The sequence below is a fragment of the Ambystoma mexicanum genome, chromosome 11 (genome assembly GCF_040938575.1).
Source record: "Ambystoma mexicanum isolate Mex_15411 chromosome 11, UKY_AmexF1_1, whole genome shotgun sequence".
In the NCBI taxonomy this organism is placed as follows: domain Eukaryota; kingdom Metazoa; phylum Chordata; class Amphibia; order Caudata; family Ambystomatidae; genus Ambystoma; species Ambystoma mexicanum.
This window is the reverse complement of record NC_090934.1, coordinates 351,534,846-351,679,024: the sequence shown is the minus strand read 5'-3', so window position 1 is coordinate 351,679,024 and position 144,179 is coordinate 351,534,846.

The window sequence follows — 144,179 nt, the reverse complement described above, 5'->3', positions numbered from 1 at the left end:
TTACAAACAAAATTAGAAAAGATAATACGGGAATCACAAGGTCACCTCATACTAGAGGGGATTTCAACATTTGGATGGACGTAAGGTTAGATAGACAAGCTGGAGGGGAGATGTAGACGGGACCCATAGGGTCAAGGAGAGGTGGAGCTAAATTTGGCCTTGGAGCTCTACCGCCTGAGGGATAGTTCAAGACACTGACACCCACAAGAGAAGGGCTTCACCTTTTACTCGTCTCCACATGGCACGCACACAAGGATTGATTACCTTTATGTCTCAAGGGATCAATGGGAGGTAATGGGGAACTCGCATATCCACCCGATCCCGTGGTCAGACTACGACATGGTGTCCATAGATATAAATTGGGATGGTCTGTGCCCCCGAAGCTCGAAATGGTGATGCAATTACACAATGTGGAAGGACCCGATTTTCAGGGAGGAACTAGAAAACGAAATTGCCCAATTCTTTAGTACAAACAACACAGGGGAGGCGAATAGGACTTTGATTTGGGAAGCTGCGAAGGCCACATGAAGGGGTATCCTCATTAGGGAGGGAGCAAGCAAAAAAGAGTGCACGCCCATAGGGAAAGGGCTAAGAGACAAAATAGTGGCAACAGAGAAACTTGCTCAATCCTCCCCTCTGGACAGACAAAAGTGTCTAATGGAGGCAAGAGGCTTAAGAGAGGAGCTAAAATTATTGGAAGAGGGTAAGATTGTCTGGAACTTACAGTTCCTCAAGCAAAAATGTTACGAAAAAGGGGACAAAGCGGATGCAGAGACGTCTTTATGGGAGGGCAAAAGGGGCACTTGCCCAGGGCCCCCACCTTGGAGGGGGCCCCCACAAGGCTGCCTTATCTAAAGTAAGATTCCATTGTTTACCAGACTTAAATAGCACACGCCAGGAGATTTTATGGCGTGCTGCTGAAGTGCTAAACCTATTGCCTGTCTGTTTTGACAAGTGCATTCTGATTGCTCAATTAATCATGTCATGCTTTCTGTGTTCACTGTGGAATTCATAGTTTGTGTGTTCCGTATGGCACAGCTTCTGTGGCATTCTTTCATTCTTGTGGGAATTATGTTGATCATGTGCAATAGCCAAAGTTGAAATCCATATTGATTCATTGAGTGCCACAATGGTTCAGAAGTAAGCACAGTGTGTTAAGCACGCATTGCAGAAATGTGTGTTCATATGAAAGATTAGAAGAGCACATTCCAACAAGGCTGGCTGAAGCTTTCCGATGTCTGAAGTTTATAAACATACCTGAATATGTACTTGGTTTTGCAGCATAAGAGGTGCTATTATCAGCAATGTTCCTGCACCAGATGGGGGTTGCTATAAAAACTAACATGCCATTCATATGGTGAAGGTCTAGAAATTGGTTTGTTCAGATGGGGCGTTCTAAAAGCTAGACAATCCCCTCCAAAGATGAACATAAACTATTAGTCCAAGAGGTGAATAAAAGACTGTGGAACCAAAGTGTTCATGCTTGTATCCTGGCTTTGCCAGCAGAGGATACAGCATACCTACCTACATTTGAAAATCAAAATTCCTGAGATTTATGCTCCGCCCACAGCCACACAAGACCGCCCATTTGCACACGGCTCCGCCCACACGCCCCGCCCACCTGTCAAAAAGGTAAACTCGGTTGTTGTAGCCTTCAGTTTGCTAACTATAGCATTGAAAATAATTCATTTAATTCTATAGTAAGCAAAATGAAGGTGGCACTGCAGCAGAAATAATGCTGCTTTCAATCCAATGACATGGATTGAAAGCAGCATTATTTCAGCTGTGGCGCCGACTTCATTTTGCTTACTATAGCATTGAATGTATTATTTTCAGTGCTATGGTAAGCAAAATGAACGTGGCACTGCCGCCGTAATAATAGTGCTTTCAATCCAATGATATGGATTGAAAGCACTATTATTATAGTGGTGCAGGCAGTGGGCATGAACATTTTGCACCGGGTCCCGTCATATTCTCCAACTGATTGGCTACTGGCGGCAGCCAATCAGGTGGAGAGTATGACGGGACCCGGAAAGAATCTCAAAATTCCTGAGATTCAAGGAACTTTTCTGGAGACCCAGAGAAATGCTTGAAATTCCAGAGTCTCCGGAAAAATTCCGGAGGTTAGGCAGGTATGCGATACAGTGATCCTGGTCAAATAATATCTCTTGCATTACTGTGCTCTCTTCTGTGAGGTTTTCCTTCTTGCATGCTGGTGGCATCATTTAGCTCATTACTTGATCTTTCTTCTTCTGTAGGTCATTTGAGTGGAAGGGGTGGTAGACAGGAGAGAGCGGACCAGATGTTGTAGGCTTTGGCCAAGTATATTTTAAGGTCTGCATGTTTGACACAAAAACATTTTGCTTTTTGTTTAACAGTCAAAGGTTTTTTTGCACGTTTATGAATGACAATTTCACAAGCCATTGTTTTAGAAGTATTTCAAGCTTAAAGGTACAAAAGATATACCCAGATTAAATCACATCGATTGGTAAATCATTCCCATTTTGCTTAACATCCTTCTGTAATATCTTGGTTTTAAAAATTGGCAGGTCTGGAAATGTGATTTGTGTATTTTGCAAGTCATTGTTAAGAGCTGGAAAAGAAAGTGTTCAAATGCAGAAATTGCAGAGTTGGCACAAATCCCAGCTTCAGCCCTTAAGCAATGTGTGATCCTGGGCATCTCATTTAATCTTGTATTGCCTAACCTCTCAGAATTGCCAGTCCCTAAACCTTTAAAAATTGTCAGTGCTTCAGAGTGATTTCATTCTCAGGGTATGATCTTCATAAAAGCCTCACGCATGGTTTCACTGGCTATAGGGTTGCTTACACTATAATAGTGAGCATTCGTATACTGCACACCACAGGCACTTGTTCCCTTGATCTCTAATGACAACACTATTTGAAAACCATGTCCCACTTCTAATCTCAGTCTGTCTGGTTAGAGACACCTTCCTGGTAGCTTCTAATCTGCATTCACTATTCATGCTATGCTATTTGTAGCTTTCTCCTTCCTTACAAATGGTCGACTCTATCCATGTTTGAACACTTTTGCATTCTCTGAGGCAGCTAATGTGAGTTCTCTGCCTATTCTGGGTTACATGTACCTTTTACATACAGTCCTGCATTAATACTACAGCCTGCACCCCTTCCCGGATGATATTGGCAAAAAGTATCCTGTTTCTATACTAGAAGAGAAGTAACCTCTTCGTAGATTGCTAATGGGCCTTCAAATGCTACTTGTTTATCATTCTGATTAGAGCAAGACTGAAGAGGATAAGGGGACTTAAATGGAGTAAACATGCTTATTTTTAATGCTGCGAGGTGGCATATCTACCTATGGGTTATGCTCACGGTGGGGGAGAGAGAGGGGAGGTACCACCAGATATTCTTGAACACTTAATTCCTTTCGTTTGATGGAGGGGGCCCCAAAGATGTCCATGCCCAGGGCCCCAAAAATGCTTAAAATGGCCCTGAGCGGATGCCATTCTGGCAGCGCGACTGCGAAAACAACGGGCTGATAGGTGGGTGGCTGAGGTGGAAGGAACAGATGGTAAAAACACGGGCTCAGCAGAGGGAATTCAAGAAGCGTTCGCCTCATTCGATGAAGCGCTATATAGAAGTGAAGGCACAGCACCGGTAGGGGCCATTGATCAGTACCTAGTAGAGTCCCACCTCTCTTCCCTGTCCAAGGTTAGAGGCAGAGGCCTTAGAGACTCAGATCACAGGAGATGAAATACAGAAAGCCATTGGACACCTTAAGCTAGGGAAAGCTCCGGATGAAGATGGCTTCACTCCCGGCTTCTATAAAACATTTTCCATGTTTCTGACTCCCTTCATAATAACACTCTTCAATGACATTATGGAGACAGGGAGGGCTCCCGATTCCTTTGCCCAGGCCCTCCTCACGGTGATACCCAAAGAAGGGAGAGACCCAAAATGCTGCCGATCTTACCGACCAATATCTTTACTAAACATTGAGGAAAATATACCCAAGCGTCAGGGGGCGGATACCATGAAGAAAACACTACACCTAATAAATGAAGCCCAGAGGATGCAGGGAGACCCCACCCTTCTCTCTATAGATGCCAAAAAAGCTATTGACAGGGTGGCATGGGACTTCCTGGATGGGGTCCTGCTAATGATAGGGCTAGGACCGAGAATCCTACGGGTCATTAGAGTGATATATTCCTCTCCAAAAACCTTGCTAGCAGTTAATGGGGGCCAGACTAGATGGTTTAATCTGGGGAGAGGTACCAGGCAGGGCTGCCCGCTATCAGTGTTGCTTTTTGTTCTCTCTCTAGAGACAAAGGTTGAGACGTGATCAGAAGGTGGAGGGAATTGCGGTAGGAGAAAAGATATATAAATTGGGGCTCTACACGGATGATTTATTACTTCACATAACAAATCCACTTACATCTATCCCAGAGGGGAATGATGTAATAGAAACATATGGGTGGCTAGCAGGGCTCAAGATTAACACTGGAAAGTCGGTCCTCTTTCCAATAAATAAAAATAGAGATGCTGAACCTGAGCAGTTCGCTCCCCTGGGCATGAAAATCAGCTTGGATATGCTACGATACCTGGGCATCAATGTCACTAGAGACTTAGGTGGATTATATGAGGCCAATGCCCCAGCCCCCCCGATGACAATCATAGATAAAGATCTTAAAAGGAGGAACCAACTGACAATTTCTTGATGGGACAACTTAAAGCGATAAAAATGGTGATATTGACCAAGATCCTATATCTATTCCAAATGCTCCCCATACAAATAACTGATGACTACTTTAGAAGGACCAAGGGTTCCCTGACACACTTCCTGTGGCAGGGCAAAAAAACAAGGATTTCCAACAGGCTATTGCACCTGCACAAAGACAGTGGAGGGGTGGGGCTCCCGGACCTATACACATACTATAAAGCCTCTCAGTTAAGAGTCCTGATCCCACACCTTAGGCGACGGGAAGACATACAATGGTTGGGCCTCGACAATCAGCATCTCCTCCCTGCAACAGTAGGGGAATCGTTATGGGTCCCCAGAGCGAAATTACTCAAGAGGATACAAATTCATCCCATACTGGGAACCCTATGGAACATTTGGTGACAAGGAATAGGGATGAAGGGTGTCACAACCTAGCCCGTCCCACTGGGCCACCTGTGGGTTCTGGGAAACCGAGATGCAATCCCTGACCCAATGAGGTGCCAAGCTTGGTATGAGGCCGGTCTAGAAAGGGCAGGACAGCTCTGGAAGGCGGGATCTTTTCTCACCATACAGGAACTTGAAGAAGCGCTGGGGCTGGAACCACTTCCAGTATTCTTATATTTACAACTGAAGGGGATCATGACCAGAGAATAGTCTGGAAGGATAAACTACAAAGAGAGCTTACACCCTTTGAGAGAGTACTGGACACTGGCACTTGCACCAGAGGTTTAATAGACACACTATATACAATCGTGTGTATCATGAGAAAGTTATAAAGAACATTCGAAGCATGGTATGTTCGCTAGCTATAACTTGTATAATACTTTTCAATATCAGGTAAACCACTACCCCCTCCTTTCTCTTTGGGTAAAGTCAACACCTCGAATGCTATTCTCTGGTCTTTCCCCTTCTGTAATGGCTTGGCAGATGAAAAACGATGGTCTGGAGGGTTGCCCAGAGCAATGCCAGCGGTTAAGATTTATTCTAAACCTTCCAGCCATCACCTCTTTGTTTTTTTGCTTTGTCACCCCCAGGGGGACGGGTATGCCCAGGTGTGGGCCCGTGCCTGCTGGGCCTAGAGATCAAAGCTACTCCTCACCGATGCGGCCCAACAAGGCCGAAACATGTTTGGGGATGCTTGTGGTCTCGTGCAGAAGGGATGTGACCTAGCAGTTCGGGGTGGACTGCCCCTTTTGGGGTGGGACCAAGCCTGATTTAATATGATCTTTCCCTTTCTGGAATGGCTTGGCAGGTGAAAAACAATGGTCTGGACGGTTGCCCAGAGCAATGCCAGTGGTTAAGATTTGTTTTTGTATTCATATACTAGATCATAACAATTCTATCATCCATACATAACATTCTAGACCACATATCTTACACTTATCAAATGCTTCGTTCCTGCCCAGCCCCTCCCTTTCCCCCTTGTCCCCTTCTGATCCCTTAGCGGTGTCCGATCCAGCTCGGTTGACATCACCCAGCTGGGGTTGGACCACCAGTGAGAACTGGAACTACCACGGTCCCTTCCCAAAACATTCAATTTACCCATTTGGTAAGTGGCATACACAACCTTCTCATCGCCAGCGTTAATGAAGACAGGTCTTGGAAGACCGACACTCTCGCAGTATCCAGGATGATCTGTGAGGTGCATTTGGCGTTCTCAAGGACCCTAGCTTTATCGGCATAGTTGTGGAACTGTGCCAGGACTGTCTTTGGACCCCCCGATGTCACTCCGGCTCTATGTATGCGGTCAATTTTAGGTTCATCAATGGACTCATCTTTGAACAGGGTTTTCGTGATGATATGGAGAGTCCTTCTCAAATCCTGTTCAGTCTCCCCTTGTCTGTCTGGAATGCCAAAGATACGCAGGTTGTTCCGTCATTCCTGGTTCTCCAAATCATCCATCTTCAGACGGAACTCCTCCACCCTGGTTTCAGTCTCTGCAATCCTTTGGTTTATTTGGGTCTCAAGCATGCCCAGGGAGGTTTGATTATGCTCAACCTCTTCCAGTCTTTTCTCCATCTTGTTGATTCTCTGTGTAATTTTGTCGACTTTCTCACCAATGTCCGCTCTCATGCTTTTCATTTCGTTCAGCAAGGCCGCTTCGTTGCCTTTAGTTGTGGCCGCTTCCATTCCTGGTGTTGTCATTCTGGGGTCTGGAGAGAGGCTTGGGTCAGTGTGGTGTGAAACGAACCGGTAACTGCAAGCTTCTGCTTTATGTCCATGTGCCTTTTACTTAGTGCTGTACCGTCCAGATGTGCTATGTTTCGTGTAGCCCGTTACGACACAAGTCTTTCACCTTGAAATTACCCCCCTTGAGCAAGGTCTGTTCTAGTACGCTACTCTGTTCCGTTCTGTTCCCCTTGTGCAGTATGGGTGCGTTTTAGGTCCGGGGTGAGCTGACCATGGAGGAGGGCACACGCCCCTAGATAGGGGGGCCACCTCTCACTAGTTGGCGTGAAGCAGGACCCGATAATTCAGACACAAGTTATGGAGATGTGCCGCCGCGCAGAGAGGATAGTTAAACTTCTATTCACCAGAAATCACTAGTGCTCGTCGTTGTGACCCCAAAGGCATTGGTCCACATGTTACTAGTGAATCCGGGGAAGTTCTGCACCTCGTGGTGGGTGTGTAAGCTACACCTAGAGGAGGGCACAAGCCCCGTTATCGGAGGCCCAACCCTCTATCAGCCACTCGTGGTAGTACACCTATTTACGTCCACTGTGGAGCGTGGGGGCTGTATTCCTTTCGTAGGTGCTCAGGGCGTGACTTTTGTGTCCATTCGCCAAGCCTTTATTTGCCTTGTCTCTATGCTGGGCAGGCTGCAAGTCTACACATGCTGGATGGGGTGTACCTCCTGTGTTTCTCCGAGTAAGGATTTAACGCGAGTGCAGCTTGTTTTAGTCCGTGGGGTGATTCGTGAGCAGCTCTATGTCATCCCCCCACTTCTTCAGATTTAGTATGTCACCCAGTACAATTTGATCTCATCAGTGTCTGTCCCGGACGTCTTCAGAATGATTCCAGGAGGGGGGGCCAATTCAGGATGTATTTGTGCGCCAGAGTTTTCAGCCTATCTCCGGCACATTGTCATCAAAGTCTATGAGGAGGACCGTCATTTACCTGCCTGGGCCCAGCTGGGACCAATATGAATTGAGCTCTGGGATCCCCAAAACCTGGGAGTTTTTAAATCGTGTCCATGGGGGGGGTTCTTTTCTTTTGTTCTCCGGATTTTTGCCACTCAGATAGTACGTCAAGTTGGGCTCTTCAGGGTTCCGGTATTGCCTCCCAGGGGGGACCTCTAATGGTCCGGGCTGCGTGGGGTCATGGGCCCCAGGCGCACTGCTCATTGTGAGGTGTGCGGTGTCCACTTGCGAATGGAGGGGCAGCTGCAGGTTTGCTGCATTCACCTGCGGTGGGGGCGAGTACTGCGTTTGACTTGGGACCAATGGTAAAAGTGCGGCTTTGCGCCGTACTGCACGGGTGTCCACTCCAACCTCAGATCATATAAGGTGGGAGTGCTCTTCTATATGTTATAACATCAGAGTGCCCCGCATCATGTTCGATGGTATTCGGAGGGAGAGGGGTCGGGCCACAGCACGGGACCAAAGGGAGAAGAGGTATCGGCAGGCTTACCTCTGATTCCCATGTAGGGCACTGCCCTTTGCTCACGTCCGCTACCATGTGGACCGCTTCGACTTATATCAAGCAGGGGCTACTTCTGACACCGTCCGTAGGCAGGGCGGTGTCTGGAAGGGAAGGCGTCCTCGCTCCTAGCGGCCTCTGTGGGTTGGTTCACTGCAGAGTTCGCTCCGTGCCTGCCAACTGTGTAGCCAGCACAGCTTTACTTTCACTTTCATGGGCATGAGCCGAGTCAGGCCGAGGACTCACGTTCATGTCTCCAAAATAGGTGATTTTCAGGGCAATCAGTACCGATTTTCACCAAATTTTCGCTCAGTTCGTGGGGGGTATCTTCCTCATCAAAATCTTGCTTGGTTTCTGCGGGGTAGTGGGGCATTCAGTGGGGGCTCAGACCACTTTTCACAAGGAGGTCGAGCACATCCATGCGCCCCCTGGTGGCCAGTCGCTGTAATGTATATTTTCGATACTACACAGAGGCTGCTATTGAACAGCTTGTGGCACCTTGTGCGTCCACACCCACCAAGCTGCCTTTCCAGCGCATGGTCTTAGGTATGAACTGCCATCGATACTGGGGAGGTAGGGAGGGGGATGGATGCACTTGAACAGGGGAGTCTGGAGACACTGGATCTGTGGAGGCCATGTGAACAATGGTCCCTGTGTGGAAGATCCCTTTGAAGTGTACATGGTGTTTGGCAACTTGAGTGTTTCCACCCACCCAGCCCCCTTGGGAGCGTACGGCCATAGGCGTGAACTGCCATTGATACTGGCGGGTGGATGGATAGGCATGAGTCGAGCGCAAAAGGCCCAGAACACTGCTGAAGGGACACAAATGTATGTTGATTGCAGGGGCGGGATCTTGAAGAGCGGAGTCTGGAGACACTGAGTCTGGGGTGGCCATGTGAACAATGGTCACCGTGCTGAAGATCCCTTTGAAATGTACATGGTGTTTGGCAACTAGAGTGTTCCCACCCACCCAGCCCTCTTAGGAGTACACGGCCAAAGGTGCAAACTACCACTGATGCTGGAGGGTGGGTGGATGGATGGATGGGCATGAGGCGAGCGTTGCACATGGTGTTTGGCACCGTGGCTGTTCCCGCCCACCCATAACCGGAGGGGGATACTGGACGGGGGATGGATGGGGACGAGATGAGCGCAAAAGGGCACCAAACATTCTTTCATGACCCTCAGACAATTGAGCGTGTTCTTGACTCACTGACAAATTCAAACAACTATTCGTATATGTACCACCTGTGAAATAGAAACATACATATGTTAATTGAATGTACCTGATAAGTGTACCACCTTACTTGAAAATGCATCCTAAATTCTATGGCATATTTGCCTTTAAAAAAGTAACTTTATGGAAAAATGTACTTGAGCTTTGAAGTCTCGACACATTACAAAAGTAAACACTCATTCAAGCCAGAACAATTTGGGCCATAGAGAAATTTTGTTTCTTAGTTGAAAGTGAAAGACATGTAAGCGATGAACACTCTGATTTCCAAAAAGTGAGAGAAATGTATTGAATTTACAGACTAAATTCTTTCTTCAGTGATCGATCAAAGTTATGACAATGTAGGAGAAAAACATGGAATGATAGTCGTCTCAGTGGTGAAAATGACATCACATCGACAGTATACCTACTTGTTACTTGTATTGTGAGGTCGAACAGTTACACAAAGTTTGTGCATAAGCACCATCATAATCCTCAACACGGACATTGTGAGGCATTCTGCCCTGAAGTCATGCAGCTTGGTAATGCATAGCGGTTGTGTGCCTTCTTCGGCTATGTAGGCCAAGCATCCAGATTTTTCTTGGAAGCAGCAGTTCTCCAGCTCGGTTGGCATGACCTTGCAACGATTGCAGGTACACCAGGTGGAAACATCTTCCATGCGACTAGGCTCAGGCTCATGGTCCGGTGATTCATCATCCCAACTGTCGTCCGGTTCCCCCATCGTTTCTGTATCTTTTTCTTTCCATTAGTTCCTCCTCGGAATACTCAAGCTCATAATGGTAGGGCTGTATTGTTGCCATTATACAACAAATATTAAAATGAAACGCAAGTAATGATTGAAATCAGTTCTGCTAGTGGGCTTCGTACTAGGAAGACAGCTGAACAGAGCAGAAACAAGTCACGGGCGATCTAAACAAAATACAGTGAAAGGATTGAAAAAGCAACTCCAATGTTGTCTGATCAGAAAGGGAATGTTTATACTTGTTGAGGAAAGAGCCGCCCTGGCATTTCCATGGAGACATGTCAATAGCTTGCGCACAAACAACGTTGACACAAGAGGTGCATTGGCGTTGTGAAAAGGGCTGTATGCGTCTAGTGATGACAGCTTCAGGGTCAGGCGATCTGTACTCGTGCCGCGAGTGCACTTGAACTCAGGGCGATGCAGCAACGGATAAGATTAGCACAAGATGGCCATGCCCAACCCGTTGTTTTCGTATGACTAAAAGTGAGGAAAACTAAGGTCAGATGCAATGGAAAAAATGTTAAGATCAATTACAGTATGCTTAAAAATACATGCCCGAATTATCGGCACAATAACATTTTTGAGCAAACTTCCCCTTTAAGGACACTAGACCCAGAGGTCCCAATAGAAGGTACATAATGTCAAGTAAAACCTTAGAAAGGGGGCTGGCTATGTGGATGCCAGAGGAGATGCTGTTTTGAGAGTCATGTTGCAGCTGACCGCAGCTAAGGGAGCTCTTGTTTGACTTATCAAACCGACATATTATAAGTGTTTGCTGGGGAACATCTGGCTTTAAACTGTGTGCTCTTTTCTTTTCTGATCATTGCATTTTGAAATGAACGGTTGATGTTAACATTGTTGTTTTATTATTGCATTCTGCTTTTGCTTTTTGCAAACAGGATAGAATCGTTATCATTTAGCATTGTGCATTGTGGTTACATTATTGCATACTGCAATTTTGCTTTTCATTTAGGCAACCCGGCGAGACGGGATTAATTCATTAACCTTGTGGTTTCACTACTGCATTATTGCTTTAGAGCATTGTTATCTGAATGTAGAGAATGTATCCATTTAAGATTGTGCTTTTATTGTTGCAATCCTTCCTGCAAAGAGAGGATATGGTTAATGCATTTGTTTAGTTTGAGGTTGAACAACTAACATTGGTAGGTTTCTCTTTTCTAAAAATAATTGTATGATATGCCTATATGAGCAGAGCAGTTTTGGTTTTGACAAGTGATTTCTGGCAACCCTTGCTCTTGAATGTGATTTGAGAATTTTGATTCAGGCCCGGCAAGGGGTTTGATTTGTTTCGATTTGGTGGTGATTCATTAAAGAGAGAATTTCTGATATCGTATTTAGAAAATGAAATGTATTTATTTATACGATAGTCATTTTCTTTTTTTACTCAGATTTTTGACTCAGTATGCAAATGTGGTGCTGATGTATTATGCCATGTTATTTGCTCTGTTTTATCTTTCCCTGTCCCATTCTATAAATGCATCTGAGGTGATATTGTATACTAAAGAGTTGCATAAATGTGCTTATTTGAAAGGGACCTAAGGACCACCTGCCATGAGCGCCTATGATGCTATCTAACCAACACAACTAAAAGGAAACAGTACCACAGTAGCAGGCACAGAAAGGGTGTTGTACGCAGATAAAGCCGGAGACATCTACCAAGGTATCTGAGCAATGAAAAATGCTAGGACTCCCTGTTGGCTGAGCCACAGGTGGGGGTCCTCCCCGTGAAGGTCAGCCTTCCTTGCTAGCCCGGTAATTCCAAACGGAATACGCGACACTTTTCTGGCTATCTTGTGCACACTATCTATATTGTGCAGTGATAATTAATACAAAGGTTTTACTTGATACATTCTTGCTACCAATACTTTGCTCTATGTCCTTCATAGCAGTCTGCTGCTCCCAAGCTATATCTGTGCTATAAATGATAAAAAAAATAATAATAATAATACCCCTGCCTACCCAGTGAAACATATTTATTGGCAGGTTATTTCAAGCTGATAATCTTAGCAGGCCCTCAACCTGAACCCAGTATCCTCCACACATCTTGCCTACTGAAAGTACAGTAGGGGTAGGTCTTGGAGCCTTCTGAGACAAACTGAAGAAAGCGTTTATAGGGGGCTCGCTCACTCGGCAGTTCCCCCACAATGCGTCTTTTATGGGGAACTGGTTCATTCACACCAGCTTCTAAAATTACAGAGAACATCATGACACAGACATATACATATGCATAGCTGGTCCAGGAGCCCATACAGTTCGAGCTGAGCACAGGTCGCAGTGTGAAGCAGGCTTTGAATATGTTGATGCTGATGGAAGTCATAGGTCTTTCTTTAAAGTACTTACTTCCAACACTAGATTACAGACGTAATTGCACAAATCATGCAAGTATTTTGTACAGTGTTTGTAATTATGGTTGTGTTTTGTAAGCTTGTTATTTGTACACATCTCCCCTAGATAGTATTAAGACAGAGCTTCCCAAGCATACATCTAGCACAGTTCCAATTTAGCCTTGTGTGTCTTAAACGTATGCCCACTTTTACTTAAACACCCGTGCTTATCTTGCAAATATAACTATATAATCATAAACGGTTCCAAGGAAATTTCTTTGAAATCCTATATGTATGTAATATGTAATCTAATCAATTATATCCATGCTGCTGCCCTTTTAGCGAACGACTTATAGCCCAATTCTTTTATTTGAAGCCTGTGTATCCTGCAGGGTATCTCTTTGTTTTGCAGTAAAAGGGATACAGGTGTTGGTAAAGTCGTATTAATGCTTCTAAGCAAAATTCGGAAGAAGATTGGGTTCCTGCAACTACAAGATCATATTGTCCATGGGGGGCTGCTAAGGACCCATTCATAATATTTTAGACCTATCATGGGACAGAGAGTGCCACTCTCCTGGCAAAAGATACTATTCTGCGCATTACTAATTCTTGGGATGCTTGCCAGCTCATATTGCTGGATCTCTCTTCAGCTTTTAATACAGTCAACGATGGAGCACAAATGAATATTTTGTTCTGGCACATGGGCATGGAGTGTGTGGTCCTGAAGTGGTTTCAGCCTTTCCTCACTGATAGATTGAAAGTAGTACAGATGGGGCCCTTCAAGTCCTCCTTTCTGCCAATGCATTACAATGTTCCAGGGGCAACCTTCCTGTCACCCATTATCTGTAATCTTTATATGTAGCCACTGGGAGAGCTGCTTTCAGAGTATGGCATTTCCATTGATCAATATTCAGACACCAGACAACTCTGTCTGTTTGTGCTGCCAGAGAATGGTGTCCGTCACCTAGGACATTGCCTATTGGTGATTGAGCACTAGATGGCATCTCTCAATTTGAAGGTAATAATGTAAAAACAGATCTTTTTGATTGGTCCTGAGCAACTCACAGGACACATACTATCTTGGCAAGTTCCACTCACAGCTACATGTAGCCAAAAAATCTCTAGTGCACAGTATGAATTATACGTGCTACTAGGGTAAAACTCTCCGTTATAGCAGACTTCTTTCAGTCGCTTGTTCAATCTGTGGTTTCTTTACCATATTGACTGTACAAATGCTTTATTAGTAGAAGTAACAAAGACACTTATGCGATCGTTCATAATTGCTTTATAATCAGTAGCCAGATCAGCGGCTAGAAAATGTTACCCTCTGTCTACATTTTCTGAATCCCTGCATTGGCTTCCAATGGAAGCCCATATTTACTTTATGATTTATCAGCTCTATTCATTTAGGTCATCTGTATTTGGCCTGAAAACACTGTCTTCTTGGCAGTAACAAACTCTCCCAATGGAAAACAATGTAATTCCTGAGATTCCTATGTTTTGTAAAGTTCATTCTCAAAAACAGACAACAGACTTTCTGCTCTGTGGTTCCTTGTTTTTGCTATGGCTTCCCTATGGCTTTGTGAGTACCTCCCTCTTTTATTTTGTTGGCGCAAGAAAAATATTTCTTTAGCCCAAATAAGCTGGTCATATTAAAAGGAATCTGAAATGGGACACAGCTGTTGATAAAGATGAAAGGAGTGGTTATGTTATAGTAAAGTGTTAGGTTTTATTTAGAGCTGGTAGAGTGTATCTTCTTTGTTTTTTGCTTGTTATTTATGTTTTTAATATATGTTTTTAAAGTTCCCCAGAAATCTTTCAAGATTAGGTACACTCTGTCAATGCGTGTTAGCATATAATACAAACAGCCAGTCCATGACTTTTGATAGAACGATTTTCTATGATATGGATGGCCATAAGTCCTTTTTGTTTATAGGTTTAAATAAATGTCATGGTAGCTGTGCTTAATGTACAGTTTATGGGCAGCTTGACCTCAAGGTCACTCCTGCAGGACATGTTATCAGCAACTAATTGACAACCAGACATTCTTCTTGGTGGGGCCAGCATCAAGAGGTCTGGAGTTCAGATTTCAAAGGGCCTTTGTTCAGAACTAAATGAATTTTTTATGGGGATCATGACCTTAAAGGTTGTGTCTGTTGGTTGTGTTATCAGAAATTCACCACAAATTCGATCTCTAACTTTGTATTTCTTTATATTTTGACTGAACATACAGGCCAGTTGCCTTGGGGAACCCAGCCCCAAAGGTCAGGTCACATTTCCAGATACCCAGCAGTTCAGTGGAGAAAAACAGCAGTAGCCAGTTACCTGCATGTCCTAAAGGAATAACATTTCCCATGGGCATTGTATGTTCGCATGCTGCATTTCAGATTACATTAGGGCCTGATGTTCATAAATACTGTTTGCCTTTACATACTGTATAAACAGAAATAGGTTCACTCTCTCCACACAGATAGTCCATAGTTACATCAGGAAGCAGTCTTCAAATCTACACCAAATGAAATAGGCCCTTCTTTGTTCATGCTGTCATTTTATCTGATGGAATTGATCTCTCATTCTTCCTGATGAATGCACTCTGTCCTTCATTTTATTTCTTAAATGTCAGGTATCTTTACTCGCTTTTAGCTTCCAAATGTACAACTATTTATTTTCATCACACGTGTACTGCTGCAGTGTTTAATCCGTCAGTGTGTAATGTCTTTCTTTAATATAACAATTGAAATAAACTGAGTATCCCAATGCTCCAAATAGGCCTTTCCGAAAGTGTCAGTTCATTTGTGAAAAGTAAATGTCTTCCTCCACTTGTGCACTTGTCCATTTCAGTACCCAACAATGACTTCACTACCATAAACAGTTCACTCTTGTGCAAGCTAGAAGCACTCAGTAAATTTGTTTTTCATAGTTGCACTGAAAATGAGGCTTCAGAGATGGTTACAAATATGAAGTCCACATCCTATCTGGGGTACTCATACCCTGCCGATATTTTGAAAGGCTCTCCAGATGGTTTGATCCCTTGGATAAAAAAAAATGATTAATTAATCATTTGAATCAAGGACGTTTGGGTTACTCCCCTCTAGAAAAAGGACACACTTGATCCTGCAGTTCCGAAGAATTACAGGCCAATCACCAATGTCCCTTATTTGTTCAAAGTCCTGCACAGAGGGGCAAAACCACAGCTCCAGAAATTTATAGAAGATAATGATCTATTAAATATCCATCAAACCGGTTTCAGATCCCACCATTGAACAGAAACAGCTCTTCTGGATCTTAATTCTAAAATTGTGGGAATCATAGAAAGAATCCACCCAGCTTTAGTTTTATTGTTAGATCTTTCGGCAGCTTTTGACATCATTGATGATAAACTACTACATAACAGTGTGTTAACTATTGGCAACTGTTCGGAAAATGCTGCCAATGGGATAGCATCTTTATTTGGTCCAAGGACATCTAGAGTGCCCATTGCCGGTGATCAGGGGAAGCCCATCTCATCGACTTGTGGCGTGCAGCAGGAGTCGTGTTTATCACTCTTGCTGTTTAATTTCTACATAAGACCTTTTATTGATCTTCTCGACAGCCTGAGTGTCCAATATGCAAATTACACGGATGACACCCAGATCCTGTTTGAACTATCTGGTGATTAGTCTAAGGATACTGCCACAGTAAATCAAGTCTACAGTAAAATACAGGCCTGGTTGGCACAGAATTCTCTCGCACTCAATGACTCTGAGACGGAGCTTCTCATCATGGCCTCTGGGCCTCACTTAAAGAAGCTCCATACCCAATATGTACATTTTGAAGTTGCTGGTACCACCATCACTGTTAGTAACTCAATGAAAACTCTTGGGGTCATACTTGATGCTGGTTTGTCAATGAAGAAACAGGTATCACAGATTCACTCATCCTGTGGTCATGTAATCAAACTGCTCCACCAGATCAGGCCATACTTCTCTATAGAAAACAGATCACTCCTGGCATCCTCACTCATGAACTCACGGTTAGACTACTGTAATAGTCTATTGATAAGCACCTCACAGGGAAACCTCCATCATCTCCAGACTGCTCAAAATGGGGCTGTAAGAGCAGTGTTTGGTTTGTCTAGGTGTGATCATGTCACAGCTTTCAGGAAGGAAATGCACTGGCTTCCAGATAAGCAAAGAATTAGACATAAGACATTGTCCCTCGCATTCAAATGTCAGAACATGTGTGTTCCCCATTATCTTACCAATTGACTGTCACTGAAACAACCCCACGAGTGCTGCACTCCACTGATAATCCTCAGCTGAACCAACCCCACTTTCGCCTGAAAAGATTTGGTGAGTCTAGCTTTGAATTTCATGCTCGGCGATGGTGGAAGGCTCTGCCCCTTGCTATTAAATCATCTCAATCTTTGACAAGATGTAAGAAAAGTATAAAAACTCTACTCTTTAACTCAGTTGACTGTCTTGTTTCTACTGGGTACGATCTTTCTGCTTCTGTCGCTCTGCTGTACTGTTTCTTTGGTGCACTCTGAGGCCAACGGGCATGTATCACGTTATCAAGAATTAAAAATAAATAAATAATAAATAAATAGAGTGTAACTTGGCACATTTCTTTCTATGTCACTTGGCCTTAAATCAGAAAAAGAAGTGCTTTGGACTGGCCTGCATTTTTCAATGGATGACACCAGCCAGCTTCACTCTCACATACTGACCTGGTCTATCCTCTTTATTTCTGACATTCAGTGGCTATATTTTACCCCACAAATCCCCCCCCCCTCCCCTTGCTCTTTGATTCAGGTGACTCAGAGAAAAGAGCAAGGAGAGAGTGGGGTTTTTATTTTTTATTTTGGTTCATTCCATGAATTTCCTCGTCAGAGTGTGTCCGCACTTTTCCCCGTACTGAGGGAGTGGTGCTCTGGTCTGCATTCCACTCTTTTTGGATTTTGGGGTTTTGGTCCTTGGCCCCTCCCTTTCCGGTAGCTCCACCTCTGGGCTGTAGAGGCAATGAGTTATTTAATCTGCCGAGAGTAAAAGAGAGGTTAAGTATTTTATGCAGTATTAGTTTCCCCGGTATTATCGACATACAAACAAGTTTCACATTACTATTCACTTGACGTATACAATTCAGAACATGATAATTACTTTGGTATATTCCTTATAAGTATATGTTGTTTTACTCCCTGTAAATGGGTGATTTTACCCATCTGGCTTTCCATTCTTTCCTTTTATTCTTTAGCTGGTTCCTGGGCTCTACCCTCACTAGGTTCTTCAATCAGTCGTAAAGTCTGTCTGGGATGACAGCTTTTCTACTGATTGATATGGACCCATTTCACTTCCATCTATTCTCCTTTAGGGATGCAGATCTTTATAGGCGACAGGTGATATTTTATCGACATTTTCAAAAGCACCTCACCAAGAGGGGAGGAACGTCTGCTCTTTGGTCTGGTTCCTTTGGAAATTGTACAGGTAGACTCTGTCTCCTACTTCGTACTCCTTCTTGGTAGTCCATAAGTCCACTCTGCTGACTTTTCAAAATGTCGCTGATCGTAAGCAAGCACGTGCTGAAGGTGTTTTCGTAAATTTTCAATGTACTCATGGGTCGTGGACGCATTTATCAGGGTCTGCTCTTGAGTTCTGTAGAGCAGATGCTGAGGTAGCACCATTTCTTGTCTAGTCACAAGCTCAAATGGAGACATTTTTGCTGCAGAAGATGGCGTAGACTTAATGGCCATCAGGACAAGCAGTAATCGGATGTCCCAACGAGGTCCAGAGTCCACCACAAACTTCTTCAAGATGCCAACAATTGTTTCATTGTACCTCTCAACTCCCCTGCTCAAAGCTGGGTGGTAGGCAAAGTGGAGTTTTCTCTTTACCCCTAGTATCTCCCACATCTTTGTATTCACATCACTGGTAAAATGACTTTCTCGGTCCGACCCAATCTTTTGGGGAAGGCTGAAGCGAGAGAAAATGTGATTGATCATTAGTGTGGTAGCTGTCTCTGCCTTACAATTTGGGACCGGAAGACATTCTACCCACTTGGTAAACAAGCATGTCACAGTCAACATGTACTTGTTTGTTCTAGAGGAGCGAATCACTGGCACGATGAAATCAAAATCCGACTAAGGCAGTGTCATTCCCCTTTTCTGTAGGGGAGCTCTGTGTGTGAGGGAAACTGGCTGAAACTGAGCACACAAAAGACACCCCTTTAAGTATAAGTGGAGGTCCTGACCCATGTGGAGCCAGTATGTGACCTCTCGCAAGATTTCTAATGTAGTATGAAACTACCTATGACCGACAGTGGCCACGTTATGGGCCTGAATTAACATCAGGCTTCAGAATGAGGTAGGTACCACCCAATGGTCACATCCAGACATGGATCTCCGTACCAACAAACCATCTTGGATGCTGAACATTTTGGAAAACTTAATTAACACTCAGATATCCTCCTTCCCGATATGGACGGATACAGTCAGAGGAAAATCCATGGGTTCTTCAATATGTTGATAACATTTCCAAATAGTACGGTCCTCTTTTTGAGCAGTGTTCAAATCTGCATCTGGGGTTTCTTTACTCCATTGGGCAGTTGAAAGTTCATTTTTTGCATGGGTTTGGGACCTCGTGACAGCAGCAACCTCGATTTCCCCCAACAGGGATTCGGTTTCTAGGAGATTCCAGTGAATGGCTCCTTATTTGGCCAACTGGTCTAGTCCCTCTATTTTGGAGTGACCTCTGATCTTTTTCCAATAGATGGTCATCTCATTAGAGGTGACCAGATCGTCAATTGATTGGATTATTTTCCTGTGATTGAGCGGTTTGTTATTCGCACACAGCATGGCTCGATTTTTCCAATTAATCAGGTGCTCCATGAACCCATTCCTGACATAATCTGAATCAGTGATTATGACCAGTTCATTGAGTTGGTGTTGCACGGCAGTGAGGATGGCTTGATGTACCACCATCAACTCTGCCTCCTGACTACTTCAGGGAGCTATTTTGTATCCAGAAGAGGGTTCTGGGGCATCATTCACTCAGGCATTCCCAATGCCAGCCATTAGTACTTTTCCCTGTGATTGTCAACATGGTAGGAGCACCCATCCACATAAACTGTGGCTATCCCCCGGCACGTGTCTTCCTCATAGACTTTGTGCAGGAAAGTAAGGTACGCCTCCAGATTGTCCTTCGTCCTTAGACTTTCATCCTCGAGACAGTTTTCTTGAGCACATTCATGCAAGTCAGCCAATCCTTGTGCTAGAGAACTCTTCTTGTTTTGGCCGTATCTGACCTCCATAGGTAAGTCTTGCATGGACTGAATCCAGGAGGAAATTCTGAAATTACTTGTGTTCCCTGTTCGGATTCGGTCACTTTGGAGATATTGCAAGGGTTGGTGAAGAGTCTCCATGATTATGTGCTCGCCCTGGATGAATGGGTGGTAATTCTTCAACGGTCACACTGTTGCCAGGAGTGCCTTTTTCACAATCGTTGAATTTTTGCTCTACAGATGCGTATGAGATGAGTTTGTTGATCTTGTGAGACCCTCAGGGGTGATTTCATGGCCTAAGAAGTTCACGTGGGTCTTACACCACTGTGCCTTCTGAAAGGACAGTTTTGCTCTGCCTTTCTGCAACTGGGTCAGAACATAACGTATTTCAGCTATGTGTTCCTCCACAGTTGAGCTCTTGATTAAGACATCATCTACATAGGCTAGGTTTCCCTTTTCGCCCAGGTCGGACATGGCCTTATGTAGGAAGATATTAAATTTGTTGCCAGAGTTTATGTATCCAAAGGGGGTTCATGTCCACGTGTATTGCGTCAGGTCAATGGCAGTATACACCTTTGACCCTTGGATCTGGGCAAGTCCCTGATCGATGTAGGAAAGGGGTCATCCTGACATGTGGACCACTTTATTTAAGTTCCTTAGGCCTGCGCAAAGTCTACATTGGCCATTGGGTTTAAGTATCCCCGGTACTGGGCTGTTAAAGGTACTCTGGATTGGACAAATTATCCCACAGGATTCTATGTTTTTAATACTCTCTGTGAGTGAATCCATAGACGCGAGAGGCAACCGGTATTGCTTCACAAATACTGGTGCCATCTCGGAGTCTGTGGGTATGGTGGTTGAATGTATCTTGGTGCATCCCCAAACATAAGAATCCACTGCAAAGATATCCTGGAAATCCAAAAACAACTGTTTCAGCTTCTGTCTTTGCTCCTCGGTCTCACAGGCATCAGAGAGATTGCTTCGTTCTTCGACGAACATCTGCTTAAAGCCTGGAAAGACCTTAGGCTTGGCAATTGCAGCGCTATCCTCCCATTGGGTGGAGAGATCTCTTGTTATGTTGTTGACCTGGACATGATGTTTCAAAGATAGAAGGAAGTCACTGTTGACTCAAAATACCACCTCATCCTTCCTGATGCAACAGGTAACCTCTTCCACACTGTAAGGGCAGGAAGACTACAACAAGAAATTCCCCCCTTTCCAAATATTTCCGTTGGGATATCGTTGTTAGAATTGTAGCAGTCATTTGGAATTTGTCCAATGATGTCATTACCTAAATCAATCAAATAATGTTGTGCATCAACCGCCATTCCAATAAAGGTGTCTTCGCCAAAAGTGATACTTCGAGGGGCGCTGTTATACACCAATATTCAAATGGTATCATGTTCTAGGTCAACTAGGGGTGTTGGGTGTAAATACAAGCCTTGCTGTTGGAGGTGATAATTCAAATGTATATAGGCATCATTGTTTTTGAGGTTCTGTCCTCGCTTAATCTTCAGGGGAATTGTAAATTGTTACACCTGTCCTGGGATGGTGACCTCTTCTCCCATTTGAACTTACACTACATACAGCAGCAATTGAGCTGACCGAAAGGCTTTCTCTGTGTTGTCAAAGCCCATGGGGCTACCCCCCCATTCAGGGCCAGGCTTTATGATTAATTAGGTCCAAATTAATTGCGAATCAAGAATGTCACTGCCTAAACAAAAGGTGGAGGGGACATCTCTCACAACCCAACAATTATGTTCTATACTTTTGTCGTCAATGGACATTTATTGCATGCACTTGCTAGGCAGGAGATGTTTGGAATTTGGAGTTTCCAGGCCCATTTCCCATATATCAATCAATTTAAATGTGGGAATGATCTGATCTTTTGGGAGTTTCCTGAATAATGCTTCACTGATTAAGCTTCTTCCATTATTCAAGCATACTCTGGTGAGAATAGGCTCCTCCCCCTCATTTGCCTGAATGGGGAAAAATAGCTGTTCGCCCTTTATCTGGATGTCGGTCAAGCTTTGAGCTGGTTTTTCATCATCTTTTGTCATGGGATTTGGGTTTGTTTCTTATTGTGGATCGATATACAATTTCACAGTATTTCCTTCCAGTGTGGAATGGCACTTAAAACTGGGAGGAATGTTGATTTTCAAAAATGGAGAAAGGTTCACATCACCCATTTGTTCTCCTACAGAGATTATGGTGATGTCTGGGACTATTTTATCAGACCGTGGTTAAATCATGTGGCATGTGTCATTCAAGCTCAACATAGTTGGTGATTTGTTTTAATTTGATTGGTCGGTTAGTCTTTGTACAGAGGACCTTGTTCACGCAGTCAATCAGGGATGATAACCTCTGAAGGAGGTAATTCTCCAGTAGACAAGGTGTGCCCTCTGGAGTGAAGACTATCACTGGGTGTTTCACCCTGTGTCGCCCAATTTTTATCTCCAGATCCGCAGTCCCTTCGACAGAAATATCATTCCCATTGATGTTTTGGAATTGTCCAGGAAGAGGTGTGAAGGGAATTTGGTGACTCTCCCCTCTTCTTGAATTTAGTTGGTCAAAGGCCTTTTTGGACAGGAGGGTGGCTTAGGATGCAGTATCCACCTGCACTGGTAATGCACACTGACCCTGTACCTTGACGGAGGCATAACATCTTCCTTCTCTCTCTCCTCAAGGGAGCAAAGAAAAAGTGCATTATGTGCCAGTTCGGCAGTTAATTCTTTTTATATCAAACTCCAACACTGTGTGAACTTGGGCAGTTTTCTGTGTCGGAGTCCAGGAATCTGTAAAGAAGATTTTGCAGCCAGAAACAAGTGGGATCAGGAAGTCCCTTTTTTCCCCCTGATTCTTTGCTGTCCCCCTTTTCCTGGAGGCAGTTACCCAAACCGGTTTGGGGGAGGATACCTCAGTGCTTTCAGGGTCATCTGGTTGACATTGTCGGGGTTTAAGAATGTGTTGCTCTGGGTCATTCTCCATACGTACCCAGTCTAAATCAGGGTTTTTCGGGGCCCATTTTCCCTTGGGAGGGATCCCTCCATCCCCGAAAGAGATTTTCTACCCTGAATCCTCCACAGAGTGGGTTATCTTTTAGATGGGTTATCATCTATGTAGCGACGCCATCAAACTATGGCGTCGCTACATAGATGATGTCCTTCTGATCTGGGAGGGCACTAAAGAACATCTAGTAGCATTTCACCAGTGGCTCAATTTATGAAATGAGCATATAAGGTTCACCATAGAATCAGACTTTCAAACGGTCAACTTTTTAGACCTACACATATACTGATCCGGAGACATCCTTAAGACCGAACTGTTCAGAAAACCGACAGACAGGAATAGTCTTTTACATTTCGCCAGTTACCGTCCTGAAGGTTTGAAATATAATTTGCTGTACAGTCAATTCCGTCGCGTACAGAGAAACTATGCAGAAAGAGAAAAATTTGAATTCCATGCCAAACAATTGCAAACACGCCATACTGAGATAAGCTAACCCAAAAAATCTATAAAAATGGAAAAGAAAAGAGCAGCAAATACAGACCGGGCCATCTGTCTAACTGTGAAAGAAAAGAACCCCATAAACAAGATTGCTTGTGTCACCAGATACAACCCCATCAGCAACCTCACCAAAGCATCTATCAATAAACATTGGTACCTCATCAAAAACGAGGGCTCTCTAGGAAGGAAACCCTTGTTTACATTCAAGAAGAACAAAAACCTGAGGTACACATTGGTACACACCTTTATTGAACCTGACAAAGCCACTAACATCCTATGGAGCCTACCACCAGTAGTGGGCCATTTTAGTTGCGGTTGGTTTGTGGCATGCAATTACACCAAATCATGCAAAACGTTCATCCACAAGGACTTTCACTGGACTCTCAAAAATCACACCAATTGCGAGAGTAAATTTGTTATTTGTTATTTGTTATTATAAACCACTTCCCTCGAGGTTCCATCCGGTGAGTGCCCCCCTAATTCTGCCAACTACGTGCGCCCAGACAACTCTCCCTCCATTTTGTCCCCTCTCTCTTCTGCCCGCGTCCCTCCCGCAGCCCGCGTCCGTTCCCTGCTTCCTGGTTGCTTACAGCCCGCCTCCCGACCCGCCCACCTTGCCCTGATTGGCCACCCGGCCTTGTGTGTTGGTTGTACTCGGCCCGCGGCCGTGTCCTGAACCTCACTTCCCTCGAGGTTCCATCCGGTGAGTGCCCCCCTAACTCTGCCAACTACGTGCGCCCAGACAACTCCCCCTCCATTTTGTCCCCTCTCTCTTCTGCCCGCGTCCCTCCCGCAGCCCGCGTCCGTTCCCCGCTTCCTGGTTGCTTACAGCCCGCCTCCCGACCCGCCCACCTTGCCCTGATTGGCCACCCGGCCTCCTTTCCCAGGCCATTACTGCAGCTTCCAAGGCAGCCCTCTGCCTGGCAGCCCTACGGCGAAGGACCCGAGGCAAAGGACGACTCCAGATCGTATCTGCAGGTATCCGCAGGAGAAGCAAGAAGCCAACAACAAGTAAGTGTGGCAAGGGCAGGGCCAGAAGCAACTACTTCAGGCCATGCTACCTTACCACTCCGCTAAAGCAGCATCAACAACGTAATTAATGCGCCCAATAACCTCCCTGAGAAAGTTGAATTGAGAAGTATTCCCAATTGCATTTATAAGTGTACCCAATTGCATTTATAAGTGTACCCAATTGCATTTAGAAGTGTACCCAATCGCATTTACAAGTATTCCCAATTGCATATAGAAATATTCCCAATTGCATTTAGAAGTGTACCCAATTGCATTTATAAGTGTACCCAATTGCATTTAGAAGTATTCCCAATTGCATATAGAAATATTCCCAATTGCATTTAGAAGTATTCCCAATTGCATTTATAAGTGTAGCCAATTGCATTTATAAGTGTACCCAATTGCATTTAGAAGTGTACCCAATTGCGTTTAGAAGTAGCCCAATTGCATTTAGAAGTGTACCCAATCGCATTTAGAAGTATTCCCAATTGCATATAGAAATATTCCCAATTGCATTTAGAAGTGTACCCAATTGCGTTTAGAAGTATTCCCAATTGCATTTATAAGTGTACCCAATTGCATTTAGAAGTGTACCCAATAGCATTCAAAGTTGCGCCAAATAGCCTCTCTGAGAAAGTTGAATGAGAATTGTTCCCACTCACATTTGAAGTGTAGCCAACAACCTCTCTGAGAAAATTGAATTTAGAATTGTTCCCACCTGCATTTAGAAGTGTACCCAATTGCATTTAGCAGGTGCGCCAAATAGCCTCTCTGAGAAAGTTGAATGAGAATTATTCCCACTCACATTTGAAGTGTACCCAATAACCTCCCTGAGAAAGCTGAATTGAGAAGTGTTCCCAATTGCATATAGAAATATTCCCAATTGCATTTAGAAGTATTCCCAAATGCATTTAGAAGTGTACCCAATTCCATTTAGAAGTGTACGCAATTGCATGTAGTAATAGCACCTGATAGCCTCTCTGAGAAAGTTGAATGAGAATTGTTCCCACTCACATTTGAAGTGTACCCAGCAGCCCCTCCGAGAAAGTGGATTTAGAATTGTTCCCACTCACATTCTAGAAGTGTACCCATCAACCTCTCTGAGAAAGTTGAATTTAGAACTGCTCCCTCCTCCATTAGATTTGCTCCCACCTGCATCTAGAAGTGTACCCAATTGCATTTCGAAGTGTACACCATTGCACTTAGTAGTTGCGCCTAATAGCCTCTCTGAGAAAATCGATTGAGAATTGTTCCCACTCACATTTGAAGTGTACCCTGCAGCCTCTCTGAGAAAGCTGAATCTAGAATTGGTCCAATTTGCATTTAGAAACGTACCCAACGGCATTTAGAGGTGTACCCAAATCCATTTAGAAGCTGCGCCCAATAGCCTCTCTGTGAAAGTTGAATTTAGAACTGTTCCCGCATCCAAATCTGTACCCTATACCCGCCCTTAGAAAGTTGAATTTAGAATTGCTCCCACCTACAGTTAGAAGTGCACCCAATCACATTTAGAAGTCACGCCCAAGAGCCTCTCTGGGAAAGTCGAACTTAAAATCGTCGCCCACCTGCATTTAGAAGTGAACCCAATTGCACACCAATCATGAGCGCACCAACTCCACCAATGCCCGTCAGAAACGACTCCCATGAACCTCCTCCACCCTCCGATCTGCCCTCCCTCGCCCCCCCCACTCCCAAGACAACCCACCCTCCTCCACAATCCCTGCCAGCACCCTCTCCAAACACCAAGCCAGGGGGGCACGATGGCGTGCCACCCACCCCAAGACCACTCATCTCCTGAACCCCACCGCCGACCCGCCAGCACTGCCCATGCCCGCTCTCCCCACTACCACACCCCACCCTGCAACCATCGATCTGCCCTCCCTCGCCCCCCCCGCTCCCAAGACAACCCACCCTCCTCCACAATCCCTGCCAGCACCCTCTCCAAACACCAAGCCAGAGGGGCACGATGGCGTGCCACCCACCCCAAGACCACTCATCTCCTGAACCCCACCGCCGACCCGCCAGCACTGCCCATGCCCGCTCTCCCCACTACCACACCCCACCCTACAACCATCCACCCCCCGCCTCGCCATCATACACCCGCCACCTTCCCCACCCGACTGCACCCTTTCCCCTCCCTAAAAACTGCGCGCCTAGCCCTAGCGAGAACCGAAACCGCCTCTCTCTCCCCCTCTGACCCTCCTACCCTCTCTCTCACGCCAATCGCAGCAAAGAAACTAAAGAGGAAGCGTTCCTGGTCCCCCTCTACCTCTCTGCTCTCCTCGCCCCCCTTGTCTCAACCCACCACCTCTCTCCCACAATCCCCCCCTCCCCTGTGGCCTCGCCCTTCCTGAAACCCCTCGCCCTCGATTTCACCACAACCGAAACTCCCAACCGCCCTCCCCCATCCTCAAATCCCCCACCCCAAACCCGATCATCCCATCACACACATCCACCCAACCCCGCACGAAGCCTGCAAAACTCTCGGCTCGCCCACTCTTCCCTAGCACCACCAACCCTACCCCTCTCCCGCCACTCTCTCCCCCTCCGCCCCATCCCGCTCCAGCACCAAAACCAACCTTCCCTGCCGATGTGAACTGTATCCTATTTAACGCCCGCTCTGTAGCAAAAAACAGACATTGCATCTTTGACCTCCTCACCTCTGTCAATCCTGACCTAGTTTTCATCACTGAAACCTGGTTCTCTGAGGACTTCAGCCCAATCGTAAATGAAGCCTTTCCGCCCGACTACTGCCTCATCCCACTGAACCGTCCGTCCAGAGGAGGGGGGGTAGCATTTGTCTTTAAATCTCTCTTCCGCGCCTCAATCATGGACAACCAACCCTCCATTCCATCCTGTGAATCTCTCCTTGTTAAACTATCCCTCTCCCCGTCGCTCTCACTCACCTTCCTAATAATCTACAGGCCCCCTGGCTACGATAGACATTTCGCAAACAACCTTTGTGACTCTATTGCCACCCTCCAAATAAACCATCCCAACCTCACCCTTCTCGGATAACACATGGCTCGACATCCCCACCAATCCTATGACACACGCCCTAATCGACGGTCTAGACGCAATTAATCTCCAACCCCACATAAATGGACCGACTCATTTTAAAGGACACACTCTTGATGCCATCTTTAGCTCCCACACCCAGATTCAGTTAAAGCCCCCAACTCCTATCATCTGGTCCGATCACTTCATTCTCTCGTTTGCCATCCCCGCACCCGGCCCCCTTCCCGTATCCGCATCTGAACCTCCGATCCTACGCAAATGCTGGAAAAAACTAATAATCACCCCTGACCTAGCCGAGGCACTCCTCCAGTCCCCACCACCCACCTGCCACCCTAAAAACCAACTAACACCTGAAGCCTTTGACTCATGGCTCAACGCATCTTTGATGCAACTCACCCCTACATGCAAACCATCAACCCGCCGTGGCCCGTTCCCCATATGGTTCACTCCTGAGCTGAAGACCAGTAAACGACACTACAAATACCTAGAACGCAATTGGCAAAACAAGAAAACCCACGAAAGCAGGACCACCTTGGCCCGTCACCTGTACCGGTACAAGGCTGAAATCCGGAAAGCTAAAAAAGCCCACTACAACACCCGAATCCTAAACTGCAAAAACCCAAGCAAAGAACTCCACAAAATCATCTCCGAATTCACCAATCCAACTTGTAATACAACCGTCCCGACCCAGTCACAATCACTGTGTGACTCACTCTCCCTCCACTTTTACACCACAGCTATTGAAAGGACAAAAACTCTAAACACCAAACTGGCTCTCTTACAACCAATTGACAATCCTCCACCCGTACCGGCCAGCCCGTCAACTACAACCTCAACTCAACCAACATTCGAATCCTTTAGTCCAATATCACCAGAACAATTTCTCAAACTTCTATCTGTCCGCAAACCATCTGGATCCCCTCTGGACCCCTGCCCAGCCACAACCCTTAAAGAAATCTTTGCCTCCACCTGCGCAGGAGAACACGCAAGATCTATCATAAATGCCTCCCTTTCCTCCGGTATTTTTCCCGAAGCATTCAAAATGGTACACGTCAAACCTCTAATTAAAAAACCCTCGCTCGACCCTCTCGAGCCCAAAAACTACCGCCCAATCTCAAACACCAGATTCCTCGCCAAACTCATTGACCGAACCGCCTACTCCCAACTAAACGCCTTTGTTGAAGCCAACAATCTCCTTGACCCCGCCCAATCGGGTTTCAGAACACGTCACGGAACTGAAACCACCTTAACCTCGATCTGGGACGACCTTAAAATGACAGCAGACTCCGCGGGATGTGCCGCTCTAATCCTTCTTGACCTATCCGCTGCCTTTGACACGATCAATCACTCGATACTCCTAGACCGCCTCCACTCGCTAGGAATTCGTGGAACCGCTGTTAAATGGATAGCTTCATTCCTCAAAGACAGGCACCAAATAACGACACTCTCCAGCTTTACCTCCCAAGCCCGACCAGTCAACACGGGAGTCCCTCAAGGAGCATGTCTATCCGCCCTCCTATTCAATCTCTACCTGATCACCCTCCCACCAATAATTCGTTCACACAACATCCTATGTTACAACTACGCCGACGACACTCAACTAATTCTAAAATTCCTGAACTCGAAACCCAGCTCCCAACCCGACCTGGCATCCTGCCTCGTAAACATAGAGCGCTGGATGACCCAAAGCCACCTCTTGTTAAACCCCTCCAAAACAGAAATCATGGTTTGCGGCAACTCCGACATTCTTCCGCACCCACTACCCTGGCCACCCGCCATGGGCAACTCACCTACACCCTCTAAAACAGTAAAAAACCTTGGATGCACCCTAGACTCCGACCTAACACTCTCGCGCCAAGTCAACAATGTCTCAAAGTCCTGCCACCATCACCTTAAAAACCTAAGGCGCGTCTTTCCATACCTCTCATTTCCCAACAGAGTCTCCGCTGTCCAATCAATCGTTATATCCAGACTGGACTACGGAAACCCCCTTTACCTCGGAATCCATACCTACCAACTGAATAAACTCCAAAGAGCACAAAACGCAGCGGCCAAATTACTACTTGCGCTCAGTCCAAGAGACCACATATCCCCAGCCCTTAAAACACTGCACTGGCTTCCTGTAGCCCGTAGGGTAGCTTTCAAAACCTTATGCCTCTCGCATCGAGCACTGCATAAAACTGGACCGCAATATCTTCAAGACAAACTAATACCTTATCATCCCACTCGCACCCTAAGATCAAGCTCAGCCGGCCTCCTAGTAATTCCCAAGACAAACTCAGTCAGGCTAGGCGGATCATCATTCTCTGCACTGGCTCCAACCCTGTGGAACTCACTCCCACCCCACATCTGCTCAACTGAAGACTTAACGTCCTTCCGCAAACTACTGAAAACCTGGCTCTTCCCATAAATCCAATCCAGCATCATCACAATAATACCGACCCTTCAAACTACCTGAAGCGAGAATGACAGCTAAATAAACTTGAATGTAAACTAGAAAGACAAGCAGGCTTAAACGAGTAAAGTAGATCAAAACAATGAAACAGAAAATACGAATAAATCATCGAGAAACTCAGGAAATCTGAACCGATCAAAACGACATAATGAATGAGAAGGGAATACAGTGAATGACATAAATAAAACAGTCAGAATGGATGAAGCGTACAGAACAGACAATTACACTAAACGGAAGCATGTGGATGTGACTGGAGAGCAGATGAGTTGTGGAAAGCGGTTGAGTGTGGAAAGCGGTTGAGTGTGGAAAGCGGTTGAGTGTGGAAAGCGGTTGAGTGTGGAGAGCGGATGAGTGTGGAGAGCGGATGAGTGTGGAGAGCGGATGAGTGTGGAGAGCGGATGAGTGTGGAGAGCAGATGAGTGTGGATGAGAACGGAGGAGAGTGGATGAGAACGGAGGAGAGTGGATGAGAACGGAGTAGAGTGTATGAGAACTGAGGAGAGTGTATGAGAACTGAGGAGAGTGGATGAGAACGGAGGAGAGTGGATGAGAACGGAGGAGAGTGGATGAGAACGAAGGAGAGTGGATGAGAACGGAGGATACTGGATGAGAACGGAGGAGACTGGATGAGAACGGAGGAGAGTGGATGAGAACGGAGGAGAGTGGATGAGAACGGAGGAGAGTGGATGAGAACGGAGGAGAATGGATGAGAACGGAGGAGAATGGATGAGAACGGAGGAGAACGGATGAGAGCTGATGAGAGCGAGAGCGTAGTGCAGATGAGAGCGAGAGCGTAGTGCAGATGAGAGCGAGAGCGTAGTGCAAATGAGAGCGGAAAGCGGGTGAGTGTAGAGAGCGGGCGAGTGTGGTGAGTGTGGTGAGTGTGGTGAGCGGGTGAGTGTGGTGAGCGGGTGAGTGTGGAAAGCGGGTGAGTGTAGAGAGCGGGCGAGTGTGGTGAGTGTGGTTGAGCGGGTGAGTGTGGTTGAGCAGGTGAGTGTGAAGAGAGGATGAGCGTGGAGAGCGGATGAGTCTGGGGGGCGGATGAGTCTGGGGAGCGGATGAGTGTGGGGAGCGGATGAGTGTGAGGAGTGCGGATAGCGCATAAGTGTGGAGAGCGCATGAGTGTGTGTGAGCGGACGAGTTGTGAGGAGCGGATGAGCGCGGTTGAGCACGGAGTACGGTTGAGTGCGGAAAACAGTTGAGTTTATTGAACGGCTTAGTATGAGGAACCGAAAAGAGCGGAGGACTGTGGAGAGCGGAGGACTGTGGAGAGCGGAGATCGGGTGGAGAGCGGAGAACTCTAGAGAGCGTAGGACTGTGGTGAGCAGAGGACTATGGAGAGCAGATAAGTATGGAGATCGGGTGAGAGCGGAGATCGGGTGAGAGCGGAGATCGGGTGAGAGCGGAGATCGGATGAGAGCGGAGATCGGGTGAGAGCGGAGATCGGGTGAGAGCGGAGATCGGGTGAGAGTGGAGATCGGGTGAGAGTGGAGACCGGGTGAGAGTGGAGATCGGGTGAGTGTGCGGAGAGCGGTTTGACAGTGGAGAGCGAACGAGAGTGAGAGCGGATGAGAGTGGTGAGCGGATGATTTTGAGAGTAGATGAGTGTGGGGAACGCATGAGTGTGGGGAGCGCATGAGTGTGGGGAGCGCACAACTGATTATGGACTGAACGAGTGTCCTACCTCGACCAGTATGTAGACTGGACGAGTGGATAAACTACACGAGCATATAGTCTCGACAAGTGCCTAGACCTGACGAAGTGTGCGGCCTGGACGAGGGTGCGAACCAAACGTAGGGTGCGGACTGGACGAATGTGTGGAGCGGTCGAGTATGAGGAACGGGCGATTATATGCAACGGACGATACTTAACATGCCTTGGAATGAAGGAAACTCTTGAAAACATACATCACGCCACACCCCACGCTTACTCTCTCCCTTACACCACCACTCATCTAGAACACAGAGATACTATGACACCATTCGGTATAACTGTTCTCATATCTACATCTCCCGCTTACTCCACATCACTCTAAGTAAACATTGCTGGTTTCTCACCACCCAGCCAGGCGTTCTTCTCAGGCCTAACGCAGCCACACTCGTTCCGGATAAAGCCGACCAGAGCGAACACATACTCCTGATCTCTCAACCACCACACCTACAGCTAAGAAGCAGCTACCACTTGTCTTCGCACCAGCTGCACACATACATAGTGCGCACGCGCACTTTTTGACTCCCCCCTACTCTCTCTACTGACCTGAACTTCGGTTCCCAAGGGCGTTCAACCTACCAGCGCCTTCAGACCATACCAATGGTATATAAGGCGCTATATAAATGCAAAATAACATAACATAACATTAATGTCATCAGATGCCCGTGGAACTTGATCTATATCGGCAAGACAATCAGACCCATCAAACAACGGATTTGCGAGCACATGTCCTGCATCAAAAATAAAGTGGCGGATAAACCACTTGTCGAACACTTTGTAAAATATGGACACACCAATGAAGACCTAACTTGGACAATCGTACAACTCATCCCCAAAAAAGAGGTGGAGACATCAACCTATCCCTCACAAAACTGGAGCAACAGTGGGTTCACAGACTAGACACGGTCAAGAATGGATTAAACATCACAGTCGAATGGAAACATTTCTGGAACTAAAAGGAAGTGAGGCCAGACAGCACTTTCCTTAGGTTAAAGATTGACTCCCAAGAGTTCCACTACCTACACATTATCCATTTGCATTCTCCCACCTTCAGAATAGTGTGTTTATTGTTTTCACCAATATATAGACAAACAGGATAGATTGTTTTCCGTCCTTTTTTCCCTAGGGATGCACTACCCCACCACTATTTTAAAACAGATTTCGATACTTGTCTGGCGTATTACCCTGCCTGTTATACCGCAGTTAAACATTCAAGTGTTCTGTTGTAAAATGCACTATGCCGCATTAATCACCTAAGTGTATTGGGGATATTTACAATGATTCCTGAACAAAGAAAATGTTTTTATCCATTCTGATCTTCAGATATGCACAATGTCAATCGAATGTTTTGTTGGTTTTTTCTTTTCTCTGCAAGGCTTGCAAACTGCACTTGTTAACCTTTATTCCCTATGATATGCATGTAACACCAAACATAACACCTAGAGTATCACTATGGATCCCCGCGTGCCTCAACAGTCCTGTCCCTAGGAACACCATTAGCACTTTGTCAGAGACACATCTAGACCCAGCTAAGGAGAGGTACACTGCATACATAAAGTTGGCATTTTTGCCTGTTGAGGACCATATACCCTACATATCACTTATCACTATGTTAGTCTATATGGACAAGTGAGCATCATTTGTATTGACTACATATCTCAGGATCCCTCATTGTGTCAATCCACATAGACACGTGAGCATCCGCCATCGAGACCACACATCCCAGGATGCCTCACTTCCCTCTCCCCACTCGTGTCCACCATTTGGGGGGTAATGACATCAAGGGTGTGTGTTGAGCGAAGCCTTTCGTAACCAGTATAGTGGACCTCTGGCCCCTCTTCGATCTAGCGTTGCATCGACAACAAGATACTTTCTCTCGCAGGACTTGACTGTGCGCCTTAACGTGCACACCCCCTCTCCCATTGGCCCACTTGTCGGACCATGATTGGACGCCAAAAAAGTGGGCGGGATGTCGATACGAGCAGCCGGGTTCATTTTGTATTTCTCTGTTGCCCGGTAACAAGCAGTCCACACTGCCGCTGACATCTAGAGACAGAGGCCAGCGCTCAAGCTCTGCACGTTTGCAGTAGAAGTAAGTGGAACCTCACTTACTCAAGTGTTCGACCATGTCTGTAGGAACCTTTAGTAATCCGCGAGACCCTGTGGCATTGGCCGCGGGACTGTGACAGTCTTATTCCATTTGGACACCCTTCCTCCCTTCCCGAGGACCGTGCACACACATTTTTACGCTCTTAACAGACTGTGGCTGGAGGTGTCCACTTGATTGGACTCATCCATTAATATAGATGTACGCAGCACATACAGCACTCACACTGATCACCCAGGCATGCCACCTCCGCTACGTGGCACTTCCCCTTTTCTGTGATGCCCACAGCACACCGCGGCTGATTTCTTTTCACTTTATTCTATCCATGTGCTAATATAGATGCACGTAGCATTTGTGGCACATCCGCAGATTAACTTCCCACACTACCAACTTCCCACACTACCATCATTATCTGCCGTGCACCTAATCTCTAACACTCACAGCTGGTTTCTTTCACCAAACTCGGTTGGGGCATAAGAATAGATGTTCTTAACATATGGGGCTCACACACAGATTATCCTCTCCGGCCACCACCACTCCTTGGGAGAGGGTCGAGATTTTCTTGACCAGTAGACTACAATGCCTTTCATTGTGTTTCACCCCTAGATATGCACCGCCATTAACTGGCAGCAAAGCTTGAAGGCTGGACCACGGAAGTCATAAGCTCAGCCCTGGCATACAGGAAAGAGTCTCTGCACTCCTTTATTCCTTTGCAGTGAACTTGAAACACTGCCCGACTAGCAACCCCCTTCAAGCATAGAGGGATCTTGCTACAAATACTTCCTGCAATATTTGTTTTTTGACTGTAAGCTCTACACCAGGGTTCCCTTTTGGGAACAGTGGTTTTTCACCCAACTAGTATCTAATAAGAATCTTCAAATTATTAAGTAACTTCCAAACAAGATCACAAATCGTTCTAACACGTGTTCCACACTGTCATTATTCCCTGACAGACACCCATCGGACTCATAGAACACTACTCCCACATCCTGAAGAAGGCCATACCCACCACTAGCTTCAACGAATAGCTACCCTTGGCCGAAACACTACAGTGTCGACCGTTTTGCCACAAACGTCTTGTTCCATTTGTTTCACATGTAACTTATGTTCTGTTTCGACCCTCCAGAGTTATGATTTGCTCTGGACTCCACATGCTCGTTTTGTAAAATTGTTTTATGTACAACAGAGAATGTGTATCACTACGAGTTAAGTTCCTCGGCAGTTACAAGGTTGGTACATAGTGGTACTACCTATATGTTCAAATGAAATTTTGTCTGTGTTGTTTATGGGTTTGTCACACAAAAACCAGAATTGTCTTACGAAATTAAATTATCAATGATAAAAGATCTTTGTGTTCCGATTTCTAGCCAATTTAAACTCTATTGGCTAGCCTACCGATAGAGAAGTGTTCAACTGTATTATCAAGAATCTGATTTGTGATTTCTCACCCTGATTTTTTTATATTATACCATCATGTACCCCCCTGTGCATGTCAGGGCCTAGCAAGGTGCCCTTTTTTTTACTTCAGGTTCAGAGGGTTCCAGGGGTTTTGTTCTGGTGAGAAAGGAAGCTTCCTCTAGGGCTTCATATTTCCCTTCCACCCGGACCCCCTCCTCTGGAACCTGTTGGTTGTCGGAGGTTTCTTCCCGTCATTGCTCCGGGGAACCAGACCCAGATGTTGAGTTATTCTGTGCAGCAGTTTCCATTTCAGGGCTCTGCTGAGCCCCCATCATGCAACCCAGGTCTTGTGTTAAGTGTTGGACTTGTCGCTCCAGTTGAGACATCCTTTCTGGTTGGTAGGGAGGTCTGGATTCATACCTTTGCTGCTCCCGGAAAGGGTAGCTGTCCCTTCTCCAGAGTAGCTCGGGTATTGGAAGTTTCCCTGATCAACTTCCATCCAAGGTCTCCCTTCTCCCTGATTTGGGAATCTATTGTCCTGAAAGCAGGGGGGGAGAGGAGGATGGTTCTGAAAATTGGGGGTTGAAGGGTATCTGGGAAAGAAACTGACACTGGGGGGTGGGGTATTTCTTCCCTCCTGAGGGTAGTTTTGAGGGAGGTTTCCTGGGGCAGTACTTACCTGATATGGCCCCCCCTTGTGCCGGGGGAGTCCATACATAACCCAGGAAGGGTCTGTTAGCCTTGTATCTAGGGCTGATATAGGTAGCAGGGTCAGATGAACAGTTGGATTTGAGCATCTCCTCTGCCTCTCATTCTGCTTGTTGGCATTAGTGGGAGGAGTATTTTTAGGTCCCGCCCGTTTCCAAGTCAATATGGGAGTATTTTTCACCTCTGCTTCCTTTGCAGCGGCAGCTGTGTTTGATATTTTGGTGTTTTTAAGATTGTTTTTGTTTTCAAAGGTATTTTGTACCTCATAAATCCGGGTAGCCTGTTCTATCACCCAATCCAGCGTCCTACGCTCATGGAAGTTCCCTACTAGTTGGATCATAAGGTATTTCAGGAGCTTATGGAAGTAAGTGTTGATGAACTCCCGGCTAGAGGTCTGTGCAAATGCCTGCTTCAGCACTTGCACAAACTCTGTAGGCGCTTGGTGAGATTGTAAGCTGCCTTGCGGGCCCCCTGAGGGTTCCTGTGAATGGAGAAGTGCTTTAAGATGGCTGCTTTGTAGGTGGACCATTTTTGGTGATGTTGGTCCTCCAGCCCTGCAAAGAAGCTAGAGTATTCAGGGGAAAATGTCCATTTGACAAACTGCAGTCATCATTTGGTCATAAAGCTCTACATGCTCCCACACTGAGTATTTGCGTTCCTATGGTAGGGAGTCATAAAGCTTAGGCAATTTCGAAATCAGGGGTTTTAGGATACTCTTGGCCATCACTTCTAGTGACAGATCACAAAACTAGCCATACCAAGAAACTTTTAAATAAGTCACAAGCGCAGACTGGCGTTAAATTCTCAAGTTCGGACTTATTAACTTTGTGTGCTTACTTTACAACACACTGAGTGCTGAAAATCAAACCATAACAATGGTTGAGTACTTATTGACGAGAGAAGAAGATACTGTAGCCTTATTTGCACCCCGGGGAAGCACACTGCAAACTTTGCAGCCTACCAGAATAATTAAGGAAGACCTTCAACAGAAATGTATTAAATTGGAACGATTGTCAAAAAAGGAAATTAAAATTGGGAAAAGCGACTATGAAGAATTATATCCAGAGTGAAAGACTACCGAGAGGACTACGAATCTTGATCTTTCCAGACTTTAATAACCCACTGGATAGTGATTTGGCAGAGCAATGGGAAGACAACCTAATTCAAGGATCAAAGGTGATGATTGAGCTTCTAATCGAACATGCAATAAGGCAACATACCAGAGTTGTAGATCAAATTGGAACAGTCACCAAATCGCAAGATACAAAAGAGGAAATCAAGTTACCCACGGCCAAGCAGGTCAGATTTCAAGTTACCCTTGTTACAAATACTCATTTCAGGAGAGAGGAGGAGGAGGGGTGGGAGGGGTGGCAAGAGGAGGAACCAACCAAAACACGCAAGGAGACCCATTAAGGAGAGTGACCAGGGTGAGCACCAAGGATCTAACACAGAGCACTAGATAAAGGATCTTGTGATTAACCTATTAAGTAGACCCTTGACTGCAGCAGAAACTGTAGTCTTGAAAAAAGAGCTGTCATTTGTGCCATCAATCACCAGTGATCATATTGATCTACAAATTGATTTATTCAAAATTAAATTTAAAACTCAAGACATTTTTTGCAAGCAAATCCAGACAAATAGAACCATGGAAAGAGCCAATTCAAATAAGTGACCTCACAATCAACGATATAGAAAATACACATTTACCCCTAACAATGTCTGAGGGGGTGGGACTGAGATAATGGATACGTTCAAAGAATTGAACATCAGACCTTGGGACCTACAAATGGAGGAATTACAACCTAGATTAAAATGTATCCCACCAGTACCAATGGATAATGTGATTGAAACATTTAAAAAAGTGGTCATCTAGGACATCAATAAGGGACATCAAAGACTGATAATTTGAGATGATCTGTGCATTCTGCACTCCAAGAGGCGGATAACAGGGGTAATATTGTGATTATGAACCCTGAAGACTACATGCAAATGGTGAATCTACACCTACAAACCCTTAGATCTTACCAGATTCTTAGAGGAGAACCTAAACAGGAGGTGACTCCTATCATAAAAGAACATATTTTGGAGTGGCATAAACAGGGTCTTATTACGGACCAGGAGAGGATATACTTATCAGTGAAAGAACCCACAATGCCCACCATGCACATTTTACCAAATGTACACACAATTTATGAGACAATCCCAGAGGCAATACCGATTATTCGCGGGATAGGGTGGCCCACTGAAAGGATTTCGGAATGTTTGGACAACATTATTTGTCCATTAGTATCAGAACTGTCTTCACACTCGAGTTACACCACGCATGTTCTAACATCTCTGAAACAACTGGAAGGGAAAACTAATTATATGCTGGTGACACTACACATTAAACCCCTATACACGTCCATTGACCATGAATTAGCTATTGGGGCAATAGACTATACATTTAGGAACAGCTCAGCTTCATATTTAGAGCACATCAATATGCTATAGAAAATGCTAAGGATCACACTTGAACTTAACAAATGCATATTCAAAGATCATTACTATCGACAAATTAAAGGAGTGGTCATGGGTGTGAAATACACACCTGCTCTGGCAAATGTTTTCATAGGTGAATTTGAAGACAAGCAAGTATATCAAGACTTGGGGCCTCATCAAGAGTTGGGCTCTAGCCCTTAAATGCAGTTTTAACAGTTAAACTGCTTCATTTCGGGGCTGGTCCTATCACGAGTTGGGCGCTAAATGGACTGTTTTACCTCTAGCTTTTTTCTGGAGGTGAAAATCCCATTTAGCGCCCTGTTTTAGGTGGTATTACCCCTGGCTGTATTAGCCCACAGTATTAGCGCCAAAATGCCCCATTGGATCCAATGGACCCAATGGGGAATGGGGTTTTACCGTTAATGCCCAACCCATGATCCGGCGGTAATATTACCGGACCGGTGGGTGCTAAGTCTATTACAGTCTGGCAGCATTACAGCCGGGATACAGCCCAACTCGTGATGAGGCCCATAGAATTTAAGAAGGGTGTTATAATGTGGCATAGGTATAATGACGGTGTATTGATGGTATGGAATGGCATCCGGAAAGACGTATGGGATTTTGTGAATAGGATTAATAACAACTTTGGCATTTCGTTTACATACCAATGCAACAGTGAAAAAATTGACTTTTGGGATTTGACTATATATGTTGATGGAAGTAGACTTAAGACCTGTACATATCGGAAGGAGACTGAAGTAAACTCAACATTGTAGGCCACAAGTTGACACTGCAAATCAGTTATTAATAACATCCCCCGGGGGCATTTACTGGAGCCTGGCGCAACTGTGAAGGATCAGATACCTTTGAAAGAGAATGGGCCTCATTACGACCCAGGCGGTAAGGGATTACCGGTACCGGTAAGGGCACTGGTGCCCGTAATCCCTTACCGCCCAATTACGAGGTCCCTTTGCGGGTCCCTACCATAGCGGCTGGTTTCACCAGCCGTTAAGGAAGGGACCCGCAAAGGGACCTTGGAGGTAATTACGGTACCACAATTTGCGGTACCATAATTACTGCCTTCTGCATTCCCATTGAGCCCTATGGGGCTAAAATGGGAATGGGGAAGGGCCAATGGTGAATGGGGAATTACCGCCCCTCCAACCTTGGAGTGGGGCGGTAATTCCGCCATTTACCATGGCGGATTCCGGCGTCAACCGTGGCGCTAATGGCGCCATTGGTTAACGCCTGGGTCGTAATGACCCCCAATGTTATCTTTCGGAAACAAGATTTTTAGAAAGGTGATACTCGACAAACTGTATCAACAAGGCTAAGGAAAAAGCTTGCAAAATGGAGAGGGAACTAACACTGAGACCAAAAGACAATGGTAGGAAACAACTACAAGGAACCACTACATCCATCACTAAATACTGCAGTGATAATCATGCTATTATGAGAATATTGAGCAAGCACTGGCCCTTCTTACATCTGGACAAGGACCTGAAAGGTAATGTGGATGATACTCCAAGGGATATATTTACAAGGGCACCAACATTAAAAAAATAAACTGAGCCCATTGTTTGTACCAAGCAAGAATAGGCAGCAAAGTACCAATTGGTTGCAACCGACAAGAATCGGATTCTCAAAATGTTGTATGTGCACAATGTGCGAATATGCACACATAAATACCCAAGAATTCAGCCCAATGAGAGGAATAAAAATGAAAATCAAAGAAATGATAAACTGTAGAACTAAATATGTTGTGTCTGCGATTATATACAAATACCAGAAAATATATATCAGCAGCACAATCAGAGAACTGAGATTTCGGATACAGGCACATTTAGATACTGTGGTAAGCCAAGACCCTATGTGCTGACCACTTGCAAGAGAACCATCAAATTGATGATAAAAGAGACATACGATTTATTGGACTGCAGAGGGTCACCCTCGGGAAAAGAGGAGGGGGTACAAGCAACTTAAATTGAGACAGATGGAGGCCAAAATGATTTGCAGGTTGCGTACGATGGAGATTGGACTGTACTCAGACAATCAGATGGTGGAATTTCTATAACCTGCATAAAATATCAGGAATTCTGTAGAGTGTTCAATCATTGAAATGTATATGTAGAATAGTAATATTTGATGATTTGAATGTAATGTACAATGTAAATAACAAATGTAAATGTATCCAAATCGTAGGAAAGACTGTGGAATGAGAGGCTAGTCTTCTTTAAAATAACCAGAAGGCCAGTCATTATAGGATATTGATGAATGTTCATCTCTACCCAGTAGAAGGGAACGTGGCTGGACCAGTGGGCTCTGGAAATTTAAAAATACCATAGCATGTACTTCTGACCAGGAGGGCTCCTATGGTGAAAAGATCAGGGAGTTGGACTGGCAGAGACTGAAGTTACAAACGGATCAACTGGTCTGCTTTGCAGACAGAGAAGAACCAGAGTCTAGAGTATTTTTAAAAACCTCCACACATTCAGGGAGATGGGGGGAATTCCCTACCATACCAGGAAGAAGGGATGAGGGATGAGGAAGATGAGTACTTCCCTGTGCGAAAAGGTGAGTACAAGAGAAGTGACACTGAGAGCCCAGAGCACCACAGGGGAGAACAGACCAGGCCCAGTCATTCTGCGAGGGACTCACAGTTTCATAGAGGTAAAGAGCACCTACAGGACAGGGAGTGGACCACAAAAAGCAGCAGCTCTGAGTCAGAGGGTGAGTGGACTCAGGCGCAGCGGAAAAGAAAGTCTGCCAAACAGAAGAGAGGCCTTGTGAAAGACCCAATTCGGCAGATAAAGGCCATAAAGAGCTGAGTATATCAGGATCAGAACCTAAATACCTGTAATGATCCCAGTAAAGGCACAAGACATGTGCATCAGGACCCGGGGCACATCCTCACATGGCAGTGTAGGGAGAAGTTGGACATGTAGGGTGGCTGGCTGGCACAGGCATTTGACAAGAGCTACTTTGACCCACACCAACATGGCCGCCGAGACTGAACCCATCTTGGAACTTAAGATGGCCCCCCGGCAGACCCGAAGATCTGGCTTCCCGTGTAGTCTAGTGTTAACAGGGCGCTGCCCTAGGCTATAAAACCACGCCCAGGCCACACCCTATGCTTAGCATTTCGTCTGCTACCTACCAGAGCAGTGTAATGCTTACCGCTCCTGTTCTTCCACGTACGGTGCATGCCCGGATTTATCTGCAGCCAAACTTACTCAAAGACTTCAGTGTAGGAGTTCCGCTTAAAGCTTCTGTTCTGATACTTACCTGGAATGCCCAGATATGCCTGAAGCTGTACGTACCCGAGAGCTTCATCGCAAGAGTTCGGCTTCGAGTTTCCGCATGGATATCCACTTGGAGTTGTAGCCGATCAGAACCCACAGCAAGTGCAGCTCCTAAAACGAGAAAGCAATAGTAAGAGACTGAATTTAACTGCTAATCCCACCCGAACTTCCCATTTAGCACAATTTACGCTCATTTTTACCACCGCATCCAATCCAACGAAAAGACATTCGGCGGGAACCGCACCTGGGGAGATGAAGAGAAAGAAACTTGTTAGAGCGCATCGCACCACCCGAGAGGGAACAGCACGAAATAAGCTGCGCTCCATTACGCAAGCGGCTAAAGCCCCCAGAAAGACAAGCAGCTTTACACAAAGACTTACCTTCATACCTTCAGCATCCAGTGCGTCGCAGCCGGACTGGACCACTACTCTTAGTAAAGCAACTGGAGTCGGATGCTCGCCTGATATCCCCGGTCTGCCTTTTTCATCCAAATACAGTGAGCACCAGCATCAGCATGCCAGCCAGCCTATCCAGAGGGATACACAGGGAGGTGGGGGGAAGAGCAGGGGAACACGTATTGAATATATCCACTTGTTCTTAGGTCTTCATCCAGACCCCCTTGCACATCTTACCAGAGGCTCCAAGTTCTGCCAGGTCCCTCCCAACCTCACTGTTCTCTGGTCTTTGGTTCACCAGTGGACCGGTGGGAAAAGGAGTTGCTTGGGTATTCACCATAGCAGAATTATCATGTGGGCCAATGCTTCGGAACAGTCTGGGCCAGGCACTCCTCCAGGGCATCCAGAGGTAAGCGTTACAATACCATTACTCCTGACATACGTGATTCCCCCTTTTGTATGAATTCTGAAATTAAATATCAAGCAACAATTACTTTAAGGCCCTTTTCTAAAAATAACCTCTATAATCAAAGTGAGTTTGATAAGGTTGAAACTAGGACCTTTAGGGGCTTGGAGGCACAGAACTGCAATATGCAGTCTAGTGTTTCTAATGACCCACTCCTGAGCAGGACTTTTGATAATTTGTATCTCCTACTGGTGCATAACATTTGAAATTATTGTGGAAGCCATGGCAGAAGTAGTTGAAGAAGCATTGAGCAGCCATGCATGCAGCCAGATCAGAGAAATGAAGATTCTGGTACCGCTGCCGTTTATATAGCGGGTTATGTTATGTTATGTTATTTTGCATTTATATAGCGCCTTATATACCATTGGTATGGTCTGAAGGCGTTGGTAGGTTGAATGCCCTTGGGAAACGAAATTCGGGTGAGTAGAGAGAGTAGAGAGAGTCAAAAGGTGCCTGTGCGCACCAGGTATGTGTGCAGCTGGTGCGTAATTTGTGTAGTAGCTGCTTCTTAGCGGTAGGTGTCGTGGTTGAGAGATCAGGAGTATGTGTTCGTTCTGGCAGGATTTATCCAGACCGAGTGTGGCTGCGTTAGGCTTGAGGAGAACGCCTGGCTGGGGGTTGTGTAACCAGCAGTGTTTACTTAGAGTGATGGGGAGTGAGCGGGAGATGTTGATATGAGAACTGTTATACCGAATGGTGTCATAGTATCTCTGTGTTCTAATTAAGTGGTGGTGTAAAGAAGAGAGCAAGCGTGGGGTGTGGTATGATGGGATATATGTTTTTTAAATGTTCCCTGCATTCCAAACCTTACTATATACGTCACACAATTCTATGCGATCAAGTCCGTTCTATGCACTTTTATTCGTTTCATGCGTCCCAGATTGCCCTACACACTCCGGTCTGCTCGATACACTCACGCACTCCAGTCCGCCTTTGAACATGTACATATTCATCTACCCTGCGCAGTTACTATCTCCTCGCACTTACTCGCTCTCCGCACTGACCTGTCCCCCTCATGTAACCACTCGCCACACTTGTCCGCTCGCCACACTCATCTGCTCGCAACACTCATCCGCTCGCCACACTCATCCGCTCGCCACACTCATCCGTTCTCTATGTTCGCCCGTTCCCTGCATTCATCCAACCTCCGCACTCATCCGTTCCCTGCACTCCCCGCTATGTACTCATCCGCTCTATGCATTCGTGCTTTCCATACATTCAACTTGTCTGCGCGCCTCACTCATCCGCTCGCCGCACTCATCCGCTCGCCGCACTCATCCGCCTGCCGCACTCATCCGCCCCCTGCACTCATCTGCTCCCCGCACTCATCCGCTCCCCGCACTCATCCGCTCCCCACACTCTTCCGCTCTCCACACTTGTCCGCTCTCCATGCTCATCCGCTCTAAACATTCATCCGGTCTATACGTTCGTCCGTTCTGTATAGTCATCAGTTCTACGCACTCCTGCATTCTATTCGCCTCTCTGTATTTAGGTATTCATGAGCTCTACACGCTCGTCCGCTTTACACACCCAACCACTCTTCACACTCATCCGCTTAGCATGTTCATGTATTCTATACACTCATCCGATCTACATACTCATTTGATCTAGTCATCTGTTCTTCCACTCATGTACTCTTCCACTCAGTGCATTCATCTGTTCAACACGCTTCATCCGTTCTAACTATTTCATACACGCCATTCACTTCGTTCCCTCCTCATGCATTTTGTCCATTTCAGCAGTTTAGATCTCCTTACTTTTCCATATGATTTATTCATATTATCCACTTCACTGTTTTGATCTACTTTACTCGTTTAGTTCTGTTTGTCTTTTTAGTTTACATTCGAGTTTATTAGCTGTCGATTTCTCGCATCAGGTAGTTTGTTGGGTCGGTGTCATTTCGATGCTGTTAGTTTGGAAACCAGTTGTTTTTAGGGGAAGAGCCAGGTTTTCAGTAGTTTGCAGAAAGACGCTTAATCCCCAGTTTGGCGGATGTGGGGTGGGAGCGAGTTCCACAGGGTTGGGGCCAGGGCTGAGAATGATGATCCGCCTAACCTGACTGAGTTTGTCTTAGGAATTACTAGGAGGCCGGCTGAGCTTGATCTGAGGGTGCGAGTGGGATGATAAGGTTTTAGTTTGTCTTGAAGTTATTGAGGTCCAGTTTTATGCAGTGCTCGATGGGAGATGCATAAGGTTTTGAAAGTCACCCTTCGGGCTACTGGCAGCCAATGTAGCGTCTTAAGGGATGGGGATATGTGGTCTCTCGGGCCGAGTGCAAGTAGCCTTTTGGCTGCCGCATTTTTTGCCCTTTGGAGTTTATTCAGTTGGTACGCATGGACTCCGAGGTATAGGGGGTTTGCGTGGTCTAGTCTTGATATAACGATTGATTGGACCGCGGAGAGTCTGTTGGGAAATGAGAGATATGGGAAGATGCGCCTAAGTGTTTTAAGGTGGTAGTGGCAGGACTTTGAGACGTTGCTGACTTGGCGCGACAGTGTTAGGTCAGAGTCAAGGGTGCATCCAAGATTTTTCACTGAGTTGCAGGGGGTTGGTGAGTTGCCCATGGCGGCTGGCCAGGGTAGTGGGTGCGGAAGGAGTTCGGAGTTGCCACATACCATGATTTCCGTTTTGGCTGGGTTTAATAGGAGGTGGTTTTGGGTCATCCAGAGTTCTATGTCGAGGAGGCGGAAGGCCAGGTCAGGTCGGGAGTTGGGATTTGAGTTCATTAGTCTTAGAATTAGTTGGGTGTCGTCAGCATAGTTGTAACATAGGATGTTGTGTGAACGAATTATTGGAGGGAGGGTGATCAGGTGAAGGAACCCACAATGCCCACCATGCACTTTTTACCAAATGTACACACAATTTATGAGACGATCCCAGAGGCAATACCGATTATTCGCGGGATAGGGTGGCCCACTGAAAGGATTTCGGAATGTTTGGACAACATTATTTGTCCATTAGTATCAGAACTGTCTTCACACTTGAGTTACACCACGCATGTTCCATGGCGGATTCCGGCGTCAACCATGGCGCTAATGGCGCCATTGGTTAACGCCTGGGTCGTAATGACCCCCAATGTTATCTTTCGGAAACAAGATTTTTAGAAAGGTGATACTCGACAAACTGTATCAACAAGGCTAAGGAAAAAGCTTGCAAAATGGAGAGGGAACTAACACTGAGACCAACAGACAATGGTAGGAAACAACTACAAGGAACCACTACATTCATCACTAAATACTGCAGTGATAATCATGCTATTATGAGAATATAGAGCAAGCACTGGCCCTTCTTACATCTGGACAAGGACCTGAAAGGTAATGTGGATGATACTCCAAGGGATATATTTACAAGGGCACCAACATTAAAAAAATAAACTGAGCCCATTGTTTGTACCAAGCAAGAATAGGCAGCAAAGTACCAATTGGTTGCAACCGACAAGAATCGGATTCTCAAAATGTTGTATGTGCACAATGTGCGAATATGCACACATAAATACCCAAGAATTCAGCCCAATGAGAGGAATAAAAATGAAAATCAAAGAAATGATAAACTGTAAAACTAAATATGTTGTGTCTGCGATTATATACAAATACCAGAAAATATATATCAGCAGCACAATCAGAGAACTGAGATTTCGGATACGGGCACATTTAGATACTGTGGTAAGCCAAGACCCTAGGTGCTGACCACTTGCTAGAGAACCATCAAATTGATGATAAAAGTGACATACAATTTATTGGACTGCAGAGGGTCACCCTCGGGAAAAGAGGAGGGGGTACAAGCAACTTAAATTGAGACAGATGGAGGCCAAAATGATTTGCAGGTTGCGTACGATGGAGTTTGGACTGTACTCAGACAATCAGATGGTGGAATTTCTATAACCTGCATAAACTATCAGGAATTCTGTAGAGTGTTCAATCATTGAAATGTATATGTAGAATAGTAATATTTGATGATTTGAATGTAATGTACAATGTAAATAACAAATGTAAATGTATCCAAATCGTAGGAAAGACTGTGGAATGAGAGGCTAGTCGTCTTTAAAATAACCAGAAGGCCAGTCATTATAGGATATTTATGAATGTTCATCTCTACCCAGTAGAAGGGAACGTGGCTGGACCAGTGGGCTCTGGAAATTTAAAAATACCATAGCATGTACTTCTGACCAGGAGGGCTCCTATGGTGAAAAGATCAGGGAGTTGGACTGGCAGAGACTGAAGTTACAAACGGATCAACTGGTCCGCTTTGCAGACAGAGAAGAACCAGAGTCTAGAGTATTTTTAAAAACCTCCACACATTCAGGGAGATGGGCGGAATTCCCTACCATACCAGGAAGGAGGGATGAGGGATGAGGAAGATGAGTACTTCCCTGTGCGAAAAGGTGAGTACAAGAGAAGTGACACTGAGAGCCCAGAGCACCACAGGGGAGAACAGACCAGGCCCAGTCATTCTGGGAGGGACTCACAGTTTCATAGAGGTAAAGAGCACCTACAGGACAGGGAGTGGACCACAAAAAGCAGCAGCTCTGAGTCAGATGGTGAGTGGACTCAGGCGCAGCGGAAAAGAAAGTCTGCCAAACAGAAGAGAGGCCTTGTGAAAGACCCAATTCGGCAGAGAAAAGGCCATAAAGAGCTGAGTATATCAGGATCAGAACCTAAATACCTGTAATGATCCCAGTAAAGGCACAAGACATGTGCATCAGGACCCGGGGCACATCCTCACATGGCAGTGTAGGGAGAAGTTGGACATGTAGGGTGGCTGGCTGGCACAGGCATTTGACAAGAGCTACTTTGACCCACACCAACATGGCCGCCGAGACTGAACCCATCTTGGAACTTAAGATGGCCCCCCGGTAGACCCGAAGATCTGGCTTCCCGTGTAGTCTAGTGTTAACAGGGCGCTGCCCAGGCTATAAAACCACGCCCAGGCCACACCCTATGGTTAGCATTTCGTCTGCTACCTACCAGAGCAGTGTAATGCTTACCGCTCCTGTTCTTCCACGTACGGTGCATGCCCGGATTTATCTGCAGCCAAACTTACTCGAAGACTTCAGTGTAGGAGTTCCGCTTAAAGCTTCTGTTCTGATACTTACCTGGAATGCCCAGATATGCCTGAAGCTGTATGTACCCGAGAGCTTCATCGCAAGAGTTCGGCTTTGAGTTTCCGCATGGATATTCACTTGGAGTTGTAGCCGATCAGAACCCACAGCAAGTGCAGCTCCTAAAACGAGAAAGCAATAGTAAGAGACTGAATTTAACTGCTAATCCCACCCGAACTTCCCATTTAGCACAATTTACGCTCATTTTTACCACCGCATCCAATCCAACGAAAAGACATTCAGCGGGAACCGCACCTGGGGAGATGAAGAGAAAGAAACTTGTTAGAGCGCATCGCACCACCCGAGAGGGAACAGCACGAAATAAGCTGCGCTCCATTACGCAAGCGGCTAAAGCCCCCAGAAAGACAAGCAGCTTTACACAAAGACTTACCTTCATACCTTCAGCATCCAGTGCGTCGCAGCCGGCCTGGACCACTACTCTTAGTGAAGCAACTGGAGTCGGATGCTCGCCTGATATCCCCGGTCTGCCTTTTTCATCCAAATACAGTGAGCACCAGCATCAGCACGCCAGCCAGCCTATCCAGAGGGATACACAGGGAGGTGGGGGGAAGAGCAGGGGAACACGTATTGAATATATCCACTTGTTCTTAGGTCTTCATCCAGACCCCCTTGCACATTTTACCAGAGGCTCCAAGTTCTGCCGGGTCCCTCCCAACCTCACTGTTCTCTGGGCTTTGGTTCACCAGTGGACCGGTGGGAAAAGGAGTTGCTTGGGTATTCACCATAGCAGAATTATCATGTGGGCCAACGCTTCGGAACAGTCTGGGCCAGGCACTCCTGCAGGGCATCCAGAGGTAAGCGTTACAATACCATTACTCCTGACATATGTGATTCCCCCATTTGTATGAATTCTGAAATTAAATATCAAGCAACAATTACTTTAAGGCCCTTTTCTAAAAATAACTTCTATAATCAAAGTGAGTTTGATAAGGTTGAAACTAGGACCTTTAGGGGCTTGGGGGCACAGAACTGCAATATGCAGTCTAGTGTTTCTAATGACCCACTCCTGAGCAGGACTTTTGATAATTTGTATCTCCTACTGGTGCATAACATTTGAAATTATTGTGGAAGCCATGGCAGAAGCAGTTGAAGAAGCATTGAGCAGCCATGCATGCAGCCAGAGCAGAGAAATGAAGATTCTGGTACCGCTGCCGTTTATATAGCGGGTTATGTTATGTTATGTTATTTTGCATTTATATAGCGCCTTATATACCATTGGTATGGTCTGAAGGCGCTGGTAGGTTGAATGCCCTTGGGAACCGAAGTTCGGGTCAGTAGAGAGAGTAGAGAGAGTCAAAAGGTGCCTGTGCGCACCAGGTATGTGTGCAGCTGCTGCGGAATTTGTGTAGTAGCTGCTTCTTAGCGGTAGGTGTCGTGGTTGAGAGATCAGGAGTATGTGTTCATTCTGGCAGGATTTATCCAGACCGAGTGTGGCTGTGTTAGGCCTGAGGAGAACGCCTGGCTGGGGGTTGTGTAACCAGCAGTGTTTACTTAGAGTGATGGGGAGTGAGCGGGAGATGTTGATATGAGAACAGTTATACCGAATGGTGTCATAGTATCTCTGTGTTCTAATTAAGTGGTGGTGTAAAGAAGAGAGTAAGCGTGGGGTGTGGTATGATGGGATATATGTTTTTCAAATGTTCCCTGCATTCCAAACCTTACTATATACGTCACGCAATTCTATCCGATCAAGTCCGTTCTATGCACTTTTATTCGTTTCATGCGTCCCAGATTGCCCTACACACTCCGGTCTGCTCGATACACTCACGCACTCCAGTCCGCCTTTGAACATGTACATATTCATCTACCCTGCGCAGTTACCATCTCCTCGCATTTACTCGCTCTCCGCACTCACCTGTCCCCCTCATGTAACCACTCGCCACACTTGTCCGCTCGCCACACTCATCCGCTCGCAACACTCATCCGCTCTCCACACTCATCCGCTCACCACACTCATCCGCTCGCCACACTCATCCGTTCTCTATGTTCGCCCGTTCCCTGCATTCATCCAACCTCCGCACTCATCCGTTCCCTGCACTCCCCGCTGTGTACTCATCCGCTCTATGCACTCGTGCTTTCCATACATTCAACTTGTCTGCGCGCCTCACTCATCCACTCGCCGCACTCATCCGCTCGCCGCACTCATCCGCCTGCCGCACTCATCCGCCCACCGCACTCATCCGCCCCTTGCTCTCATCTGCTCCCCGCACTCATCCGCTCCCCGCACTTATCCGCTCCCCACACTTTTCCGCTCTCCACACTTGTCCGCTCTCCATGCTCATCCGCTCTAAACATTCATCCGGTCTATACGATCGTCCGTTCTGTATAGTCATCAGTTCTACGCACTCATGCATTCTATTTGCCTCTCTGTATTTAGGTATTCATGAGCTCTACATGCTCGTCCGCTTTACACACCCAACCACTCTACACACTCATCCGCTTAGCATGTTTATGTATTCTATACACTCATCCGATCTACAAACTCATTTGATCTAGTCATCTGTTCTTCCACTCATGTACTCTTCCACTCAGTGCATTCATCTGTTCAACACGCTTCATCCGTTCTAACTATTTCATACACGCCATTCACTTCGTTCCCTCCTCATGCATTTTGTCCATTTCAGCAGTTTAGATCTCCTTACTTTTCCATATGATTTATTCATATTATCCACTTCACTGTTTTGATCTACTTTACTCGTTTAGTTCTGTTTGTCTTTTTAGTTTACATTCGAGTTTATTAGCTGTTGATTTCTCGCATCAGGTAGTTTGTTGGGTCGGTGTCATTTCGATGCTGTTAGTTTGGAAACCAGTTGGTTTTAGGGGAAGAGCCAGGTTTTCAGTAGTTTGCGGAAAGACGCTTAATCCTCAGTTTGGCGGATGTGGGGTGGGAGCGAGTTCCACAGGATTGGGGCCAGGGCTGAGAATGATGATCCGCCTAACCTGACTGAGTTTGTCTTAGGAATTACTAGGAGGCCGGCTGAGCTTGATCTTAGGGTGCGAGTGGGATGATAAGGTTTTAGTTTGTCTTGAAGTTATTGAGGTCCAGTTTTATGCAGTGCTCGATGGGAGATGCATAAGGTTTTGAAAGTCACCCTTCGGGCTACTGGCAGCCAATGTAGAGTCTCTCGGGCCGATTGCAAGTAGCATTTTGGCTGCCGCATTTTTTGCCCTTTGGAGTTTATTCAGTTGGTACGCATGGACTCTGAGGTATAGGGGGTTTGCGTGGTCTAGTCTTGATATAACGATTGATTGGACCGCGGAAGTCTGTTGGGAAATGAGAGATATGGGAAGATGCGCCTAAGTGTTTTAAGGTGGTAGTGGCAGGACTTTGAGACGTTGCTGACTTGGCGCGAGAGTGTTAGGTCAAAGTCAAGGGTGCATCCAAGATTTTTCACTGAGTGCAGGGGGTTGGTGAGTTGCCCATGGCGGCTGGCCAGGGTAGTGGGTGCGGAAGGAGTTTGGAGTTGCCACATACCATGATTTCCGTTTTGGCTGGGTTTAATAGGAGGTGGTTTTGGGTCATCCAGAGTTCTATGTCGACGAGGCAGGAGGCCAGGTCAGGTCGGGAGTTGGGATTTGAGTTCATTAGTCTTAGAATTAGTTGGGTGTCGTCAGCATAGTTGTAACATAGGATGTTGTGTGAACGAATTATTGGAGGGAGGGTGATCAGGTAGAGATTGAACAGGAGGGTGGATAGGCATGCTCCTTGTGGGACTCCCGTGTCGACTGGTCGGGCTTGGGAGGTATAGGAGGAGAGTATGGTTATTTGGTACCTGTCTTTGAGGAATGAAGCTATCCATTTGAGAGCAATTCCACAAATTCCTAGGGAGTGGAGGCGGTCGAGGAGGATTGAGTGATTGATTGTGTCAAAGGCAGCAGATAGGTCAAGAAGGATTAATGTGGCGCATCCCGCGGAGTCTGCAGTCATTTTAAGGTCATCCCAGATTGAGGTTAGGGTGGTTTCAGTTCCGTGACGGGCTCTGAAACCTGATTGTGCAGGGTCTAGGAGATTGGTGGTTTCGACAAAGGCATTTAGTTGGGAGTAGGCGGTTCGGTCAATGAGTTTGGCAAGGAATCTGGTGTTTGAGATGGGGCGGTAGTTTTTGGACTCGAGAAGGTCGAGGGAAGGTTTTTCAATTAGTGGTTTGACATGAACCATTTTGAATGCGTCGGGAAAGGTTCCAGAGGAAAGGGAGGCATTTATTATGGATCTTGCGTGTTCTCCTGCGCAGGTGGAGGTGAACATTTCTTTGAGGGTTGTGGCAGGGCAAGGGTCGAGCGGAGAGCCAGATGGTTTGCGGACAGATAGAAGTTTGAGAAATTGTTCTTGTGATATTGGAGTAAAGGATTCGAACGTTGGTTGCGTAGTGGTCGCCGCTGGTGGGCTGGCCACTATGGGGGGATTATTGCCTGGAGGTTGTAAGAGAGCCAGTTTGGTGGCTAGCATATTTGTTCTTTCAAGAGCCGTGGTGTAGAAGTGTAGAGAGAGTGAGTCGCACAGTGATTGTGAGGGGGTCGGAACGGTTGCGGTGCAAGCCGGTTTGGTGAATTCAGAGATGATTTTGTGGAGTTCCTTGCTTGGGTTTTTGCAGTTTAGGATTCAGGAGTTGTAGTGGGCTTTTTTTGCTTTCTGGATTTCAGCCTTGTACTGATAGAGGTGTCAGGCTAAGGGGGCCCTGCTCTCCTTGGTTTTGACTTTCTGCCATTTGCGTTCTAGGTATTTATGTAGTTTTTTATTGGTCTTCAACTCAGGAGTGAACCATCTGGGAAAGAGGCCACAGCTCGTTGATGGTTTGCAGGGGGGTGTGAGCCGCGTCAGAGGTGAGTTGGGCCATGAGTCGAAGGCGTCAGGGGTTAGTTGTTTATTGAGTTGGCAGGTAGGTGGTGGAGACTGGAGGAGTGTGTCGGCTAGGTCCGGGACGATTATTAGTTTTTTCCAGCATTTGCGTAGATTCAGTGGTTCAGATTCGCGTAAGGGAGGGGGTTCGGGTGAGCCAATGGGGAACGAGAGGATGAAGTGATCGGTCCAGATGATAGGGGTGGGGGGGTTTAAATGAATCCGGGTGTTGGAGCTAAAGATGGCATCAAGAGTGTGTCCTTTATAGTGAGTCGGACCATTTATGTGGGGTTGGAGGTTAATTGCGTCTAAACCGTCAACCAGAGAGTGTGTCATAGGGTTGGTGGTGATGTCGAGCCATATGTAAAAGTCTCCACGAAGGGTGAGGTTGGGATGGTTTAGTTGAAGGGTGGCAATAGAGTCGCAGAGGTTGTTTGTGAATTGTCTATCGTAGCCAGGGGGCCTGTAGATTATTAGGAAGCTGTGTGAGGGCGAGGCGGAGAGGGATAGTTTAACAAGCAGAGATTTGCAGGAAGGAATGGAAGGTTGGTTGTCAATGATTGAGGCGTGGAAGAGAGATTTGAAGATGAATGCTACCCCCCTTCCTCTGGAGGGACGGTTCAGTGGGATGAGGGAGTAGTCAGGGGGAAGGCTTCATTAGCGATTGGGGCGAAGTCGTCAGAGAACCAAGTTTCGGTGATGAAGACCAGGTCTGGTTTGTCAGAGGCGAGGAGGTCAAAGATGCAATGTCTGTTTTTTGCTACGGATCGGGCATTAAATAGGATGCAGTTCACATCGGCAGGCGATGTTGGTCTCTGAGCTGGAGCACAAGGGGGTGGTGGCGGAGAGAGTGGAAGCTGGAGAGGGGGAGGGTCGGTGATGATCGATAGGAATAGTGGGCGAGCAGAAGTATTGGCGGGCTTCGGGCGCGATTGGGTGGTTGCGTTTGTTCGGATGATCCGGTCTGGCTCGGGGGATTTGAAGGTGGGGTGTGAGCGGTTAGGAGTTTCAGCTGCAGTTGATGAGAAATCGAGGGAGAGGGGCTTCAGGAAGGGTGAAGCCACGGGGGAAGGTGGTGAGTGGGGGAATGAGGTGGTGGGTGGAGACAGGGGAAGCGAAGAGTGCTGAGAGATTGTGGGGGACCAGGTACGCTTCCTCTTTAGTTTCTTTGTTGCAAATGGGGTGTGAGAGAAAGTAGGGGGGTCAGTGGAGGAGAAGGATGCGGCTTCAGTTTTTGCTATGGCTAGGCGTGCAGTTTTTAGGGAGGGGAAAGGGTGCGGTCGGTGGGGGAAGGTGGAGGGGGTTTGAGGGCAAGGAGGCAGGTGGGTGCTTGCAGGGCGGGGTGTGCCGGGTATTATAGTGAGGGGAGCAGACATGGTTAACGTTGGCTGGTCTGTGGTGGGGATCAGGGGAGGAGTGGTCTTAGGGTGGTTGGCTCGCCATCGTGCCCCTCTGGCTTGGTGTTTGGAGAGAGGAATGGCAGGGAGTGCGAAGGCGGGTGGGGTGATTTGGGAAGGGGGGACGGAACGGAAGGCAGATCGGGGAGTGGGGGCGGTCCACAGCGGTCGTTTCCAACAAACTGTGGGTTTGTGGGTGCAGTCATGCTTGGCACGAGCTTTAGGTGGATGGAGGGCTTTCAAATTGTAGTTCTAAGTTCAGGCACACTTCCAAGTTCAAATTGTACAGAGATGATATCAGGCTATTCAATTTTCTATAGAGGGGATATGAGATTATTAGGCGTATACTGGGAGGGTATTTGGCGTGAAATAAACTCAACTTTACACAGATAGGCGCACTTCTTTCAATTCAAATTTATACAGGGAAGGTATTAGGCATGAATCTAACTCAGCTTTGCACGGAGAGGTTATTAGGGAGATTAGTCGATTCAACCCTGCACGGTATTAGACTATTATGATATTTCACAGAGAGGCTATTCGGCACATTTCTAAGTTGAGCTTTCACACAGAGGCTATTAGGCACATTTCTAAATACAACTTCTAAATGTACTTCTAAATTCAACTTTTCACAACGTGTCTATTGGGCACACTTCTAGATTCAGCTTTTCACAGAGAGGCTTTTGGGCACACTTCTAACTCATGGAGAGGCTATTGCGGACGCTTCTAAATTCTACCTTTAATGTACTTCTAGATTCAACTTTCAGTGGGCGGCTATTGGGCACACTTCTAAGTTCACGGAGAGGCTATTGGGCACACTTTTAAATGCAACTTTCACCGAGAGGCTATTGGACACACTTACAAATTCACCGAGAGGCTATTGGGCACATTTCCAAATGCAGCTTTCACAGAGAGGCAATTGGACACACTTCTAAATTCACAGAGAGGCTATTGGGCGGACATCTGAATGCAACATTCACAGAGAGGCTGTTGGACACACTTCTAAATTCACAGAGAGGCTATTGGGCACATTTCCAAATGTAACTTTCACAGAGAGGCTATTGGACACACTTACAAATTCACTGAGAGGCTATTGGGCACATTTCCAAATGTAACTTTCACAGAGAGGCTATTGGACACACTTACAAATTCACCGAGAGGCTATTGGGCAAATTTCCAAATGCAGCTTTCACAGAGAGGCTATTGGACACACTTCTAAATTCACAGAGAGGCTATTGGGAGCAATTCTAAATGCAACTTTCACAGAGAGGTTATTGGTCACACTTCTAAAAGCAACTTTCACAAAGAGGCTATCAGGCACACTTCTAAATGCACCTTTCACAGAGAGGCTATTGGGCACACTTCTAAATGCAACTTTCACAGAGAGGCTATCGGGCACACTTCTAAATGCAACTTTCACAGAGAGGTTATTGGGCATACTTCTAAATTCACAGAGAGGCTATTGGGCACACTTCTAAATGCAACTTTCACAGAGAGGTTATTGGGCATGCTTCTAAATGCAACTTTCACAGAGAGGCTATTGGGAACAATTCTAAATGCAACTTTCACAGAGAGGTTATTGGGCACACTTCTAAATTCACAGAGAGGCTATTGGGCACACTTCTAAATGCAACTTTCACAGAGAGGCTATCGGGCACACTTCTATATTCACAGAGAGGCTATTGGGCAGACTTCTGAATGCAACATTCACAGAGAGGCTATTGGGCACACTTCTAAATTCAACTTTCACAGAGAGGCAATCGGGTGCACTTCTAAATGGAACATTCACAGAGAGGGTATTGGGCACACTTCTAAATGCAACTTTCACAGAGAGGCAATCGGGTGCACTTCTAAATGCAACTTTCACAGAGAGGCTATCTGGCACACTTCTAAATTCACAGAGAGGCAATTTGGGCACACTTCTAAATGCAACTTTCACAGAGAGGCTATTGGGAACAATTCTAAATGCAACTTTCACAGAGAGGTTACTGGGTACACTTCTAAATGCAACTTTCACAGAGAGGCTATCGGGCACACTTCTATATTCACAGAGAGGCTATTGGGCAGACTTCTGAATCCAACAATCACAGAGAGGCTATTGGGCACACTTCTAAATGCAACTTTCACAGAGAGGCAATCGGGTGCACTTCTAAATGCAACATTCACAGAGAGGGTATTGGGCACACTTCTAAATGCAACTTTCACAGAGAGGCAATCGGGTGCACTTCTAAATGCAACTTTCACAGAGAGGCTATCGGGCACACTTCTAAATTCACAGAGAGGCAATTTTGGCAGACTTCTAAATGCAACTTTCACAGAGAGGCTATTAGGAACAATTCTAAATGCAACTTTCACAGAGAGGCTATTGGGCACTCTTCTAACTGCAACTTTCACGGAGAGGCTATCGGGGACACTTCTAAATTCACAGTGAGGCTATTGGGCACACTTCTAAATGCACAGTGAGGCTATTGGGCACACTTCTAAATGCAACTTTCACAGAGAGGCTATTGGGCACACTTTTAAATTCACATTGAGGCTATTGGGCACACTTCTAAATGCAACTTTCACAGAGAGGTTATTGGGCACGCTTCTAAATGAAACTTTCACAGAGAGGTTATTGGGTACAATTCTAAATGCAACTTTCACAGAGAGGCTATTGGGCACACTTCTAAATGCAATTTTCACAGAGAGGTAATCGGGTGCACTTCTAAATGCAACATTCACAGAGAGGCTATTGGGCACACTTCTAAAAGCAACTTTCACAGAGAGGCAATCGGGTGGACTTCTAAATTCAACTTTCACAGAGAGGCTATCGGGCACACTTAAATTCACAGAGAGGCGATTTGGGCACACTTCTAAATGCAACTTTCACAGAGAGGCTATCGGGCACACTTCTAAATGCAACTTTCACAGAGAGGCTTTCGGGCACACTTCTAAATGCAACTTTCACAGAGAGGTTATTGGGCACACTTCTAAATTCACAGTGAGGCTATTGGGCACACTTCTAAATGCAGCGAGGCTATCGGGCACACTTCTAAATGCACAGTGAGGCTATCGGGCGCACTTCTAAATGCAAAATTCACAGTGAGGCTATTGGGCACACTTCTAAATGCAGCTTTCACAGAGAGGTTATTGGGCACAATTCTAAGTTCACAGGGAGGCTATTGGGCATACTTCTAATTCAACTCTTACATGTATAGAACAGAGTTTCGAGATGCAAATACATTACAGATATAACGAGTTTACAGTGGTGATGCTTTGTTAGATGAGTGGTTGGGTAGTATGGCGTGAAGTGATTGCTTCTGGTCCTGCCCTTCCCACACTTACTTATTGTTGGCTTCTTGCTTCTCCTGCGGATACGTACAGATAGAATCTGGAGTCGTCTCGGAAGGAGTCGTCCTTTGCCTCAGGTCCTTAACCGATGGGCTGCCCGTCAGAGGGCTGCCGGGCAGAGGGCTGCCAGGCAGAGGGCTGCTCTAGGGGAACTGGTAATGGAGGGGAATCCTCTCTGTTGGACCAATCAGGGCGTGATGGGCGGGTCGGGAGGCAGTCGGGAGCGGAATAAGGGAGAGGGTGTGGGATGGGAGCGGGGATGCAAGCAGGGGACAGGAGGGTCTGGGGGCCCTGCTAAGGTTCACAATGTAGGCCCAGAGGGGCAGCAGGAGCGCTAAAGTGCGCGCACACTCACCGGCAATCTGGGGTCAAACAGAAGCCTACGGCTGCAGTGCGGCCGTTAGGCCAAACACACACGGTCCTAAGGACCAATCAGGGTGTGATGGGCGGGTCGGGAGGCAGGAGGGAGCAGAATAAGGAAGAGGGTGCGGGGTGGGAGCGGGGACGCAGTCAGGGGACAGGGGGATCTGGGGGCTCTGCTTATGGTGCAGAGAGGGTCATAGGATTGAGAAGCTCAAACTGCAGAGGTCGCGCAGCGGGAAGCGTTGAGATGGCATGCTGCCCTGTAGAAGAAAGAAGCTTCCAGTTCCCTGTTCTCACCTCTCGGTGGCTGGTGATCAACGGAGAATGCAGAGAGCGAAGCAGGCTCCTTCCATGAGCGACACAGGAATCTGGGAACTTAACCAGAGCTGTCAAAGGCTCCGACCGCAAAGACTGAAGGGGCTAGAGCAGCAGCAATGGTGGGTAAAGCGGAAGCACAAGGAGAAGCCAGTGAGTTGGCCTATGAGAGGTGACCCAGAGCGGTCCGTGAGACACCACTGGCTGTGCACAATTGTTTTGAATGTCAAACTAATGAAAGAAAGCATATTTGCTACTATCCATATGCAAAGAGGAATAAAGAGGAAGAGGTTATAACTAAGCTTCTTGAGCACCTTGCCTATACTCATCTTTCATCCTTTGTCAATACTTCCTCTCTCCTTCCTCCCTTCCAATCTGGCTTCCGTCCCAGACATTCCACAGAAACAGCTCTCACTTCTATCCTTAATTCCCTCCTATCTGCTCCCCATGCCAAGCAATCCTCTATTCTTATTCTCCTTGATCTCTCGGCAGCCTTTGACACTGTTGATCATCCTCTCCTTCTCCACACTCTTTCCTCCTTTGGGTTTCAAGGCCCTGTTCTCAAATGGCTATCCTCTTATCTCTCTTCCTGTTCCTTTGCTGTATCATGGGGTGGCCGGACCTCTCCTTCCTTTCTTCTGGAATACGGTGTTCCCCAAAGTTCCGTACTTGGTCCTTTCCTATTCTCTCTTTACACTTCCCTCATTGCCCCTGTTATCTCCTCGTTTGGCATCTCCCACCATTTCTATGCCGACGACATCCAACTCTTTCTCTCTTTCTCCTCCTTCTCAACTGACCTTCACCTAAAACTCTCTTCCTGCCTGACCGCCATTAAGAACTGGATGTCCTCCCGCTTTCTCTCTTAACACTGATAAAACTGAAGTCCTTTTCTTCCCCTCCAACTCTCTTCCCCCTCCCTTTCCTCCCCCTTTCATTCATTTTCCTCCCTCCAATCTCCCCATCTCTTCCCAAGCTCGTAACTTAGGCGTTCTCTTTGACTCCTCTCTTTCCTTCTCCCAGCACATTTCACTCACCTCTCGCACTTGTCGATACCACCTCTACAATATTCGCAAAATCCGTCCCTCTCTCACTTTCCACGCTACCAAACTCCTAATCTCCTCTCTCATCTTTTTCCACCTCTTCTATTGCTCCTCTCTTCTCTTTGGACTACCAGCATCTCATCTTGCCCCCCTTAAATCAATCTATCACTCTGCTGTTTTCACCCTTTGTCTCCTCACCTCCCGTGACTCCATCTCTACCTCGCTCTCGTAGCTTGGCTGGCTACCATTTCACTCACAGCTAAAATTTTACTTTCTCTGCCTTGTCTTTAAATCCCTCCATGGTCTTGCTCCTCCTTATCTCTCCTCCCTTCTCTCCTTCTACTCCCCCTCCCGATCCCTTCGCTCGGCTGACCACTTCCTTCTCACCGTACCTCCATCCCCCTGTGCTTCCTCCCGTTTCCGCTCCTTCCAACTCCTTGCACCCCAACACTGGAACTCACTCCCTCTTACTATCCGCTCCTCTACGTCCTTCCCCTCTTTCCGCACTTCCCTTAAATCCATCCTTCTCCATTCTCCTCCCTGAAACCTCCCCCTCTACCCTCTCTGCTTCCCCCGCCCCCTCTTTCTTCCCCATGATTTTCCTCTCCCCTCTCCTACCCTCCTGTCTCTCTATTCAATTTCCCTCTTCTAACTCTCCACCACGCCCTCCCCCACCTGCCTAATCCCACTCCTTATTCCCTCTCCCCTTCAGTCAATTGCTCTTGTCACTGTTTTATCGAATGATTCATGATATAATTTTTCTTCATCTGTTACATTGTTGATGTTATTATGTATTATGTTGTTGTACTGTACAGCGCCTTGGTGTAAAGCGCTCTATAAATCAATAAATCGAATCAAATCAAATTATTGCCAACGCCAAGAGGTGTTAAAATTAAAATCAAACTGTAAACCCTATTGTCAAAACCAAGAGAGGGTAATATAGAACCATCATTGCCAAAGCCAAGAGTGTGAAATATTAAAACCTGACTACACCCAACATTGCCAAATCAAAGAGGGGGCAATAGTGAAAACAAATAACTACCAGCATTGGTTAAACCATTACAGAGAGAAGAGAAACAGTTGGACAGATGTCAAGTGAATAAGTGGAATAAATGGACGAAGTTGTGAATCTCAAAGTTGTTGAAAGTCAAAGACTTTATAAATGTCTGAAGTTAACCTCATAAACCTCACCACGGAGTACTTGTAGTAGTGGTGGTAGGAGTTTTTTTTATCCTGGCAGGCATGTATACCAGGAAAGGCCTTATCAGTGGTAGTCCTGGTAGGCTACTGAACCAGGAAGAAGACATTGAAGTACTATACTGTGGTGAAAGGTTCTGGTGGAAAGATAGTGGCAAGGTTACTAAAGTTGTTTGATGAACTGTGGTAAAAAAAAACATCCTAACAAAAACATTGCGTTTAGAAAGGAGTATTATGCAGCAGTTGTCTTTCCATAAGAATAGAAGTTCTATTGAAATGTTCATTGGAAAAATGAAACAATGACTGTAGTGTTAAGGGCTGTGAACACTGTTTCGCTGCAGCTGAGTAAGCCGTGTGTTTCCTGGACCGCTTTGTGTCGCTCTGTGTCTTTAAGAATTACAACCTTCCAGTGCTGCGTGAGCACGCTACGTGTCCATTTAAATTGGTGTGTATTTCGCCCCTTCGGGGTAAAGCCCTGGAGCGTTAAGGGCTGTGGACACTGTTTCACTGCAGCTGAGTAAGCCGTGTGTTTCCTGGACCGCTCTGTGCCTTTAAGGATTACAACCCTCCAGTGATGTGTGAGCACGCTACATGTGCATTTAAATTGGTGTGTATTTCGCCCTTGCGGTGTAAAGCCCTGGAGCATTAAGGGCTGTGGATGCTGTTTAGCTGGAAGGTGGACGTGAGACGGCATGGTATAGTGGCACTTATCGGCATCTGAGAAGTGTGTGTCACTGTGTTGCTGAAGCAGACAGTACGCAATCCTTGTTATTAAATACGTTGCAGTAGCATATTGTAGTTACGGGGCGGCTCTGTCACGAAGGGCAGGCCGCTACTGTTTGCCGACCACTCTCCTGTGCATATATTAACCGTGACTGATTTTAATGGACTCCGCACATCGACTACTATATACTGGAATATTGAAAGGAGACTCTGATCTCTTGTTCCCAGCATTCTGACACTGGTTACAGAGTGAGGGAGGAGAGACGGACTCTGGCAGCTCCTCAAGGCATATTTTCAATGTGGGTGAGAATACACTAAGTGCCCCGATGTTTGCGATCAAGAGAAGATGCAACATATAAGGGAGATTTTAGTACACACCTATAAAGAAGGGAAAGAACTGAGTGAGAACCAACTAACCATTTGGAACTTGCCAAAAGCCACTGGCCACACACCATGTGGCACATGTGCAGCTTGACCATTTACTAAACGCTCAACATCAATTGAAATTGGGTGGAGCACACCGTGGGAACAGAGAATCTTTACAAATTGTAAGACTACAAATGTGGTGTATTTGATTTAATGACCCTGTGATCAAATTCACATTGGAATGACAACAAGAGCTGTAAACACTAGGATCGGGGAACATAGATCCAACATCAGGATGAAGTGGATCACTGCCCCAATAGTGGAACATTACTTACAACTGAAACATTCAGAGAACAAGATCAGCTGGACTATATTGAAAAAAGCGATAGTCCCTAGTAGAGGCGGGAACATGGGTGCAATTTTTTTTTGCTAAAACGGGAACAGATATGGATATTCAGATTGAAGAGCCATATAACTGGCTTGAATGAGGGGATATGCTGGCAAACCCTGATAGTTCTATAGACAACCGTGGCAATTACATAAGGGATATTGAAGACAAATCTCTATACTCAATGCAACCATGAAAGTGCGGACATCCCACCAGCTCGACTCGAAACTCTGGTCTCACCTGGTCCTCTCATTCCTAGAACTAGGAAGCAGAGGGAATGGTTTAGACACTGATTGTCCTCACATTACAATTGACATAGAATTGGGAATATAAGAACCTAGGTACATGGACTTAGTATTGAAAAATCATGAACCATTGATGTCACTGGAGCTTGCCAGGCAGCAATACATCAACGTACAACTATAATCAGAAATAAGATCCACTAATTATAGTAATTAGATAAATTACAAGCAGCAGTGCAGATAAGAACTGTTTGTTATAATTATACAATTGCACACTGCTGCCGAGTGTGCACATTCACTAGCCAGTAGAATATGTGCCCCGAACTCTATTGTCATGGGCGCTACTCCCGAGGGGCCAGGACTGGCCCAGCGCCCTCGGAAGCAGACCCGTCTTCCACTACTCTGGACCCAGCAGACCCCTACAGGGGCCCTTTGGACCGTGTCCTGGCGCCTTTGGCGCCAGGCTCATGAAGGGTTTCAGTCCCGGCGCCATAGGCGCCGGGCTCATATTGATAAACAGTGTAATAATGCTTGGGTGGACTTACCTGAGGCAGACCATGCTGCATATTTACCCAGAACAATCCAGTCTGGTTGAAGTCCCCAGCCATCAGGGCTGGGAGGAACTATTCCCTCCATTCAGGAACTCTTTTCTTACCTGGGTGGAACCGGTGGAAGAACACACACTGGAAGCACTTCTCTGCTATTTAAACCACGCCCGATGGAAAACAAGTGCTTCGCGTTATTCTGCAGCAGGACGCTCACCGAGTCGGCTCCTGCATTCCAGGTCCAGGGTCATCTTCAGCTTCCGCGCAGCAACCTGTGGATGAAGAAAGACACAGAACAATACTTACCAGATCCCGGAATCCAGTCACCGGCAAAACCTGCAAAAAATAAACATAAGGTTAGAAAAGTGCAACTCGCTCGCAGCCGCGCCCGCTTACCTGATCCATCCGTGATTGCAACAGAGCTAACCACGGCCTTCTCTTTGGCAGCTTCTCTGCACCTGAAAGGCAAAGGACATAATTAAAAAGGGGTTCGGGTGAAGGCAGTCGCATTCATCTTAACTTATAAGTTTTTGCACGCGCAGAAGCGGCCGCATCAACCGCAGCATCCCGGCACCTGAAAACTAGAAAAAGGACGTTATTAGAGGTGCCATTAAAAGCGGCCAACGATCATTATACTTACGTGCATCGGCACGTGCAGTGGCAACGGATATAAAGCCCGCAGCATCCCGGCACCTGAAAACTAGAAAAAGGACATTATTAGAGGTGCCATTAAAAGCGGCCAACGAACATTATACTTACGTGCATCGGCACGTGCAGCGGCAACGGAAAACTACGCCCACAGCATCCCGAGGCCTGAAACAAAGGAAAAGGGACATTATTGAGGTGCCCATCTTTTAAAGCCTAAAGACTACAGTATACTTACAGGCATCCGCTCGTGCAGTAACGGCGGCATCGCTCTTCGGCATCCCAGCACCAGTGCCACAACTAAGGCCGCAAAAGACTTGAGCCTCAACACTGAACTCATCCAGTGACGTAACTGGAATCCACGCACCTCTGCACCAGAAGCAGGATGGAGAGCTCAGCATTTATACGCCTAAGGTGAGAGCTCGCCGAGACAAGTAGAAAGCTAGGCTGTGGGAGAAACTGGCGATTGGTGGGAGAAGAAATCCCATCAAACGGTGATTAACCCTTTTTCTTCCACCTGCAGAAAACTTACCCTGCAAGTCAGACATTCGATAAGAGGAAGCCCAGTCCTAAGAGTCGTCTGAGCTCTACGCTTCTCAATTGAAGAAACGATAGCAGCCCAGCCGGGATCAGCGCCTCCGTAGGAATCAGGTGAGCGTTACATCTATGGAATCCATGAGATTGTGGACAATTAACATCAAAAAAGGACTAAGGACACTTAGGAGGAACCATACAGATATAAAAAGGATCCCTTAACAAGATGGCAACCGATACCCTTTTCATAAGAATGAGGAGACAGGCTACGATGCATGCCAGCTGTTTTTAAGATAAAGGTAAACTTAAGCAATTCAATATTGCGGGACAGCTACTCTGCCATTGAATATTACTGGCACACGCCATACCGTTGGATATAGTAATTGCGTCTTGAAAAAACACGAGACAGCCAGACGCCATTTGCGTGTAACAGCGGCTGTTTGCGAGAACATTTCGAAACTTAGTGCAATTTGACATAATGTGCACTACTGTACAGAGTGTTTGCATAAAGCCATAATGAGTGTCCTTTAGCCCGCGTAACAATCGTTGCTTTACCATTAGAGAGCATTCATTTGAAGGACAGTCTAACAATATTATTAATAGAACACGAGCCGGCTGCAGGTTTAGACTAGACAGCAGCTGTCTCTACGATAATTTGCTTGATTAGACTGCATTAGACTGCATGATGCACGATATGGGCTCACCTGCTGCATATCAGGCAGCTTGCAGTGAGAACTGGTGCACTCATCTCTATGGAGCACAACAAATCGTATTACATGAACTAACAGACAGTTTAATATATGGAAAACATCTGAAACATATCCCAAAAACTCTTCCCCCTAGGCGCAGCAGGCCTTACGCAGACAAGCTAGAACCGCGAACAGCGAATACTGGCAAAAATGTGGAGTTTGCACAAACGGACCATGCTGTTGAAAATACCTAGAATTGGGGTGATCTGATCCCAAGAAGAAGGGTAAGTAGGTTGGACAGCCTTTTATCTACATACCCATACACCATATGCTGATGAAGGCAATACTCTGACCCTGGATTATTTATTTCCATGCACACAATACCACCTTCATCAGCAAAGACACCAAACTAGTGCTTGATGGTACCTGGTGACACAGCTCGGTAAAACCAACCATTTGAAAGACCACACAGATGACAGTGTTCACACGTATTTAGAGGTATCTGATATGTGTATTTTTCCCTTTTAGGGACTGGATGTACTGACAAGACGTCCCAGCAATTTGGAAGATGCCCTCTCCAGACAAGAAATTTGAAGATAGTTGAACTATGTTACTGTCTTTCTTATTTGTGGTAGTGTCCTAACTAGGCATTATCTACAGTCCTGAAGAAAGCGGCAAATTAGTTTCCCCGCTGAAACCGGTCGACATAGGTTGGTTCAGGGTGATGACCTGACCCACCTGCCTCACACAAACAGAGTGAGCTTGGCTACACGACATCCTTTCTTTAAGATAAGCATAGTGGACATAGTACCATTCTTGGACATATGTCCGCTTTTGTAATTTTATGATAAGTCACATTGGGTGGAAGCAACACGATTAAAGAGGTTTGCTGACTTCCAAACAGTGTGACCCCTTTTTAGTGTATTAGGAAAGTAGTGGGCTAGGATAAGGTGAGAATTCTCTGCTATCCCCTCACCTAGATAGTCGACACACCAGCGCCCAACTAGGGATAGCGACTTCAAGGGATAGAGAGAATCTCTTTATAGGGGCATTTAAATATTTGTAGGGACTTAAGCTGGAGGTATAAACTTTTTCTAAATAAATTGATTCTGCCTATCATGTGATAACAGACGTATGGGGGAAGCCAGAATCTGGAAACCCTTGTAACTTCAATTCTATTGAACTGTGCCTCGCCCTGTACCTTTGGTCGCTGCTTTCCTTATATTGGAAGTGGACAGTGCTAACATTGGAGAGCATTGCTCAATTCTGACCATCCTCGTTTGATCCTAATTTAATACCATTTAAATCTGACTATATTTCTTCATTCCTTCTGAATACTGTGAACATTCGGTTGGTGCCTAGTTCTTGTTGTTAAAAAACGTACTGTGGGGGGCTGTGAGACTCTCTCTCCCCCTACAAGAATCTGATCTATGCCCATATACTTTTTATGGGTTTCGGGGGGTGCGATTATAATCTCCCCTGATAAGTTTCTGCAGTACTTTTAACATTATTATCTGGTCTATATGAATTCGGTTTTTATGTGATTTACAGATTCAGTGTAGTATTGTGAATTTTAATTCTATCTTTATATTCAATATTTTGCAATATTTTATTTATTTTAACATCTTTACTATATATAGAGTTAATTGACATCTATTGCTATATTTATAGCATGGCTGTGGCATAGCCAATTGAACATATGTATCCTGTTCTCTGCCCTTTTAGGCTCTAATTTGTCTAGGGATATCCATCTGTTAGTGACACCCTTCCCATCTATCTAAGCGTGGGGACTCCTTACCTTGTCTTTGTGTTAGCCTATTGGATCACTTCCTGAGCTTTAACTTCTGGGTGTATTTTTACTCAGATTACTATACATGACTTGTAAAGGGCTTAGGAGTCAGTCAGCCATGGAGGCTACAGTGGACCCTCTCAAGTCTACAGAGATGTCCATGGAAATTGATACCTAGAAAGGAATAATGGGCCAATTATTTAACAATGTCCCCACCTGTAGAGAAGAGGTGTGGCTGGAAGACATGACTAGGGAGTCCATTTCATACCAAGGGAATACTATAAAAGTTACAACCTCTGTGCAGGCCCAAGTTTATTCTCAAGACAAGATGTAAGTTTTCAATAGCTTAGGAATTATTCCCCTGGGGCTGAGTGGGAATAGTTGTATATACAATGGGAAAGACGATATCTCCATTGATGCTCAGGAAGATCGATTAGCAGCTACTTTAGCTCAGAATTTGGGTGAAGGCGCCAGCTCAACTAGGAGGGACACTTCCAATAGTGAAGTCTATAAGGGAGTGGAGGTAACTAAACAATCTGGGCTAAATTGCTCCTTGCCTAAAATTACTCCGTCCACACTATCGACAGATGCTAACAAAATCACTTACAAAGAAGCTTCTGATGCTAAAAAATGTTTACTATAAGTATCTGTTAATAAATCCACAGAAAATATTGGTGGCAATGATAATATTGAAGCTTCCCCTACTAAGTTATTGGTAGAAGACTCTACTCTTAATAATACATAAAAAATAGGCTGGAACTATATATGAAAGCATCTACCAATAAAGAGGGACACCCAGATAGTCTGATACAAGGAGACATATTATTCAAAACACCAATGATGAAGCCCTCAACCAGTGCCCTTAAATACAAACCCTCTAAGAGTAGGCGAGGGGAACCAATACCTGGCAAAAAAATATCAAACTATTTCGGCAAAAGAACTGCAACTAGTACTCAAATAAAACCAGCTTCTTCGGCTCTATCAGTTGCTAACCTTCACCTTGAGGAGAACCATCGCCGGTTCTGGAAGAACCTCAAGACCTTCCTCTTTTCTTCTGCCTTTGCTCCCCCTCTCCCCTGCTGATCTGTTCTCTCTTGGCACTGTGCACCTGGCCATCCTCTGTCCTACAGGCCCAGGTACCTGCTCACCCTGCCACCCTCCCGCACTGCCTGCAGGCCGCCCCTTGCACTGGGGTATGTATCTGTACCCATGAAGCCCCCTCCTTTTTCTTCCTGCACTTATCAGACCTACCCTGCCTGCTGCCTTAAACCTAGCACTTGCAAATTGCTGGCTGCATTACCACTGTTTGTTGCCTTTATTATTTATGTATTGTTATTTATCTGTTTCTCCTCTGCTTCACACTTTCCACTTCTCCCTCCTTCCATGCACTTTTCCCCTCCCCCTCTCCAATGCACTTGCGCGTTCTCAATGTCACTGGGCCTAGTAAGATCGCTGTTTTTTTCTCCCTTGTTTCCCTCCCTTGCCTTGTCGCGCTCTGAAACACTTGTGTACGAGCGCAATAGAAATAAAATATCAATCAATAAAAAAAAAAATCCACATTTAGCTGAAGTGGCAAATAAATTACATACTGAGGAGGCTTTACATAATGACATTGATGATATTAGTATCATCGAATGTGCTGATAAGGCAATTGCTGAGAGTAACGTAGAATTTAGACAGTTCGATTCTGATAGTGTTACCCAACAGACATGTAATGCTTCTTATATGGGCTCCCCTTCTGAACTCACCAACTTCATAGATGAATATACAAAGAAGCAAAACTGGCTAAGAGAAAGGGGATTATTGCCGGAAATCATAAAGGAAAATTCCATTGACCTGATGCTGCATCATACCCTTAGGGAAACTGACGAAAGGAAACAGTCTCTGCTTTAAATATAATTTTAAGTTCCTTCATCGGTTTATATGATAACATATGGGCAGAAGTAAGATCCCACTCTCAATTGCTTACAGAAATATATACCAGGCTGAAGGGCCTGGATAGATTCGAAGAATTGGTGAAGTATATTAGGGAGGATAATCTTGCTGCCTCTAAACCGTAAGTTCCTCCTGCCTCTATATCCCTGACACAACAGGGGGGGCAGGAGGGACGATTGGGATGGCCGGTCGAACAAATTGGAGTAAAAATAGGTCCTATCTCTGACATAGAAGAGATACAACAAGTCATCTCTTGCTCTCCTGCACTTTCATGTGTAGTTGAATTAGAAATTACTAAAGTTACTCAGCCGGGGAAAGGGAGTAGAGCTTGAAATGACATTTCAGGAAATGGTTATGCCTAACCTAGATAAGGACTCTGTGGTTATAGACTTAACTAAAGATGATTTCCCAAATGAAAGAAAGGTTCTGGTGAGGAAAAGATGTCTACAACAAATTAAGAAAACTAAAAACCAGAAAAATAATTTTAAAAATTACCTCAATATCAAATAAATTCTTTAAGAATCTCTACCACAAAGTTCATATTCTAAGGGGAAGACTTCGCAATATAATGCTTAAGTGGACTCCAACTTTTTGGAAGCACCCATTGCTATAGATCAAGGTTACTCTACTGTATGCAAGGGGATTCCAAAGGAAAAAGAAGTGCAGCCTACTCTTAATTTAGGGATCATGGTTGATGAAAAGAAATCTATTCCTCTGAAGGCTGCCATAGGTATTCAGACTGACCTACCTTTAAAAAAATGTGGGTTTGGGGGATAGCATAGGGCAGTCATTAACAGTACTTTCCAGCGAACAGTTAGGTCGCAATATACCTAAAAAACCTATTGATAAATAAAGGTGACCGAAACTAAAGATGGAAGGCAGATAGGTGACAATGCCCAAAATGAGAATTTGATAACTAATCCAATTAATTTGGATAATTAGACCCCTATAGATTGTTAACATTGAACCAGCAAAACAACTTCTACAGGTAATATATATTGCGAAGGCTACTCCTGTGGAAGGTACCTTGAAATCTTTAGGTGCTAGTATGGAGAATAATGATGGCTGTGCGAACCCTCCAATAATTAGTCAGGTGAGATATGTTTCAAAGGTCCATTTGAGAGACCCCTTACCTCTTTCGGGGTTCTGCAAACTGGACCTAAGGTAATGGGAGAATTATATATCCCAAAGTCCTTAGATTCTACTCAGTTGAGGTCTACAAATTCTGGGTCTTTTGGTACCCAGGATAGAAAACCTTTGGGCCCACAAATTCAAGATGAGGAGGTAAATCAATGTATAGGGGACAATGCTGACAGTCCCATACACATTGTGGGAAATAAAGAACCATTAGATATCCTACAGATAACTAGTCTTTGGGGAACTGATATGCCAATATGCCTGAATCGAGGGAATATTTTGAAAATCTTTGGCCAACTACCAGCATTGTCTTTGGTGTCTTGTTATGACTTAGAAAGGATGTATTTCCCAACCAAGCAACGAATGGATATGAGTAATATTGTCCTTGAATCTAGAGTGGTCCTCAATCTGGTAATGGGAGAAATAGATGGCATGAGAGAATTGGGTTTTGATATTAAGATCGTGAATACTAAACAAACTTCCATAAAAACTGAAATAGCTGGGGAATATAGGGGACATCTGACAATGGTTTATCATCCAGAAAGATATATCCGAGACCAACAGAGGCATTTTCCTAGAGGGAATTTCAGAGACGCACAGGACTGGGCTCAAATTACCTCAGCTCTGTGGAATTGAACATAGCATGGGTGTATCTATTCCTTTGAATGAATTAACCCATATCAGTACCCTGAGGTGTGTCTCTTGGAATACTAGGGGGAATCTACATCTACTTACAAACACTGATACAGTTTCTATGCTAAAACTTAATGACTGTTTCCTTCTCCAGGAAACCTGGTTGCTCTCGAATCCCTCTGTTGATGGTTTTGAAATTTGTTCCCAAATTGCTAAACCTAGTAAGAGGGGGAAGACCTTCTGGGGGATTACTTGTTGCTTTGAAGTCTACCCTTGGATTCTCAACTATGATGATTCCTGATATGCCTTTAGGAATTTTGGCAGTTAAGATTTCCTCAAAAGAGGGCATGGTGGATATCCTATTGATTCATATTTACTGGCATCCAGGGATAGCACCTTTAGAGCCTTTCCTAGAAAGGATCACCAAAATGATTCTAGATTGGAAAACCCTAAACACTTTTGGGAAAGTGATCCTTGCTGGGGACTTAAACTCTGATTGCTCTATTACATCTGAAGATGAATATGGGCATCTGGGAGAAGATATGGGGACCTCTCATGTAGGGGCCAGAAATATCATTGGGGTAGACTTTGGAATCTCTCCCTGGAATCTGTGGGCCTAGTATGTCTCAATGGAACCTTTGATCCGGCCCGTCCGCTAGTTCCAACTTGGCGGAGGGGAATGACTACATCAACTATTGATTATTATTTTGTAGATGATGAATCTCTGGTTCCATTATCCACTGAAGTTCGTGTGAATTTTAACAACTGGAGTGATCATGGCACTTTGAGTGTCTATTTTACCCTCCTGCTCAAAAAGACTCTTATAGGAGGTGGGGGGAAGTACTAACCTGAGAACTGTGGGACAGAGTACAGGTGTTCATTGGTCCCTGGCAAATATAAAACTTCTCAACGGACAACTGACGTTTATCTTGAATAATACCTCCTATCTATGGAAACAAGAGGTATTTAATGTATCACAATATGATAATTTCTTGAACGATTTACATGGTAGAGCCTATGATCATTTAAGAAAGTGCTCCCCTAAAAGAAAGCATCTACACATATTTGATGAAGGGGTGGCTAAGGAAAAGTCCCATATGCTGAAGTTGCTCAGAGAAACTCGTAAACTAAATATTGACCAATCAGATAAAAATGTGAAGATTAGATCCATTCGACAGAAATATATGAACTTCTGTACTGCTAAAAAAAATAGGATGCTCCAAAAAGATGCTGAGACAATGCTACGTGTCTTGGTGAAAAGAGATCTCAGGGCCCTCTTATGTCTACTTAACTCTCAAGACACTCCATTGATAATTGATCAATTGAATAGCGTATCGGAGGTACAATGGGTCACATTTTTCTCTGAACTATTTGGACATGGGGCAGAGGAGTGCCTTACTATAAAGGGGATTGTGAAGATAATATTCCCTGGGACCCGACTATAGAATATGAGGAGATATTCAAATCAATTATGAAAGCCAAGAATAAAGATTTTCCATAATAACTAACTAGGAAGTCTTAATTCTATTAAAGACACAGAGGCGAGCATTATGCTTCTCTTTCTTTATATATTAAAAGAAAGTGCTCAGCAGCAAAATATTTTACAAAACAGAAAAATATTCATATATCTTAACAATAAAACGGTAGGAAACAAAAGGTTTTCCACATAGTCAACAAACTACATTTCCCAGATGTCAGAGGGAAAGTCCAGTGTAGTGTCCATAGCATGTGATAAATGTCCACCAATCAGTCAACAGTTCCTTCCATGAACAGCCTTGAATACGATGCACTTCCTCTTTCGAAGCTGCGAACTTGACAAACAAATATTCATAACTGAGGATAACTTGTAGTAGTAGGCGGAGGCAAGACCTTCCGAATTAGGTAGTTTTATCTGCAGGAGCTGTCAGAATAAAGGAAAAGATAATCGTGATTAGACTATGTATATTACAACCCTAGTTCCCAAAAGAGGAAGGGAGAGAAATAAATTATGTTATTCCAAAACAACAGGCATGCATTGAATAACAGTTATCAATCATAATCGCAGATAATACTGTCTAAACTTAACAGAACCCGATTTCTCTACGGGTGGGATAATGCTTGCCTCCGTGTCTTTAATAGAATTAAGACTTTCTAGTAAGTTATTATGGGAAATCTTTATTCTATGTCAAGACCGGAGCTCCCATTATGCTGGTTTAAAGCTTACTTACCACAATAGACGCTGGCTGTTCTACCGGTTTCAGGTAGAATTGTTTAAAAATCGATTTGCTCGACCAGTCGGCCATTCTCATAATATCTTCTAGTCTGATTCTGACTTGAAATGCTTTAGAAGCCATTGCTCCTCTCACGGAATGAGCGCTGAATTGTGAAGTATCTATGCCTGCCTGAGCTAAGGTCCACCGCACCGAGCGTGCTAAAGTCGGAGCGGAAACTGGTTTATGAGGCTTACGTAAAGCTATTAGTAGCTGACCGTCAGGGGAGACCCTGAGAGGAGCTGTGACCGCCTCATAGGCTTTGAGGCATCTGACCAGGCAGAGTTTAGGCTGATCCCTAAAGGCAGGATAAGAAATCACTCTGGAGTTACACTTCGTCCTTCTATGTATGTGGAATACTATGCCATCGGGAGAGAAGGTCCTGCCCGCCAGATCGAGAGCTCTGACGTTGTACACTCTTCTACAAGAGGTAAGGCAAAGAAGCGTAGTGAGCTTGCCAGATTTGGCTGTGCGAGATAATTCTTGGTTATCTGGCCAGGATAGAAAAAGGTTCAACACTTTGTCGACGTCCCAAAGTTTACTGTATCGAGACCGAGGTGGAGCCGCTAGCTTGACACCTTTAAGAAGTCTTCAGACTAAATGATGTTCCCCGGCCGGAACTCCCTCGATGGGGTCATGGCCTGCTGAAATAGCAGAACGATACGCGTTGACAGTCCTGTAGGCCAGACCCTTCTCCACCAGGAATGCCAAGTAGTTGAGAATCTCCTCTATAGGTGCCGAAACTGGATGTAAGCCTTTGTCCTGCACCAGTCTCTCCAGGCGTTCCATGAGTGAGAGTATCTTTTAAGAGTGGAAGGAGCCCAACTCTCCTCGATGAGGCTGATTGCCAAGTGGGACATGCCTGGAACTTTCCACCTCGCCCTGAAATCCTCCAAGCTGCTAGAACCAGGGACCCTTGGAGGAGAAGAGGGTGACGCTCGTCCGCAGGATTCAGCAGGAGATCTGGAAATTGGGGTAGAAGGATTGGAAAATCGGTAGAAAGTTCCAGAAGAACTGGATACCAGATCTGAGAAGTCCAGACTGGGGCTATAAGAACTAGCTCTGATTGCTCCTCACGGGCCTTCGCCAGGGTCCGTGTAATCATGTTGAAGGGGGGAAAGGTGTAATGTACTCCTTCGCTCCACCGTTGGAGAAAGGCGTCCGTAGCCGCTGCCGCTGGGTCTGGGTTCCAGCTGAAAAATATCGGCAGTTAGGCGTTCAGGCGCGAGGCAAAGAGATCTTTGGACATTGGGCCCCAAATCTGCTGAAGCCGTAGAAAGACTTCCTTGTGAAGTCTCCAGTCGCTGTAATCGACTGTGTTCCGGGAATACCAGTCCGCCACTGTGTTCGTCAGGCCTGGTAGGTATTCCGCTGTGCCAGAAATACGGTGCTCTTGGCAGTAATGCCAAAAATCCTTGGCTAGTTCCGCTAAAAGGCGAGATTTGGTGCCCCCCAGATGGTTGATGTATCTCACTGCCAAAATGTTGTCCATTTTGAGCAAGATACAACAACTCACTCTGTCTTTGGTAAAAGAGCGTACCGCGAAAGAGTCTGCTAGTAACTCGAGGCAGTTTATGTGCATAGTGAGTTCCTGGGGTGACCAAGTCCCCCCCGTGGCTACTGAACCGCATCGTGCTCCTCAGCCGGAATGGCTGGCATCCGATTCTATCACTATGTCTGGAGCGGAGCCGAAAATCGCCCGGCCATTCCAGGCTTCCATGTGAATGAGCCACCAGTTGAGCTCTGTTCGCGCCTCTATGGATAAGGTCAGTTGTTGCGAGTAAGAAAGACTGCACCTTAAATGCTGACCCTTGAGCCTCTGTAACTCTCGATAGTGTAGCGATCCTGGAAAAATGGCCTGGATAGATGAGGAAAGGAGGCCAATCACTCTCGCTAAGTCGCGAAGCGAAATATCTTCCATCTGAAGAAGCCTGCGGATCTCCCGCTTGGTAGAGTGAATCTTGGACACCGGAAGGCGTAGTTGAGCTGTCTGAGTGTCTATGACGAATCCTAAGAACTCTAGGGTCTTGGATGCTTGAAGGCAAGATTTCTCCCAATGTATAAGAAATCTGAGACCGTGTAGGAGATCTATGGCTAATCTGGTCTGGTCCTCTACCAGTGCTTGTGACTGTGCCATGAAGATAATGTCGTCTAAGTATATTATCAGTCTGATGCCTTGCTTTCTCAAGTGTGCTACTACTGGCCTCAGAAGTTTGGAAAAGGCCCACAGAGCCGAGGAGAGACCGAACGGAAGGCTCGTGAATTCCCAGTCTCGGTTTCCACAGGAAAATCTGAGATAGCTTGCGTGGTCCTGATGTATGGGCACCGCGAGGTACGCATCTTTCAGGTCCAAGCGCATGAGCCAGTCGTTGCGTCTCAGTAGGTCCCTGAGCATGTGAATGCCCTCCATCTTGAAGTGGCGGTAAATAATGAACTCGTTGAGAGCTTTGAGATTTATTACTGGGCGTACTTTCTCCTTTCTGCGCACTAGAAATATGGGGCTGTAAAAACCACCTGAACTTGGGCAAGGACGAATCGCTTGCTTTAACGCTAAACTGCGAATCTCTCTGTCCAGGTCTATCTCGTCCTGTTTGGACATAGCAATAGGAATCAGGCGGGATACCTGAAAAGGTTCCGTAAAAAATTCTAGACGCATGCCGCGCACTGTGTCTTTGACCCAAGCGTCCCCTGATAAGCAATCCCATGTATGCGCAAAAAGAGCTAGCCTCCCTCCTATAGGCGCTAATGGCGCGGGTGCTGTGAGCAGACTGACCCGAGGTCTGTTGTTGTGCGGGATACCGGTGGCTCTCCTCCAACCGCGACCTCTTCCTTCGGCCTCTAGATGGAAAGAAGGTGTCCGCGCGGCTCAACCAATTTTGCATCCATTTTATGAAGGATGCCTTTGCGGCGCTCGGCTGAGATGGCACAGCTGGTGCTGCCTAGGAGGCAGATAGCTCGTTGGGCCCATCCTGACAGAATAACTGGATCAATGCAGTCCCCTGTGCCTATGGCTGCTTCGGCCAAATCCATCATCTTCGCCAATGGACCCAACACGTTCAGCACTCTGTCCTGGCAAGATCTCCAGGCTCGATCAATGCCTTTCCTTGGATCTTTGGCATTCTTGCCGAGGAAAGTTATCATTTTGGAGTCCAATTCGGGAGTTAGAGCAATCTTGTCCGGGATTAACGGGCGTGGGCACTCTGCCTTAAGTCTTGCTCGGACTTCTTTGTCTAGAGGCTTGCAAAGCCTGTCTTTGATGTATTCCAGAGTCCTCTGTGATGGCTCCCAATCCGAAGATCTGGCATGTACGAGATCTTCTGGGGAAAACATCCCTTCCGAGGAATATTGATCTTTACGAGATCTTTTAGGGATGGGGGCTGCCACAATCCCTGCAGTAGAGGGTCGCGACCCTACTGATTGAACCTCCTCATCAGCAGAAAGGGGCGACAAACTGTTCTCGTCGTCACCGACTTGTTCAAGGCCCTATTGGTCTTCCTCCGGGCTGGAGGGTCTTATGTCCCTGTTTTCCATCTGTGGAAGGGGTCCCCTTCCTATCCAAGAAGGCCTTCTTCAGCCTTGAGAAAGCGTCTGAAATTACAGTAGTGGCAGCCTCTGGCTTGCTCGGGGGGGTCGTAGAGTCTCTACTCTGGCGAGCCGGAATACATCCCCCTGAGAGGTGTTTTCTTTTTTTAGATCTTTTCTTTGGCAGGGAGTTGTCATGCAGCTGCTCCTCCACATCATCCAGCCGTTGCTGTATAGGTAGGAGCATATCAGAAATAGCCTTCTTAATGCTAGTCTCGACCGAGGAACATAGCACCTTCTCCAAACTGCTTGCCATTGCAACTTCATCAAACTCATAAGCTTCGTTCTCGTATTCGGGCCATTCCTGGTCCTCTTGATCAAAGTATTGAGCTGCCATGCTTCAGATTGCACCTCTCTACTCCCTGCTTCGCTTTTTTTTTTTTTTTTTTTTTTTTGTCTGAAGCCTCAGACTGCTTTCTCTCCAAACCCACAATATGGGTATTCAGAATATATATATATATATATATATATATATATATATATATATGGAACCCTAAATAGGGCTCTAGTCGCCTGGAATACTCTCAAGTATCCTCCTTTCTGCCACTATATCTTCACTTTTCCTTTTTTTTTAATATTCTTCCACAAGGTTAATATCTGGAAGGGTGAATCTGCTTCCTGGCACTCGCGTTCGCAATCCCGCTCTAAACGGAACGAAAAATTCTATTTGCGGGCGCCAGAAGGCAGAGGAAGGCACCTAGAAGGGCCGGAGCGCCCTCTAGTGCCTGCAGGGGGGTATCGCAGTACCGCGGACGCTAGATCCGCCGCTCCCCGAAACGGGAAACTCAATCCGAGTCGGGGATGCGGCGAACGAAGCGTCTGAGGACTGGCGCAGCAGATCCCCCGCCTGCGAGGTCAGGCCGCACGACAAAACCGCAATAAAAAAGAACAAAGCCAGAGCACGACCTCCGACGCCAGCAGGAAGCAGCTGGCGTCCGATGCAACACTCTGAGGGTCCGGCGCACAGCGTGTCGGCGACTCCACGTTAACCTTTTAGGGAAAGAAAGTTGCGGCGCACGCAGCGCTCAAACACAACACACCCTGAAATCTTGAAAGCATCACAACAAGCAACCAAACAATACTCCAATAACAATCAGCAACAGATTGAATATGATGCACTTATCTCATGCTGTGAGCAGCAAAGAAAGAGGAAGTGCATCGTATTCAAGGCTGTTTATGGAAGGAACTGTTGACTGATTGGTGGACATTTATCACATGTTATGGACACTACACTGGACTTTCCCTCTGACATCTGGGAAATGTAGTTTGTTGACTATTTGGAAAACCTTTTGTTTTCTACTGTTTTATTGTTAAGATATATGAATATTTTTCTGTTTCGTAAAATATTTTGCTGCTGAGCACTTTCTTTTAATATATAAATAAAGAAAGAGAAGCATAATGGGAGCCTCCGGTCTTGACATAGAAATCGAGGGCTCCTGATCCAAATGGGCTGACAAATAATACATTGAAAGCGCTACCAGAAATGTGGACCCACATACTCAATATGCTATTTAGAAATGTTGTGGGAAGTGGCAGTATTGCTACTATCTGGCAGACAGCCTATATAATACCTATTTTCAAGACAGGTGACCGAAGTATAGCTAAAAATTACAGACCTATTGCATTGATTGATGCAGATTGTACATTATTTGCTTCTTTGCTGTTAACACATGTCAACGACTGGATAGCGAAGAACCAGTGGGACTTTGTATGTCGCCTCTATTGATTTGTCAACTGCGTTTGACTATCATTAGAGCACGACTTTGGGCTAAACTCTCCAATTGGGGTATTCCTGATGGCCTATTAAAGCTCATTATGGCTATGTACAAGAACCCAGCGATACATGTGCGTCTGAATATGGAGGGGAACCTATCTAGAAGAATAAGAACCTGGATAGGAGTGAGACAGGGTTGCTCCTTGGCACCCTGTCTCTTTAACCTCTACATGGCAGACGCTGGAGAATTTCTTAGTGATGCCGGGCTGGTAAGTGTTAAATTGGGGGAAATCAGGTTTTCGTGGTTGGCATATGCCGACGATTTCCTCCTGTTTGATCATACCAGGGTCGGGTTACGACGACTGATCCACAAGTTTGAACAATTTGCTGAACTTAATGGGTTAAAAATGAACCCTAGTAAAACTCGTATTTTGGACATTTCAAAGGGAAAAAAGGGGAAAAGACTGCATTGGAAAATTGGAGGGGAACCCATTGTAAGAGCCTAAAAAATGTTGTATTTGAGATTCTTGATTCTGGCCCAACCATCGGTTTCTGAACTTAGATTGTTCATTAGACAGAAGGCCATCCCACTAATAATCCAGACCATTAAGCTGGGCAAAAAACTGGAAGATTCTCCCTAAAACCAGCGGTAGACCTCTATGAAGGGAAAGTCGTGCCAAAGCTGATATATGGTATGGAGCTCCACTTTCTAGATATCCAGACTTTCTGGGATACAATAGAAGGAATAATCTGGAGATAAGTGTTGAAGCAGTCCAATAATATCCCAGCTGTGGCAATTAGATCTGAACTGGGTCTTGTTTCACTGAGAGCTAAATCTCTGTGGCGGTCTATGGCCCTATTTCGTTCTCTTCTCTGTCCTAAAGGTGATTCTCTCTATGTTGACTTAGGGAAAATGCTTTTTCTTTCAAGGTAGCCCAGTTTGGAATGTTTATCTCAATAAGTTCAAAGATCTCTGTGATAAGACATTAAAGGATCTGTCTACTGACAGGGAAACACTAATGACTAATCCAGACAAAGTAAAAAAAACTTTGATTTGCTTATGATTGGTACAATACGACTGAAAGACTACACTCCTACTCTTCCCTTAGTTGTATTAAATATGCACATAGGAAATAGGAAAAGAGGGACACTTTCATTTATTATGACACAATTCCCAAATCGGCATTATCGTTCCCTCCTCTTAAAACTTAGGTGGAATATCCCACCAACTAAAGAAGTTTTGAAGAGAAGGAATTTGATCGGAGATTCTAACACCTTATGTACATTTTGTCATAAATTGGGGATTCTGGAAACTGCTCAGCATTTACTCTTAGAGTGTGTTGAGTTGAAAGGAACTAGAACCCTATACTTGGGAAAATGTGCTACCGTAGGTTCTCTGGGGGAAGATGATTACATCTGGTCAAGATGTGCGTCAATCTGTAATGTAGTGGAAGGTCTCGCAGTTGCAGGTTTTATTAAATCATTTGATCTCTATGCAGCCTTGCAGTGACCAAGGAGCCGTTCATTTAAGTGATCTAAATGTCTCTAATTATTCTGCAACCCTCTTTTTTCTGAGGACCCTATGTCTCCATATTTAGATTCTAATTGGTATTCGGACTATATGCTATGGATATGAACTCTGCTTCATACAAAATTAGAAATTATATGTTTGTAATATGATATATTGAACTTTTTCCACTATACACTGATTTTATTCTATGACTAATGTGTCTTGTGATTAAGTCTATCGAGGATGTTATTAAATGTAAAGTTTTCGTATGTAAATCATATACAATAAAAGAAGAAAAAAAGAAACAATTACTTTTTTGTTTGAAAAGCTGGAGCTTGTGGAAACTTATTTTGCAGATTGATGAACTTTGTTTAACCCAGAGATATTCCAAAGTGTTGAGAGAAACAGAACTTGTATGTTGAAAGGAACTTTGGGTTATCCTTGAAGCGGAATGAAACCATTGAAAATAACTTTTGCTTATTGGAAATTCTATTTAGACAATCCTGCATTGAACCTGGGGAAGGGGATCCAACCCTGATTAAAGGATATTTAGTTACAAAGTTTGCATTTAAATTTAATTGCTATTTTGTTGAACTTGAACAGCGATATATATATTCCTGTATGTTTATGTCGTATGTACAAGTGTGAGTGACAGACACCTTTTGATGTTACAGTGTTTTCCTTTAGTCTTAGTTTTATAGGCATTGAAATCTTTGTTACTTTAGGGAAAGTGAGATGTTTCTCTCACCCTTATAATTTAATAAAATCGCTACTTGTGAAAAGCTTTACCAAGTTGTCTGGCTGGCATTCTTGACCCCTCACATGGTCCTCAGCCAGAGTCACCCCCAATGTGCACTGGGAGTGGGTAAAGAGCAGAGTTTACCCTTGCCTTGGAACACCCCTTAAATCAATGGCCACGAGCTTTGAAACAGTCAAACTCTCCCAGAAAAGTTCCAACAGATGCCTCCTTATTTCCTAGATGATCCAAAAGTGAATCAATGAAGCAGTCGGAGACCCTCCTTTATAGGCAAAGGACTGCACAGGATTGATGGAAAGTAAGCCTGCTTTATGGGACAAGTTGCCCTTGCTTTCTGACACCATACCCAGAGTGCTTTGCAGGAAACAGAGGGGACAGGCAGTATAGATAATCCTAGAGAAAGTAAAGTCCTAACCCTGCACCCTTCCCAGCCTGCAACTTCAAAGGCTCTCTGTTGTGTAACCCCCTACTAGGGGGCACCCTTTAGTCATGTACCTAGCATTTTGATGCCAGCCTCCCAAGCCCGGCAAGGGTGTGTAAACTTCCCTCCTAAACAGTTGAGAGGCAGGCATGTTGCTCTATTGTCTAATTCACTGAAATGCAGGTAGGAACCTGGATTCCACACAGCTTCCCAGAGCTATCTGAGCTAACAGGTGTGACACTGGCATTCTATGAATCAGACAAGGCTTTTAATAAGTATGTGAATTACCAGCCCCATACCGAAAACTCAGATATGGCTTAGGTTTAAAGATTAAACTGCTACCAAAAAGGCAATTCCTCATAATTCTGGTTTTGGGGGCAGAAGGGCAGATTTTAAATTCAGACTTTACTGTCATAGCAGCTGTCAAATGGCATCTGTGAACCTGCTCTGTGCCACTGGAGAGCTAGTGCTGCAGATCAGGAGGGCTGTTGCAGCAGGGCGCATGTTCCATCATGCTTTTTGAATGAAGCATAGCGAAAGGGATATCTGTTTAGAAAACCACCCTTTCTGATGTGCAATTGCCCACATAATTTTATTTAATAATAACAATCAAACAAGCCAGGGCGTCTACACCCTTACAGGTGGCACTTCACTCTTATGTCCTTTCCTTCTTTTCCCTTCCTTTTATTCTTCCCCTACTCCTCCTCATCTGTTCCTCCAATTTTATTCTGTCTCACATCTACTCGTTACTCCTTCCCTCCATTCCCCACTACTCTACACTATGTTCCACCCTCCTTCTCTCACACTTATGAACCTGTAGGCCCTTTACGTGAGGTAGCGCTATATGGGATGGATGGGGATGCCGATTTTACTCTTAGACCAATAATAAGACAGACTTTGCTGAGTGTCCGTTGTGGCCGTGATACTTGTCTATCCTTTTTCGGATTGTGAGATTTATGCACAACATTTGTAAAAACTGGAGAATGTTCATTGACTAACGCGTGAAAGTGAGAGAAAGCAAGGAAACAACAGTCTCTCTTCACTGGGCGCCACGAAACGCTCCGTCTCCGCTGACGCTCGCTAGCATTCAAAACCTGGCCCTCTAGCGAAGCATAGCGGAGTGTCTGCTGAGTGTCCGTGTTAGGTGGACAGAGGACTGAGAAACCTGACCCGATCGAAGAGACGATAAGCGAGAAGTGGGTAGAGTGATTCATCGTCACAGAGACTATGTCCATAAACATGCTGGCCCCACCGATTAGCCCCTTGAAAACTGTAAGCTGTAACGCACACTACACTATTGAGGGATAAGAAGGAGAATGTGGAAGGACAACCCTCTCATGGTGAGATTGTGGGGAGTTGTTCTACACCAACCGGGGCAACGCAGGAAAACACCTCGAACATTCGAACGATTGGTAAGCTAGCAAAAGTCAAAGCTACGGCCTAATAAATAGACAACATGCCTCCATTAAGACCTGTGGAGATGATTGATGCAGAGACAACTGTAAAAATGATTGGGCTCATGGTCGGACCCGGAGAAATGACTGAAAGTGAATCCATGTAGGCTTCTAAACTGTGTAAGGAGAAAAGCCAAACTGAAGAGGCGAATGACGGAAAAGACGTAGTCAATTAATCAAAAATTGACTCAAAAAACACGGTTGGAGTCTGAGACCGAGAAGGCTTCCATGTCTGTGGAGCCACATTAACCTAGTCACTCATTTCAGGCAGAGGAGGAACGGGACAACAATCCCCTGGTGACAAACCCCTGAGGTGAGAACGAGAGGGGGCATAAATCAGAATGGCCATAAAATGATCCAGGGCCCAAAAGAAAAATCTCCCAGGTTGTAGAGGAAGATGCCCTGTTTTGCCCCGCCCCCCCCATTTTGCAGGTGTTAAGTTCTGAATCTATAGCAGAGAACTTGGTCAGTCCGCTAAAAGGGCATGCCATCAATAGAACAAAAATATGTAATGATTTGTTGAAGGCAGGGCAAGAACAAGGCCTGTGACCGCTATGCATGAGAAATAGGGGTCATGGTGCCTCCAACCTAAAAAGGCCCACGTACATGTGCCCAATACAGGAAAAAAACATCTGGAAGCCCCGTAGACTGACGCTGTTGGGAAATAAGACAGTGCAAAGATTTGTTTTTAATGGAATACAAACAGCTAACAGCGAAGTCATGAATCACGCCTCTTCTCTTTAAGGCCCGAGTACACAGGCAAATGAAGCAAATCAAGAAATATCTGACGAGGATTTATTAGAAAGCTCAATAAGTATAGAGAGAATTCATAAGGAATTTAGCACACAAATTAAAGACCTTGGGAAATCAGCAACAACATAAAGGAAATAATTTAAGAGTCCCAAAATGTACAATCTACACAAACTTTGATAACAATAGATGTATACCTCAATGAGAGTTGTACGCCTAAGATCATGAAGGACAATACACAAATGACGATAGAGCTCAGAAACTAGTCTGTACTAAATCCAGATGTGCCGTACGAGCCCGCTCGACCCAAGGATAATGATTGTTACCTGATATCCACAATGACAGTGATTCTAGCAACATTTATGAAATAATAGGAAGCTATGGTGAGACTTTAAAGGACCACACTACTTTGCTAGCAGTGGTCCAAACCAAAATGATCTTCGTAGAAGGTTTCATTTCCGCAATTCAAAACAACATGGATAATAGCTCAGCAATGGCCTCACAACGCCTGCATAATTTACTGGAGCCCATCAAACAGATTCAGCCTCACAAAATGAATGCCTTCAATTGTATAGAAAATGGTGAGATCCCAATGAATCCAAGAAGAAACACAAACACCGGAGGGAGAGATTTCCCAGTTTGAAGATGAGCGGACAGATAGGACGAGTCCTGCACAGTCAGATAAAATGACTGCACCGATCAACAGATCAGATTACAAAAAGAGAAGAGAAAACAATAAACAGCAACTAGATAAAACAAAAGTAAACCCCCCTGATGTAAGGGTAAATAAATCAAATAGTACTGACTTAGAGAAACCAATGACACTTAAGTAATCTTCCAACGATGATATGGATTTGAAAATATGTGAAATTTTCACCAAAAAAAGCAAAGACGTACCAATAGAACAGATGGAAAAATTAACTACAGCGAACAAACCAGAGGAAAAAAGATCTAATAAAATAATGATTAAAAATATAGTACCTAAAAAATTAAAGAACAAAGCAAATCCTCAAACTAAAATCTAATAAATGTCGTACCTTCATCAAGAATTTAACATGTCCACAGGGGAAGAGTATCCCCTTTCCAACGACACCTCCCTCGATCCAAACGGCTCAATAATGCCCCAGATCGAGGGGGAGAAACGTGGAGACTCACCTTCTCATTTCACTGCGGCAGCCGGAAATGGCTGCCGCAGTGAAATTTACTTTCAGTTTCACGTCGGCATGCATTACACGACGAAACGAAACTGAAGGAAATTCAACCCCCGGGCCGTGAGGAGGAACTGCCTCCTCACATAGCCTGGGGGTTGGATCTCACTTTTGTGCGATCCCTGCAAGGATTGCACAATGTGACGTGCCAAAAAGGAGGAGCTATCTCTTCCCTGGCAACACAAACGTAATGCTAAGGACGAGATAGCTCGTCCCTGCCACTTAAGGGGTTAATTGCAATTGTCTAAAACAGGGAGTACAACGGACAGCAACGTACGTTCGCTCAAATCTCTCTCAAGATTTCTCAAAGCATTTCATAAAAAATTACATTTATATAGTAAACATTCGACATCATTGAAGTCATACTATGCGGCAAAATAAGAAATTCTACTTGTGGTTGTGATAGGATTAAGGGGAACATCTAGGTATACTTTCTATGGAGGATAGGATTGTGGTTGGGTCTCTAAGGTCAGGTGAAAAGCTGTGTCCACGCCAAATGCAAGTCATCTCCGTCATAAAATACACAACGTTTCATTGGTTTTCAAGCTATAGCGCTCTTTGCTATATGGCCCTCTATGATTGGTTGGCACGCTTGTACCCTTCTGGAATATTCCACTCGCGAGCAGCACGCAAGCTGGCACCCCAGGTGCCTGTGGGTTGGACCTGACTGGGCTGTCCCACCCAATTAGCCCATCATCCATCATCACTCCTGCTGTCTGCCATTCGAATTGTCCTTGACCTTGGCCTTGCAAAGTATCACTGCGCCTGAGAATAGAAGGGAGTGTGAGTGTGGTCTTATCTTCAAGTCTCAGTGTAGCTTTCCCAAAGTCTATTTTCATTTAGACCGGGGGACAGGAGATTGTGTTTGAGCCCTTCCTTTCGTATTTAACACTATTAAATGAATAAAACCTGGCACTTCTAGTGTTTTTCCATTACACCTAACAGGAGCTCACTTCGCATCTCACGTTCATTTTATCTTCTCGAATAGATAGCAAGTTTCTTGGCTGCTGCAACCCTTGACACTGGGCCAGACAACCTTTCTTGAATCTTCCCTCATCGTCAGCTGTTTTCTTCTACTGCGCCACACTTTCAGCCCTTCTGTTCATGGGGTCCTAGTTTGCTAAAATATGACATGGAAGCTGCAGACACTATACAGATATATATAATGGCGGCACCGCCTGCAGACTGCTGACTATGTATAGCCAGCCTTCAGGATTACTTAGTCTACTTGCGTTTCAGCATCTGTACAATTATAAAACAGCTTGCATTTTCTTCAGTGCTATCCGCAAGTGCAATCTTCATTCTGCACATTAAATGGTGCTCAAATCTTTACTTTGCCATCAGATTCTGAAAGGTCTGTATACTCTCTTCTTTTGCATTTCTTCTGGGTGTGTCATTTCTGCTTCATGTGACATCACCAGTCTTCTCTTTCATTCATCGTCACACTTCTTCCGGAATCTCCTTTTAAAGACTGTCATTTCTCCACGGGTACATCATGTAGGTCTTTCTCAAAAGATACTTTGTTTCAAGTATTCTTCGCGGTATAGGGACCATTATTGGTGTCATACATGTCGTATTTTCCAGCTTCCAACCTATAGGAAGAATGGGGGCGGGACTTCCGCTAGAGGCACTTGGCTCCTCCTCTACACTTACCCTCCTTGCACTCTCCGAGTCACCTTTCTCACTCAGTCTTACTTACTCCTGTATTGGAAAAAAGAACCTCAGTCTTTCTTTTCTGGTGGATTGGTGAACATCTTTAATAACAGTCAGCAAAGCCAGCAAACACAGGACAAATAGCAACCCAATGGCAGAATGAGACTCAGCGTAGCAAGCCCCCTCCCTCGTTGCACAGTGCTTTTATACAAAAGAGTACACATGCATTTCAATGGGCAGCTGAGTCGGCTAGCCAGTGAGCGGATTGCGGTGGACTGGTTGTAGGAAGGTAGTTTGTGTAGGGTGGAGTCAGGGCTAGCAATTAGACAGAGACTACTCTGTAGCTTTGCAACAGCATGATTTCGGTATAGACAGATTGTAAGTGTCAAGAATATCTTGAAGGGATTCCTTTGGTGGGGGGGCCCCTTGGATGACCGGGTATGAACAGTTATAACCAATTTTATGCTTGCGTGTCGATGTACTCAATTTCTAACATCTGTAATTGCTCCTGCAGCTTCTCCTGGCCATCTTTCAGGGCTCTAGTGTTTGTTTTGGACTGCCTTTGGTTGCCTCTGAGAACAAGTCTAGATAGCTATCCCACTGTTGCTGGCGCATGTGTGCGCCTTTCCTCTCTAGCGCATTCTGTAATGCTGTAAACGTATCTAGTTCAAATGTGCCTCCCCTGAGGGAAGTGTATAGGTGAATTGTTCTGAGTAAAATCATGCCATTTACATTTATCCAAGAACGTGCACGCTTTGGGTGAGTAGTGGGTTTTGTGACAAATCTGGTCAATTTGTCCCTGCCACCCCGTGAGGCTAGGGAGGTAAGCCCGCTGCAAAAAACTCTCCCTAAGGGTTTGGGCAAGTGGGACCTTACTGGGAGTGACTCCCCTTTGTCAGACACAGACTCCCAGTCCCAGAGGGACCTCCAAGACCAGAGAACCCTGTCGGCTTATATGAATACAGAGAAGACTATTTTTACTGATATCTTCATTCAACCGAATAGTGACACTTATTTAATTTCTCTTCCTTTACCTTAAAGTATGGTGGTCTCTGATGCGACGCTACAGTCAATGAGGAACACAAGCCCTTATGCTGTAAGGAAGTACTTAAACAGAGAGAAGACAGTACAGGAAGGAATCTCTTATGCAGGGCAGAGAGAGAGTCCAACGCAGAGAGACACCTTTGTAGAGGGACACGCTCGAGGAACAGAGCCAAGTCTGAATGCAGAGCCGCCGGTGAGGAAGGAAGCGAGCCCAAGCCTAGCCGAGCATGATAATGCTGACGTCCCATCCGACCGAGCAGTCAAGGTCAGAGGGAGAGGCGCAAACTGGGAAGCCTTCATTTCCTCTGGTTGCACGACCGCAATGTAGCAGTTGGTTGGGGGCCTAGCAACAGATGCCAAGACCAGACAGGTGGGGAAGGAGCGAATCCCTAGGCTCAGCGAATCCCTAGGCTCCACATGTGATAGATGGCAGCTGAAGAGAGACGCAGTGTCAGGGAAGTGAATGTTTCCACAGAGAAGGTACCGTTGAGGGGAACATATTGAATTTAAACAATCCTACGAGGCCACAGGTGGCTCGGAGTCCCGACCGAACAAGCAGCCGGTGTAAAGCTGGGGAAAGAACCCATGAACGCTTTGAAGCAGGAGAGCATATGAGGTTATGGGTGCTTGAAAGTCCCAAACAAGCAAAACCAAGGTTTGAAGCTGGGGAAAGAAAGTTTGAACATTTTGTCATAAGAAAGTATATGAGGTCACGGCTGTCTGAGGGTCCCGGATGAACAAAGTCCTGATGTGAGGCTGGGGAAGGAAAGAAAGAATACTGCAAGTTGCAAGAATAGACAGGCTTAAGGAAGCCTGACAAGCTTAACAGAGCAAGTGCTCCATACAGACCATAAGAGAAGGAATACAAGTATGTTTGTTGTAACTTAGAAGAACCTCCAAGGTTAAGGGGGCTTGAGAAACAGAGTGACAAGCACCCTGATAAATCTGAAAGACAACAGCATATCTCCTCTGTATACCAGTTGGGGAAATCCACAAGGGTATGAGAATTGGAGACTGTGAATGGGGCAAGGGCCCTATGTGAATCATGTGGAAGCAAATGAGAACATTTGTTTTACATGCAAGCTAAAGAAATTATTAAAACTGAAACAATCCTAGTAGGCCAGTGGTTACTGTGAGGGTTCAGAAATGAGAGGCAGACACAAAGTTGTCATGTTTATAACGTTAGTCATTTTTATTAAAAGAAAAAGGGGGTTGGAAAAAGGACTATCTGTCCTTATTCCAATGAAAGTGTCCCGGCCTATGAAACTAAAGCAAGCTGACCTTGTATCCAAAACATATCTGACCCTCACACTAACATGCACAATCAAATGGTGCAAGATACATGTCTCTATTTTCAATTCAACAAAAGTGTATATAAATCCAAATGTGTAATTACAACAAAACAATCCTTCTATCCAGGGGTTGGTTCCATTCCCCTGAACGGTTTCAGCAAAACCGTTGAAAATGTTCTGTTCCAACAATGTTCTGTTAAAGTTAATTAAAATGTCTCTTTCACATAATACTTTCCTTAGGATGGCAAAGCAAATGTCGTTTCCACAACACTGTTAAGTATAGCAAAAAGGAAGTATTCTACTTTACAGGATAGCAAAATGTTTAATTTCAACAATGGCTTGAAAAGTCAAAGTTTCTCTTTCCCACAACTGCTCCAAAAGGGTTTCCTGGTGTACTCTCCTGCCAGGAATTTCTGAACTGAATCTTTAGATATCCTGATTTACTGCCATTCCAGGAGTCCCCTGGTTTATTCTCCTGCCAGGTATCTCTTTCCAAAAAGGGTTCACTGCTTGAGGTGCATCTTCCACCATTTCTTTCTGTTCACTTTCTTCAAAGTATAACACAGTTGCACTTCTTCACTGTTTATACCTCATTGATTTAAGATATTATTGTTCCAACGTCCCCCGTATTGACATCCAATATATGGGGGTTTGTTCAAGCTTTGTCTGTCAACTTCTTTCTTAGTATCTCTTGGCTTTTGGCAATGCTTTTTCCAATCTTCCCCAAATTAAAATTTCATATATGGCGATTTGTTAAACTTTAGCCTTTCAACTTAATCAATAGTGTCTCTTGGCTTATGGCAATGCATGTTCCACGTTTCCTGTGAGAAACCAGAAGGTGTCTCACCCACTTGTCCCTGGGTATCTGTCATCCAGGTGGCCAGGACATGGCCATTGCTTTTGGATACAGTTCCTGGGGGTGGACCAGTGTGGGAGGATCACCTGGGTCAGGGGTCTTCGGGGAATGGGACGATGGATGGCAAGACACAGTATCCCCTTCCCTGTAACACCTTTACCCCATCCTACCAGGTAGGATACATTGGAACAGTACCCCCTCCCCCTTTTCCTACACGAACACTTTCCCATGGACAGCCCACTCTCGGAGAAAACAGAGTAAACACCCGAGCAGTATAACTGACGTGTCCAAATACAATGTTCAGACGCGGTCAGGCAATTACTGACCATCATTCACACAAGACTTCCATTAACCTTCCCCACACGGATAAAAGGCAGAACATGCAAGCACACTGAGCGAGGCAAAGCACACGAAGGGAGAGCAATTTTTCAAGACGGCAGCTGAATGAGGGAAGAAAGACGGCAAACCAAGACGGGTTCGCAAGGAAGGAAATTCCCTTGACCTTTCTGGCAAGAAACCGTTACTTTCAATAGCCCTCTAGATTAGACAGTTTAAGGCCAGGAAACCAGTTTGAAGAATCCTCCATTGTGTGTCGCAATACCCACGCTCCTCCTACATGACTAATTGAGTCAGGGAGAAGCAGTAGCCACTGTGGTACCATCCGTGGCTCCAAGAACAAGGTAGCATCAAAGAAATCAACGCAGCCAATGAGTTGGGAAGTCTGATACAAAACCGGTCTGTGCTGAAGCCAAGGTTGCAAGCAGCAACATTGTATAACGAGCGCTGGAACAAACATTGCTAAAACGCATGTGATGAAAGATGCGAGTAAAGCTAAACTACTGATGAATGCTTAAACTTGGAAAGGAAAGATACAATACCGTTGACAGAGTGGTCTGACACTGCGTGTGTGCTCAATTAAGGGTCACTGTAAGGTAGCCAGCCGAGAAGTGGCAGAAGTGAAAGTAATTGTGAATCGAAGTGGTCCTGTTGCATGTCAAGCAAAATCCTGCGGACAGTCGAATGTCTTTGAATTTGAATGAAGAGTGAAAAGTTTGGAAAGTGAGATAAAATGGTCCGAGCCCGATCGAGGGAGACCAATTGAGAACATTGTGTTAAAGTGGGTCTGAGCCCAGTGGAGGGGGACCCAGGGCGAACTGTAAATCACCCGAGAAATTGTGCATGTGAAAATCCTGAGAAGAAAGGAACTTTAATGTTTGTCACATCAGGCCTTCTGTAATAGGAGACTTTGAATGGCAAAGAGATTTTGGCGCAGAAGGCCTCGATACTGAGGTTTCGAACTGCATCCTCGTCCTAGAGAAGCCAGAGTATGTGCTAAGCTCGAGTGTGCCGCCTTGTCCCGTGCTGAATACACAGGGATGGGAAGCCAACGGCTCAACTATACTGACATATACTTTCTTGAACACTTCATTTGCATAACATTGTTTCCCACACCATTTGTATTTAGAAGTAAGGATTGGCAATAGGTTTATTAGTATAGGCCCTTTTATTTTGACCAGACTCTACTAGGACTGTGTTATTGTTAGTTGATGGTCGTAGCTTGCTCCCATCTTTAGATCTAGGATTAGATAGGTGTTTTACCAACCCATTCAATAAACACCCTTGAACTGTGATCACTTGTGTCTGTCTTCACTGTTTGATACCATGCCTTCCTTACATTCCCTAAATTGACATCTGATATAAGGAGATGTGTACCACTTTTGCCATTCAATTCTACTTTGTCAGTATTCAAAATAATTACCCAAGTGGTCATAAGTTTGTTGGCACGTCCCAGGGCCACCAGCTTCTCTGGGTCGGCTCATCAGTATAATGTGCAGCTGCGAAGGTTTACTGTTGGGCAGACTTCCCCCGTCAGGAACACTCTCATTCTTTACCCGTGTTGGCTTTCCACCTACTCACCGATGGAACCAGAGCAACCCCACAGGCCTGTATCTTCTGCTGTCTTGCAGCAACTGTTTTTCTTCCAGGCACTCACTGTGGGTTTACCGGACTCCAGCTCCTCTGGTATGGTAAGCCTCCAGGCGGCTGCCTGTAAGCATTGTGTCTGCCTCCTCCTTTGAGTGGGCTTACCACTTTGCTTCCTCTGCAGCTCTCCTCTTCTCTCTGTTTGCTTGTGATTTTCAGGTTTAAATGTCCCCCGCAGCTGATTGTGAAACTGAAAACTAGACCGCATTTTTAACTTGATGTTACTTTAATTCCACATTGACTACTTACTCCTCATCTTCGTCTCAGTACTTGAGGCTTTCTGGGACTTGGGAATTTTAAACCGTTTTAAGTTATATGGCTGGGCATCTTTGTTTAAATAACAAGCATCATAAACAGGAGATGTTAAATGTGTTTTAGGGTTATGTATACATGAAGAGTGAATCGTTATCTGTCTGGAATGTTTGACAAAAGGGAGTTTCAAGGTTTGATCACTAAAGAGTTTTGAATAAGGAACAAGTTACTTACCTGTAACTGTTGTTCTCCAGCATGGGTCAGGCATGGATTCACATGCTCATGAATATTCCCCGTCAGGCTGGGAAGCCTCGGTAAAGAAAAAATCAGTTTCAGTTTAGTTTCTGAACTGTCGTTCTACTAATAACCAATCTCTGGTCTTTGGGTCATACTGCCGCCAGCCAATGACTGCCCTCTACCTAAACCCATCCTCTGGCAGCCATCTTCAGATTTGGTAGCACGTAAAGTGGCAGTAGGACCAAGAGAAGAGTCGCAGGGGGATTGGCGGAAGGGTTCGCATGTGAATCCATGCCAGACCCATGCTGGAGAACAACAGTTACAGGTAAGTAACTTGTTCCTTCTCCAGCATGGGGTCTGGTATGGATTCACATGCTCATGAATACAAAAATACATAGCAGTACCCACATGCACAACCACGGGTGGTGGCAAGGCTCAACATTAAGCATTTCAACAACTCAACATTAAACATCTCTTACCTCCTCACCAGTCTCACCTTCAAGCGAACAGGTTGCGCAGCACTGCATGGCCGACTGTGGACTCCTCCCTGGAATCCCGGTCGATGCAGTAGAATCTCGTGAAGGTGTGTGTTGACCTCCACGTAGCAGCCCTGCAGATGTCCAGCAGGGGCACACCAGACAGGAACGCCGTAGTAGCAGCGATCTCTCTAGTTGAATGGGATCTCGGATGGCCAGGCAACGGTCGCTTTGCTAACCGGTGACAGTGCATGATGCAGCCGGAGAGCCATCTGGAAATGGAAGCCTTCAAGAGGGCCTTCCCTTGGTTCACAGGGCCAAAGTTCACAAACAGCTGTGATGTCTCCCGAAAACTTTTTGTGCGGTCTATGTAGAACTTCAGCGCTCTAGCCGCATCCAGCGAGTGCAAAGTCCTTTCAGCCGGCGACAAAGGCGACAGGAAGAAAACAGGTAACACCAAGGGCTTGTTGAGATGGAAGTCTGATGGCACCTTGGGCATGAAGGAAGGGTGCGTCCTTAGCACTACCCTCTTCTCGTGGAATGTCAGGTATGGAGGTTTTGCAGGAGAGGGCCTGGATCTCTCCCACTCGTCGTGCGAAGGTGATGGCCACAAGAAACGCTGTCTTCCACAATAGCAGCTTCATCAGTGCCGAATGCAAGGGCTCGAATGTGGGACCCATGAGCCTGGTCAGCACCACGTTGAGCTCCCACGCCAGGGCCGGAGCCTTCACTGGCGGGAATGAGTGGAACAGTGCTTTCATGAACTCCTTCACCAGGTGGTTCTGGTGTAGCGGTAGATAACCGCAAGATATATCTTGATGGAGGCATGTGCCAGCCCCGCCTTGGCCAGCGACAGCAAGTATGGCAGCACTTGAGGGGCCGTAATCCGTAGAGGGTTGAACTTCTGTGCACGGCACCAGACAGAGAACCTCTTCCACTTATGTCCATAGCACTTAAGAGTCAAGGATGCCCTGGCCTTTGCAAGTACCTCCCTCCTTTCAGTCCGCCAGGATATCGTAGCCTCCGAACTCTAGTGCTGCAGGAGCCAGGCCTGTAGGTTCAGCGATCCCGGGTCGTGATGTAGGATGGCGCCTCCATCCCTGGCGAGAAGATCCGCGTCCGTCGGCAGTTTGACTGGGAGGGACGCTGACAAGTCCAGAAGGTCCGGGAACCATATTTGCCTCGGCCACGCCTGTGCGACGAGGATCATTCTGCACCGGGACCGTCTGAGTTGACTGATGAGTCGCAGAAGCCATGGCAACGGTGAGAACGCATACAGGAACATGCCGTCCCAACGGAAGGAGAATGCATCGCCCATGCTCCCCGGCTGGGGAAACCTGTTGGCGAACCTCCAGCACTTGGTGTTCACCACTGTTGCAAACAAGTCGATCTGGGGACTGCCCCATTGTCGGAATAGGAGATCCACTTGATCCTGCCGAAGCTCCCACTCGTGGCAAGAATGCAGCTCCCTGCTGAGTGAGTCGGCGAAAGTGTTTTTCACTCCTGCCAGATGAAAAGGTACCAGGAACATCCACTGGGCGACGGCCCAGTGCCACAGATCCTGCGCTTCCTTGGATAGGTGCCCCCTGCTTCCGGATGTAGAACATCGTGGTGGTGTTGTCGGTGAAGATCCGTACCACGTTGCCCTTGAGGCATGGAAGGATAGACCTGAGGGCCCAGAACACGGCCCAGAGCTCCAGGATGTTGATGTGCAGGGACCTCTCCTCCGGGAGCCAAAGGCCTCTTGTATGGAGATCTCTGGTGTGCACTCCCCATCCCTCCAGGGAGGCATCCGTCATTACCATCTCCTGGTGCGTTGGGGTCTGGAAGTCCATGCCCGCCGCGAGATGCGTGCTGGTGCCCCACCACCGGATCGCTTGACGGAAAGTCTTGTTGAGGGAGATCTTCTCTTCGAAGCTCCCCGCCACTTGAATCCAACGGGCGTCGAAGAACTCCTGCAGTGGTCGCATCCGCATTCTGCACAGGGGCACGATGTAGATGCAGGATGACATCATGCCGAGCAGGGACTTGATGGACCTCACCCTGGCCACTTCCATGGTCAACAGCTGTTGTACCGTGCCCAGGATGGCCTTCGTCCTCTTTTCCGACAGTGAAGTCAACCGTGCCACTATGTCGAGTCTGGCTCCCAGGAACAGGGCGTCCTGCAACGGTACCAAGTGGGACTTTGCAAAGTTGATCGAGAATCCCAGCTCGGTGACCAGGCGGACGGTCTTCGATGTGTGGTTGACGGCGAGTTCTCTTGGCTTTACACAGATGAGCTAATCGTCCAGGTAGGGTAAACGTGGATCCCCTGCAGGCGCAGCCACTGATGCCAGGCACTTGGTAAAGACCTTCAGGGATGACCACAACCCGAAGGGCAGGGCTTGAACTGGTAGTGCAGCCCTTGGACCATGAAACACAGGAACTTTCAATGTCCTTTGTGTATGGGGATGTGAAAGTAAGCATACTCCAAGTCCAGCGACAATAGGAAGTCGCCTTCCTCCAGCTATTCCAGCACGTGCTGAAGGGTAACCATCTGGAACTTCTGGGCTTTGATGTATTTGGTGAGGCACCAAAGGTCCAGGATGGGTCACCAGCCGCCGGTCTTCTTTCGGATGAGGAAGTACCGCAAGTATACTCCGGGGCCCCGGAGCCTCTTTGGGACGAATTATATCGCGCCCTTTCTCAGCATGGCTCATACCTCCAGAAGCAGCTGTGGAAAGTGGTTTTCTCTCCTGGCCACAGGAGGGAAATGTGGGCACTTTCCTTGAACCTCCAGAGTGTGCCTGTGGCCCAGGGCATCTAGCACCCAATGGTCGGTGGAGATGGACTCCCACATGCCGACAAAGTTCCCCAGCTGGCCTCCCACCAGTGTGCTTAGGTGGGGGCCCGATGTCACAGCCGGTTCAATCCTGTTTCGCCAAGGCCATGCCACCTGGGCTCCTTGGCGATGATGACGGTATCCACCGGTCTTGCTGCGGCCTCTGTAACCTCCTGCAACGAGGAACGGGCCGCTTGGTGTTACGAGGAGGAACTGCTGCCGAATCCTTTGGAGGCACCTTGAGACTTGCCTCCAGAGTCCGAAAGGATGGCTGTTGTTGATGGAGAGAACCCAAGGCCCGGGCTGTCTCGGTATCCGCCTTGATGGCCTGTAGTGATTCGTCCACTGCCTTGCCGAACAGGTTGTTCCCGTCGAAGGGCATGTCCAGTACCCTGGTCTGCATGTCCTGACGGAAATCGGTGGCCTTGAGCCAACCGCGCCGACGAAGGCAAACGCTGTTGCCCATCTGGCGAAAGCCAGTGTCGGCGATGTCAGTGGCCACCGTGATGACATGGTCCGAAGCCACCTCACCTTCCTGCAGGATTTCAAGGGCTTCCGCCCTCTTGTCTGGGAGGAAGTCCAGGAGGGAAGCAATCTTGAACCACAGCTCCCTATTTTAGGGAGCCACGATCGCGAGGGCGTTGGCCGCCTTGATAGTCATCGCTGCCAACGAAATGAACCGTCATCCCATGGCGTCCAGCTTTTTCCCCTCGCCGTCAGGTGGAGAAGTGGAAGTTGATGCCGTCGCCCCTGCCGATTTCTTCTTGGCCGCCGCAGAGACCACTGAGACTGGGGACGGCTGTGCCCTGAGGCACATAGGCCCGAGTCTGGGACCTGGTACTTCTTCTCGTACCGGTCCCTCTTTGCAGGGGCTGTGGACTGGTTCTTCAGCAGGGACAGTCCTTCGTCCCAGATGTCGTCCAGTAATGTGACTGAGAGAACGGTCTTCCTCTTGGCCTCCAGTTGTTGGTAGAGGAAACCTTTCTTCTTCTGCTCTTCGGGGAGGCCCGGGCAAGGGGTGATGGGAGATCCATCCCGTTGTCACCACTGTCGTCGTCCGTCACCATCGTCGCCGTCTCCGTTCCCGTCTAATCCCTCGGTGGAAGGGATGGAGGTGAAGGATGGAAAGGAAGGGGAGGATGGATTCATCTCCGCTTGTTCGGTGGGCACCCCGACAGTCCAGGTGCCGCTGGATCGTCCGCTGGGGGTAAGGGCAACCTTGTCCTTATCTCCGTATACAGGGTCTGCAAAGCCAGCAAGAATTGTCCTGTGGCATAGGCACCAGTTGCGACGGGAGTGACGGTTGGGGCGCGGAACCCTTCCTTACCTCCACTGCTTGCGGCTCCTCGTTGGCTTCACCGTTGCTCTCTACGTCTGCCTCCTCGGGATCCCTCCCGTCGGCCTCGAAGTTCTTGCTAGGATAGCTTTGACGCCAGCCAGCTCATCCTCGGAGGTGGTGTCCATGTCCGTTAGGGCTGCCGTGCCCCCCTCTTTCTCGTCCCAGGGTTTCACAGGGGTCTTCTTGATAGGTTGGAAAGAGGATTCCCTCTGGAGTGGCAGGGAAACTCTAGGCCCGGCAGTCATCTCCACTGACCTAACCTCCACAGGCTTCACCAGGGCCGCCACAACTCCTTCAATCGAGGCCTTCGCCGGGTGAATCGGGGTCTTCACAACCTTGGGCGTGTCTGAGGCCTTCACCTTAGGGGAGGGTCACCGCCTCGCCCCACCCTTGGCTTTCTCCGTCGGCATCGACTGGGGCGTCTCCCTAAGCTTACCCGGGTTCTCCGACTTCCTTTTCACCGAGCCAGAGCATTGGCTCGTGGATGATGGCGTCAGTGACATCGCGCCCTGCCTGGCAGCCGAGGAGCCTGAACCAACGGCGCTCCCGGTGCTCGCGGACTTACTGTGCTTTGCCTTTTGTTGGGCCCCTGTCGCCGGAGCACCCTCAAAGTTCTTAGAAGACCGCTCGGACTTCTTCTTCTCACCTGCTGCTGGGCTCTTCGCCTCCAGCCAATCCATGAGATGTTTACGACGGTCCTTCATGGTCCGGACTGACATGTTCTTGCAGAAAGCACAGTCCTCTTCCATGTGCAACTTGTCGGCGTGTAGGCAGTAGAGCCACCGAGAGTGCTCATCCTCCTTAAAGATGTTCTGCAGTCCACATCCTGGGCAGTTGCTGAACAGTTTGGATTCTGAAGGTGTCGAATCTCCTTTGTCCTGGGCCATATCCGGCAGGGTAGGCTTCAATGGTCTTCTGGAATCCTCCAAGAAGTGTAATTCGTCAACAATCCGCCCTTGAGGGGCGTAGAAAATTCCGAAACGGGACCCGTTGATCGGAAGAAGAATCGGTGGAGCTTGAGGCTCGAATTGACCGAAAAAATAAGAGTAAATGCTTCAAAAAAACGCAATATGCAGTAAAAGCTCAAGAGCTATAGCACGAGGACTCCCAACACTTGAACGTGCGTTAAAAATCTGAAGATTGCTGCCAGAGGAGGGACTTAGGTAAAGGGCAGTCATTGGCTGGGGGCCGTATGACCCAAAGACCAGTGATTGGTTATTAGTAGAAAGACAGTTCAGAAATTAAACTGAAACAGATTTTTTTTTTTTTACCAAGGATTCCCAGCCTGATGACGGGGAATATTCATGAGCATGTGAATCCATGCCAGACCCCATGCTGGAGAATGACAACATGCCATCAGGAACTCCGAAAATAGAAGGTCTTGGTCACAGGACAGAGAAGAATACTGCATCTCTCCTGTTGGAGTCACCCCTTCTCTCAGACAGCCATCTCCACCCATGTGATCTACCCTCAGAATACAACACCCATGTTCAGAATCAGGTAGTGGCTGCCTTTCCCTGGCCACATGAGAGGAGACTTTAGGCTGGGGATTAGTGATGACTCCATAGAATTCATAACACTACACCACATCCTAAACCTGAGCAGGATCTGGTTACAAGGGAAGCATATGGAAGAACAATTTGAACTGTTGAGAAATCTCTAATGCTGGGTTAGGCAGAAGCCTGACCTGGAGTCTGTGTTCTGAGCTCCTCCTTTCTGTTTAGTTTCCTAAGTGGCAGGGCTAATTTATAGTTAGCATTTGGATGGAAGACTTTGGGGGGCTTTAGCAAACACCATTTGTTTTTAGGTAGGGCATTTCATCCTTAGAAAGGGGGCAAGATAGGCTTTTTTCCTTTTATTTAAATAAAACGTATTAATTCATGGCGTTAAGTCCTCCGACTCCTTCTGGATCGCCACATATGTTATGAGACACTTTCATAGCACGCCATCATCCAAAGATATCCTGGCTCGTAACAGGGAAAAGGCTTTCAACAAAAAGAACAGTTCAGACGTAGGGGCTCACCTGGGAAAAATTGTGTCAGAAGTGGTATGTAGACTGCTGATAGAAACCAGGGACCGCTTCAATTTAGAAAGCTCCAATTTCGGTTAAAGCTCCAACCCTAGCTACTCCCCAGTCCATTGGGTTTGACTTATATAGTGTGGGGACCAATCCCACCACATGAGTGACGACTAATACCCATAGATCTCAGTCTTTCCTCCCCAAATGGGACCCACATCAGACTAGCGACCAAGTCTGGATTTGACTGGCAACACTTTAGAAGTTCCCGAGGGCATAGTCCAACCGGATTATAGAGTGGAGGGTAAAGTGATTCTTCACAATCACTGGAACAATCCATATATAGTCAAGGAAGGAGATGAAGTGTCCAATGTGATTCTTGAAAAAGCCCTTATTAGCATACCACAAGAAGTTACCGGCTTAGCAGACACTGAAAGAGGTTCAATGGGCTTTGGGTAAGCCGACCTCGCAAGGCACGAGACCAGTGTCCAAGAAGCTGAAGACATTTCCCTGATACCCGACCATGACTTGCACAAAGGAACGACGCAGCCTTAGCGGAAGCCTTTGGGAGGGCCTTAGCAGACGAATGGGGGTGTAGTCAAGCCTTCTTTTTTTTCTGAAAATTGGCTTACTGTATATTGTGAAAGCAAGGAAGTGGACATTGGAACAAACAGAAAAGGGAACATAGGACATTCACTAACTGGAATACGGACCATGTGATCTACCTAATCAAATGTCCATGTGGATTACCCTATGTGGGAAAAACAATTAGAAAAATCAAGACCAGGATAATAGAACACTGTAGCTGTCTAAAGAACAAAATAGACAAAGCACCCATGGCGAAGCATTTTATGGACAAGAAGCACAGCCATGAAAACTTGACACATGGACAGTAGTACAAGTGATGAAAGGTGCACAGATGGAAAACATGCTATTCAAAAAAGAGCAGGAAATGATCTACATCTTGGGAAGTGACCTCAGAGGACTAAACAAGGTCATTGAATGGCATAAAATTAAAGGCTAACCTGGGCCAGGCACAGATTAGGTTCTTACACAGTAACACAGACCAAGTATGGCTCCCTGTACCGCTCAACGATCAGTGACGGGCGATCCTAATGAAGAGTGAACAGTGTCAACACATAAAAAGTTGCTAGTTTTGCCAACCAGCATGATCAGTTTAGTTGGATGGTAGGCATAAGGGGCATCTTTTCACTAAAGAGACTGCACGGAGTTATTTAAGCATTGGAACGTTTCCAAGGTAACTATGCCATTTCACGGATCGCAGTTAAGGCACGGCCAGAAATGACATAGCTAGCAAGTGATAATCAGTCCACTGTGAAGGGAATAAAGATTAGAAGGAAGACCAGCCCCACATGACCCAGGATAACTCAAGACACATTCCAAATGCCAAATTACAGCGGATTTGTATGTTCCAAGATGGCGCCCCCACTGGTACACGGCCGCACAAAACAGAGAACGGACAAAACATGCTCTTTAGCGACCCGGTCACTAAGCAATCAATGCTTGGCGTCCGCAGACACAGTGAGAGTATCGATGCGTGAGAAACACTGCATTGCTAGCAGAACCTTTAAACCAGATGGAGTGATTTTGAGCTCAAGAACAGGCACATCCTAAGGATCCCAAAACCATACCGCAGGGGTAGAAAAGAGAATACAAGTTAATGCATCGAGGAGCACTCCGAATGTATGCTTAAATATACCGATCACGGACTATACACTTCTTGATCATCCTGAGTTACTCTTACAAGCAGTGCTCCAGATAAGATTTTGAGGTGGGAGTATTTTACTTTCTATTTTTAATCTTTGAGAGTAAATGTGATTTTACTTTTCTCCTTCACAAGAGAGTAAAATGTATGCGACATCCAGCCGACGTGTGAAAAAACTGTATCAAAATCATTACTACGCGGCAGCTTTCTGCATTGTGACAGAATACACCTTTCATTAGTTCTGCCCATTTGATATCTCCTGTATATATTTAAATGTTGAAATCACAAAAACCTAGCCAATTATATAGTAAAGCATACATGAATTTGTATTGTGTGTTTTGAGATTCGAAAGCAGAATTGTCTTTTGATGTTTAATGAAAGTCCTAATTTCCTGGAGCTATTACTACCTAATGGTATGCCAATGTTATGATACAACAGTGCAGAGAGGCAAGGACTCCATGCTAAATTCTATGGGCCTCATTACAGGTGGGGCGGTCCGGAAATAACAGTGGCGGTAAACCCGCCGCCACTGTTAATTCCGGACCGCCCGATCCCGAGTCCTGCAGGCGGGAGGTGGCGATCCCGCCAGGTCTGACCTGGCGAGTTTACCACCGCCCGCCTGCAGGCGGACGAGGAAACACCAGCACCATCACGCGATGGTGCCAGTGTTTCCATGATCTCCATTCCCATGGGGATTTACACAATTCTGCCTCCGGAATTCCCAGGACACCGGGGTTGTAATGCCCCGGTAATTCCGGTAATCACGGAGGCGGAATGGTAATACGAGTCCGGCGGTAACCGGGCAGTTTTACCACCTCGGTTACCGCCGGACTCGTAATGAGGCCCTATATCTAATCTAGTGGTCAAATGGTTATTTATATAGCTCTTTTGGCAAAGCGCTGAACATATTTATCACAATTACCACCACTAGATGTATGACAAACCATTTATGAAGCACTACATAAAGTTAAATACCTATCTGGATTATCATAGGGACAGGTTTTGCTGAGTTTCTATTTAAATTACCAGTGTAACTTGCATTTGTTTGGTTTTGAACAGCGCTTGCACTTTCTTGAGAGTCAGATTTTGTACAATCCTAAAATTCTAGGAAAACATGCACAGTGCTTCTAAAGCTGAATGGGAAGAAGCCACTCCGTTTATCAGTGTGCAGTTTATTTTTTGAAAGGCTTCAGAGAAATACGTTCTGTTTCAGAGGTGGCTTGCAATTACATCCATGTAGATAAAAATCACAAGAAGCCTTCTGGATTCTGTCAAGTAACCTGACCTTTGAACTGCCCTCTGCTCTAAACCTGTGTGTAAATGTACCCAGAAAAATAATAAAGCTGGCGCATTTACAAGATTTTCATGCGTAAAAAGGCCTAGTACCCGCCTTATCTGGAGCCCTGCTTACAAGAGTTTCATTTTCCAACAGCAGACCGATCTTGACACAGAAGCACAAGTGAAAGCGTTAACCAAGAAGTAATCCAAGCAAAAACAGAGATTACCCATCGTGAGAGTGCATGCACCACAAGCCAGAAGGTAGGATTTATTCTTGCATCATGCCACATCAGTTAGGATGCAAAATAGTGTGCCTAGCACAAACAGTAGGCACCACCACTGAACTGTAGCAGTAGGCGCTATCAACGTCCAGCATAATACTTGCAGACTAACCTTACAACAACACCTGTAGGTGGGTACACTATGATCGTAAGCAGTCTAAAACTAAACAAAAAAACAAGGGTTCTGTGACAGTACAGGTTTATAACCCTGGTAGCCCTACGTAGGCGAATGTAAAGGCATTAGCTAATGCTTTTCTCCCTAACAGGCACGATACAGGACACAGCTTGGTCCTTGCAACAACTGAATACAGTGTTGATCGCCCCCACAAAACTGATGCAGGTGATCTATCTACCTACTGAGGTTCATGCTTAAAGTATAGAGCCAGAATCGAATTTTGCAATAAAAGCTTACACTATTCACGTTTGTTTTTATCTGACAGGCCAAGCGTACCATGCAACACTCATTACGAATGATTCTAATCACTACACCGAATCAATCTATCTGTTTGGGTGATAATACTCCTGATGAATGTTCAACACTAACGTTTATTTCAACAGAACATGTTGAGAGGATAACCTGTGATGTTTTGGGCAGTGATAACAATTTCAGAAGACTAATTTGTTTTTTGGACTACATCTTGTTCTCATGTTAGTGAGCTAGAAGCTAATTTCGTTTATAATCTAAAGTGCATCTATGTGTACATTATCACCCTGTTTCACCTTCGCTGATATTGCAAATGAATGTACTAATCAAAAGTGTTTTGTGCTTTAATATGTAGTGTATGTATTTCTTTATGATATGATGTGTTAACTAATACATTCATTTTAGCAGTACTGAAGGATTTAAACTTAAATCTTTTCAGGCTCTTGAACTGTCAGAACAGTCTATCTTATTGTTATTCGCAGGTATATAGACGAAATTTCTATGATATTCGAGGGGGCAAAGGAAGACCTTAAATCCTTTCATCAACGGCTGAATGGTTGCAAAACAGAATTAAAATTTACAATCGAGCTAAGTAAGAAAGAGACACATTTCTTGGACTTACATATCACAGTACGGGATGGACTATTCACTTCAAAAGTATTTATAAAGGGCACTGATCGCAATTCACTTCTCACCTATACCCGCTACCACCCGCGACGCACATGTACAAGTGTGACCGACTACAATACATAGACCGCATCACTGAAGGAGCAACTCCTACAAAGAGGCTATCCAAAACGGATTGTAAACAGTACATGTAAGAAAGCGAGGAATATCCCTCAAGACATTACATTGCAACATCCGAAGGACAACTCATGTGAGAACATCACAGCGGCCTTTAGTTATTCACCTATGTTTAACACCAATAAAAAGGAGATCAAAAAGTTATGGCCGATACTTAATACTCTTAAGCTTCGTAAAAGTAAACCTCGGGCTCACTTGAATGCGTGGTTCACCCCACATTTAAAAGCCCTCAGACAGGAAAAGAGGGAACTGGAAGCCATATGGCGCCATAACCCTTCAGAGGAAAATAAAATTACTTTCACGAAATTCTCTGATAACTATAAAAAAGAAAAAATATGCACAAAGAAAGACCTATACAATGACATGATTGCCAAAGCTAGATCCAATACAAAGGAGTTATTCACCATCCTACGAGAAATGGAGGCGCCAATCCGACCAGCTGACAATAAAGTCAAAGATAAAATCTGGTGTACCAACATACAGAATGCACTAGCTAACAAAATAGAACTCCTCAAAGACAAGATAGCCAAAAAGAAATCCTCTTTACCAAAACAGGACATTCAAACTCCAATCCTTGAGGACCCAATTAATAATCCAGATCAATTCAAATTCTCGAAAGTCACTACCCTTGAAGTAGAGAAAATTATCTTGTCATTGAAAGCTTCAAGATGCCAGGGCGACAATTGCCCAGCACAATTAATTAAAGATGCAGCCAGAGACGTGGCTCCAATCCTCTCCAAACTCATTAATGCATCTTTCTCAACCAACACCGTCCCAAGTAATTGGAAAGAGTCCTGGGTATTACCTTTACTCAAAAAGCAAACTCTAGACCCCTCCATTCCTACTAGCTATAGGCCCATTACGACTGTACCCTTCCTTCTGAAGATACCGGACAAAGTTGGGTATCTCCAGATCCAGCAATACCTTGAAGCAAACCACCTCCTAGGCATCCGCCAATCAGGCTTCAGACCACTACATGGTACTGAAAACACCCTAATTGACCTATAAACCCAAATTGAGAAGCTTAAGGACAAAGGGAAAACTGCCATGCTACTCCTCCTTGACCTGTCAGCCACCTTTGACTTGGTGGATCATGAAGTTTTATATAATCACCTTGCCTTGGCAGCCCACTTCTCCAAGGACGCAATAGCCTGGGTCCAATCTTTCCGTAACAATAGAACCAGGCGAGTCTTCTCCCCTTTAGACTCAGCAGACCCGATTCCCATAACGTGCGGCGTTCCACAAGGTTCTTGCGTCTCGCCTACCATGTATAATATCTTCACAAAGCTGCTGTTTGACAAATTGGATAATCTGGGTGTCTCCTACACCAATTATGCAGACGACACCCAGATCCTCATACCCCTTTCGGCCAATTACCTCAGTGACATGGCTCTTGTGAACAAGATTTATCTCCTCATTCAGGCATGGATGGCCACCCATGGCCTCTGCCTGAATGACGACAAGACTGAACTATTGATCATGGGAACCCCGGCCAACCTTAAAAAACTTGATGTCGATTATTCCTCATTTGACATTGATGGCAACACTATCAAGGTCGTAAAAGAGGTAAAAACCTTAGGTTTTTACCGCGATTCTACCTTAACATTAACCAAACAAGCTAACACACTGGCTTCAACTTCAGCATACATATGCAAATTAATTAGGGCCTGCAGGCCGTACTTATCCTCATCCAGCTGCATTACCCTAGCAAACGCCCTTGTACTTTTAAGAATAGACTACTGTAATGCACTTTATCTGGGCGCCAGTAAGTATATCCTGAACAAGACTCAAACACTACCGAACAATGCCTTAAGCACAGCCCTAAACGTCCCGAACAAAGATCATATATCTGAACACAGAAGACGAAATCGTTGGCTGACAGTTAAGGACAGAATCCTGCTTAAAACTACACCTTTGACCTCCAAATGCCTGAACAACACCGCCCACTTTATCTCACTAACCGTATTGCCAGGAAAACCTATAATCGCCCTTCTAGGACTACCAACTCCTTCTGCCTCAAGATACCTCGCTTTAACTTAACCAAATCGGGCGGCAGAAGCTTCCCGGTTATGGCAGCTCAAACTTGGAATTCACTCGCACTTACACTCCGTACTGATGAAACCTACCCCAGCTTCAGACAAAATATTCAGAAATGGCTGAGAACTAACGATAATCATCCTGAGACATTACCCCAAGTACAATGCGTAACCTAACTTCATGTCTCAGCATATTTCTGTAAATAACAATGCTTTGCGGATTCATACGCTGTACCTAGCATGCAGGCTGCTCGCCTCATGCTCACTAACTGTAACATATATATCTTGTAAATATGGTATATTACTGACTACCTTGCAACTATGTACCCTGTAAATCTTGTAAATTGTAATTTGAAATTTTGCTAACAACATATTCTGTAACCTAAGATTAAGGTTGTCATGTACTGCTTGCGGCCAGTTACCCCTGGGTTTGGTGCGCCATACAAATTAATAAAACAAACAAACAAACAAACAAAATGGCAACAGTAATTTGGCCTAATCTTCATTCGCAATAAAACAAAGACAAAATCTCTGAGACCGTTTGGTACACACTTTAAAAGAAACAACTGATGAACCAAATCGGATTAGGATCTGAGGGTCTCAAGCACCGCTGGGACACACCCCATGTGGTAGTTGTGTTATGTGTGCACAAACCATAAGGAGCAGAAGCATAGACATAGGTTGGAAGACCCCATGGCAACAGCGGAAACTAACTGCAACAGCAAAGGAGTTACCTATTTGATCACCTGTCCATGCAGTCTCAAATACGTGGGGATGACGTCTCGACCCATTAAAAAGAGGTTGATAGAGCATAAATCTTGTATCACGACTATGAAAACAACGGCCCCCCTGGTTGCCCATTTTAAATCACACAGGCATACCACATACATGCCAACCCTCACGATTTTTCTGTTAAAAATAATGGTATGTTTAACTGTCTCCCACCTAAAATCATTGTAACCCCAATGCAGTGTTATGGGAAAACTGCATTCTCCCGATTTCTGTTGTGAAATCTCCCTCTCAGGGGCTCCACAATGTTGGCATATCTGATACCACAGAGCAACTTAGGTGGAAAATTCTGGAAAAATTTGACCCCCACGTAGAGTTGGGAATTTCCGCAATCTCCTCTTGAAAAGAGAACAACATTGGATTTTCCACCTAGACACTGTCAAAAAGGGCTTGCACGAAGAAATACAGTGGCACGAATTGGCACTGGAGTAGGTGCCATTGATAATTAAAAAACAAAGAATATAAAACCACACAGCCCTGATGCACAGGAGATCTCTAAAAGGCCACCATTTGGCTGTGTTATATGATACACATGAGACGTTGCATCTATGATGTGTGGGGCACGCCCTTTTTGACTGACTGAAACCTTTTCTCATCTGTTTTCAGTATGCGTATTGAATGGGGCTACTTTCATCTGGCACTGTCCAATGTGCCATCTGACCAGAACCATCAAAGTGGCCGTATAGTTGCGAGGTTTGGAGTACGTTGTCGGAGTGCTCAATCAATATCATGCACTCCCAAAATGGTTATCAAATTCTGGACTGTAGATAGCCAACATATTGTGCGAGCGAGCATCGCATACTTGCCAACCCTACCGATTTAGGCGGTAGGATACCGCTTTTTAAGCAGTCCTACCGCGTACTGATTTATTGGCAACAAATACTGATTTTTTAAAAAAAATATTTTTTTGGCCACGCTAGCTCGGTGGAGTCTTTCAAGGGCTCCCCCGAGCTGGCGTAGCATGAGAAGGCGCAGAATGCAGGCGTTTGATGTAAAAAGGTGCCCATGGCAGCGGGCTAAATGCGCCCCTCCACCGCTGGTGCCTTTTATAAAAGGTGCCATTAGCCCCCACACCACGCCAGCTCAGGGGAGTCTTTCACAGGCTCCCCCGAGCTGGCATGGTGGCAGAAGGCATAGCAGGTGCCTCATTGTCATTTAATTCACCCGCGGCGGCGGGCTCATTCAATGACAATGGGCTGCGGATGCCTCCTCGCCTGACTATTTTTGAAAAATATAGATTCCTATAGATTTTTGGTCACAGAATGTTGGCATGTATGGCATCGCATGGTGTACGATCCATTAAGAGTATCCCATAAAATGTCCCCTGTGACACTAATAGGGACATTAAAGATAGTCAACACATTGTGCCAGTGGATACCGTAGAGTTTACAATCCATAATGAATGTTTCATATATTGTTCCCCTTGATGCCAATAGAGACAGATAATATATCAGTAGAGTTTTCGGCACTCAAAGATGGCCGGCGGCTTTTTCTAATGTATTACCCAACATGCAGCGGGATCCATTTTGCAACATTATAAATAGGTGAAGCTGCTTCCATAGCAACCTTTCGCAAGCACGACACGCAAGATTCCCCAGGGAGCCTTGCTGGCTCCTCGCGCTTCAGGTGAGAGAAGGGGTAGGAGCCGAATGTGACATGTGGCACATGCCACAGCGTGCCACAGCATGCCACCAATCTCTGGACTGGCTGATGGAAAATGTGCAGTTTTAAGGAGTTCAAACACATTCTACAAGTGAAAAATACCCTCTCAATCATTGTGGGATTGTTTTATATTGAAACACTTTCAGCAAATGCATAGTTTAAGCATGTATCATGCCACAGCATGTCACCAATCTCGGGACTAGCTGATGTCAAATGTACTGTTTAAATGACTTTAAAGACATTAAACAAGTGAGTAAAAAGCCTCACAATCATTGGGAGATGTTATAAATGAAATTAAAAAAAAAAAAAGAAAAATGTGAATTTTGACAGCTTTCTAGAACTTTCAACCTCGTTCACTGTAGACTGAAGTTCTACCTTTGCACCAATGCTTTATACGGGAAACCGCTGGTGCTAGTTCTTATGACCCATTCAAACAGCAGGGCCTGAAAGTCCCTTTTCAGTGTCAATTACAACGTGGCATGCCACCTAAATATTTCTTTATATCTGCTTCAAATAAGTGTTTTCATTGCTTCAAAATTCAGATTTTCCACACATTCGTTACAGAAAGTCATAATTCTATTAAAGACACGGAGGCGAAGGATTATGCTTATCTCTTCATCTTTACTGTCAGCAGCAAAGAAAACAACATGTAAAATAGCATACAAAACCAAGAAAAAACTACAATAACCATGAGGTTTTTCGGATTTTATAGTCCATCCCTATACGTCCTTAAACTGACCACATGTTCCCAACAACCAATAAACAAATATCAGTCCTCTCATAACCCTTGTCCTTCCTTTATTCTCCCTCTTTCTTTGATCCTGCGAGGGTGTGTTCAGTACATCTTCAAACTTTATCCACGTCTTGCATCAAACTCCGGTTTCTTTGTTATCCGTCGCTCCTCCTACAAAATAAATTAGGCAAAAGGTGACTATAGACCAAAATAAGGGTGGGCAATCGTATGCATCAAAACATTACTACCGTCTCATGAAGCAATATTACCAATAATGAAATATTTTTATCATAAACAGTACATATATAAACACAACATGATGCATATCAATTACATCTCATACGATTGGTAGGGTGGGATAATCCTTTGCCTCCGTGTCTTTAATAGAATTATGACTTTCTGTAACAAATGTGTGGAAAATCTGAATTCTATGTCAAGACCGGTGGCTCGGATTATGCTTGTTCAAAGCTTACTTACCACCAACGATGACGCACTTTCCATGAGTTTAAAATAGAAAGTTTTAAATGTCGACTCATTCGACCAATCTGCAGCTCTCATAATATCTTCTATCCTATCTCCTATGTTATAAGCTTTAGTCGCCATCGAACGACTAAAGCTGAATGGGCGCCATACCTCTCAACATCTATGCCCGCTTGAACCATCACCCATCTAAGCCATCTAGCGATAGTGGCCGGTACCACTGCCTTATAGGGTTTACAAATCGCTATCAACAATTGAGACACTCCTGGAGGTCTCCCTCGTCATATCCTCGTAAACTTCTATACACCTGACTGGACACAATTTTGGTTGATCCGGAAAAGACTCATAGGAAATAGATCTCAAACCTGTTTTGGTCCTTTTAGTTATAATAAAGGTGACTCAATTCGGAGATATACTCTTCCTGTCAACCTCCAACACTCTCACATCAGAAGATCTCTTAAATGCCAACAGACATAAAAGCATAGATAATTTGCCGGAAATCGCTTTCCGGGATAAGTCTTGATTATCCAGCCAAGATAAAAACAGTTTCAAAACTTTATCTACATCCCACAACTGGTTATATTTAACACTAGGTGGTCTCAACATCTTTATTCCCCTTAACAATCTACAAATCAACGGGTGTTCTCCAATCGCTCTACCCTCTACTCTAGGGTGCCCCGCAGATATCGCCGACTTGGCTGTATTGATCGTTCTGTAAGCCTTGCCCTGCGCAGCCATCTGAGCTAAGAAATTGGTTACATGTACCACATCTGCTCTATCGGGATGAATATCCCTTTCCATACACCAGCTATACCATTTATCCACGCTGATCTATAAGATTTGTGAGTCCCTGGGGCCCATGATTCATTAATGATGTTTTCAGCTTCATTCGATAAACCTGGCCTAGCCCAAGATCTCCTGAAATCGCCCAAGCCACTAACTTGAGTCCTCCTGACCTCACCAGTGGATGACTGCCCCCTCTGGGATCTCGAATGATAAATTCTGTGTCTGGTAGAAGTACTGGGTTGTGATATGTCAGTTCTAACAAACTGGGAAACCACGCCTGTCCCTTCCAGCCTGGCGTGATTAGAATTATGGATGCTTTTTGACGTCTCACCTGTGCCAGCGTCCTCGCTATCATTGAAAAAGGAGGGAACGCATAATTTCTCTGGTGTTCCCAGGATTGTAGGAAGGCGTCTGTCGCCTCTGCTTCCGGATCCGGTCTCCAGCTGAAGAACCGAGGAAGCTGTCTGTTCAACCTCGAAGCAAACAGATCGACCTGACAAGGACCCCACCGTGTCATAATTTCCTGGAACACTACCTCGTCCAGCTTCCAATCGCTGGCGTCTCTGAGGTATCTCGAGTTCCAATCGGCCACCTCGTTCATCTGTCCCGGCAGATATTCCGCCGTCACCGAAACTCTCCTCTCTAGACAGAGTTCCCAAAATTCTTTTGCCAATTCCGCCAATAACTTGGACCTCGTCCCCCCCAGTCTGTTGATGTACCTGACTGAGGAGACATTGTCCATCTTTAACAGGACGCAACAATGTGCTTTCTCCTGAGTCCAGCATCTCACTGCAAAGGACCCTGCCAACAACTCCAGGCAGTTTATGTGGAGTCTCGTCTCCTGGTCCGACCACCTGCCACCTGTGGACACATTCCCACATCTGGCTCCCCAGCCCCATCTGCTGGCGTCGGACTCGATATTGAGGTCCGGGGATGAACCAAATATGGCTCTCCCGTTCCATGCATCCATATGAATGAGCCACCATTCTAGCTCCTCTCTCACATCCTGTGAAATATTCACTCTTGATTCGTAAGAAACGCCCCTCCTGAGGTGAGATATCTTCAACCTCTGGAGTGCCCGGTAATGCAGAGGCCCTGGGAAAATCGCTTGAATTGATGCCGCTAGTCGGCCCACCAATCTCGCTATGTCCCTCAACAACATCTCTCCTTTCGCTAGAGTATGTCTCAGTTGTTTCTTGATGTCGTTCACCTTGACAATAGGTAAATTGAGAGTTCCCTGTAACGAGTCCACAATGAAACCCAGAAATTCTATTGACTGAACAGGGATTATATTGGACTTTCTCCCTGAATAAGGTTATCTCTCAACAGATGTATCCCCTCCATCTTGAAATGTCTGTATACTACATTACCGTTTAGGCCTCTCAGATTTATGATCGGTCTTGTCTTGTGTCTTCCTTTTACTATGAACATATTGCTTATGTAACCTCCTACCTGAACCGCCGCGGGTCGAATAGCCCGTTTGATTTGTAAAGCCTGTAACTCTTTTTCCAGTAAGGCCTTGTCTTCGCTGTTCATTTCTAAACCTCTTGGCGGTTCTCTCTGATAAGGAGTTTCTATAAAATCTATATAAAAACCTTGAGCAGTCTGAATCACCCAGGGATCCCCTCAAATGTTCAACCAATTTTCCAAAAATTGAGCGGTCCTCCCCCCTACCTCTGGGGTCACCGCACTTGTACAAGGCAATCTCACCTGTGTTATTTTGCTGACGCTCCCCTCGCCAGATTCTGCCTCTTCCTCTACTCCTCGATGGGAAAAAAGGCGTTTGTCTGCGCTCTTCTTGATCACGCCAATTTGTTCTATCTTGAAAGGATCGGTTGAAATGGTGCCGGCCAGCCGAGCGACCCCTGCCTCTGCTGGCCCGTCCAAAAACCTGTCTCCCACAAACTCTCTTCAACGATGCTTGCGCCTTATCCAAGGCTGCGTAGGAGTTCACAAATCTGGTGAGCTCCTTGATGAAGGAGTCTCCAAATAACTTTCCTTTAGCTGACGAAGCTGAGTCAGAAGATGCTAACTCACTCAATTTTGGGTCGATCTTGACCAACAAAGATCTCCTCCTTTCGGTGGTTATGGCATGATTAGCATTACCCAACATGCATATCGCTCTTTGGGCCCAACCTATGAGGATTGTCGGGTCTATCGGTTCCCCTTTTATTTTCGCGTCCTCACCCATCTGGAGGATCTTAGTGAGGGGTCCCGTCACATCAAGCATCTTGTCCTCACAGGATCGCCAGGATCTATCAAGTCCTTTCCTCACATCTTTTGTGAATTTACCCATAAAGGTAATCATTTTTTCGTCAATTACTGGCGTATCAGCTGCCCCTTCAGGGAGGAGTGGTCTTGGGCATTCTGCCCTCATTTTGCTTCTAGCCTTTTTGGCTAGCGGCGCCCTCAGGCGTTTCTTTAAATATGACGCAATTCTTTTGGGGGTTCCCATTCTGAAGATCTGGGATGAATCAGTGCCTCCGGATCGAAATCTTCATCATCCGCACCGTCCCCCTCAGTCTCCTCATTTTTCCTTTTCTTTATCGCCTCATGGCTTTCTTCACCTGAAGAGGATATCGATAGCACTTCCTCTTCTTCAGGGTACTCCTCTTCCCACTCTTTTTCACTCTCATCTGAGGTATGAGATGATTCTCGTCCCCTGCTAGGCACCGCTTTACCTTTTCTTTTCCTCTTTCCACCTTTCTTCTCTGGTGGAGTGCCCGGGGGGGGTGTGGGCTTCCTCCACCCTATGGGCTGCTTTACTGCCCCCTTTGGATTTCATTCGAGCTTTCAAACCCTTGACCTCCTCCAGGCCCTGAGAAAAACGGAGCCAATCCTCCATCAGCGCTCTCTGCTGAGGATCATGTCCCAATGAAGCCCCCATGGCTTTGTGTAGGACATCTGACATGGCCATGTGGCTCCTCTTTTGGCTAACACTAGCCTTCCCCTCATCACTGGAGGAACTCATTAGTCTCAGGCCCCGGGGAAAGCAAAATATTAATAATAATGCTATATTTGTATACCAGGGATTATCACTCTCTCAGTACAGAGAGCAAAATATGTCCAAAAACAAAAATAGAAATTAAATTCCCTGGTTCTGAGTATATAAATATATACAGATATGTTAATATCCAATAACAGGTTTTACCTGGGACTGTGCCCGTATGACTGCGGTATCACCGATTGCCTGCAGGGGCGCTGTAGTGTTCCTGACACACAGGACGCTACGCTACGTTCGTATGAACGGTGCGTAATGTTATGGAATCAAATTGTGATTCGAAAAAGGATTTAATGAACAAAATCACCGACACTGTCTGACACAAACTCCTCTCAACATGAATCGGCACGGAAGAAGTGAGCGCCGGAACTACGCGGTCCCGTCGCGCTCCTTCTTCCGTACCGCAGTGCCCTCTTTGACGGTTCTGCGAAGTTGCGGCTGCCGGTGCCCCAGCCCCGTCGCGCCCGCAACTTCTGTAAAACCGTGAATGTAGCGGATATGCTCCGCCCGCAGGCACGATATATTATCAACGTATAGTTAAATACACTCTCAGTACACCCACACGTTTCAATATATAAGAAGAAAAAGGTACTTAACTTGCTGCCGAGCAGCAAAGAAAGAGGGAGAATAAAGGAAGGACAAGGGTTATGAGAGGACTGATATTTGTTTATTGGTTGTTGGGAACACGTGGTCAGTTTAAGGACCTATAGGGATGGACTACAAAATCCGAAAAACCTCACGTTATTGTAGTTTTTTCTTGGTTTTGTATGCTATTTTACATGTTGTTTTCTTTGCTGCTGACAGTAAAGATGAAGAGATAAGCATAATCCGAGCCTCCGGTCTTGACATAGAATTACTTCAGGCATCTCACCTCTTAGTCTCTTTTCTTATGTTGCATACCTTTCAGCAACTGAATGTTTGAAAGCACTTGGAACTCCAGCATGCCACAGCATGTCACCCCTCTCGGGACTAGCTGATGTCAAATTTACTGTTTAAATGTCTTTAAAGACATTAAACAAGTGAATGAAAAGCCTCACAATCATTGTGAGATGGTATAAATCAAATAAAATAAAAAAAAGTAAAAAATGTATTTGGGAAGCTTCTTAGAACTTTCAACCTTGTGCACTGCAGTCTGAAGCTCTACCATTGCACCAATGCTTTAAATGGCAAATCCATGCTGCTAGTTCTTATGACCTATTCAAACAGCAGGGTCTGAAAGTCCGTTTTGAGTGTTAATTCTAGCGTGGCATGCCACCTAGATATTTCTTTATATCTGCTTCAAATCAGTGTTTTCATTGCTTCAAAATTACTTCAGGCACCTCACCTCTTAGTCTCTTGTCTTATGTTTCATACCTTTCAGCAATTGAATGTTTGAAAGCACTTGGAACTCCAGCATGCCACAGCATGTCACCCCTCTCGGGACTAGCTGATGTCAAAGTACTGTTTAAATGACTTTAAAGACATTAAACAAGTGAGTAAAAAGCCTCACAATCATTGGGAGATGTTATAAATCAAATAAACGAATAAAAAAAAAAGAAAAATATGATTTCAGACAGCTTCCTAGAACTTTTAACCTCGTGCACTGTAGTCCGAAATTCAGATTTTTCCACACATTAGTTACAGAAAGTCATAATTCTATTAAAGACACGGAGGCGAAGGATTATGCTTTCTCTACAACTTTACTGTTCAGCAGCAAAGAAACAGTACCAAAGAACATGAATACAAAATCTAATAAAAACTACAATAACCATGTTTTTCTGAGATTTGTAGTTCATTTCGATTGGTCCTCAACTGACCATGTGATATTTCCATAAACCAATAAACAAGTCCTCCATGCATCAAAACTCCTGTCCTCTTTCACTTCCTCCTCTTTCTTTGTCCTTGCGAGGATGAGTTCTGTACGTCTTTGATATCTTCTTCCATTCCCAAATTCCTGTCTGTTTGCCGTCTGATGACGTCCCTGAAGAAATATAAATTTAAAAGGTGACTATAAACCGAAACGGGGTGGGTCAATCGTAAATTCCACATTTGTTAATAACCTGTAAACTCATTGATTATTAACAACATCTTCATAATTATTATACATCATGTAAGATTCATTACATAAATAACAATATTACATGACATGTAAAATATCTCATTCTTACGATTGATCGGGTGGGATAATCCTTCGCCTCTGTGTCTTTAATAGAATTATGACTTTCTGTAACGAATGTGTGGAAAATCTGAATTCTATGTCAAGACCGGAGGCTCGGATTATGCTTGTTCAAAGCTTACTTACCACTAATGATGTTGCACTTTCCATGGGTTTAAAATAGAAAGTTTTAAAGGTCGATTCATTTGACCAATCCGCAGACCTCATAATGTCTTCCACTCTAGCACCAATATTATAAGCTTTAGTAGCCATCGCTCCTCTAGCTGAATGAGCGCCATACCTCTCAATATCTATGCCCGCTTCTGCCATCACCCACCTGAGCCATCTGGCTATGGTAGCCGGTCTAACCGCTTTGAAAGGTTTACAAATTGCTATCAATAATTGAGTTATCCCTTGAGGCCTTACTTCCCTCGTCATATCTTCGTATGCCGCTAAGCATCTCACTGGACATAATTTTGGTTGGTTTGGAAAAGATTCATATGAAATAGATCTCAACCCCGTTTTGGTCCTCTTTGAAATGAGAAATGTCACTCCGTTAGGGGATATACTTTTCCTGTTAACCTCCAGAGCTCTAACATCAGAAGATCTCTTACATGTTAACAGACATAAGAGCATGGCTAACTTGCCCGAAATTGCTTTACGAGTCAAATATTGATTATCTGACCATGTCAAAAATAATCTCAAGACCTTGTCCGAATCCCATAATTGACTATATTTTTCGCTAGGGGGTTTAAGCATCTTTACTCCTCTTAGAAGTCTACAAATTAATGGCTGTTCCCCAATCGCTAAGCCTTCAACTCTAGGATGCCCTGCCAATATCGCAGACCTGGCAGTATTAATGGTCCTGTACGCCTTAGCTTGCGCTGCCATCTGAGCTAAAAAAATTTGCTACATGAACTACATCCGTTCTATCGGGATGAATGTTCCTCTCCAAACACCAGCTACTCCATTTAACCCATGCTGATCTATAAGCTTTATGAGTCCCTGGGGCCCAGGATTCGTTAATGATGTTTTCAGCATCGTCCGATAGTCCTGGCCTAATCCAAGATCCCCTGAAATCGCCCATGCTAAGAGATTGAGTCCTCCTGACCTCACTAAAGGGTGACTGAGGCCCCTGGGATCTCAAATGATTAATTCCCTGTTGGGTAAAATCAGTGGGTTCTGATAAGTCAATTCCAGTAGACTGGGAAACCACACCTGTCCTCTCCAATCCGGTGTTATTAGGATTAGGGATGCATTCTGACGTCTCACCTGAGCAAGTGTCCTCGTTATCATGGAAAACGGAGGGAACGCGTAGTTCCTCTGATGGCCCCAGGATTGCAGAAAAGCATCAGTCGCTTCTGCTTCCGGGTCCGGTCTCCAGCTGAAGAACCGGGGTAATTGCCTGTTCAATCTCGATGCAAATAGGTCGATCTGGCATGGACCCCACCGAGTCATTAGTTCCTGGAACACCCCTTCGTCCAGCTTCCAATCGCTGGCGTCTCTGAGGTATCTGGAGTTCCAGTAGGCCACTTCGTTCTGTTGGCCCGGCCGGTACTCTGCCCTCACTGAAACTCTCCTTTCCAGACAAAATTCCCAGAATTCCTTTGCCAGTTCTGCTAGAATTCTGGATCTTGTCCCTCCCAGTCTGTTGATATATCTGACTGCCAAGACATTGTCCATTTTCAGCAGAACGCAACATTGGACCTTCTCCTGGGTCCAGCATTTCACTGCAAAAGATCCTGCCAGTAATTCCAGGCAGTTGATGTGGAGACCCGTCCCCTGATCCGACCACCTGCCCCCTGTCGACAAGTCTCCGCATCGGGCTCCCCAGCCCCATCTGCTGGCGTCTGATTCGATGATCAGGTCCCGGGATGAACCAAATATGGCTCTCCCATTCCATGCATCCATGTGAATGAGCCACCATTTCAACTCTTCCCTCACTTCTTGGGAGATATTCACCTTTGATTCGTATGATGCGCCCTTCCTGAGGTGATAAATCTTCTACCTCTGGAGTGCTCTGTAATGCAGGGGTCCCAGAAAAATTGCTTGGATTGATGCCGCTAGGGGCCCTACCAATCTTGCAATATCCCTCAGCGAGAGTTCTCCCTTCGCTAGTGTGTGTCTCAGCTGCTTCTTGATCTCGTTCACCTTGTGAATGGGCAGGCTGAGGGTTCCCTGATTCGAGTCCACTATGAACCCTAGGAATTCCATAGTCTGAATTGGTACTAAGCTGGATTTCTCCCAATTTATAATAAAGCCAAGGCTTTCTAATAAGTCTATTGTTAACTGTATCTGTTCCACCAATGTCTCCTTCTCTTGGCACATCTGGCATATATCGTCTAGATATATTATGAGTCTTATCCCTTGAGCCCTGAGATATGATACTACTGGCTTCATCACCTTGGTGAAACACCATGGTGCCGATGCTAGGCCGAAGGGTAGGCATCGAAACTCCCATGTCGCCTCCCCCCAGATGAATCTCAGAAACCTGCAGTGATCCTCCGCTATGGGGATAGTCAGATATGCATCTTTTAAATCTATCCTGGCTAGCCAGTCTCCTTGAATTAGAGTATCCCTTAGTAGGTGTATCCCTTCCATTTTGAAGTGTCTGTACACCACGTAACCGTTTAGGCCTCTTAGATTTATTATTGGTCTTGTCTTGTGTTTCCCTTTTACTAGGAACATATTGCTTATGCAACCTCCTGACTTGATCTGGTGCGGGTCGTATAGCTCTTTTGCTTTTCAGCCTTCTCAATTCCTTTTCCAGTAAGATCTTGTCTTCCCTGTTCAATACCATCCCTCTTGGTGGTTTCTCCTGCTGAGGTGTATCTAGAAAATCTATATAGCAGCCTTGAGCGGTCTGAATTACCCAGGAATCCCCCGATATATTCAACCAATTCTTTAGAAATTGAGCAGTTCTCCCACCTACTTCTAAGATATTTAGATGTGGGATTGGTATTCTCACCTGGGTTATTTTGCTGACGTTCCCCTCGCCAGTTTTTCCTCTTCCTCTACCTCTCGATGGGAAGAAAGGTGTCTGTTTGCGCTCCTCATGATCTCTTCATTGCGCTCTATCTTGGTAGGATCGATTGTATTGGAACCGGCCAGCCGAACGACCCCTTCCTCTGCTGGCCTGTCCAAAAATCTGCCTCCCGAAAACCCTCTTAAGAGAGGCTTGAGCCTTATCCAAAGCTGCATAGGAATTTACAAATTTGGTGAGCTCCTTGATAAAGGAGTCCCCAAACAACTTCCCCTTCGCCGAGGTGGCGGATTCTGAGGAGGCTAACTCACTCAATTTAGGGTCGATCTTTACTAGCAAAGATCTCCTCCTTTCTGTGGTTATAGCATGATTAGCGTTCCCTAACATGCATATCGCCCTTTGGGCCCATCCGATAAGGATTGCCGGGTCTATCGGCTCCCCTTTTACTTTCACTTCTTCTCCCATCTGGAGAATCTTTGTGAGGGGTCCCGTCATATCCAGCATCTTGTCCTGGCACGATCGCCAGGATCTATCAAGACCCTTCCTCACAACTTTAGTAAACTTGCTCATAAAAGTTATCATTTTATCATCTACTACGGGAGTGTCTGCCGCACCTTCAGGGAGGAGTGGTCTGGGGCATTCCGCCCTCATCTTGCTTCTAGCCTCTTTGGCTAAGGGCGCCCTCAGGCGTTTCTTTAAATATGCCGAAATTCTTCTGGGGGGTTCCCATTCTGATGATCTGGGATGGATCAATGCTTCTGGATCGAAATCCCCCTCATCGGCAACATCCTCCTCCTCCTCCTTCTTCCTTTTCTTTGACGCTTCATGGCTCTCATCCCCTGATGAGGATATTGATAACACTTCCTCTTCCTCGGGGTATTCCTCCTCCCAATCATTCTCACCCTCATCTGAGGAATCGGAGGATGACTCACGTCCCCTGCTAGGCACCGTCTTACCCTTTCTCTTCCTTTTACCACCTTTCTTCTTCAGTGGGGAGCCAGGAGGGGTGTGGGCCTCTTCTGCCCTACGGGCTGATTTACTGCCCCCTTTTGATTTCATGCGTGCCTTAAGACACTTGACCTCTTCCATGCCCTGAGAGAATCGGAGCCAATCCTCCATCAGCGCTATTTGCTGGGGATTATGTCCCAGTGAAGCCCCCAGGGCTTTCTGGAAAACATCAGTCATGTCTGAATGATTCCTCTTTTGGCTAACACTAGCCTTCCCCTCATCACTGGAGGAGCTCATGATTCTCAGGCCCTGGGGAGAATTTATGTTATGAATGATAGTATTCAAATATATACCAGGGCTTCTCAGAACGAGAATGTAGGTAATTTGATAATATCTCCCTGGTTCTGATTATATCACTGATCTAATACTATATTAACACAGGTTTTACCTGGGACTGTGCCCGTATGAGGTGCGGTATCAACTGACAGCCTGCAGGGGCGCTGTTGAGTTCTTCCACAGGACGCTACGTTCGTACGATGTGTGCTGTGGCAAATCGTATTATTATTATATAGCTTTCGCCGGAGTAAATATCTCTCGTGCTTCTAACCAACCGAATGAAAATCGCAATGAAAAACGAAGGAGAGAGCGCCGGAACTACGTGGTCCTGTCGCGCTCTCCCTTCCGTTATACAGTGCCCTCTCTGACGGGTCGGCGGAGCTGCGGCCGCCGGTGCCCCAGCCCCATCGCGGCCGCAACTCCTTTGAGCCGCCTGCACCTAGCGGATATGCTCTGCCAAACTCAGAAATAATGCGCGTGTCACTCGCGTGCTAAATTAGTCTAACTCACATTCACAAGTAATAGGAATAATAAAAAAATTGTACTTACCTCGCTGCCGAGCAGCAAAGAAAGAGGAGGAAGTGAAAGAGGACAGGAGTTTTGATGCATGGAGGACTTGTTTATTGGTTTATGGAAATATCACATGGTCAGTTGAGGACCAATCGAAATGAACTACAAATCTCAGAAAAACATGGTTATTGTAGTTTTTATTAGATTTTGTATTCATGTTCTTTGGTACTGTTTCTTTGCTGCTGTACAGTAAAGTTGTAGAGAAAGCATAATCCGAGCCTCCTGTCTTGACATAGAATTCTACCATTGCACCAATGTTTTACTTGGAAAACTGCTGGTGCTAGTTCTTATGACCTATTCAAACAGCAGGGCCTGAAAGTCCCTTTTCAGTGTCAATTCTAGCGTGGCATGCCACCTAAATATTTCTTTATATCTGCTTCAAATCAGTGTTTTCATTGCTTCAAAATTACCTCAGGCATCTCACCTCTCAGTCTCTTTTCTTATGTTGCATACCTTTCAGCAACTGAATGTTTGAAAGCACTTGGAACTCCAGCATGCCACAGCATGTCACCCCTCTCGGGACTAGCTGATGTCAAATTTACTGTTTAAATGACTTTAAAGACATTAAACAAGTGAATGAAAAGCCTCACAATCATTGTGAGATGATATAAATCAAATAGAAAAAAAACATTTGGACTGTTTCTTAGAATTTTCAACCTTGTGCACTGTAGTTGGAAGTTCTACCATTACACCAATGCTCTACATAGGAAACCACTGGTGCTAGTTTTTATGACCTATTCAAACGCAGGGTCTGAAAGTCCCTTTTTAGTGTCCATTCTAGCATGGCATGCCACCTAGATATTTCTTTAAATCTGCTTCAAATCAGTGTTTTCATTGCTTCAAAATTACTTCAGGCACTTCACCTCTTAGTCTCTTGTCTTATGTTTCATACCTTTCAGCAATTGAATATTTGAAAGCACTTGGAACTCCAGCATGCCACAGCATGTCACCCCTCTCGGGACTAGCTGATGTCAAATGTACTGTTTAAATGACTTTAAAGACATTAAACAAGTGAGTAAAAAGCCTCACAATCATTGGGAGATGTTATAAATCAAATTAAAAAAAAAGAAAATTTGAATTTTGACAGCTTCCTAGAACTTTCAACCTCGAGCACTGTAGTCTGAAGTTCTACCATTGCACCAATGCTTTACATGGGAAAATGCTGGTGCTAGTTCTTATGACCTATTCAAACAGCAGGGCCTGAAAGTCCCATTTCAATGTCAATTTTAGCATGGCATGCCACCTAAATATTTCTTTATATCTGCTAGAAATCAGTTTTTTCATTGCTTCAAAATTACTTCAGGCGTCTTACCTCTTAGCCTCTTGTGTTATCATAGCTCTCAACCATTTGTCTCGCAAAGGCGGGTGAAATCACCCGATTTTGTTTTTGGCGGGTGAGACGCCCATTGGAATGAATGGGCGTGCAGGAGGCTTGGCGGGTGAGTCAGCCCTTTGCAAGGCGGGTGACACCCGCCAAAAGCGGGTGAGTTGAGAGCTATGTGTTATATTTCATAACTTTCAGCCACTTGGAACTCCAGCATGCCACAGCATGTCACCAATCTCTGGACTAGCAGATGTAAAATGTACTGTTTAAATGACTTCAAAGACATTAAACAAGTGAAGAAATAGCCTCACGACCATTGAGAGATGTTATAAATGAAATTTAATAATTGAAAACCTGTACATCACCTTGCGGCTGCTAGCTGTCTGTCTCCTGTGCATTACACAATATGGCCTGGGTATAAGTAGAATCCTCTGACAGCGAGTAAAGCAGAAAAGGGCCTTCAAACATTCTGCAGGACCCCTCTTGGGACAGCTGATGGACAAAGCAGCATGGGCAGGCCTAGGGCCGCTATCCCATAAACTGGACTGTCTCCTGGGCTGGGTCGCCTTCTCGCAAGGGGCGACAGCTGTGAGGCCCAGAGCCTGCAAGAGACAATGGCAGGAGGAACATAAGGCCAGTGGCGAACCACAGTCTGAATCACGCAAAGGACACACAAAAGAGAGGCATGCTAAGGGAAAGGCGTGATGGAAGGGACAAGGTGAAATACCCCTTAGCCCACAGGAAGACCAAGAGGGCACCGAATGGGATTCCAGCAGCACTGAGAGTTCTCACCTTTCTGTGAGCTTGGCCACTCCTCAGGAAGGAGAACCGTGCAAAAGGCACAATAAGAGCGTTTAGAAACGTAGAGATAGTTCCCTGGTCGACCCCTTTCATCCAGACCTGCTACTCCACCCGAGATCCTCGGAGGGGAAGCCCCCACTTAAGGCCAAAAGGTACTTGAGAAAGTGACTGCGCACGCGTCTAAATAAGGAGGTGAGAGGCTAATTGAAGGCACAATATCCCAGACCTTCTCTGCCGGATAAAGTAGCGGACACTCTGGAGGTGGACTCATTCATGGTGAAGCACACCAAGGACCTGAAAAGGGCATTGACCGCTCATGGATAGCATGCCAGGACACGCTCCCCGATTCCATAGGTCCATTGGCCAAGATCATTAAAATGGTGGAAGAGACCAAAGAGGCCCTGCCTATGGATGTGCATATTCTGGCTAATTGGGCACAAAGAGCAGTTTGTTTAATAAGTGATACCAACTGTTCAATAGCAGCGGAGTGCAGAAGATCGATTGTATTAAAGATCGACCTGAAACTCAGGGAGTTGGCATCCTCTGAGGCCACTGCAGCAGCTAAAGGACTTTTGTTTGGAAAAGCTTTTGTCAAAGACATGTCCAGATTTGTTAACACCTTTGCTGCTCTGGACAAAGCTCAGACATCGTTAAAAAGAGTGTTTGTGCCCTGTGTATCCGCCATGGCGGCAGAAGCAGAGGCGTCTCCGCCAGCCACTGAGGATGCCAGAGGCCCTATAGGGGAAACAACTGGTGACAGCGGGAAGACAGAAGGCTGAATCCTTCCTTCCCCTCCCGTGGAAGAGGCAGGGGTCGGGGTTGGCACTGCAGCAGCAGGTGAGAGTACAGTCGTATGCACACAGCGCAGCAGCAAGCAATGCAATTCCCGCGATAGTTGGTAGGCTAGCGATGCACCTAAGCGCTTGGGAGGATTTTACCGTGGACTCTTGGGTCGCAAAGACTGTGCAGGGGTGTTGTCTGTAATTTTTAAAGAGCACAAACTAAACTGCAGCACCCTTTCGCAATTTCAGAGTGTTAGGCAGAATCACATGCAGTACCCTTTGGGAACACTACATGCAATTAAGACTACAAGTGTCAGTACAATTTCACCTTTGGTACAAGCCTGTACTACACAGTTATGTGGTAGCATTGGCTGAGCAGCCAGACTTATCTCAAGAGTTGAAGTGAGCAGTAGAACAAGTTACACAAAGGGACCAACAAATACAGTGGTTCAACTCAAGGTTTCTTGGTAAAAGAATACACATTTATTTACACAGTCAATTAGAAAACATTACACTAGCAAATGCAGCTTAATATCATACACTAATACACCACAATACACAACCAATAAGTTACTGAACAAGTTCAGCTCCCCTGAAGTGGGAGCAAAATGGCACTTCAGTTACGTTAAAAAGGGGTAAAAAGACAAGGTTATAAGAAATGCAGCCCAAATACATTCATAGGTAGGGCAAAGGGTTTCAGTTAACTACAACCAGCAATTCAATTCGATAGGCCTGGGTCAAAGTCAATGGTTCAGAGTCTTTGTATAGGATAGCACAATTCTGGTAGATAACGGTTAAGTCTTTGCCACGGTTTTTAGAAGAATTTGGCTAGGTGAAAAGTTAGACAAATGTTTAGGGAAGGACCAGCCTTCAAAGAGGGGAAAGTTTCACAAACTTTCTCTGTGGTCGAAAAGATTTCCGGACCGCGTTTGCACAGTACCTTTAAAGTGAAGAAGAGCTGTAGCTGAGGCAGTTGTTCCTGGCAGTTCGAGCAGACCTCGCTGTTCCTGTGCTTCAGTCGTGGGGACAAGAAGGAGGACGTCGGGAGGTTCCTGCACTGCCCAGGGACGAGGCCACAAGCTTGGCTAAATGTCGGTTTAAGGTATGAGTGCCTTAAAGAACACAAACTGGTATCCTTCCCACTGGATATCCGGTTTTCCACAGCACTCTGTAGAAAATTCGACCAGGAGGGGACTGTTTACAGGTGGCTTGTGAGTTGGTTGGTCCCATCAAATTTGAGGGAAGATGTTAACCTTGAAGGGCTTCTCTGTCGATGGAGTTTCAGGCAATTCAGACCTGCAGCAGGGCTTCACCGGTCGTCCAGGAGTTGCAGCAGTCCTCTTCCTTCAGCTCGTCTTCGGTTCTTTCATTCCAGTGGTCGACTCTGCTTTCCAAGTCCCAGAGACCTGCTTTTAAACAGTTTTCCCCCATTCATTCCAGTCTGGCTGTCACTCACACAGCAGAGTGGCTGTCGTTGCCGGACAGCCAGCCAGCCAATCAAGCCAGAGTGCATTCAGGTCTCCTAGGAGACTAAGCACAGGGAGTTACGGGCACCTCCCTCACATCCTGTCCACCCCAGACACTGAGGCGCCAGAGATGGGCTTCAGCACTGAAACCCGCCAAAGGACAACGAACAAAGGGACCAAACCTGGTTAAACACAAGAAGGACCTTTCCTAAAAGAAACAGCGAAAAATGTCGACCGGAGTCTGTTTTTACAGATAGGTCTTGGGAGCCATCTTGAAAAACATGGCTGACACGATTTTTTGCTACCGTTGTTCGCGGTCTGGTGAAATCATGATAGTTTGATCTAAACCACTGCCACCAGCCATTTAAAGTAGGAAAGGGTAACATTTGACTGTTACATGAGTGTTTTGACTCAGGGGCTGCTAGACAACCCCTCCAGCACTCTATAAGAAGATAGAGCATTCTGGGTCAGTAAATATAAAGAGACTAGTAAAGTCAATTTAACTTTACATGCTCTGGGAGACAGTAGTCAGTCCCAGAGAAAGTGTTTAAACCCTGGGGTGTCTGAAAGACACCCCTTTGCCACTGCACTGAAGGTGTTGTGTGACACAAAGAAAAAGATGATGCCTATGGAGTTGTTTTATAACACCATAACCAAAGAACACAAAAGTAAAACACACATCAAAATACATGGAAGAGTGGGAAAAAAAGGCTCACACTCTTCCCAGGTAGAAAAATCAAATCCTAGAAATCCAGCAAATTTGCTGGGGGTCTCAAAAGGTAAGGGAAATAAGCACATTTTGAGAATTCTCCCTAAACACAGAGGAGGAACAAAGCCTCATGGACAAGGAAGTACGAGAGTTTCTAAAGAAAAGGGCGATAAGACCAGCGCAGCAGGTGGTGCAACGCTTCTTAAGCAATGTCTCACTGGTGAAACAGAAGCAAAAGGTCAGGCCGGTGATAATCTCAGACAATTTAACACCTTTCTCGTGTACCGACACTGCAAGATGGAGGAAATCCATCTCTTCAGGAACATTTTGCAGAAAGGGCACTGGCTAACCTGCATAGATTTGAGGGATGCCTATCCAGCAGTACCCATTCCTGAGATGCACCAGCAATTTTTCGAATTCCTCTGGTGATGGCAAAGGTGAGAGTTTATGTGTCTCCCTTTTCGGACTAACTTCAGCACAATGGTGCTTCACAAAGCTACTCAGGAGTCAGACTGATTTTATACATCGAGGATATTTGTCTCATGGCGCAGGATCCGATGCGGCTGCCAGAGGAAATGGTCCCAATGACGGGTCTCCTAGAGAAACTGGGGTTTCTCATCAATTGGGAGAAATCCGAAACCAGGTCACAGCAGAAATGGAGTTCCTGCGGTTTATCACAGACTCATAGCTGGGGCACTGTCTCTGCCCCTGTAGAAAATGAACTACCCTTTGAAACATCACAGTATTGACTTTCCATTAAAGACTAAACTTTACTTGACAGTCTTATGTTTGCTCAATCACCTCTTCTGTTTAAAAGTTCTTTTAACTAACTGATCAATTTCCCATCAATCATATGTCATAACAAGTTGCATTCGTCAGTAATTTTACAGTCACTTATCTAAGAAGGAATCTGCTGAACCTCCAAGGGAACCTGACAGCAGGTGCGGACACTAAACAGGCAGACAACACACGGCGGATCCCTGCTGGAGTTGGAGGCGGTGCATTATAGGTTTTGTTCTTCGCTATACCCTGTTCGAGATGGAGTCATTCATTAGGAAGCTACAGCGAGACAGTGAAAGAAAGAGGAATTGGGGATGAGGAATTGTGAGGTGATAGGACCATAACGTCGTGATTCATGGACTAGGACAAGTGTCATGCCTGTGGGCAATAGAGTTTCAAACTGCAAAGACTACATTGACACAGAAAATGTTTTTTCTTTGATTTTTGTTTAATGTTTTTTTTCTTTTTAAGATTGCTGCTTGAGTTTTAACAAAGAAGAGTATGCATAATACGAGCCTCTGTGTCTTTAATAGAATCATGACTTTCCTGAAAGAAAGTATTGACAATCTGGACTCTACCACGGTACCAACTGCCTCAATGGAGTTTACCATCAGACAGCATTTCTGGCTCGTCCCTTTTTTCTGGCAATGTATTCCATATTGTGTCATGGAGTGCCCCCTACATTTCTCTGTCAACAGAGCTGCCAAGTGTCCCTAAAATCGTGGGAGTCTCTAGCAAAAGGAGACGGACACCTGCAGTCTTGTATTTGAGCCGGATTTTCTTTCTACATCTGCAAAGATCTTCAGCTGTGCCTCAGACAGTCCCTTTGTTTGTGGCAACCCTGGGTTGAAGTAAGTAACACACTGCTGAACACATCACTCAACAGCACATGCCGGTCTGACTGGGGCTAAGCTGCGTCCTGTGCTCCTCGACTGCTGAATTTCCAGCTGATCTCAGTGGCAACTTTGGATAAAGAGGGATAAATGGGATAGATAAGATGATCATGTGTGTAATTTCAGCACAGGTGGTGTGCGAGAGGCTACACAACCCATGTGATGGTCTGACATGTATATTCTGGCACACAAACATGACTGTAGTGTCTGACAGGACATATTCTTGCTTTGCTTCTAAATATGATTAGAAACCACATCCTGCAGTCTCATATGAAGCACAGTTTAGGGTTTCTAAGCCAGACCTTTCGTTTTTTAATGTTAAATCAGGAAAGGAGAGGACCTTGCAATTCTCTTATTGATTTCTTGTGCAGGTTCATCACTACCAGGTCGGTGCTGCAGACCCCAGTCAATGTCAAGGCATAGGCTTCACGGAGGGACTACTTCACCTTAATGTCTACTTTCCTTAAGCCTCATCCCGAGGAAAATACAGACACTTCCCAACAGACTGGTCCCTCTGAATGTCGCTGTGGCTCATTTGTCTCACACTCTGCCTGACCTCTATTGTCCTTCAAAGGCATGCATGAAATGGACAACTGCCCTCAGGGCCACAGCTTTATGGAAGAAATGGCAGCAATTATATGGCTTTTCCCCTAGTCCATGTTGGCAAGAGAGTAACAATATTCTTATACTGCAGGCCCATGTGAAATATAGCTTTCTCTTAAAATCTATGTATCATATGTTTGTCCTTCTGTAGGCTGTTGATTTCTTGGAGTCATAGATGTGTGTGATGTGTTGCATTTTGATAAGTTGTTCATTTTGTAAGGCCCATTGCTTTCGAGTCACATTTTACATGTTACTGTGTGGGTTCTCAGCAGTGGGTCAAAGAATAGAAGAAAAGCATGACAGGGTTTAGTTAAAAGCAATATTTCCAGAGACACATGGGCTAGATGGAGCCTGGGGTCCCCTGCTATATTAAACAGGCCAGGCATTTCAGGAGCCACATAAGGAAAGAATGAAGGCCCTTTACCCTGGAATAGGGCGTGCAGAGAGTGGGGTCTCCCAAAGCATTGATACAAACAGAAATTTGACATTCACAAATAGAGTGTGAGGTGTTCCTTGATCTGTTGTAGTGTCGTCATGTCCACCTTTACATTTTTCATCACCCTATCATGATTGTGATGGACCCAAAACCCCTACTCCCAATTTTCCAAGGGTTGTTTCTGCGCACACCACTCCCATTAGAGCACTTGATTGCAACTGTCAGATTACATGATCACTGTCCATTTCAATGCAGTGGCTGGCAACCCCATGGACTACCTGCTGGGTTATCCAGGTCTTCGGGCGTCGACATCAGAGGGAGTGGAAGTTGGGTCGAAAGCTCTGGTTAGCATCGTCAGATCGATGACTCCTCTAAAATATTTATCACTTGGTTTGCCCTGCTGCTATTTAAATTCGTTTTCAGCTGTGTGCACATCATGATTGTCCTGCTGGTGTTTAAATTCATTTTCAGCTGTGTGCACATCTTGATTGTCCTGCTGTTGTTTAAATTCGCTTTTAGCTGTGTGCACATCTTGATTGTCCTGCTGCTTTTTAAATTTGTTTTCAGCTGTGTGCCCATCTTGATTGTCCTGCTCCTGTTTATATTAGCTGTGTGCATAACCTGCTTTTCATGAGAATGTGTTAACAAGTCCACCCCTCTGCACTCTGTCTAGTCTGCTACCGGTTCCCTCACCCTTCCTCAGTCCCATTGTCCCTCTGTGCTGTTATTCCCCTCAGCCATACACCCATTACGTCCCCTTCGTCTGCGTGTTCACTGTTTTTCTGTGCATATTACCTCCCCCAGCTCCCATTGTTTTTTCCCAGTCTTGTTCCCTGTCTCCCCCCTCTACCTTCTGCTCTCGCTGCGCCTCTCTGGCCTCAGCCTGGTTAAGTGAACCTCACTCTCTGCAGTTTGCTACAGCGCTATCTATCTCTCCTATCTTCTCAAACTGCTTCTCTATCTCTTATCCTTCACCCCTTACTAAATCTGTCAGGGAGAACCTCAAGAAGGACATACTGAGCTCTAACCCAGGCCTTCCAATTGCAGTCGCCTACGTCATTGCCTCTGCCAGAGAGACTCTCACAGACATACTCTGTCGTTCCCTCACCTGTCCTATGGACTCTCCATATGATTGCTCTTCTCTCTCCTTTCTCTTCTTTGCCCATCAATGGTGGCACCCGCTGCAAGGTCTTTCTTGCCCTCTCCACCTCCAGGGTCATCATCAATGTCTACTGCAATGGTACCATCATGGTCCAGGGTCCTCAAACCAACCTTCTACTCTTTCATAGGCTCCTCCCCCGCCTTATCAACCTCCCTCCGCCTTTTGCACCAGCTTCTTCAGCTGCCCTGGCTCCCATGCCAGCTGTGCCCACCTTGGCTCCCTTGCCACCCCTCTTGGGTGAACCAGTCACCCACTAACACTGTATCTGGGGCTCCCTTGCCCCCTGTGGTGCCTTCCGCACTGGCTCCCTCCTCACCCATTATGGTCCCGGCTCCCTTACCGGCCTTGGCTCCTCTGCCCCCTTCTACCTCTGTCCCTCAGGTACTATCGTCACTTAGGGGGGCCCACTGTCCCCTGCTCCCCCGTAAGTCTTTCACTGATTGCAATCTGCTCCACATTGCCATGGTAAGCACTCGCTCAGCTGTCAAACACTCCTCTGACATCTGCAACCTCCTTGAACTCGTGGATTATGATGTTCTTGCCATCACTGAAACCTGGTTCAAGGATTGCTCTGTCACAAGTTTTGACACACTTCTCCCAGAAGGCAACACAATACTCTCTCTTCCTAGACCAAACAGAGTAGGTGGGGGAGTAGCATTGATCTTCCCTGAGTGTATCCCTGTGTCTCTCTCCTGGACTGATCATTTTCCCTCTCTTCTCACTTGAAGCCCTCTTCTCCCGCTGCATAGGTAAACCCAGCACTGCCTCCCGTCTACAAGGTCATCTGACCCATGAAAAGAGTCTCAGTAGCTGCCTTTGCCTCCACCTATCATACTCCTTCCACTCCTGCGACTGACTCCCACCCTGCCACAGCCCTCTCAAACTTTAACCTCTCTGTTTCCAATACTCTTTATATTATTGCCTCTGTCATGAGGGTACGATTGAAGCCTACCAAAAAGTGCAACTCTTGCTATGACTCCAAATCCGCTTCCGTTAAACACAAGTGCAGGGCAGCCAAATAGAAATGGGATTCCTCTGGCGCACCCTCTGACAAACTGGCCTGCCGCCTCCTCCAAAGGCAGTATAGACTCTGCATCTGCTCCCAAAAAAGAGTCTTTATACAAGCCCGCATCTCTGTGGTATCCAATAACACGGACACACTTTTCAAAGTCTGCAAGGAATTAGCCAACCCTACCGCAGCCTCCTCCACCACCTCGCACCACCACCTCGCACCATCCACCACACATGACACAAAGTCAGGCACGCACACAGTGTCAATGAAAGGGAAGGGGCGCCTGAAAACAGACATGGATGCGTGTCAAAGGGCAAAATAACACATATACTGCATAGCACCTGCATCACACACAAGCATGTGACTGGAATAGTCCTTCCACAAACATGACTGATGCCAATACACAGATGGCACGTAGTATAGCCATACCAGAATTGTCAACCAGCCTCAGATGGAAGTTGAATACTACTGACCATGGGCCATGTACAATGCATGTCAGATGACATTTCATGGAATTCACTATTAGAAAACACACATGTGTCACAGGGTGCAACAACGCTAGGGTGTTGTAATACAGTGAGGGCAGGCATACGGATTCAATAATGCTAGGTCACATTGACATCACACAAGTGAATAGGCATATTGAAGGGGATAACGGGGTTTAGAAGTGTGTGGGTGCAGTGCAGTACATGGGTACGGCCTCAACTACGAATAAAAACACAGATCCAGTAATGTCAATGTCGTGGCCTGGTGGCAGTGTAAGGGTAAGTGCCGTCATCATGTGTAAAGTGTTGGTAGTGGGTTGTAGGGATACAGTAAACCCCACCCCCAAGGGTGGGGGTGGCTGGGAGGCAGTGCATGGGTTTAAATGGTTGCTAAGAGTACTGTGTCGTAGCAGACAGTGTGGGCAGGTGGCAAGTGCATTCTCTCAGTCATCTGGGACTACAGCAGGGGAGAGGAGGACAGAAAGCACAACACATGAGGAAGCATCAGAAGTGCCTGCAGACCCGGAGAAGCTACACCTCCAGTTACATAGAGGCAGGGAGGCTGCACCAGAGGGAGGCCCCAGCTCAACACAGATGTGAACCACAAACTAATTTCCTTGAGGAGCAACTGACCATGAGGGAGTAAGAAAGGGATGATCAAAGACCATGAGAATGAAGTAAATACTGGAGGTGGAGTTGAAGGAATTGCTGGCCCAGGACCCATAGGGACTTGCTAAGAATGCACAGGGTTCAGGAATGAACGCTCATAGCCACTGTGAGCCTGTGCCATCATCACAGTCCTAGGGAGATACCTTGCACCAAGCCTAAAGGACTTTTCACACAGTCCAGGACTGGCAGAGTTGCAGAGGGAAGAGTGTAGAATCATAGAAATCCTGGTAAAGCCTGTTGCAGTAGTCCATCATAGGAATTACCAGTCCTCTGGAGACAGTGAGCTGCTGGGGGATGGAGAGGAAAGGAAGAATGCCTCTGAGGATGAGCAACTTGCAGGGTGACCTCACAGAGATATCAATCATGTGATGATAGAAGGCAACTGTTGAGTGGAAGATCATCACAGGCTATCTGCGACCACAGGTTGGAGCAAGAATAGGGCCAAGAGAGGCTGGACAGAGAGTGTCATGGAAGTAGGGAGCAGGTGTGGTGATGAGGATTGCCTCTGTGTGCAGCATATGGTTTGTATGCAGTCTGCATGACAACAAGCACATATCAGTCCAACATCACATGGGTCATGCATGGCAGTCATTACAATGTAGCCTGAACTGGCAGACAATCATAACACATCACCCAAGCAACATACAAATGGCCTGTACACACACACATCACCACTCACCGGACATTCCCTCATACATTGGCAGGTCTCCCACGCCTTGGATCTGCTCCACTGCAATGAAATCACTAGCGATCTCCTCATGTCCAGTGAGTTCATCGTCCTCTGGTGGTGACCCACTGCCAGTCACCAGAGTAGAGGCACACTTTGTAGCCAGCTTGTCTTTTGCTCGATGTTGGAAGTCATTCCAACGCTTCACAACGTCACCAGCTGTGCGCCTCTCATAGCCCAAGACGCTAATATGGTCAGCGAGGCACTGCCAGTGGGTCATACGCTGAGCAGGTGTATGTGTGCTCCCTGCCTGCACCAGCATGTCACGGCCATGTTCCAACATGTAGTCCACGAGCATCTCCAGTTCCTCATCATAGAAACTCCTCTTTCTCGACGTGTGGGACTCCTTTGCCGTGTCTGGGGTCTTAGCCTGTACTGCTGGAGCATTCTTCTGCTTCTTGTGAGGTGGTGCAGACCCTGAGTGGCGTGTACCGCTCAGGTCAGTAGGGGCTGGAGTACAGGTGGACTGGCCTATGGAATCAGCCCCCAATGTAACTACAGAAGGTCAGCTTGCAGGTATCAGTAGCTGGGTGCTGTTGCCAGGACTCTGCGCCACATGTGTCTTGGCCTTAGTGACAAGGGACTTGGCCCCTGAGTCACACTGGGCCTGGACCAATCCATTCCTAGCTGGGTGACCCTGAGACAGGGTGCCGGTTGCTACAGCTGCCCCTGCAGCTTCCAGACCCTGGCCGGTGTGAACAGCAGATGACACTGCTGCTCCAGATCCCCGGGTGCCGGTGCCTGGAACTTGCACAGCACGTGTCTTGGCCTTCCGGACATGGAAATCGGCCATTGAGTCACCCTGTCTCTGTGCCGGGACCACTACCATCCGGGCTGGCTGACCCTGAGCATGGGTAGTGGTAGCCGCAGCTGCCCCTGCAGCTTCCACACTCTGGCTGCTCGGAACAGCAGATGTCACTGCTTGTCCAGGACCACAGGTGCTGGGCATGTCAGCAGCTGCTGCATCTCCCTGGCCCGGTTGGGTGTGGGGCATAGTTCTCCCTGCATGGTCCTGCACACCTTGCCCACGTGGACCACCTTGGCCACCCTGGCCACGTCGCCCACCTTGGCCAGCTTGGCCACCCTGGCCACGTCGCCCACCTTGGCCACCTCTGGCAAGTCGCCCTCCCAGTCATGGCACTGATGGACTAGCGCAATGGGAGGTGCAGCCAACAATTGTCCTGGGCAATTGGAATGAGGGGCCAGGGTACGTGATGAAAAACGTACCACTGTGCTCCAGAAAGGCTCTATGTGACCCCTGGTGGAAAAAATAACGGGTCGCGCAATGCTCAGGCACCCGAAAAACAAAAATCAACGTGTACGTGACCCCTCGGTAGCCCACGTTCAGTAAAAAACATCCTGCAGTACACTGTGTCACCCAGCAACACAAAAAATGTGTATGCGAGGAACACATAGGCTACTATAACCTCGAAAATGGGGTACGCGTCACACAGGGGCAACCATAGTGGGAAAAATGTGTGCACGACTCACCGTCTGTCTGGTAGAATGAAAAAAATCACACGTGTGTGTGCGCGTAGGCAACTCCCGCGCAAAACAAGAAGTACGCACTGCCACAGTAGTGAACTATTTGCGTGTGAACCCACAAAAATATGAAGTTCATGCATCCGTCCCCACGAAAAGCATGTACAGTGTGCACTGTTGTCCTACGCAGACCTTTACCCCCATACTGATTGACAACGCTCAACGTCCAGCGCATGTCACGTAACTTACGCGCTTAAGGCCTTTCCTCTGATTACATGCTAACGCGCTGTTTACGCATGTGCGGAGTCACTCTGTTTACGGCTGGCCACTCGAAAGAATATGGAAAAACCACGCTCCTGCCTACAAGGCCATTTACCTGCCTCCAACTGCCCAAGCTGCCTCCTACGAGCCATCTGCTGATGCCAGCCCACTCTGTGTGCCTGCTGCCCACATGCCCTGCATTTTGGTGCCTGCTCATCAGCCATTGCCAGTGATCCTGTCGTTGTGACCACCTCTGCTGTTCCTGAAGACTCCTGACAGCCATACCACCGCTCCACAGCCCAGCCCCAGGACCACCTTGCCCACCCACACCTACCTCAGGGGTTGCCATGTCTGCCACCACACCATCTGAGGCAAGTGGCAACCCCCCAGCAGAGGCAGAGGGCTGTCAGCTTCTCACCCAAGGAAGTTGGCATCCTGGTAGAGCAAGTCACGGCCCATCGCAAGCTGGCAATGAAGGACGAAGAAGATCTAGGGGGACATCGTTGGTGCCATCAATGTAGAGGGGCTGGCACCCTGTGACTTCCGTCATGTCCACAAGTGCTGGGAAGACTTCAAGTCCAGGACCCACAACAAGGCCCGGTGCCTCATCAAGGCTGGTGATGATCGAGTGAGGTGCCGGGGCCGGTTGACCACCGACGAGATGAGGGTCCTGGAGCCTACCCAGTGCTGTACCCCCAGGTCTTGGAGTTGGTGCTCCATCTGAAGTCGAATGGTTCATGTGTTCTTGTCCACCATTGAGCATGTGCATGTTGACATGTGGCTGGAGTGTGCACCTTGGCCTTATGTCTGGCATGCCTCCTGTACAGATGTCTGTGTGCATGTCCCTGACAGTGCTGCATGAGAGTCCATTCAAACGTGTCCCACATCAATGGTGTCTATGTTGCGCACCGGCATGTAACGATGCACACATGTTTGCATACCTGTGTCTGGTCTGGGGCATGCGAGAGGTGTGACACATAAGTGCTTATGTCATCATCATGGACATGCATCCTGTACATGTGCGTGTGCCTTAGTAGTGAGTGTGTAACTGTCCAACACTCCGCACGTATGTTACTCGAGTTCTTGATTTGTGATTGCCTCACACTGCCAATTTGCCCTTGAGTGCACTGTGACGTGATAGCTCCATGGCCTGCCTCATGACTGTCAGGTGATGTGTGTGAATGAGATGTGTATGTCCCATGATGTGTGTGAGCTGAATACAGAATTATGATCTTGTGTCAGTGCCTTGTGAATGGATGTGAATGTCTGTTGTGAATGATACACATGTTTGTGAATGTGTGTGAATGGCACTTCCCTGTGTGTAGTGGAGGGTGATGATGGTTGCGATCTTTGACAGTGATACTGATGTACATTTGCATTGTGAAAAACACACATACACACATATGTTCAGTAGCCTGATGTTTGTGTTCTATGTTTCCCTATCCACAGTGACGATGGAAGAAGAGGGCGGAGAAGGCGCTGTGGAGCACCGCAGCAGGGACGCCTCCACCAGGCACAGACGCAGGGCCCAGTCCTCCTCCCAGGTACCGTCATCTTCCGGGAGCGAGGAGACTGGTGCTGCGTCCATGACAATGGCCTCAGCTGCTGAGAGGAGGCCCAAGAGGGTGAAGTTGGTTGTGGGCACCTCAGCAGTGGGAGGGACAGGTGAGCGCACACAGGGGCAATCCTATGCAGAAGACAGTGGGGAGTCATCCAGGTTGGTGGTGGTGAAGGAGGAGGAGGAGGAGGCCATATCAGCCCAGCACATGGGGCCTGGTTGGGGTGATGAGGTAGGTGCGAGTGGTGCAGTCCAGGATCAGGGGCCGGAGGCAGTGCAGGTCACGTGGAGGGGCCTGTGACTGATCTTGTCCCTGGAACTGCGACTGCACCAGTATGCACCTGCGGGCATGCCTCAGGCCGGACCCCTCCACAGGTGGCAGATGTATCCATGCAAACAGATCGTCCACTACCTGCGGATGAAGCAATTTGTCACAGGGTGGATCTGTTGCTAGCCGTTGCTAGCCGGGATTGCGATGCGTACAGGCACCATTCGTGATGATGTGCAGACTTCCGATCGGGGGCTTGCACATCATCACAATGAGGTCTATCGCCTCATTAACTAGCTAGCTCAGTTCCTGGTCACAAATCTGGTACATGTGCTGGCCACTGCTGCAACCCCCTCTTCCTTTTCCTCCTCTGTGTGCCAGTCGTCCTCCCTGCCATCTTCTGGCCCAGATACCACCAGGGCCCCCTGTGTACCTGTCCCAACCCCGGTGGCAAGTCTGGTGGAGATCACATCCCTGCCACAGTCGGGAGTCGAAGGAGGATCAGCAGAGGTTGTCACGGCAGCGACAGGAGCTATGGCAAGGGAGGAAGTGCAGGCACCAAGAAGGAGGGCACGTGCACGACAACCCTGGGCTGTGTCATCATCCCGGAGGCTGTCCTTGTGGCGAAGGTACCGGGCATTTTGGCAGCAGCAGGCTCAGGAAAGGAGGCAACAGGACTCGTGGAGTTCATCATCAGAGGGGCAGGTATCGGCCATCGGGCAGGAGACAAACGTGGACCTTACGACAAGGATGTCTTCCGCGTTGGAGCGTTTGGACCGCCAGAACGGGGAAGAGCGGCAGCTGGCACAGGAGAAGCAACTCACCATGGCCAGGGCAGAGAATTCACTGCGTCGGGCAGAGAGGCGGGCGGAGGTCCTCGAGGAGACTCGCAGGGAGTTCGAGAGGAGCATGAAGGAGTCCCTGCAATCACTCGAGGGGAAGCCGAGGCCCGCCTACTGGAAGTGGACGCAGTGTTCGATGACGCCCTGGTGGAGAATATGAGAGAGCATGGTGAGGAGATGGACTGGCCTGCTGCCTTTGTATATAGTTCTTTAGGAGTAGGTTTCATTTATTTTTTTCTTTTTATTTGGAGTTCCTGGACTTTGCTCCGCATCTTGTATATAGTTATTTTTGTATTGTATTTTTAGGATTTTTCTACATGTTTTGGGACCATGGACCCTGGATCTTTGTAAATATTTGGATTTTAATTTGGAATGGTTTTCACATGATATGTGATTTCATTTGCACATACATTCATGGACAAGGACCACATTTTTGACTCTTTCATTTTTTACATCACATTGATTTTGGTTTTCACTTTATTTTGATTTTTCTTGAGATGCACCAGGGGGATGCAGCGTGTGGTGGCATTTTAGTTGGCATGTGCTGCGTGGTTGTATGTTGGTCCAATGTGTTTTGGGGTGGGGGGCGGGGACATGAGGCGGGGCCTGCCTGCAGGTTGCTGTCACTGGTGGGGACATGTGGCGGGGCCTGCCTGCAGGTTGCCGTCTCTGTTGGGGGGTGGGGACATGAGGCGGGGCCTGCCTGCAGGTTGCCGTCACTGGTGGGGGGTGGGGACATGAGGCGGGGCCTGCCTGCAGGTTGCCGTCACAGGTGGGAACATGAGGCGGGCCAGCCTGCAGGGTATGGTCACGGGTGATGGGGTGCCCGTGTGGTGTGGGCTGCCTGCGGAGTATGTTCACTGGTGATGGTGTGGGTCCCATGTAGTGTGGACTGCCTGTGGGGTATGGTCACGGGTGATGGTGGGGGTCCCATGTGGTGTGGGCTGTCTGCAGGGTGTGGTCGCGGGTGATGGGGGAGCCATGTGGTGTGGGCTGCCTGCGGGGTATGTTCACGGGTGATGGTGGGGGTCCCATGTGGTGTGGGCTGCCTGCGGGGTATGTTCATAGGTGATGGTGGGGGTCCCATGTGGTGTGGGCTGCCTGCGGGGTATGGTCGTGTGTGATGGTGGGGGTTCCACGTGGTGTGGGCTGCCTGCAGAGTGTGGTCACAGGTGATGGGGTGGCCATGTGGTGTGGGCTGCCTGCAGGGTATGTTCACGGGTGATGGTGGAGATCCCATTTGGTGTAGGCTGCCTGCGGGGTGTGGTCATGGGTGATGGGGGGCCATGTGGTATGGGCTGCCTGTGGGGTATGGTCCACTGCTGGGGTCTGGCTGTACGCAATTTCGCTGGGGCGCGGACGGAGTACACGCGGGCCTTCCCACGTGATTTCGCGAGTGGGGTACATGATTTTGCTGGGGTCTGGATGGGGTACGCGTGGGCCTTCCCACGCGATTTGGCTGGTGCAATTGGGGTACGCGATTTTGCTGGGGTGCAGACAAGGTACGCATGGGCCTTTTCACGCGATTTGGCTGGTGCGAGCGGGTTACGCTCTGATTTTTCACACAATTACAATGGGGGGGATGTGTGCTGGGTCACGGATGGTGCGGGGCGTTGCGCCGTATTGGGCATTTCACTGTCTTTTGCCTGCACATGGGGGTGTGTTAGGGGCGTTGCTGGAGCTACTTGATGTTCATTGCGCCACGGTTACTGATGCCTCAGAAAATCCATGAATACGCGTGCCGCGCAATTGCTGGTTTGTGCCGTAGCTGGTGCACGCATGGCACATGCTCCTTCTCGGCGTGCAGCACTTGTGCTGCTTCTGCGCTGGATTCTATGAATTGGACCCTAAATCTGAAGATTTAGCAACATTTGTAAATTATGTTTTCATGATCGTGTATATACTCTGATATATAAGTTATACGTATTATCAGTAAGATATGGTTGTACTGTATTTATCACAGTTCGTACAGTCAAGTGTGAAACGCATGAATTAATGTGCAAACACACACACTTTAATATTGCGACCATACTGTTTTGGAAAACATGTATACAATACATGTTTGACATTTAAAGCATTACACAGTAACAGGTTTTGGATTGAACTGTTTTTTACATTTAGTATTATGCAAGAAAAGCACAAGATGCAAAAACTTTCAGTCAATTGTTTCTATCCTACAAACTTTCAGAATTGTACATGCAGTTTGTTTTAAGATGTAACTTAAAATAAGAAAAGGAACAGCCTTGAACCATGTAAGAGTACCCATTAGAGGTAGAGTTTGAACCTTGAACGTCGTGAGACGTAATGGTGCAGTGCTTAATGGAGCTATGCTCATAACAGGAGGTCATGAGTTCGAATTTTCTGTAGAGCATCTCAATTTTATTTTTACAAAAAAGGAATAAAATTGGCGTTTCGTATTTTTATTTTTAAAAAGGAGGATTATAATTTGAAAAACGAAGAGACAGACTTACCGTGACACATGAAACCTTTTTTTGGGGCATGGCATATGACACCTGCTAGTGGCACGTGTCACTTGTAGTAGTGACATGCAGTGGCACGTGTCACTGGCATATGACACATGCCATATTCGGCTCCAACCCCTACTGTCAGGTGAAGCTTCTGAACAACTAAGGTAAACACTTTTATAAGTCACCAAGATAGAACAAACAGCATATCTAAGAAATTGTGCGCGGAGAAATGGTCTCCAACAAGAAACGACGACCACGTGCTGCTGAGCAGTATATTGCTTTCCGCACTTGGTTTACAAAAATGCTTACAGTTCTGCCTCGTGGCCAATGTATCCCCACGGGTCTGCAATTAAACAGCACGCAACTCCGTTATAGGGTTTATAATTGATGTTGCCTGTAAAATAAGAAACACTACACCCGTTGGGTCAATACATTTACTGGGAAGATACGTATCCCACAGAGAAAAGCTGCGGCATCATATAGAAATGTGTATGTATATTTCAACGAATATCAGAAGGCAACCAAACAAGAAACCATTTTTTATTTTTTACGTGGGTGCTTGCTTCAGCCATATGAAGCCTGAGAGATGGACCAGCCAACAAAAGGGACCGCTCTGTGTATCGTTATTATCGACATGCAAAATCAGTGGAACAGGATCGCAGGTTACAGACCATGTGAAAAAATGCTTGCATGCCTGCACGCAGTTATGGGTATACTAATTATGAATGTCCAATCCTCGAATATTGAACACAATCTGTTGCATACGGGAAAATGCTGACATGCTTGCACATTGTTATGGCCACATTAATTAAAATTGCACAATTCTTGAATCTTAGATATAAGCTGTTAAATACAAGTATGAGTGGGAGATGGTGTTAGAGCACAATCCTGTTGCCCTTCTTCTGTGGGGCTATGGCTGGTGCCATCCCACCCTGATAATTTTACGGTAACTGCCTGCGAACAGATTCATTTAGCATTAAATGCTTTAAAACTATTGTTCATGATGCTACACAATTGTTACTTAAATCTTTCCTAGGCTGGGTTGGATGCCCTACCTTATCTGATGGACACTTGACTGATTGCATGTAAACAAGAAATAGGTCCTGAAGAAGATGACCACAGTAGCAGAGTCATCGAAACCGGTCGACCATGTGAATGAGTCGATATCCCTGAATGGCGTTTGGGACACGCAGTATAAGTATTGATTCTAAGTGCTGCATGTTTACTTTAAACCAGAGCGTCCTGTTTTGCATCTGCTGGAGATCTTTGACTTTGAATTTATATTATTAGTTTGAGGAAGAGCGCAACATTTTAGCAATGAGTTAAAAAAGAAGGAATGAAATGCACTTGTGTCTAACCTCTACTATTTTAGAGAATTGTTCTTTTCCTCACAAAAGGTACATATTTCACGAAGGGTGAATAAAGAATCAAGAAATACTCTCACGTGAAGAATGTCCAGTGTGCGTATGGCTAAGGGACTGGATCCCAGCTATTTTTAACTTTGTATTCGATGAGATTCACTGTAGTAATAGGGGTAGCTTCTCCTCTTTCTATACTATTAGATAGGCAATGCACCACCTCTGTCTAGGGACCGCACACCCCACAGGGATAGGGTATGCTTCTGGTTAGGGATAGAATATAGGGAACACATTAATTGGTGCACTAAAACAAGGAAACAGTGAAAAATATTGATCTCTGTTTTTGTCTGTAACGTGACCATCCAGAACTTTTGGGACTTGAGAAAGAAGTTGAGTTGTCTCAGGTCGAGGGTGGGGCTCCACCCGCCCGACTTCTTTCATACTAGAAAGTATCTGGAGTACACTCGAGCCTCAGAGGTACTTGGTCCATTGCCCCCCTTATTTTTTAAACACTGCCTGAACCTCCTGTAAGATTAGAGGCAGATGCTTTTCTTTCTTCATGACTGGAGGAATGGATTGGGTATTGTCTTGGAGTTCGAGTGTGTGACCCCGCTGAACAATGCTGAGTACCCACTTGTCGGCGGAGATGTTGCACCACTCTTCCACAAATAGTCGCCCTCCCACCGGGGTGCTGAAGTGGGAGGACGGGCCCTGGACTTGGTCAGGAGGAGGTTCCTCGCTGAGGCTGTGCACCCCCTCTGTAGGCCTTTTAAGCGCTGGAATGGGAGGGTTGACACTAGGCCAGCTTGTAGTCCTTTGAAGATCATGAGAAACACCCTTCGGGGGGTGAAAGAACTGCCTTTGCTGCTGAAGCATGCCCAGAGAGAGAACAGTTTCAGTATCAGTCTTAATGGACTGCAGCATATCAACAGCCTTGCCGAAGAGTTCCACTCCTTTGACCATCAAGTCTACAACTTTGGCCTGGACATCCCCTCGGCAGATGGTGCAGAACTGCTCCATTGCCCATTTGCCGGAAACCAGAGTCTGCGACGTCTAGAGCGACTACAATGGCATGGTCAGAAGCAATCTCTTCACAGAACAAGGCTAAAGCCTCCGCATTCTTGTCCTCTGGTAGGAAACCTAGGTTTGTACCAGAGCTCTCCATCATACCTGGAGAGAATGAACAATACGTTAGCAGCTTTGATTGTGGATGCAGCCGTAGGGATGACACATTTGCCCATCGCATCCTGCTTCTCACCCTCTGGATCCAGAGGGACCATACATGCCGAAAGGGGTTGGAAGAAAATGTTCTTGCTGAAGCCGAAAACCAGAGTCCAGTGATGGTTGAGACCTTAAGCATTTGGTTACTGTGTCAGACAACCTGTACTTTTTCCTCTAGTCGCTCTTTCTTCGGAAGAGCTGATAAAGGGTTCTTCATGACTAACAGGCCATCCTCCAAATGTCGTCCAGTAGAGGTATTGACACCGTTATCTGCCTGGAGGAATCCCACCTCTCAAAAAGGAAACTTTTTTCACTTCAGGGACCAAATTGAAAAGATTTGCAGCCCGGGCAAGCATTGTTTGAAAATAACCAATCTCATTGGGCGATTGTCGCTGGAGGGCAAGTCATATCTGGAGGTTTGCCATTAGCAGGAATGAGGTAGTCTAAAACATCCATGCCTCACGTACCATGGGATGTATCCGTGTCAGAAAGCACTGGAATAGACAATTGGCAAGGAGCAGTTGGGGCCATGAAGGCAACAGTGGACTCTTGGCTGGAGCAGGCAAGGGAGCTGCCAGGGGCAGACACTGTTGTAGCTATGATACTCGTGTGTGTAGAGCGGACAAAATGCCTATCGACATTCCTTGGAGCAGCTGGGGGTAGCACTGATGTGCAGGGCCAATGGTCTGCTGGGCCGCGGTGGCACAGCAGGATGCTGAGGGCACATCGGTCCAGGAAGAATGGGGTCAGGATCCCACTGCCCACCTTCCTCGTCAGAGTAAAAACCTTCTGGAGGCTCATCATCAGAAAGAGTGGATGGCTCCATTCTCAGAGCCTCGGGCAAAGCCTTAGGTGATCCCAGTGACTGCTTGGTCCCCGACTGGCTTTGGAAGGAAGGGAAGAGCTGGAGGAATCTCCCTGCCCACCCTCTTAACTCCTGGGAAAGGAGGCAATGACAGGAGCCTGTGGCAATGTCAACGCAGCTGCTGCTGGACGCCAACAAGGCCATTGGGGCATTGAGGGCAGTCTCAACCTGGATACATTAGATGTGGTTGTGGAGACAGTAGTCATGGCTGTCGATGTTGTAGGTGTCAAAGCAGGCGACTAAATGGTTGTTGACGGAGCCGTCGACAAGGTTCTGGATGAAGATGTGCGCTTTGTAGATGAACGGGAGGTTTGAGTCGTCGATGGTGCATGACTGGTTGACGGTGTGTGACTCGTCGACGAAGCCGCGTTCACTGAGTGGTGCTCCTCAGACAAAGAGGCTGCTGTGCCCATCATGGTCACAGTGGTCATCGGTGCCGCAGCTGCAGGGTCCGTCGAAGAAGCAGGAGGAGCCCAAGATGATTTTGCTTTTTTGGTATTGCAAGGAAGGCATGGTAACAACAGTAAGACAGGCACAAGTGACCACAGTTCAAGGGTGTTTATTTAACCTCTAAAAGGGTTTGAAAAAACCTATCTAATCCTAAATCTACAAATGTGAGCAAGCTATGACCATCAAATAATAATAATGCAGTCCTAGTGGAGTCTTGTTAACATTAAAGGGCCTATACTAATAAACCTATTGACAATCCTTAACTCTAAATAAAAATAATGTGGGAAACAGTGTTACAAAAAGAAAGAAGTGTTCACAAAATGATATGCCAGGATGTTCAGGACGTTGGCCTCCCATCCCCACATTTTCAGCACTGGACAAGAAGGTGGTAGACTGAGTTTAGCACAGTCTCTGGCTTCTCTAGCACAAGGATACAGTTCAATCATTAGAATCAGGGCCTTCCCAGCCCAAGTCTCTTTGCCTTTCAAAGTCTTTTCTTTCAAAGGGCCTAATGCAACAAACAATAAGTTATTTTCCTCTTAGGATTTCACAAGTACTTAATTTCTAAGGCGATTCACTATTCACCTCAGATCCCTGTCAGACGGGCTCAGATTCTCTATAACATAATGCTTTAACCAAAAGCTCTCAGCTGATCTCCCTCTGCCTGGCTCAGACCAACTTAATCAACTTTGTCATCAACTCTCTTTAAGCTATTAACATCGAAGACTTTCGATTGTGCACAGGATTCTGTTTGAGTCGTTGCAGGACCACTTTGATTCACAATTCTTTGTCACTCTTTCGCTTTTGCCACCTTTGAGTTGGATACCTTACAGAGACTTTCGAATGAGCAGTGCTGGTCCACTCGGTCTAAGGTATTGTAGCTTGGCTTCAAAGTTCAATCACTCATCCGTTGTTCAATTTTACTCGCGTTGATTATCACATAAGCTTCTTACACTGTTCGCTTCATCGTTCATTATACAATGTTGCCGCTTGCAACCTTGGCTTCAACACAGACCGGTCTGGTATCAGTTTCTTCAACTCACCGGCTGTGCTGACTTCACTGGGTGCTGCTTTGTTGTAGGAGCCAAGGACAGTACCACAACAGCAAGCAATTCTCCCCACCTTGACTAACGACATGGGAGAACCCCGGGTAGCCCCGACACACAAGGCAGGATTCTTCAGCCTTATTTCCTGGTCTTATATTTTCTATTCTCGAAGGTTCAGTTCAAAAAGGTCAAGGGCACTTCCCCTCCTTGCGATTCCCTTCTGTTTTATCATCTTTCGCCTTGTATTAAACTGCCATCTTGGAACTGTTGCTTCCTCGTGTGCTTTGCCTCGCTCAGAATGTGCTCTCGTGCTCCGCCTTTAATCTGTGTGGGGAAGTGTAATGGAAGCCAGGTGTGTAATGGTCAGTAATTTCCTGACTATTGTATTGGGATATGTCAGGTATATGGCTCAGGTGTTAGTCCTTATTCTCTCATCGCAAGACGAGTTGAGTTTGTAAGTGTCCTACCTGGTAGGATGGTGTAAAGGTGTTACAGAGAAGGGGATTATGTGTTGCGCCATTCAGTGTCCCACTCCCCAAAGACTCCTCACCCAAGTGATCCTCCAGCACTGATCCACCACCAGGAACTGGTTCCAAAAGGGATGGACGTGTCCTGCCACCTGGATGACAGATCCCCAGGGACTAGCGGGTGAAACACCTTCGGGTTTCTCACAGTATCTTCCCTATGCAAGTGTCCTCAAGTGATCTCGACATCTTAGTCGAGGGAGTACGCTCTACTGGCCTGCCGACCCTAGCTGAGGCATGACTGCACACAGAGGCCTCATCACCTTCTTTAATCCAGGTAACCAACATTCTACGACTATCTTTTCTTGTCGTCGAAGAAAAAGACTGGTAAATGATTATGATAATGATAATGATGTGTTATTTATATAGCGCCTTAATCCAAAGCGCTTCACATAGCACATATTTACATACATTATCACCCAACCGAAATTGGTACTCATTTATCGACCTCGGAAGGATGAAAGGCTGAGTTGGCCTTGCCAGGATTCGAACCTGCGACCTGCAGATCACGCTCAGATCGCAGCAGCGAGCGCTCAACCCACTGAGCTATCTCACCGGCAAATGGGACAGCCGTCTGCATTGTGGTCTGGATGTAGACAGTAGATGCATTTCTGGTGCCTTTCTTCAACAAAGATTTTCTTTAGGCGCATTTCATGCAGGCCCTCAATAGACTCTTCCTTGCGGCATGTGCCATAGCACCTGGTGAAGGCCCAAGTCAGAAAATGAGGCCTCACACGGTCTGGAGATCAGACGATGGACTGGATCTTAACCGGCAACGGTACCCCGCCACCTGCAGTCACAATGGTGACTTGGATTTGGAAAAAGATGATTTTTCACACAAAAAAGAACAAAATGTATCAAGATTTGAGGCGCGAAATCCAAGGACTCAACACTAAAACGTGCAGTAAAAATCTGAAGATGGTCACTGGGGCTGAAGCTAAGGAGGACAAATGCCATTGACTTGGGCAGTATGACCTAAAGTGACAGCAATAGGCTGTATAAGCAACAAGCAGTTTTAGCTTTAAAGCAAAACTGCTTCAATATTACTGAGGATTTCCAGCCTGACAACGGGGAATGAGTATGTGAATCCATGTAAGATCCAATACTGGAGAAGTCAGGAGGATTAATCACTATGTTTCGCAATTCATGATTTACAGAGTATTCAACAGCCACATTACTCATAAAGCAGTGGGTTATGTTGCCTTAAGTGGTCCCCAATGGACCATCCACCACTATACCACTAGTTGTGTTGGATTTGGGTCCAAAATGAAAGGATTAGCTAGTGAAAAATTCCAAGTATACGACAGAATTGGTGGGAGTCCTCCCACAGCCATTATATGTGGCACTCGATGTAATCCTGCCCACCCTTAGCTTCTCGTTTAAGGTACCCTGCCAAAAGGATCAGCAAGCCACATGGATTTCCTTTTTCACATAGTTTTGGTCACTACCAGGCAAAATGAAGCTAATATAGCCTTATAGACCAAATGAGGGGTCATTATAAAAGGGATAATGACCAGTCACCAAGTTATGGCCAGAGGAAGCAGAGGGCAATACGTTGGGAAAGGGTTTTTATCCCCAGCAATAATCATCACTCATCATTGAATATTTGGTGCATAATTAAAACATGTCAGTTTAATAAAAGGAAAGTAAATTGACAAACTGAGTTATGTAAATTAAATGGGGTTTTATTTTGAAATATTTAAATAACAA